Raw genomic sequence first — 139503 nt, 5'->3', positions numbered from 1 at the left:
CTCGAAATTCTTCCCAGCTGGGCTCGAAGACCGGGCACTCCGGAGGAGGCTTGAACTCGTCCGGCCGAGGCAGGCTCATCGTTTCGGACGACCCGGTGGTAGCTCGGACAGGACAGGTCACCGTTCGAAGAATGCTTTTTCAATTTAATTAATTAATTTTTATTTCCTGTCTATTCACCACTAGAGTGGGTGGCAGCCAGTCGACATCAACATGAGAGGAGGCAGCTTACACACACACATACACACACTCAAATACACACATAACCTACACACTCTTCCACTTACACACACACACACACACACATCCACTCACAGTGAGGAGAATGTTCCAAGGCAGTGAGCAGTGAGCACTTCCGCTCGAAAAACTAGACACCACGCAGCTCTTATCTATGCATGTGTAAATTCTCTGTTTCTGCGGTTAAATCGACGTATTAATCAGTAACTACTGAAGGAATACAGTTTACAGCGTGTCCTGTAATGTGATATCTTAAATTACGCAGGACTTTACAGACAGAAATCATAGTTTTATTTATTTATTTTTTTCATATCCTCATGTTTTGTAACTGTACCCTGGAACAGGATATACTCCACTTTAACGTGGGGCTGATTCGAAATTAGGCCACTTGGAAATTTCGTTTTAATTCAGTTTTCACAACACAACACTCTCTTTTTTTAGCGTAAGACAAGACCCTACAATATCAGAAACACAACCCCAACAATCAAAGTATCCTCTAAGAGCAAGCACTTGGCAACTGTGGGGAGGAAGAACTCTCTTTTTAACAGAAAAAGATCCCCAGAAGACTGTCCTTAGCCAAGGGCAACATCTGCCATGACTGTTTGTGGTATGAGGGTAAAGAGAAGACAAAAAAGAGGATAACAGAGCATGCTGCAATAATTAAAAATAAAAAATAAAAAATCAATAAAGTTCACACCAATCCTACAATTCTTGCCACTCACAAACAACAGATAAGGACTCATGTTAAATTTCACATACATAAAGGTGCATATCAATGCAACAGCATCGGCAAATTCTTTAAGCTGCTGGCCCTGTCAACACTAACAGAAAACAGGGGGAAAAAACTATATATTACTTATAACACCATAAGAAAGGGATCATTGAGGATCACCTGATCTAGACCAAACTATAAGGTTCATCAGAAAGAAATGTTTTAAGATTATTCTTAAAAGTAGAAAGGCTGTCTTTCTCTTGAACCCAAAATTGGAGCTCTGTTGGACTAATCTGGTAATAATATTTCAGAATTTATATTTAATGTGAAGGATTTTAAATTAAATTCAAAATTTTACAAAAAGCCAGTGAAGAGAAGCTATACGGGAGAACTATGTAGATACGAAGTGTATGCCACCTTGTGAAAAAGATAATTAATTAAATAGTAACGACTATATAACTAGATGGGGATTCACAGTGTAGGTATATGAAAATGTTTAATTCATTTCTAGAAAAAGGAAGTAACTAACTTCAGTATTTTGTAAGTGTGATGTGTTTTAGGCTTACTTACTTACTTCACAGATGACGTGTTTGTACTGCGCTAAAAACCAGAGGTACTGTCTTATTAATTATTTAATTACTTGCAGATCAAATTACAATATAATCATCAAATAAAGTGACATACATGCATTCATAGAATGAGTAAAAACTAATGATTTAACTCATTTAAGGAGCTTGGAAAGAAGCCCAGTCACCTTCTTTCCAGTCTTCTTAGACCACCATGACCTCGATGACTGAGAACTACACAGACAATGATTCAACTCCTAACCATCAATAAAAACACGTTCCTTTGTCATTGTGGCATTTGAATATCTTTAATTCCTCTTTTGAATGTTTTCTCACTAATTATGTAAAAAGAAATTTCAGAAACAAATTTCAGAAAAATTTGCATTACCTTTTGCCTTTTAATTAAAACATGTTACACAATTTCAAATGCAAATTCAATCATTTTCATAGCTTATTCAGTATAATGAAAGTTTCTTGTCATGTAAAGCTTTAAGCTTGCCACATTTTGATATCTACACTTTTACCTTATAGCTACGAACACACATTTTACTCGCCTAATTCTACATAGTTTCGTTTTATTTATAAATACAGAACCAGGTTGAGGGAGGGGCAGCCAGTTTAACACAGGACAAAAGAAACTTTGGAGGACTGGACCCCGCCCACATGATGGCGTAATGGCCTACTGCCGGAATGGCCAACACGTGGCCCAGGGACCACAAACTGTTCACCAAAGGCACCAATTTGGCAGTGAAATCTATATTTAGGTAAATAAAGTGTTTTCTATTCCTTGTGCAATATCAGTATTATGCAGGTGAAAACAGATGAAGCAGGCTGTGTAAATCATAAAGGTGTAAAAACACTGTTGTAATCAAGAGTAGGGTTTTGTAAATAAATAACTCAGAAGACGTTTTGTTCCATGATGGGGTAAGATATTTGGCACTAAAACATGAAATAAATACATAATCTATCCCGGTCAGCCAAAAGTTAAGGTTAAAAGTATTTCTCAATACAGCTGAGACATCTCAGGCTGCACGTCATGTGCATTGTACATGGATTGGTCATTAAACAAGACAAATATATGTTTTAATTGGACTCCTTAATTCTGAAAAGCTTGTGTTTTTGCCACTACTGAGTCAAACCTCTCAGTGTTCACAAGAAATAACACCATCTGATTTCTGTGGATTTCTCCAAAGGCAGTTTAAGTATAAGCTTTTAAGGTCAATATTTCACAATTGTTTGCAACTAATATCTGTTTAAAATGGACATTATTATGTCATGGTCTTGTCTGACCCAACTTAATTTAAATGACTTTGGATGCCTCTAGCTGGCAGCCACCATGCATCTGCTCCACAGGCTCAAAATCCTAGCTAACGCCAAAAAGTGAAACGACTCTTTACTTTTTCTACTTCAGCGTCAGCCTGTAACAGCTGGCAGCGAATTGCGGGTAATATCAAACGAATTTCATGCTTCCAATTATAATAAAAACACAATATAATGAAGTTGTGCGTTAAACGCCTTTCTTCTTTACTGAGTGACTTATGTTTATGCTTGCGCGGAGGGATACGTGCAGGTGACACTTTTAACGGCTGCCCGGACTCGTTGTTTAAATAGACACTGAGCGCAGTTTGGTTAGATGTATCTCATAAAACATCTGCTTCTTTCTTTCTTTCTTTCTTTCTTTTTGTTTTTGCCATGAATAGTAGTTATTATCAGTTAACTTCCACACAAAGTGGAGTAAACAGTTAAATAAATAAAGAAAATGCAATATATATTTTGTTTTACCAAACAATAGTAAAACTTGCCCCAGTTTTTCTGTGGATTTAGGCTGTCTCATAATCCCAAACTGACTCCATGATGTTGGGATCACTGCTCTGTGGGGACCAGTGCCATCTGTGGCTCTTTGTCTTTCAGTTTACTGATTATTCATCCTGGATCTGGCTGTGTGCATTGAAGTAATGGCAGCTTTAATTTTGCCCACCTCACTTACTGTACTGTTTGTCAGATAAGAATCTAAACATCCAAGAGTGCATTTGCACAGCACTGTGTGTACTAATCAGAGGCAGCTGCTGTAATAAACTGGCTAACAGCTGCTACCTTACACTTAACCCTAACACTTCCTAAGAAGATGAAACTGCTATTTTAATAGAGGAAACTGGTGGTTTTCATACTTTAGGCCAGGGGTGTCCAAACCTTTTGTCCAATAGTGCCATATTTATTCATGGGGATATCACCCAGGGGCCAATAATCTTTCTCAATCGTTTTTTTCTTTTTGAGGTGTAAACATGTTTTTTTTAAAAAAACAAACAAAAAAAAAAAACAACCAGGCATTTTCATTAACACAAGAATAATGGTGACAAAATAAAACTACTTTTGATTCACATATGGACGGTAAAATAACACAAAGGTCAAGCTGTCTGAAATACATGAAACTTCAGTGAAGCTGCTGAATATCAGTGTCTCATGTTAATTGTAATCGATACGTACTTTTCTGTTGTTGTGTGAGTGTATAAAAGTGTTATACACCGATTGGTTGCATCTCATGGTGCTGACAACATGAGGTAAACAAAGAAATTGCACTTTATTAATTCTGTTTGTGGCGGGCCATAAATAATGCATTTGAGGTAGGCACTGGATTTTGGACATGTCTGCTCTAGGCATTTGAGTTTAACAACAAGTCAAAAAAGGGAGCTTGCAGGATATGAGAAATAGTGATATTTTTACTGAGCACATCTGAAGGGAGATTAAAAAACAGTTTGCACATGGAAACAAAACAAGCAACAACACTGAGACCAGTGTACACAGGCTATAGTTGCCTGTTAACCCTATTTATGTGAAAATAGAGTATATTTGATTAACATAAAAACAAACACTTATTAACATGAACCAGGCCACCCGTAACCCACTTAGGGGGGTTAGATGTTAGATTAATGCTAAATTGAAACTGCATGTATGAAATTCACTTAAAATAACTTAAAACGTGCTCGTGAGGAATGGCTGAGCAGTAAATACAAAAGATGTAGTGGCATCTTTTTATTTCCCTTTTTCCTGATTAGTGCAGCGTGGTTATGTAAACCCAGCGTGGGGCAGGGATAGCTCAGGGGCAGGGATAGCTCAGTAGGTAAAGTGGTCGCCCCATGATCGGAAGGTCGGCGGTTCGAATCCACTTAACGGCTACCCTGAGGTACCCCTGAGCAAGGTACCGTCCCTACACACTGCTCCCCGGGCGCCTGCTTAGTGGGCTGCCCACTGCTTCACTGAGTGAATGGGTCAAATGCAGAGAAAAACAAGTAATTTCCCCATGGGGATCAATAAAGTATCCATTATTATTATTAAAGAAAACGTAAAGCTAATAAAAATCAAAATAACTGTAAATCTCAAACTTAAAAGGATCTGAAACAAAATAACTGAGGAAACACCTCTGCATCCGATTACATCCTATTTCAGTTGATTCCTTAGAAGTACAGCTGCTGTGGCCTACTTACCAACATCACCTGATACAGTGAATCTGGAGGGGAGCTGCAGGTCCAGCCTGCGCTCACGGTAACCCGTTCCAAACCAGAGAATGCCATTTAATTACTAAATTGGCTTACAGCAGTGTTTACATGATTGTTCAGAGATAATTATAATAAGCAAAGAGTGGAGAAACATATCTGAAGAGAAACCTCACAGAATATCTTTCCGTCCTCCGTAACAAACCTGACACATTTTCACAGGAACCAGACCAATAAAGACTCCAGATGAGGTCCAAAAGGACCCAGGACCTGTCAAAGCAGAGACTGGTTTGGGTCCAAAGGAAATTCATTTTTAATTTGTAACAAAGCTAGGTTACAGTTACTGGGTGTGAAATGTGGAATTGCATTCATTGCATTCTTTTAAATGTCCACCAGGAGGTGATATCTTTGGCTGCAAAAAGCTTTCCAGTCCTATGGAAGTCTATGGGAAAATTGGGACAGGATCAGAAAGGAATACATCAGAGGGAAAGCTCAGGCCGAGCAGTTTGGAGACAAAGTTTGGGAAGCAAGGCTTGGACATGTGCAGAGGAGGGATAGTGGATTTATGAATATGAAGCTACCAGGCAGGAAAACCGTGGAGAAGATTCACAGATGTAGTGAAGGAGAACAAGAAGAGGTGTGACGGAGGATGATACTGTTGCAGATCAGTTTAGCAGCTGAAAGAAGAAGCTTCCCTGATACATCTGACTTTACTGTCTTGTCTTTGTTTTACTTCCTGTTCTGAAATCTTGTTTCTGCCCATAGAAACTTTAACTAAGAAATCAGATTATCCATTCTAGTGTTTAACACTGAAAATTGTCCAAGATTCGAGCACTTTCACAATTGAAAGCTGTTCCACCTCCCGCCTTTGTCATGACACTGTGAGAGTGTTTTAACAGAAATGTAGACAAGAATTTAGTCGTCAACACCTGTGGAGCAACTCATGGCATCACTGCATGGGCCACCTATGTATTTATTTTCAATGGGAATTATTATACAGTTTCTCCTGTTCTGTTATCCTGTTACAATGGTGAATGCCTGTATTAACACGGCTGAAGTTTGGAATAATGATGTCATTGTATAAATAACTGTATTCAAGCTTCACACTGCTGTAAACACTATTTTGTAAAAAAAAAAGTTTCTGTTTTTGGCTCTCCATGATATCCCTGAGAGGCAATAGTTCTAATATGGTCATGTAAGCACACATCTTCCCTTCAAAGCTGCTATTTAACAAGGATCCGCACATCAATTAAATTCAATTTTACTTATATAGCACCAAATTACAACAGATGCCCCAGAGCACTTAATGATGTAATGAAAACACAAGAAAGTAGTTGCTTTTAAGGGATACAGCAGGGAGCCAAAAAGTTTTAAATAAGGATTATTTTGGTCTGTGAACAATACAAAGCTATTCTAGCAGATAAAAATAAAAATATGTTGATAGAATTGAGCATAACACTCGGTGAAAACTCAAGCAAGACATACTGGAGATGAGGGTGACATGTCCTAGTGATCTTCAGTCATATTTTTGTATGCTGTATAGTTTCTGGAACACCACAACACCTTGTTGACCATTTTGCTGCATGTTGCTCTGCACGGTGTTTGACTGGCTGCTATTCGCAGTCAAACGACACATCTCAGGAGGACATGCAGCCAAACGAGAGGAAGCTGTTATTTTTAGTGGGTGGTGAAGCGGTTAGCAAAGGTGCTTCAAAGCAAGAAGGTTCTGGGTTCAAACCTGGGGGACGGCTGAGTTTGGTTGCGTATGCATGTTCTATCTGTGCCTGCGTGGGTTTCCTCTCGGTACTCCTGCTTCCTCCAACAGTCTAAAGACTTGCACATCAGGTGAATTGGTGATTTTAAATTTGAGTGTGGTTGTCCTGTGTGTAATACAATTCCCACCTAAAGGCAGCTAGGATAAGTCCCAGCGTACATAGAAGAAAATGAGTGAAATAGTAACCTGCTATTTGATTAATAGGCTCTTCTTATTAGTCATAGGTAACGTTTGACACCAGTGGCTTGCATGAAGTGTAGATGCAGACAGGAAATATGAGCAGGAGGGGGGTGGAAAGGCTTGCATCAAAGACCCCTTGGCCTGATTTGTAAGGGGGTCACATGTGGTTATCTGGCACCATCTTAGACCACCGAGTCTCTGACAAGTTTCACACAGAATATGCAAAGACAAAATTTATTCAGAGCACAATTCAAATACAACTTAGCTCACATAAAAATGGCATTACAAGAAAGGCACTGAGAAATGCATCGCTTTGGTTATTTAGGATTAAATAACAGCTTTGCTGTCACAGATTTAGGCCTTACAAATTTCAGTATTCTTCGTCGTTTTCAGAGTCGGGGTTCATTCGGCCCAACTCCTCGTAATCTTTCTCCAAACAAGCCAGGTCCTCTCTGGCCTCTGCAAACTCTCCCTCCTCCATGCCCTCACCCACGTACCAGTGGACAAATGCACGCTTGGCGTACATCAGGTCAAATTTGTGGTCAAGACGAGACCAGGCTTCTGCAATAGCAGTGGTGTTGCTCAGCATGCATACAGCCCTCTGGACCTTGGCCAGGTCTCCACCAGGAACTGCAGTTGGAGGCTGGTAATTAATGCCGACCTGTAAAGACAAAGTTAAAAGTCAGAAACATGACGTATTTTAAACACAACCCAGCAACTACTAAATATGTTTTCCCTGACCGACTGGCAAATGGCTGCAGGAAGTTGCAGTTATGATTGATTTCAGCAGTCAGCCATTTTTGGCATGAAAGATACCGACTTGTCTGCAAACAGTCACCAACTAATCATCAAACGGTAGTGAAAACTGAAAAAGTGAGATGCAAACCAGAAATGGAGAATGTTCACCTGTAATGTAAAAAGACGTGTTTTACTTGCTACACATGTTCTCTAGTGATGCCTGATTTCATGGGGTCAGTGACTGATTTCTTGGCCTGTGTGACTACTGATTACATCTGACATCATTAGCCATTTCTAGGTTTAAATGCTCCTTCGCAGACACTGAGGAACCACTTAGGGTTAAAACAGTCAAAATTCTCTACCCTGTTCTTTCGGGTGTTAAAGATTAACATCCAGGCAGCCATGGAAAGTGGATTTATGAGGCTTAGTCGAATAGTTTACACATTTGCCTAACAGTTAAATTCTGGGAGGAGACACAAATCCTGTTAGTTGAAGGGAACCAAACATAAAAATCTGCCAGATTATGGCACTTGCTATGGTGAATAAGGCAGTAGTGGGAAGTAGCTCTGAGGAGTTTGCAGAGGTGGTAGGTACCATAGTACAAATACTTCTTTACTGTGCTTAAGTACAATTTTCAGTTTTCTGTTTTTTACTTGAGTATTTATTTTTCACACAACTTTGTACTTTTTCTCCGTACATTTTAAGACCAATAACTGTACTTTCCACTCTTTACATTTTCAAAACAGGCTTCTCATTTTTGGTTTAAGACATTTGAGGGGAGTTATTATTTCACATCTAGCCTTTAAACATCAGACCTGTTTGAGCAGTAACAGTAAAAATGAAAGGCAATCCTAATGGTCTATCAATCACTGGGGGTTATTGCATACAAAAAGATGAAAGGTACATAACTTATAGCGCCATAGCCATTTTAAGCAGCTGTACCTAACTTCATTTATAGGTAAGAACTGTTCAGTGGTATTTGATAAACTGGAAAGCTAAAGCTTACATGCAAGTCCTCATTGGATAACTTCACATCATGTACATAGTGGATCTACACACGATGTGAAGTTATGTGTTTTTTTCATGTGGAACGCCCTGCAAAACAAACTAAGGTAGACTAACTATGTTAAAGGTTGCATTAAAACACTCAGCAATTTAATGCAGAATAAACAGGTTTGCTTGCCTCACTGTAATGAACTCACAGTAAACCAGTGTGTTGGACTGGTGTATAATGACTGTGGTGTTCATGAACTTTGCTAATGGAGCATCTTTCATGAACAGAGTTAGGAAACATTAAGTATAGTAGAGATGAATTTGGATTTAACCTGATGATGCTTAGATTCATTCACTGAATTGCACATTAATATCAACTGTTTACCATCTAGTACAAATACAGCATAAAAAGTATACTGTCTGTATACTAGACAGCATACTGTTTATCCTGTCTAGTATACAGACAATATAAACAGTATACTGTCAAGGCAGTATGTCATGATAGCCTGTGAAACATCCGCTTACATCTTGTTGAATTCAGCTGTGTAAATCCACAAAGAGCAGTAAACCTCAGAGTAGCAGAGCAGGTCAGCTGATCACAGCTTGTACATATAGACAACCTATTGGAGCTCACAATAGAAATCATTATGAGTTGTGTTTCTTTTCGTCATGCTAATCCACAGGATGGAATGGAAGGAAGAACACACTGAAAACCTCAGTCAAGAGCACCTCTGAGGTGATCCATCCACAATGCTACGTTAGTTGTTAACATGTTGCTGTGCAGTTTGGATTACTCTGTATGAAAAAGCTCTAAAACTAAGGTTAATGTCCACATGGCCATCTTAGCTTTTTCTGATGACTTTATGTGTTCAATTACTGATTTCTGGTCACATTAAATAAAATATGATGTCCATTTTGTAAATTATGGACATCATTGAGGTCAGAATTGAGGACTCTTCAGGGTATGTTCACTGGCCGGTCAATTTCTAATTAAGATCAACCCCTTGCTCGCCATTTCCTGTTTTCAAACACCAAGATGTTAATGTGACATTGTTCAGCTTGAGGTTTCAAAACAGAACTTCATATCATCCATCTTTTGTAATGTCTCTGATGGCTACTAACCTTGAAGCCAGTGGGGCACCAATCAACAAACTGAATGGAGCGCCGGGTCTTGATATTTGCAATGGCAGCGTTCACATCCTTTGGGATGACATCGCCTCGGTACAGCATGCAGCACGCCATGTACTTGCCGTTACGAGGATCACACTTGACCATCTGGTTGGTCGGTTCAAAGCAAGCACTGGTAATTTCAGACACGGTCAGCTGCTCGTGGTACGCCTTCTCAGCAGAGATGATTGGTGAGTAAGTAACCAGAGGGAAGTGAATACGAGGAAATGGGACCAGGTTGGTCTGGAACTCCATCAGATCCACATTGAGGGCGCCATCAAAACGAAGGGAGGCTGTGATTGAGGAGACAATCTGACCAATCAGTCTGTTGAGGTTGATGTAACCAGGACTCTCAATGTCTATATTACGATGACAGATGTCGTAGATGGCCTCATTATCAACCATGAAGGCACAGTCGGAGTGCTCCAGGGTGGTGTGGGTGGTCAGGATGGCATTGTAGGGCTCCACCACTGCCGTGGACACTTTAGGAGCTGGGTAGATGGCAAACTCCAACTTGGATTTCTTGCCGTAATCGAGCGAAAGACGCTCCATTAGCAAAGAGGTGAAGCCAGAGCCGGTACCACCTCCAAAGCTGTGAAAGACGAGGAAACCCTGCAGGCCGGTGCACTGGTCGGTCTGACGAGACACAAGAGTTTTCAGTATTAAAGCAGCTAAAGCCAAATTTCATACAGTTTATCAAACAGGTAAGTAACCTTATTGATAGGGTGTTTCTTTCTGAAATTGTAGAGCCTTTTACTTTACATAATAAAGTATCTTGAGGTGACTGTATAAATAAAACTAAATTGAATTTTCATCATTTCTTTTTCACAACTGGTTCCATTTTTCCATTTCTTACAGGTTTCAGTTGTACCAAACCACGTGTGTATCAGTCTTGAGGACACCACAAGCCACTTTGCAGCATCTGCAGTTTTGATTATAGCAGCACAAGCAGAAGAAACAGCAGCCACGGCCTCCTGATGGAAATCACTATCAACCACCAAAACCAACTGCTTCCTACACGCACATGCCAGTTTCTGTTGAAGTTAAAATAAATTTTTAGCTTCTAGCTATCATTTGGAAACAGTTGCTATTGTGGGAGTTTATCTCCCTTAACAGACCAATCAGCATGCATTAGCTGATTTTATACGGGGCCAAACAGCTTCACTATAAGAAAAACTTGTGGTAACTAAACAACTTTAAAAAACTTTAAAGAAAAACAACTTTTTTTTAAAAAATTTAATGTGTTTATTGCCTAGAAGAAGGTATAAATGGTTCTTTAGTCATTTGCTCCTCTTCTTTCAGGGCTATTTCATGAGTGCCTGTAGACAGTTTCTGTACAATGGGATTAAAAGGCGGAGGAGAAAGTTCCCCCAAATCTCCTCTAGTTGTAGTTCATGTGGGAAAAGTTCTAGGGGTATTGATCCAAGATGGCGCCGGTGCGTGTGGCTTGCCGTCTATCACTGCCAGTGTTATGTTTGTTTGTTTTGATTTTATTGACTATTGTAATAAATGCCAACTCTCTCTTGGTGTATGATCGCCTAACCCTACTGGATCTCCGACCTTCTGTCAAAGGCTGGGCAAAGTGGAACCAAGCTGAACATAAAACTTTGCCCCCGCTAATATCGGAGATCCCGGCTCACCTGTGCCGTGTTCCAGATCCACCACTCCGGCAAAAGTGCCGTCGCCGGGGTCGAAGGGCTGGCTTCCTGGTGAAGCTGAAAGCTTCTTTAAGGTATTCTCTTAAGCCCTTGTCCAGAAAACAAGGAGTGGTGCCAAACTTCTGTTTCTCTCGGCGATCGTTGGAACCTGTCTGTGCCTGTCTGGTACCTGTCATCGGCCTAGATGGGATGTCCCGAAAACCCTGCTCTCCTCGCCCCCGCCGACGTGGTGTGAATCTGCGGAACCTGCGGCCTCTGTGTCGGGCTTCTAGGACGGCTAGCGACGGGGATCCGCTGCTTACCGCCAGGATTGGCCTGGTAAATGCTAGGTCCCTAGCGAACAAAACGTTTATCCTGAAGGATTTTTTCACATCCCGAGGACTGGATTTTCTTTGTGTGTGCGAGACGTGGCTGAGCGCCGGTGAGTGCAGCATCTTCTCGGATCTTCTACCCGGCGATTGCTGCTATTTTAATTCCCCACGTATGTTGGGCCGAGGAGGAGGAATAGCTACGATCTTTAAAAGTCATTTTAAATGTAAGCAGCTATCAACCCCGTCATTCACCAGCTTTGAACTGTCTGTGTTTGAGCTGGGCTGCTCTCACACAGTGTTGTGTGCGGTGGTTTACCGGCCTCCAAAATACAATAAGGACTTTGTGAGTGACTTTGCTGACTTCTTGGCTGAATTCATGCCAAAATATGATCGTGTTCTTATTGCTGGGGATTTTAATATTCACGTGTGTTGTCCTGATATGCCCATGGCGAAGGGCTTTTTAAACCTTATTGATTCGTTTAATCTGGTGCAATGTGTGACAGGTCCCACACATGAACGTGGACACACGCTTGATCTTGTTTTATCTCATGGTTTTTCTGTTTTTAACATAGAGATTTGTGATGCTGTGTTTTCTGACCACAGTCCTGTGATGTTTGAAGTTCCTCTTGCCTGTGCCTCAGTTAAAACTCGCGCTGCTGCTCAGCGCTGTCGTGTTTTTAACTCCTCCACTGCTGAACACTTTTCAACAGTCTTTGACCAGATCTGTAAGATCCCGGATTTTTTATGCAGCCAGACTGAGGAACTGAGCTCATGGTTTTATTCTACCTGTCGGACTGCTTTGGACACTGTGGCTCCATTAAAATCCAGACTGCCTAAAACTAAATCTGAGCCCTGGCTGAACGACTTGACCCGAGCTGTCAGACGCGACTGCCGTCGAGCTGAGCGCAAGTGGAAAAAGGACAAACTACAAGTGTCATTCCAGATGCTGAAGGACTGTTGGCGTCGATATCAAAGAACTGTAAAAGATGCCAAAAGAAAACACTTATCTGACATTATTTTGTCAAACTGCCACAACCCACGTGTTTTATTTAATACTATTAACTCTGTTCTTAATGCACCATATACTGACTGTATTGAGCCCTCATCAGAAGCCTGTGAAAATTTTTTTACACTTTTTTATCGAGAAGGTCTCCTCCACAAGGGCTCAAATCTCTCCTCATGCTCACGACCTCTCAGTCTCTGTTTCCTGCTCTGCTGTCTTTGACAGGTTTGAGCCTGTGACTCTATCCTTTTTAAAGGAGACTGTTGGTCATCTTAAGCCTGCAGGGTCTCCAAATGATGCTGTCCCTCCTCGACTTTTAAAAGAGGTGTTACCTACAGTTGGTCCTTTGGTGCTTGAGCTGGTAAACCATAGTCTGATGTCAGGTGTTGTCCCTAAAGATTTTAAACATGCAGTAGGTCAAACCCCTGATTAAAAAACCTGCTCTTGATCCTATGGTTCTTGCAAATTACAGGCCTATCTCCAAACTACCTTTTCTTTCCAAAATTCTTGAAAAGGTAGTTTACAGCCAAATAATGGCCTTCCTGGAAAAGCAAAATGTTTTAGAGGTTTTCCAATCTGGTTTTAAACCCTTTCATAGCACTGAATCAGCCCTTTTAAAAGTTTTTAATGACATATTTTTAGCGACTGATGCTGGGGACTGTGTTGTTCTTGTGCTTTTAGATTTGACAGCTGCGTTTGATACCGTGGATCATGCCATTTTATTCTCTCGTTTGGAGCACTGGGTGGGCATTAGGGGCACAGCACTGGAGTGGTTCAGGTCCTACTTGACGGGGCGAACTTTTTGTGTCAGCCTTGGTGACTATGCGTCGTCCTCCGCTCCCCTCTTGTGTGGTGTCCCACAGGGCTCAGTTCTAGGCCCCCTCCTCTTCTCTTTATATCTGCTTCCTCTTGGTTCTGTACTGAGAAAGCACGGCATTGCTTTCCACTTTTATGCTGATGACTGTCAGATCTATGTCCCTCTAAAGAAAAAAGGCAGATACCTTACACAGCCATTACTTCAGTGTCTCGATGACATTAAGGCTTGGATGTCTGTTAACTTTTTAAAATTCAATGATTAAAAAGACAGAGGTGATGGTTTTTGGCAGCCCCACTGAGACCCCCAATGTGTATGTAGATTCCCTGGCACAGTATGTTAAGCCAACTGTCACAAACCTGGGGGTCAAAGTGGACTGTGATCTAAAGTTTGATAATCAAATTAAGGCCGTGGTAAAATCTAGCTTCTTTCACCTCAGGCAGCTGGCAAAAATAAAGCCAATTCTTTCACAGCAGCACTTTGAGACAGTGATCCACGCCTTTGTTAGCACTCGGCTGGATTACTGTAATGCACTTTATATAGGGGTCAGTGCATTATATATTAGTCATCTACAGAGGGTGCAAAATGCCGCAGCTCGTCTTTTAACTGGCACTCGAAAGTTTGAGCACATTTCCCCTGTTTTAGCTTCACTTCACTGGCTGCCCATTTCTTTTAGGATTCATTTTAAAATTCTTTTATTTACTTTTAAAGCTCTCCATGGCCTAGCTCCATCTTATCTCTCTGAGCTGCTACAGCCTTATACACCCACCCGCTCTCTCAGGTCAGCTGATCAGCTGCTCCTGAAGATACCCAGGACTGGGCGTAAACTTAGAGGAGATCGTGCTTTTGCTGTAGCAGCTCCCAAACGGTGGAACGAGCTTCCTTTAGAGATTAGACAGACCACTTCTTTATCTGTTTTTAAGTCACTCTTGAAAACCCACCTCTTTACCTTGGCCTTTGACACCACGTGAGATGTTGGTTTTTTATTTTTATTTTAGTTGTTTTTAGGTGATTCGATGCTGTTTTATCTTGTTTTTGCTTTAACATAGGGCTGTTTTAATTTGATGTCTTATGTGTTTTATTTATTTAATTTGCTGTTTTTTGTTATTCTATTGTTTTAACTTATTTTCTGTACAGCACTTTGTTCCTGTGCTGGGTATTTTAAAGTGCTTTATAAATAAAATTGGATTGGATTGGAAAAGTAGCTCAGATACTGTTAATGAGCACTGAAGCAAGCCACCAGTCTGGTTATCTTGCAATATTTTCTTTTATTGCATTTCACTTTGATGCCTGAGTTTTTAAATTTCTTGGAATCTGCCAGTGTTAAGTCTTGATGCATGCTCAATCATCCAGGTAAGTAAATCTCCAAAAGTTGACTCTGTTCATCTGGACGTAGCGTTTTGTGGGAGAAACGTTTCATCACTCATCCAAGTCTCAGCTTGACTGCAGATTTCCCCAATCTTATAAACAGTACATTTGCATAATGACTGAAACCAGCCCATTGAAGGAACAAAGGGCTGGGAGGTCAGTTCCTTAATCTTAACTATGCAAATTCTCATGACCACTGATCAAAGCCCACTGATCAATGGCCTCTCCAGGATGTTCTGGACAGGGAGTCAAGGAGGCCATTTATGTGAAAAGGGAAAGACCATCTCTGAATCGAGGAGGGGGCCTAAGGGTACATCTTTCGCCATCTTACAATGCTGTGATTGCAGCCATTCACCAAATCTCTGTGAATGGTACTGATGGCCATTGATCAGTGGGCTTTGATCAGTGAGCTTTGGTCAGTTGTCTGTCGTTGGCTGCTTTCAGGTAGAAAGTGTACCAACCTGAAAATGATTAATAATAAACAAGTCTAAAATAAAATATTAACTGACTTTTTTTCATATTATGCTCATTTGCCTTATTCCTGTAACTTAATTTAGCATCACTCACATATCCGTCTGTTCAATATGTATCAAAACCCACCAACCTGTTAGCTTGCTATAGCCTAAAGGCTGAAAGTTTTATTACTGTAGTAAAACCAGTTCTTCTAAATTCTGCTAATTATTATTTTATACCGGTGCAAACAGGTTTTATGGGGTTGTGCCAAAGTTGGTGCAGCAGTTTCTTAAACACAAGCTACAACAAGCTATGCTGTGAGGTTAAGATGAGCAGGGAGGCGGGCCTGGGGTAACTGACGCCAGTAGCATTGGTATACTAGAGTTACCATCTCCTCATCTGATTCAAACCTAGAAAGGAAGCAGGATATTCCTTTAAGTGTCACGTCAATTATGATGCTTCTCCTTATTCCATGTCATGTATTTGCTCTAACAATAGGAATACAGCTGCTGTTTGACAGGAGTCACCTTAAAGCGAGAAGAGCTTAAATGGTTTGTTTCTGAAAAGGCAACAGCACAAGATGAACAAGGGTTATTTTAAACTGTGAGTCTAGTAACACAGATAAACTATATAAAAAACCAACAACCAAAAAATCCAAAACGTTTTAAACTACAGTCACTAAACCTCAAAAAAAAAAATAAAAATGAATAACTAGAGAGAAAAAAAGAAAACTTAAATAAAAGGTCCAAATAATAAAAAGGGTTTAATAATAAAACTATTATAAGAGCACCATTACCCCTACTGATAAAGAAAATAGCAGAGCTTCTCTTTCATCTCTTTCATTACTAACCATTTTACGGATGCGCTCCATGACTCCATCAATGATTTCTTTCCCGACAGTGTAATGACCTCGAGCGTAGTTGTTGGCTGCATCTTCTTTTCCAGAGATCAGCTGCTCAGGGTGGAAGAGCTCCCTGTACTTTCCGACCCTCACTTCATCTGAAAGGAAAGATCTCATTCAGACCCGACTCATCTCCCCTTTAGGTCATGATCCTGGTTCTTAGCCCCTGAATTTTGAAGGGGTTCTTTTCTTTTACTTTGAATTGTTATTTAGCACTGTGTTTGGTCCATAGATTTATTATTAGATTTGAGTTTCACATTTTTGCTCAAGTGTGTTGATTAGCATTCTTTGGGTGTAGTCCCTTGTTTCCTAGCGTGCTGGTGTCTTATCTCAGTGTTCACCTGGTTTACTCTCCCCACTTCATTATCCTTGATTAAGTTCACCTGTTCCTTGTTACCGAGCTGTTTCTTCTCCCCTCATTAGCCCTCAGTGTATAAAAGCATGTGTATAAATAACCCCGCCTTTTGGTTCAAACTACACAATCCTGCATTCCTCAAAGTTTTCTTTTCATTGTTTTGTTTGTATTTTGTTTTTTCTTATTTTGGTTGTGAACTGCTTTTTAGGGGTTTTTATCTTAATAAACAACTCACTCTTTTTTTTGTCTGGCGTTTGCTTGCACACTCCTCACCTTTTAACACATCAATATGGTAATCCCATCATTTTACTATATTTTACCAGTCAAGATCTAATCTAATGCAGTGAGGATGCAGGTGATAAAATGTAGACTTTACTCAAACGTGATACAGCGTGGAGCCATGAAGTTGACAAAATGTAGCAAGAGATAACCTGACAGGTCAAAAATATCAAATTATATTTTAACTTCACATATGAAGGTGCTTGCTTAAACTTTTAATCACATAAATAAATAAATAAATCTATAATATTTTACCAATCTGAAATAGGGAATACAGGACATTTCAGTTATTTATTATATTATAAAGTTGTCAAGTATGTTTCTGATTTGTGTAATCCACAAACTATATGTAAAAAATGGATATGGCTACTATAGTGTTTTTTTTGTTTTTTTTTTAAATGCTTCAACATTGGGATTTATTCCATTATACTGGGTTTGTGGAGTCTGGGGTTCATTGCTGTAGGGAGCCAAGGCTGGTTAGCAAGTTGAAATTATAAACTTTGCGTTCAGCACACAAACAAAAAGATCTGGAATTAGCATTGAGTAGACAAAATACTAGAATTTCATCAATCAAAACTGAAGCACAAACTTCTTCGACAGAGCATGTCACATTATTTTCCAGATAATTCTATCAAACTGCTCCAGCAATCACCAACAACACAAATACAACAAAGAGGTCCTGTTCAGTGGCTCAACAGATGAGTTGAGGCCTAGCAGGCAGGCATATCCACCACTGTACTGACTGCAGGAAGGGAGAAACTATCCCTACAGGCAAAATCTGTTCTTTATTCCTTTTCTTTTTTGGTTGTAAAATGCGCTTTTAAATGATATAAAGTTCTCTGGGGATTGACTCACCTCAAGTGGCCATTAGAGGAGCTGCAGCTTTTGACACTTGTGTTCATTTTTCAGCCCCAGAGGCTGCTGCTTGGGCTGGCTGTAGTGAAGGTCTGCTCCTTAACTATGTTACTTTTCATTATTTATCGACAGGTCATGTGGTTTTTTTGCAGAACCTTAGAGAAACTAAATTTGTGAAAGAAATATTTAATTTTAAGACCGTTCAGTGAAGGCTTAGTAAGCAGTTATATCAAATGAAACAATAAAAGTCTGGAAAAAGGTTGAGACATAATGGAAGAAAATGTTCTTTCCCTGCTCAAATCCACTGAATATTACCTTCCACATCCAGCTGTTTACATAATATCCATTCAATAAAAGGTGAAGGACTCACGACTGCACTTGTTGCCTGGATACCAGTCTTAACTGCCCATGGCTCATGTGGATTGAAATGCGTAACACTTGATACTTATGACCACAGATAATTGGACCCCAAATGATAATTAAAAAAATAAGGAGGGTAAAAAAAGCACATAATCAAAGCTGCTCACCAACCACAGTGGGCTCCAGGTCCACGTATATCGCTCGTGGAACGTGACGCCCAGAGCTCCCAGTGTTGAAGAAAGTGTTGAAAGGATCTTCTCGAGAGTTTGCTTCAGCTGGAGAGTCCAGGAAGACGCCATCAGGCCCAACACCATGCTCCAGGCAGAAGAGCTCCCAGCAGGCATTTCCCATCTGGACACCTGCTTGGCCCACATGGATAGAGATGCACTCCCTCTGCACAGAAGATCAAGTTGGAAGCTTATCATAGACACAAAGTATAAATCAGCACAGTCACCAACTGGAAACATCATTCAGATTCACAAAAAAGGATCTTTAGAAGACAAGTTAACTATAAAACTGTACTTTTTTTGCCATGCTGGATGCATATTTGAAGTCAGACTCATTTCAGATAAAGGTGCTCAGCACAGTAGCAGACAATGAAAGTTTTCTTTTTTCTTTTTTTTTCTTTTTTTTTACCAGAGAAACTTAATTAGGGTGTTTTTCTGCATAGAGGAATTTCTGGCAACACCCAAAGAGATTTTGTTCAGAGCCAAAGGAAAATTACTGGAAACTTTTTTAAAAACATTTTTGCTTAAATTTTACTCGAGTGGAATAAAAGGTTTATAAAATAATAAATGTATTGATGACAAAGCCCAAAATACCAAGAAAATGCATTCAAATCTCTCACATAGGTAAAAACAGACTTGTTTCCTTTACTGTTGTGAAACCACAGATTTAAACTGGGAGCCAAACAGAAAAGGTCCTCAGTATTTAAATTTAATTATCACTGAATTAAAAAAGAAAAGAAAAGAAAAAAGTTTTACTTTGGAGAAAAATGCTTTAATCACATTTGATGTGATTTTTGTTTGTTTATTTTTCTTTATTTTGGAGGATTTATAAAAATGCAGGCAGAATGTTCAAGTGTCCATAAATCAAAATATGACAATGATTATTTGATGAGTTGCTTAAACTTGATTCTTCAAAATATAAAGAAATGCTAAAAGAAGTCGAGTTACTCTAATTCAGACACATAAACTGAAGATGTAAAATCCTAACTTAAGCTAAAAAGAAACACCTGTAAGAAAAGAAAAACATTAATGAAGAGATACTATGTAAGTATATAAAAATAAATGAAATTGCTCAATTTTAAATTATGCTGAAAGTAAAATATGTAAAATAATCCACTTATTTAAAAATCAAATAATATTTAAAGTAATTAGATTTCATAATTTGGCTTAGAATTTTACTTTCGCACTGCAGTTAAGAGCTCAGAGCACAAACATCTCCTAATACACTCTCTTTTGTGCTGTGTCTGTGCCCTTTGTCTGTCTATTGTTAGGTGTAAACAATACTGAAAAACAGGCCACACTCATTTCAACACTTCACTGGTGCATCTTCCAAAATCTTCCAGTCGTGTTTCAGCATGTTGAAAATTTCAGCTCGTTTTACCCAGAGGCAGAACATCCCCTTAGATGGTTTTTCACTGTTGAGTGACAGTTTTTAAGTTATAGGGAGACAATAGAGAACATGAATGCTAAAACATGCGCAGCAAATCTTAAATATGAACCAATAAATAGGCTACAAACTGCAGATTAAACCACCTAATAGGAAGAACAAAAGAAAACTGGAAGATCATGAGCAAAATTATGACACATCCAGGTCCAAGCACTCAATGTAGGTTTGAATTAAAAAGGGAAAAAAGGTCCCTTTTTTCGAGAAACATTAAAAATATACCAAAGTGTATTTACTTGCACTTTCTTCAGGGTATAGGCCCTTAAAATATGATTAAAGAATAATGTGAGCAACAGAACTAATTTATTCAGTGCAGACTGCGTGTGCAGAGCGGAGGTCATTGAGGAAAAAGTGATTTTTATGTATTAAAAACCAAACATTAAAGTTTCTAGATTTCCAGAGATTCCCTTACCATGTTGCTTCAGACGATTTTAAAAGCAACTTCTGTTGTGGAGTATCTGAAGTTTAGCGTCTGTCAGTGAGGCTCTGGACAGACACAGACTGCGTAATTCCTCTGCCGCGTCCCGGGACGAGTAACGTGTCTCCACCAGCACAGCTCGGTTCTGTCCCGCGTGCTGCTCGCCGCTCTTTATACATGTAGACGACTCTCAGTTGGGTCTGTCTGAAGGTGCTGATTCAGGGCTTTGGGAGGAGGGAGAAGACTGATGTACGGAGGGAGGGATGAAAGCTTTCCTCCCCCATTAAGCCAGTTCTGCCTCAAAATGTTGTTTTAGACACTTTTCTGGCTTGTTGTTACTTGTATGCATTAGAAGAAACGGCATTAGGACAGAAAATCAGACACACTTGTCATCTTTGACAAGTTTGTTCACATTTTCCCTCTTGGTAGAGCAAAACCTGACTACAAACAACTCTCCGTTTTATAAAGTTATACAATTTTCTTTTGTTTTCAGCTCTTTGGCTCCTTTGTTTAGCAGAATGAAAAAAAGGAATAGACATTAAAGTGTACTTTCAAATTCTACTGAAGGAAAACAGTGATCAAAAATATAATGCATGCATAATAATGCATGTGTTGGCTACATTATAAAACTGTTGGGTTGTTACATTTTCTGGAGTCAAGGAGCAGCTATTTAACCCCTTTAAAGGGTCAGATGATAAATATGAGTAGTCTAAAGATTGGTTTAGAGAAAAGAACATACAGGTCTGTCAATCATTTTCCCCTTTTGACCTGAAAACAAACATTTAAAACAATTTAAGAGGGAAAAATCTTTTTGGTTATACTGCTGAATTTAACCTGGTAAACCTTCAGTAAGTAGTAGCCACCTGCTGATAAACAAATACACTTGGTTTACTGACCATCAGCAGGTGCGAGTACCACCATAAAAGCAGAAGGCTGGCGGTTTACTGGTCGGGAGCATTCAGGTGTGGGTTAACACAATGTCAAAGAAGAGAGACACAAGCAATGATCTGAAAAAAAGAAACTGTTGCTACACATCAATCTGGAAAGTTTTCACGGTCATTTCTGAACAGTTTGAAGTGAATCAGATTATTCATAACTGGAAAATGAGACAGTTGCCAGAGTGGACATCCCAGGAAGTTTAACTGTAACTGTAACAAACATGGCTTGTTTAGAAGGATTGTGAAGAGAAATGCAGAAGTTTAGCAAAATTCTTGTTTAAAAAAAACATAGCTTGGTGACCTGTGTGTATTTTCAGTGATTTGAACAAAGCTTTCAGACTTTTCAACCATTAATATCTATGCACGCTTACAGATTTACACACACTGTTTGGGATACGCAAACAAAATCTCTGCACAGATCGAAATACACACATGTTGTTTAAGATACACAAGCATACGGTTTCGCTACAATAATGGCCTGAAAAAGGCTGTTCGTCTAAAAGGAACATGGCAGCACAGCTTGCAAAGGTATTTTCGAGCAAAACAAGTCTTCTGGAAAAACGTCCTCTGGACATATGAGACGAAAGTGGAGATGTTTGGCCATAATGCACAATGACACATTTGGCAAAAACCCAACACAGCATATCAGCACAAACATCTCGTACCAACTGTCAGCACAAAAGTGGAGGGGTGACGATTTCAGGCTTGTTGTGCAGCCACGGGACACCTTGAAATCACTGAGTTGAGCATTAACTCTTCTGTATACCAAAGTAGTCAAGAATAAAATTCGAGGCTATCTGTCCACATAGTTAAAAGTTGTATTGAAATTGTTTGCAACAAGACAATCATCCCAAGCACATGAGCAAAACTACAACAGAATATCTTAAAAAAGGAAAAGAAACCTCAAAGCAAACTTCAAACTGAAATGCTGTGGTGGGACCATAAGAGAGCCGTGCATAAACAAATACCTGCAAACCTCAATGAACTGAAACAATTTTGTAAAGAAGGGTGGGACAAAATTCCTCCACAACGATGTGAAAGACTGATAAGGTCATACAGAAAACAATTACTTTAAGTTATTCCTGCTAAAGGTGGTTCTACTAGCTTCTGAGTCATGGAGTGTACTTTTCTAAGAATTGCACAGAACCCTGTGAAAAATGTATTTTTCACATAATCGTACATGAGTCAATTCAATATGGAGGAGTTAAAGAATGCTAAATTTTGCCTCTGAAAACATGAGAATCCCAAGAAACATAATTTTTCTGCACTGTCTGTGACATAAAATATTTAGTATTTTGCATACATGAAGAACCTTAAGAATATCAGCATGTATTGCAAAAATATTAGACTTGAAAACATATTTGATTTATTACTCAGGTTTGCATTTACATACATTTTCTGTTGAAGATCTCTACAAGAGAGTATCTTTCTCGCATTTGTGCCATGAAATCTAATATTTCTCTTTTATTAAAAAACCTGTTGGAATGATCCTGTGTCATCATTTGCTGGTTTTGAAAGGCAGTCTTTCACCAGTATCCGATTGCTCTGTTTAGCATTCATCAAATCAAAGCTTCAGATATCTGTCAGATAGCATTTCCTTTCTGGAATAAAGGTACTTAGTGGTGGGAAAAGCACCCATTGTTAGAGATATTACCAGAATTACATTTGGTGAATGCGAGTCTGAAACTCCCCCAAAGGGAGACTGTCTTAATTAGTTTTAGTTCTTAATTGTCTTAATTATTAGCTTGACATTTCCACTTTGTAACTTTTTAACTCCACAATTTTTCTTTTTTAATGTATTATTTGACATTTTTAGTTAAAATGATCAATAATTAACAGTAAAATGCTGTTATTGTGTTCATGCTAGGCTAGGCTTATTTATTTATTTATTACCAGACTTTTACTTGCACACATAGTTGCAGTGTATAACAAAAAGTCACACATTATATTCTAGAGCAATAACTACTGTATAATATCAAAGCCTGGGTGAACAGGGGTGCCGAAGGAGCTGCAGCAGCCCCTGGCTGATTGTAGAGGACCTGCAAGTCCCCAGATACAGCTGGGTCGTGTTTAATTGAATTGTGTCAGTTATTTATTTTTAATTTGTAATTCAGTCCCACCATGGACATTAGTCTATTATTAATCATTAGTCAGTGATGCAATGCTGTCACAGGCCAGAAGGCCAGTATTTGGGAATGGACTCAAAAGCAGTTTGAAGTAGGCCCACACTGTAGGTGGTGTTGGGACCTGTCCATTAAAGAACGGATTATGGTCTTACTGGAGGAAGTGAGGAGACCAGTATCAACGTCCAAAGCTATGTGGGACCAGGGTTTGTGAGATGTGGCTAGGGGTTGGTGCAAACCTGAGGGTTAAAGGGAGTTATTCTTCCTGCATGCACAGATGGAACATGCTGCTACATAATCTTTAACATACTTTTCTAGAGTGAGAAAGGAAGGCACGAGATGAAGCTTACCTTGGGGCCCGCATTTGGGGGCTCCAGAATTGGAGGAGTCAACTATAAACTGTTTCTTCATGTTGAGGTTAACCAGGGCAGATGCAGAGGTGAACAGCTGCTTTAATTTTTTGAAGGCTGACTTGGCTTCTGGGGACCAAACTAAAGGAGTCTTGGTGGAGGTGAGTGAGTGTTGCGGATACCTGTAGTTCCGCATTAAGAATCGTTAAAAGTTGTCAAACCCAAGGAATCGTTGCAGGTGTTTCCAAAACGTGGGAGTGGGCCATTTGCTCACTCCCTGGATCTTTACTGGATACGTCTTCACCTGCCCCCCTACGAAAATGTAGCCGAGAAAAGTGACAGAGGGAGAGTGGTATTTGAATTTCTCCGACTTGACATCGATTTTCCAAGAGGTGTTGCAGGACACTCCAGACATGAACCTGGTGCTCCTCTAGAGATTTGGAAAAAAATCTGAATTTCATCTAAATACACAAAAACAAAGATGTTCAAACAGCACATCATTCACTAGTACCTGAAACACTGTGGGCACATTGGTGAGACCAAATGGCATGATTAAATACTCAAAGTGTCCCATGGGTTATTCTGTTTCTGTAATCATGGGTAACCAGGGATCAGAGGGGTGCCTGGAGAGGCAAGTAAGTGGAAGGTTTAACTGTTTGGACAATTTAATGTCAATTGTGTTTTGTTCTGCTCCAGTTGATAAGCACGTGAAGAGAATGAGTAAATTGGTTAAAAACTGAATGAAACTGCAAGTAACAAACAGGGTTTAGAATTTTTCAAGGAGTTGCCCAACCGTATCTCTGAAACTACCAGAATCTTTTGGTCGAATAGGACAGGTTGCAAGGATATGACCTGAAGACTGTACGTGGCCCACCATGTAAGATGAGTTTGAATTCCTTAACATAAACAATATGGACTAATGTATTGGGCTACACTTCCTCATCTTTGAGTTCAGGTGTTTTCACTCCCATTGCCGCAGATACATATAGCCATGCAGTCTGTCACTGGAAATCTTTTTATTAGAAAGAATGGGACCCTCTAAAGCAGCAGTCCCCAACCTTTTTTGTGCCACGGACCGGTTTATGTCAGACAATATTTTCATGGACCGGCCTTTAAGGTGTCGCGGATAAATACAACAAAATAAAACCCGGACCGGCACCAAAAAAAAGAAGATTTATTCATAACACACAGGAAAAGACCCAGGGAAACCAGGTTAACGATAAAAACTATTAAAAAAATAACGCAAAAAATATGATAAAACCATGAAAACCATAAATTTCTTATAAATTCTTATAAAATGAGTGACTGAGGACAGAAACTCATCAGGAAACTTACCAGTAATATGATCACAGAGGTCAAATCTGAGGATCATCTTCCCATGAACTACATGACCCCACACGTGCAGACAGAAAAAAACACACACACACACACACACACACACACACACACACACACACACACACACACACACACACACACACACACACACACACGTGTGTCCCTGAAAGCATTCTATTCTATTTTGTATAGTATGTTATTCTATTTTATCTTATCCTATTCTATTGTGTTTTTCTTAATTTTTATTGCTCTGAACTTTTACTTCCTGCTGTGACCAAAAACTAATAAAGGTTTATCTTATCATATCTGAAGAACCAGAACCACAGGTAGCCTGGTGGCTTCTCAGACCCAAACGTTACAGCCGTCATTTTTACTTTCTGTGATCTTGAATGCAGAGAGCTGTTTTCCTCAGCGTATCATCAAATTATGTTATATTTTCAAGTTTTAAAAGTTTGACCCTTACCATTAGCAACTCCCACTGTCATTTGATCCACAGCCAAACATCCACAAAATCTAATTAATAATAATAAAACAGTGGTTTTCTATCCTGTCTTTAAAAAAAAAAAAGTAGAACATTTTAAGTGCCACATATTAAAATACTGCCTTTTATCCTTTTATGCTCTTCTTCTGGTTTTATATTTTTATTCTGGACTCCAGTAGAGTAACTGTGAATGATTCACAGTTCAAAGGAATGCTTATTTATCTTATACTGGTAGCTGGCACTCACCTCTAAATGTGAAATTTGAGGTGCATTTAATGTTGACATAATCCAAATATTTCAACATTTTAAAGGGTCTCTGCCAGAGAAGCTTGAAATGTGAACATGAATAAAAATTATCATATTACTTATAATTTCTTAAGGACCCTCTTCAAACTTCACAACAATATACTACACCTTGGGGGGCATGAGTACCTAGGTTGGCTAAGCATTTGGCCTTGACCTACATTGTTAGTGCCCAAGGACAAGGTTGACCTTGAAAAACAATTCCAAGAGACCATATCGAATAATATATCATATGAAAAGGCATGGAGAGAGCTGTACAACACATTTTAGTACAATGCCCTATAATGTCACAATGATGCCATAAAGTTTTACAAAATCTTAAATCTTATATCTTAAAAATATAATGTTTTATAGCTTATAAAGGCCAAAGATTTCAGCCAATTCTGTTCAAATCATATGGGCAAAGATAATACAATACACCATTAAGCATCACATATTTAGTATGTAATGCTTCAAGGTCATAGGTCAAAGGTCAGACATCAGCATGTTGCAATAAAAACATCAACGTTTTAGTATAGACCTTGCTCTTCGGAGGGGGGAGGTGCTGGTCTCTGAGCGCTCTTGTTGGTTATATGATGTTCCCTCGCAGTTGTATAAGCTCATCAGTCCTTCAGCCAGATAAGCTAAAAATTGCCTCCTACCTCTTTTTCCAAATCATTTTTCCAAAACTTGGTCAGGGAAAGGTGTTAAGGAGATTTTATAAGGAGTTGGAAAAGCGTGCTGTGCAGTGATTTCAGTTACACTAGGTGTCTTAATGAAATGAAGGCAGAGATCGTTGACATAGGTTCACTGTGCTGTTCCACACAAGACATAACAGAGAACCATAGGTGAAAAACATCACCTAACTAGAAAAGTAACTTCTTTTTTAAAGACAGATGAATAAAGAGCCTGAAAGTGAAATGAAATGTTTGTCACATTGAGATTTTTTGCTCATCCTGTCCGCACATTATTTTCTCTTCCTGCTAGAGAGATGATCCAGTTGTTATTAAAGCTTTCTGTGACTTAAGTTGGAATAATCAATGATTGCAAAGGCAACAATAGAGCAAAAACAGAACTAGTGCAAATAGAATTTTATTCAACTTTCATGATCATTTAAATATTCCACATTCATTTTTTAAATATATATTTTATGTTCTTTGTGTAAGGCAAAAATTTAAGACATTGAGTCATAATATGATAATTTCACAGCTCACCTGTGGCTTTAAGGGGTTTGAAAGTTTAAAATATGTCTGAAGTGAAATGGAAAAAGCATTCCTAATTAATATTTATGTGATCTGTGCCACCTGTCAGTTGATAGGTTTTAAATCTGGGGTGGCTGTAGCTCAGGAGGTAAAGCAAGTCACCTACTAACCGGAAGGTTGGTGGTTTGATCCTAGGCTGCTCCAGTCTGCATGTCAAATATCCTTGGGAAGGTACTAACCCCAGGTTGCTCTCCGATGCATTTATTGGAGTGTGACTGTGTGTATGAATGTTAGTTAGACAGCACTAAAAACTGTCTAAAAATCACTAAAAAGTGATTGGGTGAATGAACGAGTTTTGTGAAGCACTTTGAGTAGAAAAGCGCTATATATAAGAACCAGTGCATTTACCAAATCTGTTTCTATGCCCGTGAATCTCTGTTAAGCTTTACATGTGATAGTGGGGTATAAAAAAAATCACTGATTTTTTTGAACAATGACAGATGGTGCACTTTTATGAGCTGTGGAACAGCATTATCGCTTTTCCTTTTATAAAGAACGGTCCAATGTATCCTCTTCTAAAGGTAATGAAGGAAGCAAATACTCTTCTCAGTATTTAGAACAGCGGGCCCCAACCCCCGGGCCACGGACGGTTGGGGTACTGGTACCGGTCCGTGAGTTGTTTGGTACCGGACTGCAAGAGTTGAGGCTCGGGTGTGATATTCATGGTTTTCAGGGTTTTTATCATTATTTTTTTAACGTTTTTATCGTTAACCTGGTTTCCTTGGGTCTTTTCCCATGTGTTATGAATAAATTTTTTTTTGGTACCAGTGCTGGTTTTATTTTGTTGTATTTATCCGCAACACCTTAAATGTCGGTCCGTGAAAATATTGTCGGACATAAACCGGTCCGTGGCGCAAAAAAGGTTGGGGACCGCTGATTTAGAAGATTTCAATGTGGCTCGCATTAAGTCATGAACCTTCCTCAGCAAATTGTCTTCCCTGTCAACAGGGGGTTCAGATGTATCACAGATAATCTTAACTGGTTCTCAATGTGTTTATTTACTTCCCAGGCAACAGTGATGTTAGGAGTGTATCATACATTTACATCCAAATCTATACTCTGAGGAAAGAAAAATAAATCACAAGCACCTCATACTTGAATTTTCAAAGTTGCCAAATCGAGGAACAAATGAATCAAGAACCAATGGGTACAAATCAGTCATTTTCTAAAACAAAAACATCTCTAAATATATCTTCTGAGAGAGAGAGAGAATATGTATGAAACATATTAAAGTTATTTTAATTAAAAAGCACTGTTTATGGGTAGGGGTTGAATTACTGACTCATTAACGACGTTGCAAATGCCAAATGAGTTCACCCGATAACAAGCTAATGTAGGGCAACGATCATCAAAGTCAAATGGGAGGCAACATGGATGCTCACCGCTTGATGTAGGCCAATGTCATAAGGCATATAGCAGCAACTGGAGCCTGAATCTGCTCCATTGTATTTTGTTTTCTCATCATGAGTAGAAATATATTGCACTTTGAAGACAAAATGAAAAAATAATCTCACAGGTAACGACAGACACAAGTACCACAGAAGAGAGTCATGCATGTCCTGATGGGCTCCTTGGAGGCCTCTTTTGAGGTAAGTCTACCACGGTGAAGCTGAATCTCTGTAGCACGGTCCGAGTCGTGGAGGGTTAACCGTCCTTTGGAGGAGGCGGCCCAAACTGCTGCGCTTCATAATCTTTTGAGGGTATCTATTTGAATACTGGTGAACAGACATCTCCCTTTGCGGCTGTGTTTTAGAGGCATTTAAGCGCAGTTTAGCAGCCTGCCCTCCCGCTTGCTTTTCCTCTTGTGGTTCTTGGCAAACGTCACTTTTCTCGTAGAACACAAACGCCCGCGTCACACCGCTGGGTCGCCATCGAGGTAACAACTTCCCAAGAGTCGATAACTGGGTCGTAACATTCGATACTGCTGAGGAGAGAGTTCCCGTCATATCTGGAGAAATGGAGAGGAACTGAGAGTTTGAAACACAGCAGGAAACAGAGCTGAGTGAAGCCACTGAACAAGATCACATTACTACTGTCTGACAAGCTTGCTGCAGAATGCTGTACCGATTCTAAGTTAAATCAGACAATTCACCTTCAACCCTGAAACACGTTGTGTCTACAGCTGTCTGCGTACATTAGTACCATGAAGAACAAATATGAAAACACAGTAGTAACTGCTGCTCAAATATCACTAATGTACAGTTAAAGTCAAAAGATTGCATGCACTCATTGTGCGCATGAATGTTGTGGTAATTTGGGACTTTTAATGATTTTGGTTATTGGTTCTTTATCAGGGTGGCATTTTTGTATAGCATACATCTTTAATGACTATAATAACAAGATTTGGGTGCACAAGTGTTTTTTAATTTCTCTAGTCAGGGTCCTTACAGGGCTAAAAGTATACATGGAGGCTCAAATATATGTTGTATGATGTTAGGGTTTGGGCTCATTGTCCTGTTAGAGCCCCCAGTTGTTTCCAAGTTGCTCTGAATTTAAACCACTTACAGATGCCTTTGCTTTGTCACTTTGGGGAATTCTGAAAATGAAATGCACTGAATGTTTAAGAAGAAGATTTTAATTACACTGAAATGCTAGAAGGGAAGAAAAAAAGGAAAAGGCAAAACACAAAGACAAAGCAGGGACTGCTTTGGTAAAAAGTTTTTTATCTTGAGAAAATACAATCAAGGAAACAATGTTTATAAGTATCAGATGAGCGAGTTTGAAGGTTAATTAGATGTCAAGAAACTACTGTTAATATACTATGAAACACGACTGTGCATTGCAGAAAAAAATGAACAAATGAAAAAATAAACAAATCTGTGTGCTTTGCCCGTAGCTTCCAGTGTTTGCATCTCCACTGCAGTCTCTGAAATTAATGACCAGGCTGAACCCGCTAATGTGATCTCAACCTCAGTTTGTATTAGTTCACATTTTTGCTCAGCTTTACCGTTTTCTTTTCAGTTCAGTTTACTTTCACAACGTTTCCAGAGTCGACGTGCTTGTTTTAAGTTGAGCTTTTACGGTTTGAATATGTTTAGTTTAAGTGTCAGTTTAGTTTTTCTGTTCTGGGACTATTTGTCATGAGCATGACTCAAGAAGGTCAGAACCTGTATTACAATACGAACACATGGCTCACAACCATGTGGGCACTCCAGTTTGAGTAAACATAATGTCCTCCTAATGTTTGTTGTGCTTACATTTTTGAACAAATATACTAAAACTAAAGCATGTTTTAATTGTAATTATTTTTCTAAGGATGTGGTATTGTTTCAGTAACTATAATAAACTGGGGTCTGACCCAAGATAAATGGAATATGGTGGGATTACATTATGCATTCATGTTAAAAAAACATTTCCTTTATGCAATCATTAAAATTCTCATGTCTGTGTGCAGACTTGCTGAAAATACATATGTGATCTATTCTTTACTATTAATGTGCGCACTGTATGCAAGGAGCTATGGGACATTCTTTCTGTACACCAGCTGCTCTATGCTGAGTAAAATCAGGAACAAAACCCATAATCTCTGTAAAAATACATTCTGAGGCTCAGTCGAAGCCTGAGTGCTCAAAAGTTGTTTTTTTAGTGCTACATTCTCTACTTGTGTTTCTCCACACAGCGTGAAGGGATTCCTCGTGTTATCACTGGGACAAAAAGCAGTCAGTAGACTTGACAGACCATTCCTTCAGAAAGCATTTATACTATGAGAATAACGATAATGTATTGAAACTGGTTTCACTTCATAGTCTACATGGAAAGAAGGCACAATAACCCAAAAGCCTACCAATATTCATATCATATGTGAGCGCTGTATTAAGTAAAACCCCTTTAGGACTATTGCCACAGCAATGGAACTCTTTCTTACCCGGCGATGGCGTAGAGTCGCCCTCGGAGAACGGTGGCTCCTACATAACACCGAGGAGTCGTCATACTGGCTACAGTGGTCCAGTAGTCTGTTCTGATGTTGTAGACTTCGACGGAGTCAAGGTGTGAAACGCCATCAAACCCTCCCACTACATAAATGTGGTCATTGAGCAAAGCCACACCGGCCCCTGGAAACAGCAGGAAGGCGTCAACAGACAGCAGCACAGCTCGCAGGAATTTGGATCGGATATCAGTGTGACCATAGCTCAAAAAGTTGTACTGAGTATCTGTGACAGTGGCCCATTTTATGTTTGATGTTCTGTGTTTACTACACCATGCATCAGCAGCAGTGTGAATGGGAGAGCTAACAAAGCATCAAGGAAACAGCAAAAGGTCAGCTGTCTGGAGGAGATGCGTGCTTCCCACTCCAACAGCTTCTTGTTATATGCCTGAACTTCCATCCATCCATCCATCCATCCATCCATTCGCTTCCGCTTGTCCTTTTCAGGGTCGCGGGGGGCGCTGGAGCCTATCCCAGCTGTCATTGGGCGAGAGGCAGGGTACACCCTGGACAGGTCGCCAGTCTGTCGCAGGGCTAACACATAGGGACAGACAACCGTTCACACTCACATTCACTCGCACATTCACACCTAGTGGCAATTTGGATTATCCAATTAACCTATCCCCACAAGTTGCATGTCTTTGGACGGTGGGAGGAAGCCAGAGTACCCGGAGAGAACCCACGCAAACACGGGGAGAACATGCAAACTCCACACAGAAAGACCCCGGCCTGATGGTGGAATTGAACTCAGGACCTTCTTGCTGTGCGGCAACAGTGCTAACCACCGTGCCACCGTGCTGCCTGAACTTGCAACTTCAAATTTTTGCCGTTTTTTTTTTTGTAGTCAGCAGCACACTGTGGTCAAGTCTGTTAACATGACTGAAACACAAAAAAAACCTTTCAAAACCAGCATCTCTTGCTCAATCACTTTCACTGTCTTTAAGTTTAGATTAACATTTGATTGGAAGCTTTTAGAAATATTAAATAAATAATTTTACAAATGAGGAAAATAACATGGTCCCTGTTTATGTTTTATTTTTAAATAAATACCAATCCATGGGCATGTGCAGAGAAAGGATAATAGATACACATGACAAAGGATGTTGAATATGGAGCTGCCAAGCAAGAGGAAAAAAAGCCCACAGAGGGGGTTAATGGGTGTAGTGAAGGAGGACATGCAGAGGGTTGGTGTGACAGAGGAGGATGCTAGGAATAGGTGAGATGGAGGAAGATGATCTACTGTGGGAACCCAAAACAAGGGAGCAGCTGAAATTAGGAGACAATAACTTGCAGTGGATTGGTACTCGATGTCAGCAGAAAGTCAAAACCAAGCCATCGGTAATGTATCCAAACTGGAAAAAAGATTGATTGGCGCATCCCTGATGTTTTATTACCTACCTGACCGTTTGGTGGCCATGGGTGTGACACTAGTCCAGTGGCCTGTGTGTGGGTCATACCGCTCCACCGAATTCAGGATGTTTAGCCCATCATAGCCACCTGTCAAGAAATGGATGGTCAGAAAACTAATCATGATGAGCTTGTTTATGCTGCTGTTCAACAGAGTTCTAACTAAAGACTGTGATGTCTCCTACTGGCTTGTAAATTCTTTATTGTGAAGACTCAAGCTGAGCGTTTTGACACTCGCCATCTTAACTTTTTAAAACGCTCATTTTGTACCAACTTGACAGGCCCACTTAAAAGCGCCTTCTGCTATGTCATCCTAACAAACATTATGCTTTGCATGCACATGCAAACATAAAGACTGACTGAGGGCACACATCAGGAAAGCTGAGGTCTGTTTTTCCATTCACTACGGTAAAATCTAATTTCTTTCTAAAGGGAATCAGGGACAGGTTTCACTTTTCAGACCCAGAAGCTACGTGCACCTTGTATATGACGTAAAAAATCTTTTTGGTTTATTTTATGAGCTAAAGCAGAGATTACCTTTGAGGTCAGAAGGAGAATATAAGCCGTTTTCTAAAGAAATCTTAACCAAAACGCTAACGTTATGGCTATGCCTACTTTCCCTAATTTCTAAAAAGTTATGAACCACATGATTAACCGAAAAACCAGCCAGAAAAAAAGACGCATTAACATAGTTTTTCTGACACGAAACAAAGACGAAATGATAACTCAGTTTTTATATTTGCCTGCACTGGAAAACATGGAGTTCTCATTGCATTGTGGGTTGCTTGCAGCCTTAATGTGTCTGTCAGAGTTAGTCAGCTATCAAAGTAATTTATCCTGTAGGAGTTTTTGAGAGGAGTCCAATGACTGAGTACAAACTGCCTCCTGACATCTTCTGAGGGAAACCAACTTTGGATAAACTCTTTAGGTGAACAGCCAAGAATTACTACTGTCATAAACGACAAGGAGCTCTAAAAGACATGCCTGTGAAATGGTTATTGCTGGAGAAAATGAAGACAGCTTCCACGAAACTGATGGTAGAGTGTTTCAGAACAACTGACTATGTTAAAATGGTTTTACTTCATGCTTTCATTGTTATAAATAAAAGGAAAGGAGGGTGAGAATTAGTCTTATAATCACATACTGTATGTATAAAATGGTAGTTGCTTCATGATTTGCTTCAAATGTCTACTGCTCAAGTGATCTCTGACCCCAGCCTACCCTTTCTTGATGAGTTTATGGTCTCAATTGCTAGTTTCAAGTCTTAAAGAATACAACGTGTGTTCGTTTCTTAGAATACCATCTTCGCTAGAGTCAAAAAGATCGATGAAATGTAGGTGTTATGACTTTAGCTGAGACCAAGAGGAGAGACAAACCTCTGGGAGGGTTGCGTCAGGAAGGGCATCTGATGTGAAAACCTAAATCAAATATGCAGAGCTACACACTGGTGACCTGTAGCTTCAGTGCAAATCAACACCCAGCATTTCCAACTTTGCTGTTCCACCTATACAGGCTTGCTAAATTTTCCAGTCAATGAAAATAAAAATCAGAACAAAGTAAATGGATGAAAAAGAAGAATTAACTGTACAAAACCAACAACAAAAACTCCATCCTCAGTCACACAGCACTAGCCATAATAGTTTGACGTGTGCATTTTCAGTCATAGTGACTACTTTTTTGTACTCAGTCATCACAACATGGAAAACTTCTGCTTAAGGGGTAATCTGAGCATAGGGTGCCCCTTGCATTTTGCAAATTTGAAAATGAAACGTACTGATTGTTTAAGAAGATTTTAAAGAAAAAAAAAAGGGAAAAGGCAAAACACAACAAATATAAACCAGGAACTGCTTTGTGAAAGGTTCCCTACTTCACATAATGATAAAATACAATCAAGAAAACCATGTTTTAAGTATCAGATATGAGAGTTTGAAGGCTCATTAGATGTCAGAAACACATGACTGTGCATTGGAGCAAAAGCTGAACAAATGAAAAACAAATCTGTGCTTTGCCTGTAGCCCCCAGTGTTTGCACCCTAATGCAGTCACTGAAATCAATGACCACGCTGATTTTCGTGATGATTTTCATAAATCATTACGATATGAAAACATCCAGATGTTGACGGATGAAACAGTCAAGGGTTATAGGTCTATGTCTACCTTTTATATACAGTCTATGCTGGTTTTCAGGTTAATATCTGGGCCCATGTGATAATCAAATTTTGATGACTGTGTATTTTTGCCTCCATACCTAGACAGTATATAAGCCCGCTGGCCACCACCAAACCAGCTCCTTCTCTAGCTGTCTGCATATCACCCAGCATGCTCCACTGGTCGATGTTTGGATCATATCGCTCCATGCTGGTATGACGCCGACTGCCATCGAAGCCACCAGCAACATAGATCATATCTGTCAAGAGCCAATAACAACACAGCTCTCTCATTAAACATGAAAAATGGAGATGGACAAAGAAAATCACAGGCGATTTCAGAGAAGGGACTAAGCTCACTGAGCATAGAATGTCTCTGACCTCCAAGTGTTGTAGCTCCAGCAAGGCCTCGCCGAACATTCATGGTTGCGACGGTGTACCAAACACCGTCCTCATCCGCTGTGTAGTCCAGGCACTCCACGGAGCTGAGCCGCGACCGGCCGTCATAGCCCCCGATCACATAGACTCGATCGTGCAAAGAAACGGTGGCCACGTAACGCCTTTTCCGTGCAATATTCTGTTTAAGACACAAGTGTCAAACTCATTTGAGTTCATGGGCCACATACAGTCTAATTTAATCTACAGTGGGCATTGCATTATAACTAAAAAGAAATCAACTCTGCAGACATGAACCAGAGGCAGAGCAAAAGACACGTGAACTGAAATCTATTAGAATTCTTTTCAAAGCAAAGATGATAGTAGAAATCTATCTTCCAGGGAAAAAGCTTTTCAAAATCCCATGTTTGGGGAAAGACAGGAAACTCTTTAAGCCGAGCTGCTTTTCACTATACTTGTTATCACTATAATTAAAGTAAATTTAGATAATTCTTCACAATAACTGCAAAAAAGAGGTGTTCAAACTTGCTTTTAGAACAACTTTTGCCATTTTGAGATATAAGAAAGCTGAAAGCAGAAGCCTGAGTAAAAGACAACCCTTAACACCCTACACCCTCACAAATTTACCAGCCATTAGAAAATACTGTATTCTGTAGAAGTCATTTTAATTTTAAAGGTTATTTTTTATTCTTTATTAAGTTATCGATTTACAAAACAGGTGCTGAAAAGCATGAGACGTCTTAATAAACATCTATTTCAAATTCAAATTCAAATTTTATTTGTCACGTACACAGTCATACACAGTACGATATGTAGTGAAATGCTTGGACAACTGCTCATGACCTAAAGAAAACAAAAAGGAAAAGGCTATGAATAAGATAGGAAATAAATATGAAAAATTAAAAAGGGTAAATTTAACTAGGACGGAATAAAATATAAATTAAGGTTAAAAATGAAATAACTGTACAACACAAATTAGAATGAAGGGTAAATTTAACTGGGAAAGAATAAGATAAAATATATAAATTAAAGTTGAAAATAAAATAACTGTACAACAAAATACACAATACACAGTATAGAACTATATAAGAATGTATGAAGAAATATAAATAAATATATACACAATAACAGCAGCTGTACAAGTATTAACTGGAAATGAAGAATATAATGTCCAGTGTTGTGCAATCCACATTTTGTCTTGTGCAGTGCAAATATGCTTAAAGTGATTTAAGTGATACAATATTTCACTTTACAGATCAAAGCTGTACAGTTTTCGTTTCTGAAGAGGATTTCATGTGTTCATGATTCAAACAACTTCACATTTAATTTTCTGTCCATTTCTTGTGTAATGTGGGCATCATGAAAAACCTTGCATTTCATTGACAAATTGGAAGCAATTTATGAGTTCAATAACACGTTCACACTTTGCACTGCATGTTTGACACCCCTGGTTCAACAGCCAAATACATGCATCAAATTAATACTTACAGGCAGAAAGGTCCACTCTTGAGTTTTGGGATCATATTTTTCAACTATGTCTATTGGTGACTGCTGGCTGCCAAACCCACCGATAACCAGCAGGACTTCTTTGGCACCTTAAAAGAAAGTAACGTATTTTACAAAGCTTCTGTCTACAAGACAAGTATTTAGCTAAAGTGCAGTTGAAAACTGGATTCCTACCTAATCTGGCTTGTGTGCGTGGGCCTTGCATCTCACTCCTCAGCTCCGGTCTTAAGTGGAATTTCTTGGCTTCATCAACAAGGTCTCGACATGGCAGGCTACACCGAATGAGAGGCTAAGACGAGTAAAAACTTGCTTAATTACGGTGTGATAAAACTTGACAGAAAAATCTTTCATAGGAGGCTTGGCATGTGATTACACAACAACCCACAAAGCGTCGCCTGGCTCACCTCAGTATCAATGACATCTGTAATGTAGCGGGGGGTCAGCAGCGGCATCCGAACAAACTCCAGCATGTCTGGCAGGTAGGGCTCCCGCTCTTTGCGGTTGTGTTTGACCCAATTTAACACGGCCTCGAATACAGGCTCCTCCGAGTCCACCTGCATACCAACAACATATACAGTAATAACACCTGATAGTAAATCTACACAACACTGAAGGATTTGCTAACAGCTGCAATTGAACTATTGCACAAGACTGATTTTTGATGCAAGCTTTTTTTCAATAAATATAATTACTTGTGGCAAGACTAGTGGCAACAATTCAAGAGACTTCTGCAACTGCAAAGACAAAATGTACAAAGGTGAAACAGCGCAGTCTGCTAAAATAAACTTCAAATCCTCAAAGATGACAGAAAACTTTAACTGAAGGCAAATTATGCGTGACTACGATTTACATGTATGGTCTGGTTTTATTTTAAAAACAACAAATATGACAGGAAAGACAATTTGACAGAACTTGTGATCTATAAATCATCATGTGATAATAACTATGTTTTCACAAAGCGGGGTATGTGGTTGGGAAACAGGAATTTCCTGAGCACAAAGCCAAACTTAAATCAGATTCACTTCTCTGCAATTTCATTGTCAGGTCAATCCACAACACTGACTGGAACTTGGGTGGTTGGGTTGTTGGGGGGGGAGGTCACAGACTGATTCTGTAGCAGGTTTATACTTGCTTTTCATTTTTGGCGCTTAGATTGTTGACAGATATTATAGAAGCTGTGAAAGTCAAGCTCAATTTACATTAAATCAACTATTTGTTTCAGGGATCTTAGACTGAAATTTAACTATTTCAGTAGTACTGCAGACTAAAGTTATCACACTTAACTGAAATAAAACTTTGTGAACTTGCAAAATGAACTAAAAACAAAATAAAAATAAAGTGGAAATGTCCTCATTTTAGTTTATTTTAGTAAAATCTATATAAACTGTCTGATGAGGCTTTAGTGCATTTGTAGATATACAATGTCTATGTAACTGTGACGCAACAGCCTTCACAAAAAGTCATGTTTGAACTGCAATTGACTATGTGCACGTTAGCATATGCTACTTCCGGTGCGGAAACTCCTGTGGGGAGCTTTGTTTCCGGTGTCCTATTCACACCCTGTTTACGGTCCAAAACAAGTTAAGCAAATGAATTAATCAAGCGGCGATTTACATTTCTATAGATGTCTTGGGCATTTACCCAATATATCTGTAAATGATATTCATCGACTTGTCGATATTTTTTCCCCTGCGCCTCAGAGCAAAAGAGAAAAGGGATTCAAATGTTATATTTCTCAGCTGTCCCTCGTTTATCGCGGGTGTTATGTTCTAAAAATAACCAGCGATAGGTGAAATCAAGTAGCCAATTTTATTTTTTGACGGTGCAAAACGTTTGGTGGATATTGTGGACATCCAGTACTGCACTTCAGAGTCACACTGCTAGCGATCGATGCAGCAATTCTGTACTGTACAGGAGAGACGGCATGGAGGAGATCGTCTGCAGCGATCAGGACGCAGGACACAATGTGACGTAAAAAAAAACGTGCAAACTTGCACTAAAAAAAAATCTGTGAAACAGCGAGGTGAAAGGTGAACCGCGTTATTAGCGAGGGACCACTGTAATTTTGAAGGTAAGTCACAACATACCCTTCGTAAATACTAATGTATAGAAACCCTTACCAGCAATCATTCATTTTTTGTGTGGCTTTTTTCACGGTTTGTTAACGGTTTGTTTGTGTACTTGACTAGCTGATATCAACATAACGGGGAAACATCTGGTTTGACTATTCTTCACCTGTAGTTTGAATGCTGAACATTTGCCTGTTTAAATCATAAGACCAGTCACTATACAGAGATGTGCTTCTGAATGTGGACGATGTGTCTTCTGCTGCAGTAATGCAGTTCTGCTTGTGTTGAGTGATGTAAACAACTGATCGATCTAAACTCTTTAAACGTCAAAATTGATCATTAGATTTTTTATGACACAACAGTGGTGAGTGTTCCCACCTTCTGCTCTTTGTAACTTAACGCGATCTTTCCGTTTTCGAGTTTTGGACATGATTTTGGAGTATATCTTCGCAGTAGCGATTGACCGCAAAGTAAAGCTACCGGAAATGTACAACCATACATCCAGTCTCAAACCAGGAAGTTAGCATTTTCTCGTGCACAGGGTCAATGCCTGTTTGGATTTCCCTAAATCTTCCCCCTGATAAATATCCTCCATATAACTCATACTAACCAAGGAAACTAAAATTAAATATTTTCAAACTACAGAAACTAAAATGAAACTAATAAAGCCACTCTGGAAAGTAACTGAAAGGGAACTGAATTAAAAACAAATACAAAACTATATCGCTAACTCTCATGCAGACAAAAACGTTACCAGGCAACTTTCAGGTGCTTGGAGTTACAAATTTTACATCATCCAGCAACAAAACACAAAGCAGCATTCACAGCACATTTAAAAAGATCTTTAAAGAGAAGCAAGCTTCCCTGCATGCAGTTTTCCTACCTGAATTTCGTCACATTTTATTAGCTTTTCCACTTCTGTCTGGCTCAGCAGCATGAACTCCTCATGCTGAACCACCTCGGAGAAATGCTTCTGGGAGAAGAGCTCAGCGGCCTGCATCAGGTCAAGGCAGTTGTGCGTCTCTGCAAAGTCTCGAATGCCCAGACAGTTGGAAGGATCGAGTTGGCTCTCCAAAAAATCACAACACGCTCTTTTCACCCCTAGGGAAGAGGGAGATAGGTTTGTACACACATGCACCATTTGTAGCCTTAACTCTTTCAAAAACCAGCATGTAATTCTCTCTTAATTTGGAAACGCAGAAAGCATTTTAATGGAATAGTACCACTGTTTAATAAACATTTCACTATCACACCAACCAAATTAGAAAGTAGAATTTTAAATTGATGATTAAGCCTAAAAAGAATTATTACATCACATTTTCTGCGGTTCCCAGCAGACTATAATAATTCTGGATGATATGATTAATATTACAAACAGACTCATGCACTCTACAAAAATATATTTTTGCAACATTCGCTGTCATTTTTTTTGTTTTACCCCATATAATCTTATTTTATATAAGATTATATGGGGTCCACTAAGATGAGCTGGATGAGGCGGCCAGGGAGCGGGAGGTCTGGGCTCTCCTGCCCACTCATCCTGGCAGAAGATGGATGGATGCATGGATTTTTCCAGGTGCCATACAAGGTATGAATACTGAATACAACACTGGATGACTGATAGATTACACTGCCGTAACTGGGGTTCAAATTAAGCCCTTACGTTGTTGCATGAATGGACTGGGGAATTAAAGATGATCCATTTAAATCTGTAACTGGATGAATTTCCCAGTTACTAACGTTTGCGAAAGTGACTTATTTCAACAAGCCTGCTTACTAAAACTCCAAAATCCAACATTACAACAACCCAGTTTATTCTACTGGGTAGACACATAAACTGACCTAAATCATGCTAAAACTAATACATTACTGCCTGCAAGAGGAAACAATTCAAACCTTGTAATACCTGGTAAAATTTATTTTTGAGGACACTGAATAAGACATTTCAAGATCTGGGGTTACAGTCATGAGAAAAGATGGCTTAAGCAAACTCTTTAATCATTATGTTTATATTCTTTAATCATAACACTGCACTTTAATCAACATGAACACTGTAAATATGCCACATTTACCCATACACACTAATTCGTATCAGCAGACTGTGGTAAACAGACATAATTATATTATGTTATATTAACATGTTAAACAAAGTTATAAAAGCTCAAAACACAGAAGCTTCTGAAGACAATGTCAAAACCAGAGACAATTATTAGAAACTTTTTAAATCAAGGTACAGCTCTGAACTTACCTTTGAGCTGTAGCAAACACGCTGCAGGGAGCAGCTCTTGTACGTTCTCCACCGTGACAAGCACAGTCTCTGTGTAGACAAAGTCCAACAAGATCTCCATAGTGGATGCCGTGAGCCCCTGAATGTCGACAAAAGATTTTCCCTTTTCTGCAAGCTACAGAGCCACAAGAACACATTTATTTGAAGGATTACTTTTGAGAATCATCCTGCATTTTAGGCAAATGTAACACCACCTTAAGACACCCAGAAAGGCCAACAAAGAAAAAAAACAGCATAAAAGAGTGCATCAGGAATGTAACTGGGACATCTATTTTTCAAACATTATTACCTCGCTAGTGAACATGGCACAAAAATAGTCACTGCAGGCAGCCAAGACAATCCGGTGAGCTGGAAAATCAGTGTTCTCCACCCTCAGAGTGATGTCGCAGAGTGTGTTGCTCTTGCGAAGTGAGTTCATTGCATTGAGGATAGATTTGGCATGGGAATTGGTCATGATGTCTTTGGGAGCCATGCTGCTTTGAGAATCCCTTACGGATCTCAAACTACTAAATGAATCTGGAAAAAAGACAGTCTATTTTGAAAACATCCTTTGGGAAGAAAGGTATTCCACAGTAAGCATAAAAGCACGCCACAAGGACACATTTTTATATATTGTACAAGCAAGTCATGCAGCTAGTCAGTGTGTGTGTCTGTCAGTAATTTGTCAGTTGGGTTGAACTGCTGGCTATTCACAAGATAAGTTTGTGACACTTTGTGGGAAATGATAACAGATTCACTATTTTACACCCTTTTTACAACATTTTATAAAAAACAAACAAACAAAAAACCCCAACTGCTAATGAAAATGTACATGAAAAAAAAACCATTTTATATTAACTTTTACATTACATAATACTTACTTAATATATATATACTTTGTATTGTGTATTATTTCTACAATGTTTGTTCTTGACAAGGACAAGAAATAGCATAATTTATTCTGCTTATAGGACAGCAATGGAGAGAAAATACTGACTATCATAGAAGCACTATAGTATTTATAGTGCTGCATTTGCCTGACTTCTGGATTTATTTCTTGCAAACAATTACTTGATTTATTAAGGGGGGGGGGGGCTATCCAATTCTACCTGGCCCTGTGTAAAAACGGAATTGTTACCCTTTTTAAATCATGAATTAACTCCAATTAACCACATTTTTTGGAAATCTGAGTTCAATTTCACTTGCCACACTTTGGTCTGATTACTGCCACACCTACTGAATCAAGAAATTACAAGAGTAACCTGCCTGACAAAGTAAAGTAGGCCAAAAGGCCTCAAAAACCATCATATTATGACATGATCAAAACAGTCACTAACGTCCATTTCTAAGGCTTTGGGACTCCAGTGAACCACGGTGAGAGCCACTAACCACAAAGGAAGAAAACTTGGAACAGTGGTGAACATTCACCAGAGTGGAGTAATTTTGGTAGGCTGGCCAAAAGCCCATCCATGACTGATCCAGGAGGTCTTAGGCATGTCTCACATTTGCCAAAGAACATCTAAATAAACCCCAGAACTTTTGAAATAAATAAATAAATAAACACTCTAAAAATACACTAAAGTTGAACCTTTGGAAGGTTTGTGTCCTGTTACATCTGATGTAAGACTAACACAGCATTTCACAAAAAGAACATCATGCCAACAATGAAAAACGGTGGTGGTAGTGTGATGGTCTAGGGCTTCTTGCTGTAATTCATAGAACAATGAATTCTGCTCTCTACCAGAAAATCCTGAAGAACAATGTGAAGTCATCAGTTTGTCCCATGGAGCTCAAGCATAATTAACATGAGTTACGCAGCAGGATCTGAAACACATAAACAAGTCTGCCTCTTAACGGCTCAAAAAAATAAGATTTTGGACCAGCCTACTAAAATTTTGGACTGAAACCAGATTAAGATGCTTTGGCATGATCTTAAACTGGTCGCTCATACTTGACAACCTTCTTATGTGGTTGTATTAAAATCATTCTGCAAAGAAGAGTGGGACAGATTTTCTCCACATGTGAAAGACTCATTCCCAGTTATCACAAAGACTTCATTGCGGTTCATCCTTCCAAGGGTGGTGTAACAAGTTATCAAGGTTGTAGAGGGCAATTACTTTTGTCCACACAGGGCCGGCTAGGTTTGGATATCTTTACGCCATGAATAAATTAAATCATCATTTAAAACTGTCCTTTGTATTACCTCAGATTATATTTGCCTCATTTTAAAAGTTCTTTGAAGATTTCAAAAGTGAAAAAAATAACTCAGAAAGGGGGCAAATACTTTTCTCATCACTCTACTTCTTGTAGAAAGGCTTAAATGATCAGTTATTTCTATGAATAAAAAAAAACCATATTTAATAACGCTAGTCAAATAAGAGCAATGTGTGTTTTTTTCTTTCCAGACTTTACATTTTTGGAATATTTTTCCACTACAGTCTTGCAAATACAACTTACCGTTAAAAGATCGGAATACTTTTTCCACCACTGGGAGGCAATAACTATAGCTACACATTAGCTAGCAGCAGCCAACGACAGCTGACGGCTAACGCCAACGCTAACAATAACAACTACGAAAACACAGCAATATAAAGTGAGCTGACGGCCAGAAGAAGACAACACATGGAGCGACACACACACAAAACAACTTGTAATAATACCTGTCGCAGCAGTAAAAACGTCTAGCTAAGTTGCTCAGCTAGCTAACGTTAGTAGCACCAAAGTCTCCCTGTCCCAGTTCTTTGCTCCCAGTCGTACTGCCTTTAGCAAAGCCCCTCAACTACAGCTACTCCATGACGACCTCTGCCGGGTCACTCTATGCACCGTGAGGACACATATATCGGAACGGCATCATATTAAATCCCGATGGGATTTTTATCCAGCTATAATATCCCGTTGACTAAACTGCAGCAGGTCACAGTAGCAGCAGCAGAGTAGCGACTCCACAGATTGGACGTAAACAGACCATTACGTGAGTGTACGTGCGCGTTCCCCGAGAAGACCGCCCAGACGCGTTTCGCTCCAGAAACAAGATGCCTTCCGCGCATGCCCGCTGGTCGGTCTCAACTGCCGCTGTAGGAATAGTAAAATAGCCGTCTCAAGCAAACAAAGTGTGAAATCCGGATTTGACGGGGGCTTATAAACCCAAAGTGACACACAGAGAAACGCAGGAGGAATTTTATTTCTTAAAAAAATATATTCTGCTCTCTTTTTTTTTGGTCACCCAAGGACGGCAGCTACAGCAGGAGGAGGAGTTAGCGGCGTGTTTCCGCTAAGAGCAGGCCGAGACGGTAATCTATGCCGCCGCACTGAGAATTACAAAACAGCGGCAGACCAGTTGCCAGCTACTGCGCGAAATAGTTTGACTGAAATTTGTTTAATCTTCGGGGACTTTTGGTTGTTCGTATCGGTAGGCTAAACAACGAGAGAGTGAGTGGCAGCTGGACTGTCAGCGATGGAAGCTGAATTTCGGGAAATCGATGAAAACGGCAGCTGGAACGCCATTTATCAGGTAAGAGCTCTTGGCAAATTAAGGTGGAAATAATCAGACCGTAGCTGAAGCTGGTTAGGTCAATGTGTAGCTTACGTACAGTGAGGTGGTAGCTATAGTTTCTCTGGCTATATGAGTGTGTTGGTGTTTAGTTCAGTGCCTGTTCTTCCTGCTCGGAGTTATCCGATGATTGATACGTCTGCTCGAGTATAAAGGCAGCAGCTCAACGCTGACTGACGTCATACTTTTTTGGACGTACTAACTTATTTTTAATGATTTATTCTCAGTTTCGTCCACTATTTCCATTCCGCTGTTAATCGGAGGCTTAAATATAGTTATTATAAATGTTTATAATACATTACATAGGGGTATAACACCTGAAACCGAGTGAAATCACGATACAAACCTCCAAAATATCGTATCGCGGTTTTATCGCTCCCATACCATGATACACATGAGATGTAAAATGCCATAGGTAACAATTCAAATGGAAATGCATCACAATAATGGTAGAAACTTTCTTTTCTGTAAAAACTTTCTAAAGAAGCCACGTTCTAAAGAAGTTTTAGCCTTTCATAAAATAAAATTTAGTAATTTTTGTTGAATGGGGTTTGATTTACTCAAATTTAAATGCATTGTTAAGGGTTTTCAGTGGGGTTAATTTAGAAAAAATACATTACTGACAGAACAAATAACAAAAAAAACGCCAACTGAAACCTGCTTTGAGCCAGGAATCCCCCTCTCCCAATATACTATGACATAAAGGATTCATTAGTCTGTTATATGTAACATACAGCTTCTATTTTAATTCTTTAAGACCATATCCTAAAACTTTAAATTAGAAGTACCCCTTTGGAATTTTTTTGTGAACTAGCAAAAGTACTGTTCAAAACATTTACCAACACATTAAATATTTTCTGTACATTGCCTGTACATTGTCTGCCAAACATGTTGAAGGCATTCACTTCCTCATTTATGATATGAAGTGTACTGTTTTTTTTTCTTTCTTTCTGCGTATAAGAAAATTTGACCTGCTACTCGAACTTCATGTAATCACCCCAAAGGCTCGTTTTGAGCCAGGAAATGCTCTTAATGGAGCTTAATTGTTATTCATAATCCAGTCGTGATCAAACAATCAGACCTGTTGTGGACTTTGGTTTTCTCCCTCGTGTCTTGTTATTCATCCCTGCTGAAGAAAATTGAATAAACTGAAACAGTGGAACGTGAGGTTATGGACTATGATTGGTCAGTGAGTCAAATCTCAATCATCTCTCTATTATTTACAAACATTATGCAGTGGCTGAAGTTAAAACCGTGTTGTTGTTGTTTTTTCACATGGAATCTTCTTTAACTGTTACATAATTCAAATAAAATAGAAAAAAAAAATCCAGTAGGCAGGGCTTTGGATTATAAAGCCAGACCAGGTGATGGTCCCTACAAGCCCATAGCTTCCATAACGGGATGTTTGTGGGTCCAGATGGACGAAAGGCTGTAATAGCCTTCTTGGGAAACCGTTAACGCAGCCTAAGGTGATCCACAGAGAGCTGAAGCTGACAGCAAACTGTTCAGCATTGCCAAAAGCAGATAGGGTGACAGGCCCTAAGTGATCTAAAGTTGGAAACGGCTGCAGTCAACCATTAAAAATCCTTCCACAGGTTCCCCTACCTATGCCTTGAAACTTTTTCTCTCACTCTTTAGCTCTCTTGCAGTTATACTGCCTGCAGCTGAACTAAACAGCGTGTTTAAACATTTTAGGAAGAGGTGAAAGCAGAAGAGGTGGGCTTGGAACATATATATCATAAAACAATAAAAACAATGAAAATGAATGTTGTTTCTTGTTTTCATAATAGTTGGAAATGAGAATTGACATTTAAATTAAAATTTCATTAGCCACCCTAAGAAAGGGTAGTCTAAATACAAGCTTTTGACAGTGTTCGTATTGAGGCAAATATAATCCTGATTATTATTGAAATAGCTAGAGGAAATTGTAAAAGGGTCATCAGCGAATGTCATCATTATTTGTTTGTTTGTCTTAAAGAATACAGCAGTCACACTCAGAGCTTTTTAATGTGGAGTGGATGTTTCTTTTGTTTTTTTTAAACAAAACAAAACAGAAAAAAAAAACCCTGCGAAAACACCAAAACTCTGCTTTAATGCTTGTTTTCCTCCTTTTATTCTGTTACAGGAGATTCGGCAGCAGTCGAGTGAATTCCCTTGTAAGGTTGCCAAATCACCTGAAAACAAGACTCGGAATCGATACAGAGACGTTAGCCCGTGTAAGTTTGTCTTTGCTTGCCTCAGTGTGCTGGACTGCAGAGTCTGAAATACTTAAATATTCCCACAACTCTCAAGGTGTTGTAGCCACTAAAATTACATTTAGGACCTCATTATATACTCATATACTGGTTTCATTTATCTAGGGCAGATATTTGAAAATGTTTTCATGTAATTAACTAGGGTTTTCAGTGATTTTAAGCATCACGGTTATGCCAGGTATTTATACCAAACCTGCTGTAAAAGGGATACATTACCTAAAACTTCACCTGCCTCTTAAAGCTAGCACCATGCAGACAGAGGTTGGTCACAGGGATACAGTATTTGGGTAACTGCAGTAGAAACGTTGTCTAAATGCCCCCTGAAAGTAGCAGATTTGTTTGTGTCCTGCCTGCCAGCTCTGGTTGCTCAGTTATCAAACCACATGTGCTTCAGGATATCTCTGAATCTTGCTCTGCCTCTGTGAACTGTGGTTCATTGCAAAACATTAAAGTGAGTAAGTAGAAGTGGAAAATTACAATAAAATCAAACACTGTTATGTTTTAAAAAACAACATGCTCACATTTTCACACAGCTTTCTACTATCTTTGCCACACCAAAGGGGTTATTCGTGTAAGAAACTATGAAAAGTTGTGGACTGGCAAATGTCATGTCATGGTAGGAACCTTTTTCTGATTCAAAATATCACAAAGGCACATATAAATATACAGCTGGGGTGATAATGCAACCTCATTTGAATACTTGAAGGTTAAGTGAATGCCACTGTGGGTCTCTTTGCTTGGTACTCTACCCGCAGTGTTGAAGGGTCTATAATCTCCTATTTATGTTTAAACATCTGTGGTGAAGTCACAGCATTATGCAGCATTATATAAATACCTAAGCTGGCTGGAGTTTCAGTAGGTACAAGAACTGTAATATCAGTTTGAAGTTAAGTGAAGGTAGTGTTGCGCAATAGAAACAGCCTTGCATCACTCTGACTGGCGTAGTGTTTCCAGCTAATTTATTACTGAGTGTCTCAAAAACAGCTACACAGGGTAAGATCAGGGAAAGGGGAAATTAAGTTGTTTTTTTTTCCCAGCAATGCTTTTAGTATCATTTATTTTTTAAGCGTTGAAATAAATGGTGAAATAAAAAGCAAACACAGAAACAAAAAAGAGAGGAAATAGAGGAAATGCTTATCTTATTAATATTAGAGCAGGGCGATATGGCCAAAAATATTTATCACGATATATATTTGAAAATTTGCGATAACGATATAACCGACGATATAATTGATGCGAGACAAAATACAACTCCACAACATTACTAGTGCAAAAAGACAACCTTCCATTTATTTTCACATAAACAAGAAGCTGGTTTTTATGTACATTAAAGCTTTATAAAAATTTAACAGTGCAAATGCAAATTCCTTGCTGAAAGTTTAACCAAAAGGCATTTCCAGTAGAAATGGGCTGACATATCCTGAGCATAACCATGTATAATATCCACTGAAGTTAAAAAGAGGTGCTTTGCAACATTAAACTGCAGTGTGCAGTATGCATTTTTCGGACCATAAGGTGCACGGGATTATAAGGCACATTAAGCGAAACAAAGCAGTCAGATAAATCAAACTTTATTAAACTCATTCTTCTTGCTTCCTCCACTTCTGTACCATTGATTCATTAATGTTGAATTCTCTGGCAGCTGCTCTATTCCCATGTTGTTGCAGTATATTAATGACTAACCTCGCATTGTGGATGGATTATCTCAGTTGTTCTCCTGACTGAAGTTTGGTCCGTTTACAGCATCCTGCCATGCGATTGCATTTGTCTCTAACCATGAAGAACCTTCACGTTAACTTTTATAAGTGGAAAAGTGTTAGTGTTCGTCCTCCAGCTTCACTGTTTATGTTATGCTAACATAGCTGTGTCGCTAGCGATCACGTAGCACATCATTATATACCAGCTAGCCCAACTTCAGTAACCCTACAAACATCACTGCTGTTTAGTTTCCTGTCTTCATTTATGTTGGAAGTGATAGCAGAGCTGTACGTTTGATTTTTTTCAGAAATCTCTCAGTCAGAACATGCAATATCATGCTTAGGTAACTAGCGAAACTAGCGAGCTAACTTCCGCTAGCTTCCTGCTAACTTCTAACTCCGTTAAATGTAATAACTTTTGTTTTCATGGATGCCTGGAAGTTAAACTTTATAGTTACACCTGGTAAAGCAGCAATGCTGATCGTTTTATTAAAGATGAAAGAATTTAGACAGTTTTTAACTCTAAGTGATGCTGCAGTGTTGTTTGACCTGAAGTATACGGAGTTTAGGACCCAGATTACTCCCAGATTTAAGAGCATCTTAGTCCGACAAATATGACAATAACAACGGCCGCTTGCATGTTCTGCAAAAAAATGTGCTTTGTTGTGTATCTGACGGACAAACACCAAACCAGTTCCACATCACGGAAGTTGCACCATTTTTACAAACCAATTCTGGTTCATCTGTTTCACTCAACAATTGGCCATGTGCGTATGAAAACAAAGGCACCGCGCATGCGCGTTTTACTCCCATTCTATCGCGATATTTCATTTTCCTATTGTTGCCTAACATTATACCGGTATTACCGTGAACGGTATAATATGGCCCAGCCCTAATTAATATATGGTTATCCATAATCACACAGCTCCTATTTGTTTGTATTTTACATAAAAAGTGAGTGTATATACTGATGCACAATTCATTCATAAATATTAACAGAAATTTTTTTTTTTTTCTGAATTGAGGATATAGCTTAAAAATCTTAAAGGAGCCACTGTTTTTTGTGAGCTTGATTTCATTAGCAGTGTTGCCCTCATTGGGACTTACTGGTGTCTTTGACCAAAATTTTGGTACTGTTACAAGCTGTGTGCTGGATATTGTGCTGTTACTTCAGGATATAAATCTGTGTATCTAAAATATATTCTTACTGGCAGTTTGGTGACCATACACAATGTTAAAGGTGCATGTGGATAAAAGCTGAATTTTGAAGCTTTAAAGTTAGAGTTTTGCCACCATCATAATCCTATGATGATTTTTGGGGAGCCAGAGTTGACCTTATATGGATGAAAGGGTGAAGGGCTGAGGTTACAGGTACAGTTTTTTTTTTTTTTTTTTTTTTAGCAGAATCAATGAACTGTTAATTAATACAGTAGCAGTAAACACTCACCAAAAAGGAGCACAAACTTTGTGACTAGTTTGTATCACACATTAGTTATTAGTCAAATGATCTCCATTTAAAAAAGCTCAGTGACTGCAGTTAGTGGAGGCGTACATCAGCTACATGTAAATACACTTGTCAATCAATGCAATGACTAAGCTAACTCAATAACTCACTTATCTAAGTGAATGAGTTTCCTCTTTTTTTTTTTTTCTACACCAAGTTGTAAATATATATTTTAATGCTGTAAATTTGGGTGTTTTAACAGGGGAGTCTTGTGGGAATTATTTGCTTTTAGAGTCAACCTCAGGTGGTCTCTAGAGGATCTGCAGTTTTTGCCACTTCTTTGTTTTCAGCTCTGGAAGTTTCCCTCTTGCTGCTGACTCAAAGAACACAAAGATACCAATTTTTTTCCAATATGTATTTTTTTGATCATCAATGTCTTTGTTTGTTTGTTTTGTTTTCTTGCTTGTTTGTTTTCATTTTCTATAACAGTTTGGCATTTAAAATGGGTCTAGTGCACTTCCTCTCGTGATTATCTTCTCACAGGTCACGCTGACCTCTTCTCAAAATCTTTTTACTGCTGGAGACTTTGCAACAACTGAAAGCCTCATGTCAGCTTCAGCAGATAGTCAGGTTGCGATGAACTTTCTACAAACATCCTGAACTAACAGCTGAACACCAGAGTTTCCTCTTTTTCACACTCAATAAGCCATGCAAAATTTTTTTTCTCAGACCAAGTTGCAAATAGTTACCGTAAATACCAACAAGGGTTTTCTTATTCCCCTTTACCAGATATGAAAATGAGGAACCTGAAAGTTTTTTATACTGCTAACCTTTTACCTAAAAGGTTATTTCACTGGAAATCGTAAATAGCTAATCTCACAATAGTAAACATCTTTAGTTTGTATGAAGATGCTTGTTAAGTGTTCCCTACAGCTGTTTTGGTTTGAGAACTGCATTTTTAGTCCCTGGTGGGTTGTGGCATTTAAAAAAAAAAAAAAAAAAAAAAAAAAAAAAAGTTCATATGCATATTTTCATATTTCTTTTTTGTTTTTTCTCTTCTCAGTTGATCACAGCAGAATACGTCTGCAGTTAGGTACAAATGACTACATTAATGCCAGCCTAATAACAGTAGAAGAGGCACGGAGGAACTATATCCTTACTCAGGTAAGTGTAGAAAAGATTCAGCACTGAAAATTCATTATTTCCTCTAATTCAGAGAGACAATGACAGAAAAATCCAAACTTTTAAGTCAGTATTTTCTGATTGTATAAGATAATATAGTTTCCTGGTTGGCCTAATGACCATAATATCTTGTATTTTATAGTTACGCCTTATTTTAGGTCCTTGTCTGCAGCATTTTTAAAATGAATATGAGTTATTAGTTTGTTAGGCACACAGAGCTAAAGACGAGGCCACTCTAATGCAATAACTCAGCATGAAGTCCTCCCTTTATGAAGGTCATAATTCTTAGTTTCTGCTGACACCGTTTTCTTGAGGTTTTTATTTGGCTTTTATGATAAATTTAGAATCCTTTTGTTTGTTGTGCTTTTAAACGATGAAGGGGTTTCTTTTCATTCCACCCTCATTCTAACCTCAGTCGAGGTTTATCATGTTTTATCACTTTTAAGTCATCCTCAGCATCAATGAGTTGACCTTCTGGTTAGAGTGACACTGGGAAAACACTTTGACATTAGGGCTCGTTATACTTGCTGAGATGAAGTCACAATTGCAGGCACAAGTGCTGCTTTGGTCTTCATTCAACTTGTCCTGTGCCTCAGGTTTTTGTTTTTTATCCTGCTGCTGTTGGGTTCAGCCAAGTGGACATGAATATACCATTGTGTTGTTCTGCTGTTTATGTGGCTCCAAGTCAAAGAGGCAGCAATGTCAGCAGACGCTCTTCTGGGCAAAAACTGAGGTATTGCCAACCAAGGGATACAATCTTTAAAAGGTGTCCTGGGTTTGCTGGGGCTTCTTCACCCTGGAGGACCTTCCTGAAACAACTCACCTATGAGGTGCCAGGAGAACTCCTGGTCAGTTGCCTGAGGAGCACTGGCTCTACCCTGAGCCCCTCCTGCATAGCCACTCTCTTTATACTGTCTCTGAGGCTGAGCCCAGACATCCTTTAGAGCTTTGACTTTCTGCCTTTTTGATCTACTACCCACAGGTCGTAACCATAGAGAGAGAAACAAAGCTCATTGAAGATTGATTTAAAAAAAAAAAACCCCACATAAAGTTAAATCAGTTGCCAAAAGCATTTAAAATGTCTTTATTCCTTCTCGCACTGAGAAAGCAAAACTTTTAAAGCACTTTGTGAAGCAAATATTGTCAGTTATTTACTAACAATACCAATATATTAAGCTGGTAAATGCTCCACATTTCATAGTGCACACATTGGAAATGGGCAAATGTAAAGACCCAAAGTGTCCAAGTCAAAGCACAGGGCAAAGCTTGGGGATGATCCCTGCTGGTACTAATGCCGGACAGACAATGAACTGGTGACAAGGCAGAAGGAACTGAGCAGGAACTGGGACTGAACTGATCTGCAGCTGGCATCTTTGAGCTGATAATGGAGGGTAGCTTCGGTGGCTTTGGGTCAAAGCTGATTTGGCAACATTCAAAGAAGTGTATTAGACAGGAGTGATCATGTTTCCTCTCCCAGCCATGCAATTACAACAAAACTGTATTACAAGACAGTTTGTTTGCAATACACAGAGCTTATACAATGTTATGTATTTACAAACAGCACTCAAAATTGCGTCTATATTTCCAGGCTATTTTTAGGAGTTTATAATGTAGATTAGATCAGTTTTTGATCCAAAGAAGTTACGCAAAGGATAAACATACTGCAGTCTCCCTCTGTAGGAAATTTCAGGGCAAGAGTGTTTATGCTGAAGACCAAATGTCTTAAAAATAAATGAATAAATAATAATAATCAGATGCCTTGGAAAGCTCTTTAAATAGATACTGTTTTATTGTGTTCTGTTACACTAAAAATATTATTTCCTGCCTTTTATATAACAAATGTGCTGTACTTCCTTTTTAGGGACCCCTACCAAGTACATGTGGCCATTTCTGGGAAATGGTGTGGGAGCAGAGGACCCGTGGTGTAGTGATGCTGAACCGGGTCATAGAGAAAGGCTCTGTAAGCAGCTGTTTGAGTCCTCACAATGTTTTAGTATCGTCATACCTTGTTTACCTTTGAACCTCACTGCTGTCCGTTACCCAGCGTGTAATGTGTACCTTCATGTCATTTTAGATTAAGTGTGCCCAGTACTGGCCAGAGAGAGAGGAGAGAGATGCCATCTTCGAAGACACCAATTTCAAGCTCACCCTTGTCTCTGAAGACATCAAATCTTATTACACCGTCCGTCAGCTGGAGTTGGAAAATCTGTGTGTAAGTTGTCTTCCTGCTGAGTTTGGTTGTAAAACTGTAGGGTTGGGTAAAAATACACCGGTGTAAAGAAAAGGGATGAAGTGAAAATGAGAAAACTTTAAAAAAGTGAAAACTTTGTAAACATAGATTTTAATTTAAAGGAACAATTTTCATACTCAAGATCATTAGTGGAAAAAAAAAGAAAGAAGAAGAAGTCAAGCCTGACGGTGAAGTGGAAATGAAGAATCAGGCCAGAGTTAACAAAAAAACGGCAAATTCACAGGGCTTGTCTTTATATACCCCCTGTAGTGGAGTTGATCACTAGATTTACTGTACTAGTTTTTTTTTGTTGTTGTTTTTAGGCAATTGTAGGCGCTATAAATATTTGAAACTGTGAGAAATGGTCTACTTTCTAATGAGCTGCTTTTGCTTTTGCTTCTAGTCCTCTGTTGTTGTTGTTGTTTTTCTCTGTGAGGGTCTTTTACTGTGTAGCCTCTGTTTTTATTTTTCCTCCACTGGTTACTGTTCTGTGTAAGACTCAAGAACTGACAGCAACAAATGACATACACTTCCTTTTTGGCTCTCCAGCGAGTCTCTATTTCACACTTGGTGAAACAGCACTTCATCTTTGATGCTGGCTTAATTGTCACATCTACTAACGTGTGGTGCCAACATGCTAATGATTAAAAGGAGTGTCTGTTTATTCACAGATTAAAAAACAAAACAAAACATGAACGTCATGCTTGTGATAATTTATAAAAGAGGAATTTGCACCACATGGTATTCTACCCTACATCCAGGTTTAGTTTGGAATCAGCACTTTGTTTTGAGTTTTTCATTTCTCCTACATGTTTTCTCTCCAATCTTTCTCTGCAGACTCAAGAGACTCGTGAGATTCTGCATTTTCACTACACGACCTGGCCCGACTTTGGGGTGCCGGAGTCTCCTGCATCTTTCCTCAACTTCCTGTTCAAGGTGCGAGAGTCGGGCTGTCTGAATTCAGACCAGGGACCAGTGGTGGTGCACTGCAGTGCTGGAATTGGGCGCTCTGGGACCTTTTGCCTCGTGGACACCTGCCTCTTGTTGGTGTGTACAAACTCTGTTCTTAGGAAGTTATGATAATAACAAATTTAATCTCCTAGGAGACTGACATTTGCACAGGAAATTAACGCAACCTTTTCTTGAGAAGCTGTAGTGCTAGAACAACACTTGATTTTCAGATGAAATGTGCTAAGATAATGGGAATCCATTAGAACAAATTAGTTGTCTAAGCTGTCTTGTTGGAACACCTGGTTAGAAATTGGACATATGGTTAGGTTGTGTTAAAAAAAAACTATTTAAAGTTGTTAGTTTGCCCAATTACTTTTTTAGATTCTAAAAATGGGAAACTGTATCAAAATGTCTAATTCCTAAAAAGTCAATTTAATAAGAGTATTGCATTAATGTTGAATTAAAGCTGAAAGTTTGAACTTCAGTAATATATTGACTGAAATCCACTGTTGTGCAGAAAAAAAAAGTGTCATTGTCCAAATTCGTGCAGACCTCACTTTTAGAACCACATCAGCAGCCCAGTTTAATTTTTTTTTTAATCATTTAAGAAGTTTTATAAAGGTTAGAAGCTTTTTATTCCAGGGAGATGCTGAAAAAACCATCCACGCGTTTATTTCTACCTGGCTGGTTGTACTGAAACTCTGCTCAGAGGAATCTTTGAAAAGAAAGGAAAAAAAAAAATCAGTTACTGAATGCAGCTGTATTTAAAAAAACAAAAATAAATAAATAAAATATAGAACACCTGCACTGAGGTCGTTACATTGGCTTTTAGTTGGTTGAAGAGGTGATTTCTTTTTCTTTTTTTCTTCTTTTTTTTTTTCAAAGGCCACCCTCAGGTTAAGTATTTCAAGCTGCTAGAACAGCCTGCTGAATCTTATTAGGTGTGCTCCAGTATTAGTATTTATAAACATATTTTCAAAATTCCTGTGTTTACCTGCCTTTCAGTCTAGGTCCTGATCTTGAAATTAGGAGCATTTTGCTTCTATTTATAGTTTTTCTATTGTTTTCAAGTGATTAGTCTTTTAATTTTACAGTTTTTTGTTATTTTAAAGAAGTGTATTTTGTTGGTGATAGCTGCTCTTATTTATTCGTGTGCCTAAATCTATTGGCTTAAGTTGTCTTTACAGTTTAGTGGCTGAAACCTCTGGTAGCTCACTCATTGTTCTCAAGTACAAGCACATACAGTTTTGTTTATTTATTTATTTTCTTGCTAGTGTGACAGAAGTCAGTACGCTCTTGCACACCTTACAGAGGACGTCAGAAACGTCTGTATTGAATGTTTTTGCTGCTGTGTGTAGATGTCCCTACGTAAAGACCCGTCTTCAGTTCGTATTCGCGATGTGCTGCTGGAGATGCGACGCTATCGAACGGGCTTGATTCAGACTGCAGATCAGCTTCGGTTCTCCTACCTGGCTATAATTGAAGGTGCCAAGTACATCAAGGGAGATACTTCCGTGCAGGCAAGTCCCTCCTCTCGTTTCTGCTCTGTCCTCTTAATGCACAAATTTTACTTGGTTTGTCTGTTTTTCATTAAATGCTATACCAATATCCACCTTTTATATTTTTATGTTTGGAGGGCTATGAGAGTAACTTTACCTGCTTCAGAATTTAAGTTATTGTTTTATTGTTGTTGTTGTTTTTTAATGTTATACTGGACCTTAGTCCAAAGCTTCAGTTTATCTGCTCTCTGAAACAAACTGTTTTAGTTTCTTGCTCCCCTTAATCCATCTTTCATTTGATTAGCTGTCACTGGTAAAGCGTATCGCGGTGGAGCTATCCAGTCTTTAAGTCTGACGTCATTAGCCGTGCCAGAGCCCAAACTCTGCTGCAGGTCCCTAAGTCCAGCGATCACTGCGGCATCACTGAGAGTTAAAAACTGTCTAAATCCGTTCATCTTTATTAAAATGATCAGCGTTGTTGCTCTACCAGGTGTAACGATTAAGTTTAACTTCCAGGCATCCATGAAAACTGAATTTATGAAATTTAATGGAGTTCTAAGTTATCAGGAAGTTGCTCGCTAGTTTGCATCTAAATATAATATACCATGTTCTGACTGAGAGATTTATGAAACAATTGAAGACAGGAAAGTAAACAGCAGTGACGTTTGTAGGGTTACTGAAGTTTGGCTTGATGGTTTGATGTGCTATGTGATCACTAGCGACACAGCTATGTTAGCATAATATAAACAGTGAAGCTGGAGGATGAACGCTAACTTTTTTCCACTCAAAAGTTAACGTGAGGGTTCCCGAAGGTCCGGGACAAATGCAATCACATGGCAGGATGCTGTAAACGGACTGAACTTCAGTCGGGAGAACAACTGAGATAATCCATCACACAATACGATCACTGACTGTTTTTAGGGGCTTGTTGAGATTAAATAAAACAAGATACAAAGCATTAGAATATGTAAAAAACACAAAAGCCTTATTAAACGCACAGTAGTTTGGGGCTGGAAGCAGGATTCATCACGTCATCACTTAAAGACCGGATTCCCACTGAGATGACCATACAAGTATATCCCCTCATTGTACCAGTGTGTACGCTCACTGACAACATCTTTAGGTACATCTGTTCACCCACTTCTTAACAAAAATATCTAATCAGCCGATCAAATGGCAGCAATTTGATGCATTTAGGCATGTAGACATGGCCGAGGCGACCTGCTGAGGTTTAAGCTGAGAATCAGAATGTGCAGAAAGGTGGTTTTAAATTACTTTGAATGTTGTTCGTCTAAATATTTCAGAAACTTTTGATCCACTGGGATTTTTCCACACAATCATCTGTGGTTGCTGTCATCTCCGTATGGAGAAATAATTCCAGAAAGTTGTCAAATCTATACCATGAAGAATCAAGGCATTTCTGAAGGCACAAGAGGTCCTTCCTAGCAAGGTGTTTCTAACAAAGTGGATAGAGTGAGAAAATGGATTATAGGTCATCTTTAACATCATAAAGCAAATGTCTTGATGCATGCTCAATCATCCAGGTAAGTAAATCCCAAAAGGTTGATTCTGTCAATCGCTACAACACAGAGCAAACACCATCCCCACAGACAGAGCGGCCAGAGAAGCAGAAGAACATCACTTCAGGAAGGCTCTGAGTAAATGTGGTTATCCCAGCTGGACATTTGTCAAAGGTGCAAAGGCGCCTAAAGAAAGCTCCAGCTGATCCAGGAGAGAAGGACAACTGCTGCCTAAGCAAAAACCCTTAGTGATCCCTTATGTGTCAGGAGTATCGGAACAGTTGAGACGCATTTTTTTCTAAACACTGCGTCTCCATGGCTTCAACTCCAAAACACACTGCGCCAAAAATTGGCCCAGCCCAAGGATCGGGTCCCCCGACACAAACGGAGTAATGTAGTGTACACTGTTAAGTGCCAGGAGGATTGCCATGATTTATACATAGGGGAATCCAACTAACCTCTGGCAAAGTGGATGGCACAACACAGAAGAGCTACCTCGTCAGGCCAGGACTCTGCAGTCTATTTCCACCTACAGGCCAGTGGACACTCTTTCAATGATCAGGATGTACACATCCTGGTCTGGGAGGAGCGCGGAGTCAAGGAGGCCATTTAAATAAGACGTCCAGATGAACAGAATCAACCCTTTGACATAAAGCACATAAACATCCTAAGAGTGAATGTTAGAAATCACTACTTGGTCGTGTGTGTGTGTGGGTGGTTCATTTGACTTGGAGTTCAAAGCCTGTGTCTGTTTTTTATAAACGGGTTTTGTTTTGTCAGTTATGAGAAACCATAAAAATAAATGCACTGAGTTTAATGTTCTCATTTAACTGGTAATAAGAAACATAATAATAATAATTAAGAAGCATACTGTGATTAGACTGATATAATATAATAAATATAAAGGAACATGCACAATATAATGAAGGTAAACTGGAGTCTCTGTTGATGAAAGGTCCCCTCTAAAAAAATAAACAAAACCAAAACATGCTGCAATATCTATCGATTTGAAATCTATTATTTTAGCTATTTTTATTTTTTTCCCCTCTTCAAGGAGTCATGGAGAGCGCAGTCCAACGAGGAAGATGATCCTCCCGAGTTCACCCCTCCTCCTCCTCTTCCTCCTCCCAGAGACCCTCAGAATGGCAAAGCAGAGCCGTCCTTTTTCCCTGAAGAGATCATCCGAGCAACAGAGACCTACAGTCTGGGGTAATCATCCAGATCACGTTTTGTTTGAGTTTATCTAATATTGTTAGGAAAACAGGATCGTGTGTCAGTGTTGATTCTAAAGCTCATAGCTCCGTGGAGCAGAAAGGCCAGGAAACATAATTAAATAGAGTGCAGTTTGAAATATGAGGTGTTGAATTCCTAAAATTAAATACACGGCTTTTAAGTATTTAACAGACACTACAGAAAGCTCTCTGTTGATTCGTGATCGACTTGCTCCATCCGAGGGAAGCATTTCACCAGTGGGTGTGTTAAGATGCCACAGGTGTGTGCTGATGCTTACAGGGCCTACAGCCTACGTACAACCTTGCAGATTGTTGTCTAGCTGTAGCTGTTTACTCTCAGCAGGGGGCAGTGTCACAAACAACTGCTCTGTGGACTACTCTCTAACAAAGGGTTTTAAAACCAATGAAAATTGTCCAGTGCAGCCTCCGTTTGTGCTTTTCATGCCACCCTTTTATCACTTGTTTTATTTGGCCCTTCTCGCTCTATGATGTTAACTCTTCCTGTTCAGGCCTACTTATCAATCAATAAGCATGCGACCTATGCACACCATCATCCCTGTACACCTACTTTTTTTTTTTTTTTTTTTGGTTGTTGTTGTTTTTACACAAGCACATCTGTGTAGGTTGCATACCCAAAATCCTTCACACTGCATTTCCAACTGTGCAAAAACTCTGTATCATGAATCAAGATTAGTCTTGATACTTGATATCTTGGTTAAATAAATTTTACCCAGGCTCAGTGCACCATCTTGTGGCACATGTGGTATTACAGAAAGGTACAGCGTGGCCCTTTTTCACGTAGAGTTAAAAATGATATCTTTTCAATACAATACTTTGTGAATACAAGGTCACAGTGATTATTTCTTCACATTCTGTTGTGAATTTGTAATTTTGAAAAGGTTTCGTAAACATTTTAAATACATAAATTTAGAATAAGTACCACTAATCAAAAGGATGTTTTGCTCACAGTGATTCTTTGTACATATGCTGACCTCATTACTCGAAATTTCATTCATATTTGAAAAGAATGAAATCCTTATGCCCCACGTAACTGATTGGACTTTATGAGGTCAAAAAAAGGTAAAGTTAGTACGTTGTTGTGTTTTTGTTTGTTTGTTGTTTTTGTGTTTGTTCTTTTCTCTCAAAAACTAATCTTCCAATTTCAGCTAGCAAGGAAGTCCATGTTTCTGTGGAAAAAAAAAAAGAAGTAAAAAAAAAAAAAAAAAAAAGAATTATTTTCTCATCTGAACCTTCGTTGTTTCTCATTCAGCTCCTCAGAAAAAGTTCGAAAAAGGATGCCAGCTGCTGACTCCCAGCCTGCTGCTGACCTCCAGCACGCTCGTGACGGTGTTGCTCAGTCCGACGGCCATTTGGAGATCCACGATGATACCTCCTTTCCGAACAAATCTGAGCAGCAGCCAAAGGAAAACTCTCCCATGCCGGGGACTTGGTCCCCACTACTAACCAAAGTGTGCCTGTGCACAGCGCTGGCTCTCAGTGCTTTCGCCTGCTATCGAGCCTATTTCCACTGATGCCCTTCTTCCCCGTCTCTCCACTGACGTTGCAAAGTGGACAAGGCTGACCAATCAGCCCGCTTTGACTCTGCTAGGGGGTGGATTGTTTGGTCTTCAGCAGATTCACTTCCACTGGTTTTAATTTTATAAATGCCGTGCGAGTGGTTGGCTGGCTGCCGACCTTATGACCGACCCAAACTTTCTTTCTGTGTGTCATCTTGGATGCTCAGGGCCTCAGTTTTTCAGGTGTCACATCCCAAATAATGTGTGCTGGCTTAAACGCAGACTCAGAGGGCTCTGCTGGTCTGTGAATCAGGATGAATGACCTATCAGCCCATTTTTTGTCATGAGTCTCTTCTCTTATTTACCAAACGACACGTGAATGTGTTCTTCCATGTTATTAGTAAATCATGAGCCCGTTAGGATTTTGCTTTCTTTTCTTTCTTCTTTTGGTTAAACAAACAGATCAGAAATCATAGAACCAGATTTATGACCAGCCTGTCTGAAAATATGCCAGTGTGGGAGAAACCTTATTTGTTTTGTTTGTTTGTTCCTTTGCTGTTGGTCAACATGGATCCCAAGAGTAAAATGAAATCCAGAGCATGTTGGGGTGGGCCTTGAATTGTTATGTGACTCCACTAATAGCCTGCAGGTTGAGTACATACAATATATGTGTTTGTGTGTATATGTACATTTGTGTGAGTGGTAGTTTTTAAATTCTACCCGGTGAAAAATATTAATATAACATTTACAGGACATCAAATGTGAGATGTAGACCGGGTTCTCTCCTGGTATGTGACTCTTTTTTTTTTTCTCTCTCTCCGTGGTAGCCCAAAAGTGACACAGGAGGAGGGGAAAAAACAACAACAACAAAAAAACAAGGTAGAGTGACGTGTCTCACTCTGTATTTGTAACGTCTGAGTGATTTCAACAGCTTGAGAACTTTTAGAAGGTTATAAACATTGGGCTTTAGTTCTAGTATCGCTCACAGTGGATAAAATGCGTAACATAACCGAAACAGAGTTGATTCACATTGTAAAATAAGTGAATGTGTGTTCAGTTGGTGGAGTGCCAGCTTAAAGACCGGAGATGCAAAGTAGCCAACGTCCATCTCTTTTCTCCAGCAATACAAATACTCAGCAATGTGTCGCCCTTTACTAACTCTCGAGTTTGAACGGGGAACCAGGGACTTTGAACAAACCAAAAATCAAACACCAGCACAGGGATGAAAATAATACACTGTAGTGATGATCCATTGTATCTTGTCGTGGCCCTGAGCTGGCGATATTGTTTTGTATGATTATTATTTCTTTTAGCATGCTGCATTTGTGAATCAAAAGGTTTATCCTAAGAAGAGATTAGTTAAGCTGCTAGCGTTCGTTTACCTTTGGGACTCGATAGCTGTACCTTTCTTTAGAATGTATAATTCTGTATTAGATACAGCATACAACAGAAGTGAGTATACCCCTGCGAACTTTTTTTAATGTTAAATTTGTTATTATTACTTTACTATTAGTTTGAATGCCGTTAGAGTTGTTACGTTACAAAACAAAAGACGCTTCATAGTAGAAACTCTGTGCAAAAGAAGTAAGCACACCTTTGACACATACCCGACACAGTCGCATCCGAATGCTTGGTTTTTGGGCTCTGGTGCGTATGTGGGGGAAAGGACATTAGCTGTGTTGTGATTTCTGCTACATTTCTGTGTGAAATGATCACTTGGAGAGAAATCAACAGGTGGTCTGTTCTCTTGTGTCGCTGCTCGTGAAGTGAAAGTTGGGCCGAGTCTAGAAAGGGTAAGGTGACCGTGACGAGCAAGGAAGATTCCAGTGGATGTTTATCCGATTGAACATTAAACGACCTTTAACCTGACAGTTCTCTATTTGCTGCTCAGTCACATTTTAATTGGTTACCGTTGCACTGAGTTTTTCATTTGCGGTGCTTTAACTATAGCTGGTTTTGTCTCTTTCACATGAGCTGACATTTAGGTGATATTAAAGAGTGGTGTACTCATTTCTTTTTATACTGTACATATATTTTAAATCAGGTTTCAGTGTGCTGAGTTGGGTTTTTTTTTCTGCTTTAGCGAGGGATTAAATCTCAGCACCTGTGCAGCCGTTGCACCAGGTTTTCCCGTTTTTTCTATTCTTATGCTGAGCTCAAAAACATGTATTTTTTTATTTACATTTGTTATTTTCCTTTTTAAATAAAAGAGAAAAAAAAGCACAGTTGCTGTTGATTTGTCCTGATTCACACCTAATCTTGTTTTCAGTCCTGAAATGTCTCATTGTATTTATATTTTGGACAAATAATCGCTGTGAGCTGAGAACTATGAGTCCTCTGAGGTTTCCTGCTTGTTGGATTGCTGTTGGGGATGGGGATGATTTCAGAATCACTGGAAAAAATGAAAATATGCACTCACTGACCACTTCACTAGCTGTACCTGTTCAACTGCTCGTTAACAGCAACTCAACGGGTTTAGGCAAATGGGTATGGCCAAGGCCACTTGCTGAAATTCAGACTGAGCATGAAAGTGGAGAAGAGAGCTGATTTAAGTGACTGGTGCCATACGCTGCTCAGAGTATTTCAGAACCTGCGGCTCTGCTGGGATTTCCCCCACATAACCATCTTTTGGGTTTACAGAGAATGCTCTGAAAATGAGAAACTGCCCAGTGTGTGTCAGCTCTGAGTGAAAATGAAGATAAAACTTTGCATGGATTCATTAGATAAATTACAGCTATTGCACAATTTAAAAGAAAAAAAAAAAGATTTTGGCGGGGTTAGTTGGGAGGGACTCGCTAATTTTTCATACGATGACCCTATTTATAAGGTTCTGCATAACAGAGGAGACTAAGAAAAATTTCATAGCTTTATTAACTCTCAAAGAGCCCGTCATGTTTTTCAGACGTAATTTAATCCTCCAGAAAAGAAAAGATTTTACTGACTTAAAGTGGGGGTATTTTTGTAGTAATATTGTACTTCTTTTACTGGTTCTGTTTGTTTCTTATACGGTTCAATTTATCTATGACAGAAATTCAAAAATATTCAGATAATAAAGTAACAAACTGTGCAGTTTTACTGTAAAAATAAAACCATTACATTTTTGCTCCTCAGTAGTTGTTATGCAAACTTTATGCGAACTTATTTTGAGCAGCCACGTATCCTGCAGTCATAAAATTTAGTGGAAGGAAGAATCAGATAACAGACAATGCATAAAATGGGGCAGTTTTGCTTTTCCAGTTATGATACACCCCCTGATGTTTCTACTTAAATATGCTTGTAGAAAAATGGTTCTGGCTTTAGAGCGTGACACTTGGAGGGAGTGTACAATTGATTTGGTTCTGGTTTTAAGAGCTTAAATATGTTTTTCATGTGGATATCTCCTGTACTTAAGACATTATATGTCAAAATAAAAAGCAAAAAGGTTGTGTACTTTCAAGGGGAAATCTTGCGTGGTTTTATTTAATATTTAACTTTTCTCAGATCTGAGTTTTTATGCCATGAGCCGTGCAGTACTGACCAGCCTCTGCTTGTCTTCACCAGTAGGTGGCTCTGTGGGACTGTGATCCTCACCTGTTTTCGATGTGAAGCGTGGCCGTGTTTGTTACGGCCCACTCTTTCCTGTTGTCTGTATGATATCGGTGTTTGCTCATCAATTATGTTTGTATTTACAGCGGTGGAGAGCCTGGAGTAAACCAGTTTGCAGACACTGCCTTCAGACTTCACAGTGACTGTGAGGAAGGACGTCACATTAATTTTCTTTTTGTCTTCAAACTTTTCCTCATCTTTTACAAACTGGTTTTAATGAAAATGTTCCCTATCTTTAAAGTTTAATTTTCATTATTTAATCTGAGAGATCCCCACAGATAAAACCACAATGCTGTACAGTTTGTGATTAGCAAACTTTGCGGTTGATAAATAACGAGATTTTGCTCCTGCTAGTGTAAAAGCTTTAACAACAATAACCATCAAACTTTAAAGTTAGGTTAAACATGTCCAGAGATGCATGCGTTTCTTGAGTAAACTTCACCACAGGGGTGTAGCGCAGATGATTTGGCAACAGTCTTGGCTAGAACTTCCTGTTTGGGAAGTTAAGACACAGGCACTGTGCTGTACTTGGTGTACAAGAATGCATTTTAAACAGTGAGTGAGTAATAGCACTCCCAACCACCGCTCTGCTGACGTCAAGGCAAAGAACACGCACCACTAGGAAAACTACAATCAAGGTGTGACCGGAAGTCCTAAAACCACAAATGTTTCAACTGAAACTACAATCTTTCTAATCTGACTGCGCTGCTGTGACTCATGCACTGTTTGTGGTGAAAATGAATTGTTATTTTATTATTAGACATGTGTTAAATGTCACTTTGATTGTGTTTCCTATCTATATATGTCATCTCGGCCTACATTTTCTGATGTTTTTACTTTAGTGAGAAACTTAAAGAAAAAAATGGAGGAAGACAGACGGGCTTAAATAAATGTCAGAGGTGCACTGTGTTATCTCTCTGCTTCCTTACTCAGCCTAATTTTCACAATGCTGACTCCACATTCACAGCTGACCAAAAAAAGATATCAGCCCTGCCCGGCTAACTCTTTCAGCATATGTCCTCAGTTTAGTTATTAACCTGGAACTTCCCAATAGCTGGCCAGCTGTGAGGGTGGGTGGGGCAATGGCTGACTGGAAGTCTCTCTTGTAGCCTGCAGTTCATTTTCACAGGGAGCCGAGCAGGGATCAGGAAATTCCTGAATAAGAGGAGAGTCAGATCTTTCCAAGAGTGACTCTGCAGAAGTCTGAGTCACCACACTCGGCAGCGCTGTACAATGGGAGTTCAATACCACAACGTGTGAGTACACTGTCATCAGGTGTATCATGTCTATTCATGCCCTTATTATTTCAAAACTCCAAAAACCCAGGAGAGTGAATAAGACAAAGCTTTCAGTGTTAACTTGTCTTGAAAGGTAACTTGGCTCAAATTTCCACAACATTTAAGATGCAAATAGTCACGATCCCTTTTCGGGCTTTAAAAACAAGTTTTTTTTGTTTTTTTTTTAAAAGAAAAATCACAGTTAAAGCACAGGTGTCAAATTCAGTTTCTCTGAAGAGGCCACACCAGGAAATGAAAAGCATAGCAAGGGCCATACATATAGAGTTTAATGACTGATAATTTATGCTTCATATAGCCTTCTCATGTACACTTTGGACCACATAAAGGCCTCAATCAGCCCACATAAAAGTCTTTTAGACTTTATAAAGTTGTGTGTTTAAACTATAAGAAGGCTACCACACAACCAGCCCACAGCAACCTGTTTCACAAACCTGACAGACAGCTACCTGCCCTATGGGTCACTTAAAAATACACCTTCATGTCAAAGCAAAGTAGCGGATCTTTCATTCTGTTCCCGTTCATATGCCCACAAGTCTCACCGAGCCCGTTTTACAGGACTCAACATGATAGCACAGTCGTTCACCAGAACGTCCCGACTTTCCATCTGCGATACACAGTTTAGGCATGGAACCAGCTGGATGTAGGAATAGAACTTCCCACTCTGAGATTTAGCTGGAAGAATAATTTTTTTTGCTGTAAATGCCTTTTTTTTTTTTTTCATTTAAACATCAAAATTCTTCTTCTTTCAACTGGTTCCTTAATGACACAATTTTCTCTTAAAACAGAAACTGCCTCATGGCTAATGCCTAAACTGGCCTCTTTTCAAATGACCTACTCAGTCTCATACCTCAGCTGCCTTTTGGTTGGACTGTGTGTTACCTTGTTAGCTGTCAGGTGCTATGAAGGTGCGGCTCTTTGTTTAATTTGGTGTGCACACCACAGCTATAAGCGGGCCAGATTAAAATTTTCAAAGGGCCAGATTTGGCTTGTGGGTCTTGAGTTTAACCCTTTTGCATTTAAAACAGAAGCTCTCAAGTTTTGTTTTTTTTTTTTTTCTGGTACGCCCCTCTTCAGGAGCCAAAAATGTTCACACTTGACCAATTTTCACACTTTACTTATTAAGTTTTACTTAAATTGTGAGTTAACTTTTGCTTGTTTAATATCCTTTACCTCACTTTAGCTTTATTGTATATGTTTCCCCTGGTGGTCTGCACTCCACTGTTTGAGAAACACTCTACCAATAATAGAAAATATGTTCATTTACTTTCTTGTGAAAGGCAGCTACCAGCAAACAGAAAGCTAGAGGGGTTGGCTGAACCACAGAAGACTAGAAACAGTTTATCTCTGTCCAAAGGTAATAAAATCAACCTTCCAGCACCTCTAAAGCTCACTGATAAACATATCTCTTCTAACTGTAAAAACTATACTGTGCCAGGAGTTAGACTGAAAATATTGACAGCTTTATGAAGAGTTTGATTTTTGTTAATTAGTAACCTTTAGAGGCAAAAGATTTTCGTTACCAGTCGGCAGAGCCAGACACGTTGGCTCCGTCTTTCTTTAGTCTTTCTAAACTGCAATGCAGTTGGGTTTTTTTTGGTTTTTGTTTTTTGTTTTAAAAAGGCTGGAAATATATTAGAAACATAAAACCCAGAAGAAAATTCTTCATCCGCTCACCTCCTCCCCGAGCCTGGTTCTGCTAAAGGTTTCTTCCTGTTCAAAGGGAGTTTTTACTTCCAATTAAGGGGTTGTTCATAGGGGTCATATGATTGGTGAGGTTTTCTGTTTTCTTTGTGTTATTGTAGGGTCTTTACCTTACAATATAAATTGCCTGTTGTTGTGATTTGGCGTTATAGAAATAAATTTGAATTGAATTGAACTGAATCAAAAAAAAAATTGCACATCATTTAAACACAGTGATTAGTTTGAAGAATTTATGCTCGTTTTATTTATCTTCCTCCTCCAGCTCTTCAAGGGAAAACACTGATGTAACCTCTCCTGCATGTCTTGGGTCTGCTGCGGGTCCTCCTCCTGGTTGGACACACCTGTAAAACCTCACCTGGGAGGCGTCCAGACAGCATCCTTTTCAGATGGCTGAGCCACCTCAACCGGCTCCTTTTGATATTAAATGATTAAAAACAAAAAGTGAAAATCTGGTTGAACAACTCACACCTCAGTTTACTGGCAACAAATCTCTTTTCCACTGATACAGTGCCAGCGGTGATGCCAAATCTAAATCAATATTGTCTGAACATGATTCTCAGGCCCTTCAGTGCGACTGTAGTAAAGCCAGGAAAAAGTCTACTGGAAATCACTGCCCTAAAGGCTCAGGAAGACTCTCAACAACAAGTGTTACTGAACGCTGTCCATTCAAAAAATTCAAAACAAAGCATATATAAACAACATCTAGAAACATTACAGCCTTCTTTGGGTCATGAATGTATGAAGCGTACTGATCAGTCTAACACTGGTTTCTGAGATGCGTTCCAGGCAAAACCTGTTCACATATTCTTTTCCTTATTCCTTTCTGACACCTTTGACCTTTCTTGACGGTGTCCTCCTACATGCACATTTAGATGACTGCCTCTTCTGCGCGCTTGGAAGCAAAACCAAAATACAAAAAGTGCCAGTGAGAGAAGTACCACTCTGCTAGTAATAAGGATTTATCTGTCACTCAGACAAATCAGAGTCATCTAATGGATCACTCCTATACATCCTGCTATGACTTTGGTCTAATCCTCACCCTAATGAAGACTTGGACTCTTAGTGCTAAACTAAGAAAGAGGGTACGGAATAACAAACAGAATCACCCAAGTTACGGTTTACAAAGCTGTTGCTCTCTGCAATTTGCTTGGCGTACATGGACACTGTATGCCAAACAACATGAGAAACGTCTAAATATCCTCTGCTGAAGATGCTTAAGGAGTATTTTTAACATGAAGTGGTGAGACAAACTACCAAATGTTGAAATATTTGCCACCAAGCCTGCATGCTATCTTATCTCAACACCCAAACTTGCGCCATAAAAGTAAAAGTAGTAGTAAGAGTCGAGAAATGTCACCAACTGTAAACATAGGGCACATTTGAAATAAAACAAAAAGACCCCACAAACTGCTGAGTAGCTGAAACGTCTTTCCAAACGTTACGTCTTTCCATTCTTCATTGATATATTTCTTTCAGAACTACAGCAGCTGATCTCTTTCATTCTTCAACGCCTACAGGCTGTTAAAATAAGAGGTGATGCAACACTGTGGTAAACATGTGTCTGTCCCAGCTATTTTGAAACCTGTTGTTGGCATCAAATTCAAAGAGAGCATTAAAATAAGAGAGGCTAATTTCTAATCGAAAGGCAAATGTTTTCCATTTCAGGGTTTCACATGTTGTCTTCTTATTGCTTTGCCTAAACACACCCTTAAAATGGTTTGATTTCTGTTTTTATCTCCATTTTACACAAAGTCTAAACTTTTTTTAAATAGGTAATTAGTAATGAGCTGCTGGTGCTTCGTATTTAACATATCCTTTAGTGCAGGGGTGTCAAACCTAAGACCCGGGGGCCAAAATCAGCCCTGCAAACGCCCTAATCGGCCCATGGGGCAAATGTGAAAATGTGAAAAAGGATATAAGACTCTTGCCGATTGATTTTTTTCATTTATTACAGCAGCGTCTCTTTATCATGTAGAAAATCTGAGACGCACTGTTGAAATTGCTCTTCTTTAACTTATATTAGGTTATCTCAGGAGTTTAATGCACAAAGTCAAACTTCTTTAGATGTAAAATGAGTTCGATATCCCTGCTTCAAGGGGGGAAAAGGACAAGGATTTATGACCTCGGACTGTAAGCTTTGTGTAACTGGGGCCTTTTATCACAAAACAGTTACCACTTCCACCCCAGAGATACTTCCCCTCTAGTTCCCCTAGTAGCTATTTAAACAAAAACCACATGAGAAGATCAAACAGGTATGCAACAAATAAAAGGATGTAATGTTTTAAGGCAGCAAAGACGTGAGAAAAAAGACTGGATATAGCAGAACTTTGCATCTCATCTCATCATCTGATGAGTCCTCGAGGTTAACTTGTGACCTCTTGAAGTCACCCTGACGCTGAGGTTGGAAAAACCCTTGGATTACACCCCTGCTGCTCCCCCCCAAGCAGCTGCACAGCTTACACGCAAACATGTCAAATTGTGTTTTTATGTGTTAGTCGCAGGGGGTAATTTTTCTGCAAACCAAGCAGCAATGTTGTTTTTAAGTTAAATGGAAAAGCTCTGTTTTGCTGCTTCTCTGACAGAGGCTGATGCCTTTGGTTGTTTCTGTTGAGACATTCAGCCGTGAGCAGTTCCTGTTCCTGTTCCTGCCCCCCCCGTTGCTGTTGCTGGGACCAACCGACACTCTCACTGATGCGACATATACTAATCAACTATCATAGGGTAAAAACATGCATGTAGGTCATAGCGTAAATAAGAGGTTCGAGCCGGTGCTTCCCCGCTTATAAGCTCCACATCCTTCCTCTTGCTGAACGCAGCAAGGAGCGAGGACTTTGACGTCGACACATGGTCGACATGTAAACAAAGCTGGCTGACCTGCCTCACCACAGATGTCATCACTGTGTTCCTTTGGGTTTGTTGTTGATATTGTCTTCGTAGAAACGGTGGAAAGGAACAAAAGAAAAAAGAAAAAAAGAAGTGTTGCGTGTGGTGTTGTGTACCGCTGAGTCTGTGCTACCAAAAGCTGTTGTTACAAATGAGGTGAAAGGTAAGGGTACGTGAACGTGAGGATGGCCACATAGTTGTGTGGGTGAGTGAAATGTTTTCATGGCTGCCACCCACGTCAACACACCCTGTTTCCTCTTGAGTAATCATGTCAGTCAAAGCCTACACACCACTACTACTATGATAATTCAAGCTGCTGTCTGTGATTTGATTATTTATCAGCCGAGAGTTTTTGCTGTACAGTGTTTCATCATTATATTATTCTCCCTCGGCCTCAGAGGTATATGACCTCCCAACGGCTTCAACTACCTGTTTAAACTGGTTTAAGCTGGGCTTTTGTAATCCAGATGGCGCCATATTTTTGCGCTGTGCCATACTGCAAATTTTGGTATCAATCTATTAATCTATTACCAAGTAAATGCAAGCCCAGTATTGCTAATGCCAATGCCGATACTGATAGTTTTAACTTACAAAGGCCGCTTATATGGGGGAGAGCAGTGTCCCATGATTTGTGAGATGAATCATCGATTTGTACTTTTTACAATAATGAGTTAATACAACAAAACACACCTTTCAGCATTGTGTATATTTTGAAAGTGGGGCAGCTTTTCTTGTTTATATGTGATTTAAGCTATGAATAAAATAGACGTGACCATCATTAAAAAAAAAGGCTCAGACTTTATTGAAACTATTTGAGGTTTTTTCTTTACATGTTTTTTAACACAATTCAGTGGGCTAGAATTCAGAGGCCCAGTATCGATACGATACCAAAACCCACATTGGTATCAGTACTATCATACACCTCTAGATGGAAGTGGAATTTCTTAAATACACCGAGTACATCAGAGGACAAATTTTCACTTCCACAATATTCAACATTTTCAAGGAGTGGTCGTCAGAATAAAACAGGATGTTTGCTTTGTGTGCATGGCGATTCATTTGTCTGGTAATCTAGGAAAGTTTTGGTGGGCAGCTTTGAGGAACAGTGCATTAGACTGAACTTTCAATATTGATATAAACTTCATTACCTTAAAGATCAGTGGGATGTTGTGTTTCCTTTCCTTTCCTTTTTTTTATTCCTACTTCAGTGAAGTGCATGCAGTCATACCTAGAGTCAGTTTCTCTGAGTGATGAAGTCTTGACTGTTTAAACGAGCTCAGATGCACATTTCTGTTTCTTTATTTCTTGACTATTTTCTTTCTTGACTATTGATTGGCTAGCAGTTCCTAAAGTGGCTGTAAGGCTGCCTCCTACTTAGTGGTTACAAATAACTAACTAAATAAACAAACAGTTGAAATTTACCTAACTTGTTTAACTTGCTTTTTTATTTATGCAGTCATTGGACATCTATTGGCTTATTTTATTGTGACATGCAATAAACACAATCTAATATTTTACATAAACATGCTAATAATAATTGGTGACTGCTTCTTGGTAAAAAATGTACATGCAGTTTGTTTGTTTTTTAAATTTTACTGGGATGCTTTTGCATTGTGGCCTTTTTACTTTAAAAGTAAACTGTGCAAATGAATTATCACATTACCACAAATTTCAAGAAGACTCAGAAATCTATTGCATTTTAATATTTTGTAAGACTGCATATAAAGATGAAAATGTGCTTTTTGAAGTAAGTAAACTTTGTGACTTTCTAAACACTTTAAAAATTATTTTCAAGTGGATTTTCCCTAATATCTTTACCGCTGAAAATGAAAGTCTTTTCAGGTTTCATGTGAATAAAGATGTATTATTTAGTTCTCTAATCATCCCTGTTTTTGTACTGTACATTTTGAATGCTCTCCATTTTCACACATTGAGAGTTTATTAGGATAAACTCTTCTTGATCACAAACGTTGCTCGAATAATTAAGCCAGCATTCGTTTTGCAAGGATGGCCTGCTCTTATGCAAGATCTGGGCAGGGAGGCTTGCTGCGTAGTGACCGCAAGTCACTTCTGCACGTCAGTCTTGAATTTTCACAGTCATCCACAGCAAAAAAAATTGCAGAAGTGAACTAAGATGTTGAAATCTTGGTTCACTTCAAGACAGATCATGTACTGGTCCGTTTACCGTATCTCAGGCGGTTTGGCTTCCCGTTACAACTCATGGTCCGGATATCCGGTGTGCCTTTCACTTAGGAGGAGGAACTGTAATTAAAAATTGAAAATAAAAAGGCAAAATCAGTGTTAAAATCACCCTTACATATTTGTTTTCATTGTTGCTAAAAAATGGCAAGGGTTTGGCTACTTTTGGTTCAGTTCTGATAGTTGTTTGCCTTTAGTGTTAACTTACAGGGTCTATGTTTTTAGTGCAAAACTTCAAAACACTTAATCTATCTTCCAGATCATTTTTCTATATATACCCACTCTGAACACTTAGACAGGGTTTAAATACGCATTTTTTACAATATCGACAGGTCTTAGATGTGTTCTTGCTCAGTCCTCTCCATCACTGAGTTAGTTTGTTAGATATATATATATATATAAGAAGGTAATACATAAGAATACAAAGTGCAGTGCATGGGTGAATGTGGCTCATAGTTTAAACCTCTTATACTGGTCAATAAAACAGAAAAGCTCTATATAAATGTCCTGTTTTTTTTCCATTTCCAATCTCAGAAGCTTTCGAGTCTCAGCATTTGTCACTCGTGTCAAAAGTGTCGTGTGGCATTGTCCTTCAGTAATAACTTCAGTTCCTCAATTTTGTGGACACTTTGTAAAATCAATCCTTTTTTTAAGGAAATGTGTTGCGATAGTAGTATAGCTTAATGGATACATGTTTTTTAGGATTAAGTTAGACTAAAACTAGAAGGATTGCCCAAGGTACAGATATTTCGGCAGGAGCGATTTCTCAGTATTTAAGAGTCCCACATTACTCAAATGTTGCTCAATGAACCAACTGCAAGTCAAAGAAAGTTCTCCAAACTGGGTGTTACCTGAATCTTGATTTAGTTGTACTTATGGTTGGCCGCATTGTGAAATGAAGCAACACTTTGAAACATGGGAACAACTTCTTGCAAATTTAAAGTACAGGTCTCATAATACAGAAGAAATATGGTGGGGTTTTTAATGTAAAAGTATTTTCTGTTTAATTACTAGATAGTAAACTTTAGAAAGTGTATGAAGAGCAAGAAAGTAAAATTTTATCCAGCTTCATTTGAAGGACACACCTGGAAATGAGATTCATATCAAGGGCCCAAAAGAGCACGTATTTTACACAGCTAATCAATAATGTGTGTCTCATACAGCCCTTTCATATACAGTTTGGTCCATATAGTGCCCTCAACATTGAGCCAGGAAAAGTAAAAGCTCTTTGATCTTTTGCCATAACTCTGACTGATGCCTACCCGATCTGTGACTCACTGCTTGCTGCTGTGTGGATTAAAACAGCAAAACAATAGCAGAAAAGATGTTTCTAAAACAAAAATTCTCTCTTCACACTCAGTACAGATAAAAGATACTCATTCTCCCTCTTTCTCCTTGAACTTTTCTTTCTGTTGCAGTCTTTGTTAACTTGCAGGCACAGTGGAAGTATAACTGTTTGTTTAGTTTCATGCGTACAGGCCACAGCTTCGACTAGGTGGTCCAAATTTTAAAGAAAGCCAGATTTGTTCCATGGGCATATTGTCACATGTACTTTAGGGTCACCGGGTTCAAGATACTCAGCAAAGGTGCGTCTGTTTTAAGGTAATTAAATTAAAAAAAAAAAAACACACACAAAAGATGTGCAAACAGAAAACAAAAATGGCCCCACTATAGTACCTTGAGATACTTCAGTGCTCATATATAGGTTAGCTATATTTTTGTACCATAAAGCTTCAATACTAAAACTAATGTTATAGAGCCACACGTGCATTATCCTGCTGCCATAAATCAATAGCTGGAAATATTGGTTAACAAATGATGATCTGCTTGAATTATTTTGTTGCTAAAAACTATAGTATCCAGATGTTTTAGGGAATTATTGAGCCTTTCACGTTAAAAAAGCAAACAAAGATGAAACTACAGTTTTCAAGGTGTTGTTTAAAAGAACCCAACAAGCTTCAGCCTGATTTCTACTCATAGTCAGAAACATATCAAGCATATCATTGTTATGTGTTGTTTTGTGTTTTGTAACTCAATGACAAAGCTGATTATGATGGATACTAATATGAAGCAACATCTGCAGGCAGCAACAACAATACTAGACTTAAAAAACATCCTTCTATCCACTTACTTATCCAGCTTGGGCGGCTGGCTCTTATGAAACTGCTGACATAGGACGAAAGGCAGGGAATATGCTGAACAAGTTACCAGTCTGTGAGATAATATGACAGAATTAAAACTATTAATCTAATAATACGATTAATATTTTTGGTCTGCTCAGTTCTGACGGTAGAAAAGTGAAAAATTAACACAAATACTTTAACTCTTCCACAGAGAGTCGACTAGTTTTCTAGTTAAATGTTTTCACATTAAATCTGCTGCAAGATCAGTGACTCAATGTGTATTGCAGCTTTTTACTCAGTCATGCACTAAAAGGACTTTCTGTAACAAGTCTCATTCACACAGACACACAGAGATTTTATCTTTGCTTCAACACTTTCTAATTCACACGAACTATGATGGTTGCATCGGAGGCAACTTCGAGTTCAGCGTCTTGTCCAAGGACGCTTTAGTGTGTGGACTACTGGAGGAGTCAGGGATCGATCTACCAATCCAGTCCTGAGCCACAGTCACCTCCTTATATAGCTGAACACATATCATGTCATAAAATACCTCGTTTGTAAAGGTATTTCATTCAGCAAACACTGCATCACAATCATAATCAGTAGTTTTTGAAATGTTGTTTGTTTGTTTTTGCTCCATTATAATGTATTAAATTCACTCTGACAACCTTCTGTGTGATATAAAACATGGAGTGTGCTCTTGCTGCAGTCAGCTGAGATTTTAAAAACAAATGAGAAAAAGGGATAAATTAAAGATAAATTAAATTTTAAGAGTTCTTCAAGTTTATTTAAGGAAAAGCACAATCTGTTACAACATTATAACAAATTGTTCTGAGGAACAAATAACTGCTAACATATAAGAATGACTCACATATAAGAAAAATTCTTCAATTTCACAACAACTAGTACAAAGTGAGCAGTGGGATAACAGGTGTGTGTGTGTGTGTGTGTGTGTGTGTGTGTGTGTGTGTGTGTGTGTAATGTGATTGTGTCCTGTGTGTTTGTATTGGATTATAGGAGACCAATTGGAGGAGCTGTGATGCAATGAGGAGTTTACGGTCAGACACTGCCCATTGACGGTAAAATGCGAACATGGGGGGCCGGGCTAAACACTGAAGCACAGAGGTCATCCTGTGTGGGAATTTCCCTCTTGCCTGTCAGCATGTGAGCCAGAAGCAGGGAAAGACTGAGTGGGGCTCCAGTAGAAAACGAAGGGGTCATCGAAGAAAGTATGCTGAGAATGTTTGAAGGAGTCTGTGCCAGCGCTTGCAGAGAGAACGAGAGCAACGGGAGCAAAGAGCCCTGCTGACAAACAATGGAGAGCTTCTCTGAAACATTGCTTTGTTTCTCTGATTGGCCTTGGGGATTAAAGCCAAACCACAACCACTTAAAGCCATTGTCGTGAACATAGAGTACAACAATGTCTTATTTAAATGTGGGTGTAGCATTCTTCGTGGGGTGATGTGCTGGAAAGGGAGGATATTGCACAACAGTTAAAAGCTAAACTGTTCATCATGGAGTGTGTTGAAATATCCTAAATGTCATCTCTCACTGCACACAAACAGCATCACATAGTTTTTATGCTTCATTAAGAGAAGATAAAGTGAGCTTTTCCCCTCGTTTTTCTCTTCACTGTCAGTGTAGTACATGTGTCACTTCTTAAAAAAGAGAAAACCTAACAGAGGCACTTTTTTTTCGCTGTTTGAGGAAAGGGTTGAAAAACATTCTCCACCCTGAATTGTCATAGATATCCTTTAAAATCCCACCGTGCTCCCTTTTCTTTATCTGCTCAGTCTGGGATTTGCTTGCTTGTGACAGATATGTTTCATATTGTGCACACAGTGAACTGCCTTGTCAGGGCTTGGTAAATTCCACTGCAGACCATTTGTCAACTTATTGTGTCTGTTGTAGCTAACCTACTTCCATTTTTTAAAAAAAACTTCTACATTTTTCCCTTTTCCTGACTTGAGGGTTAAAATAAGGTTTGCGCTCGCTGCCAGCCAGATCTTGGCTGTTGAAGCGTGACCTCAGGTTGTGCGAGGAGGTTAGTTGCTGATTAATTTCCATGCAACCTTGAACCCCTCTCTGGGGCAGTGGACCCTGCAGACTATTGACAGAGCAGTGTGCTAAAGATAAAGCCAACATTTCTGTGCTGCGTGCAGTGTGACCTGGTCTTTTTTTATGCTTTTTGCTGCCCTCAGCAGTATCGTTTCATCATAAATTGCCTGGATGTATTTCAGGATATGAGAACTTTTCTGCCAATCATTAAGTAAACAGAAGCACTACAGCTTTCAGATTTACTCAAAGAGCTTTTTTTCCCCCTTAATTTTCAGGAAGAAAAATCATCTTTCTATTTTATTTGTCAATTTTTCTCTATTTACCTTCTGATCAAACCGCTGGGTGCCATTTTCTGCTTCATGAATACACCACATGAGCAAATACTGTACATATAATGTAATGTTTCTTTTTTTTTTATGTCCTCCATCTCCAAGAAGAAACGTCAAATTCCTGCTCCATGTTTCTTTTGGGGTGTATTTCAGTACGCAGGCCTCAATTAAAAGATTAGGAATATGCTTTGTCGCTGAGCCAGTTTCTTATCTGCAATATGTTGTAAGAGAAATATGTGGTATTACACAGTCAGTCTATGATGAGTGTAAGCATTAGACAAGCAAACGCCCCTTTCTGTCTGTCTGAGCCTTCACCTGCCTCAAAGGGACAAAAAAAGAAGATTTACAAGTGAAATTGTTTAAACAAAGTATAAATCTGTTTAATTCAATAAAATATCAAGTACAATTAAAGCATTTCACCTTTCAATATTAAATAATTAGACTTATTTCATTCATTGCCAATACTATTACAAAGAGTTGCATCATTTCACTGCAGCACAACTCTTCCCTTGACAACCACTGCTCCAAATACACACAAAAAATGTAGAAATTCACTCGCATGTACGTAAAACCTGCACAGAAATACTGCATACACACACACAAAAAGAAAACAAAAATCACATCTGAGAATAAAGCTAAGGTGACATGTGAAGAGTCGTGAATGATTGCGCAATACATGCACCCACTCCTTCAGTCCCATTCAAAGTGTCCTTGTAAACTGGTGGTCGCCGTCTTCACCTGTGAAGCGTACCGTTTTCAGCACAGTGGATTCCCTTTAAAGTCCACCGATGATCAGACAACAGCACGGAGATCCGTGCAGAGTCTCCGGTGTGTGAATGTGTGTGTGTGTGTTTTAACACTGTCCGGTGGCAGAGAGCAGGTTGCGCAGGGTGGCCAGCTCTCTGGACAGCTGCTCCACTCGCTTTTGTAAACGATCGTTCTCAGCGGCCAGTTCCAGCACTTTGTGTTGAGTCTCCAAGTTGCGCATTTTGGCTTTGTCCCTGCTCTTCCTCACGGCGAGGTTGTTCCTCTCCCGCCTCACCCTGTACTCTTCACTGTCCTTGTCCAGACGTTTCTTTGCCTTCCCGCTTGACATTTTGCCGCTGTGCGATGGTGACCTGCTTTTACCTGACGGAGCAGGTGTGCCGGGCGGGCTGGAACAAGTCGAGGACGCAGTGGAGATGTTTCCGAGACTGCCACTAGTGGACTGGTAATGAATGTAGGACCTCATGTCAAAAGCAGACGAGCCGTTCTCCATCTTTGCGTCTTCCTGACTGTCTTCTCTGTCGGCGGCAACAGCAGCAGCAGGTCTGTAGCGGCTCCCGAGTTCAGGGCTCAGCACGCTATCCACGCGGGTTTCCTGCAGCTCCGGGTAACCTAGCGCGTAGGGCTCCCTGGGGTCCCTCAGGTTGTCGCACTGGCTCGTCTCCAGCTCGTTCAGTAGCGAGTAGTTCTTGTAGTTCTGCAAAGCTGCAACTCTTCTCTTGTTCTCTGCCAAGAAATCTGTGAAAACGTCCCCCTGCTGCTGCTGCGTCTGCGCCGCCAGCTGCGGGTAGTGCAAAGCTGAGTCCAGGTAAACACTGAAGTCTATCGCTCTCTCCCGCTCTTCAATGCCCAGCTCCGTCATCGAGTCACCGAGCCTCCAATATGAGCCGCCGCCGATGGGGCTGATAACGCTGTCTCTACTGTGGATAGCAAAGCTGCCCTCCTCGTAGAAGCCGGCCACTTCCATGGATCTTAACACCCGCCGGATTGCAGAAGCATGGAGGGCTGAGGTGAGACGCCCTGTGTGTTTTGGGTTGAGCTGTGAGATGCGTCTGAATGTGGTGAGTCTATAGCCCCCGTGACAACATGCAGTAAACTACTTTGAAGAACTTGTGCTCTGGGAGTGAGAGGAATTGACAGGTTCTTCCTGTCTCGAGGGGTTTTATTTTTTCTTGCGAGGGGCGGAGCTCAGGTATGTGACGCGCAAGGCAAGTGGACAACCTGTGCTGTTCTTCGAGGATCTTTGGCACACTGAACTGCGCTTGAACACAATAAAAAGCAAGTTTAAGCACTTAAGCGGTTTTTTCTGTCTTTCTCCCCCTTCCCTGTTTGTTTGGTGGTATTGTAGCACTTGGCTACAACAGGAGTGTCAAGATAGGAAATGCAATCATTTGTATGATTTAAAAAAAACGAAACTTAACTTAAAAAGCAAAATAAAAGTGAAAATATTATCGCACAACGGTGAGTACTTAACCAAGAGCGCAATAACGAAAACAAAACCATATGTTAGTAATTATTTTAAACCAGTTCTGACATCGGGTCCCATCATGCCCTCTACAGTCAGATCTCATCAACTCGACAATAATGGAAAAATTCCACTCGGCATGTTTACCATTTTCTAACTTCGTGCGTAATCGTCTCATAACAACGATACTCATGAGCGCAGCCCCTGACAGCTGTTTCCTTTGAGCTGACTAGATTAAACCAGTATGCTGTTCTGTGGTAGACCCCTATAAGATGATACATCTCTTCCAGCACTGTATCAGGGTCAAGGTGGGTGTAATGAGAAATTTAGTGAATCTGGTCTATGTCTACCTATGACAGTCCAGTGGCTCCACGTCTGAACCCAGGCTCACTGCGCAAAGATAACAATTCTCCCAGAACATACAATCTAGAATAAAGCCCAACATCCCAGTGTTACCAGTCACACGTGGCCTCTGAATTGGATTTACAGTCAGCACTATCTGTTTTCTTAGACATGCAATTCCGATAAGGAAAGAATTCCCAAAAAAGGTCCTTTGATGGAGAACCGGAGATGGTGGTGGTGGTGGGTGTGTGTGGTGGGGGCGACTTGTAAGAAACCCGAGATGCAGCGTGAACAGCGAAGTTAAGCGGCGAAGTTAAGAGACATAGTTATGGATTAAGTCTTACTGCCACCTGCTGGTGACAAGAGTCATTATAACTGACTCAAAACCGAGGTTTTGAGTTCCTGGCCAACATCCAATCTGATTTCAAGTAGACCTGAGCTGTTAAATCACTGAATAATAACGTATACACATTTTCTCTTTTTTACATTTAAAAGAACTATCCGCTTGTTTCAAGTTTACTAAAATGAGATTTATGTAAAGGGACAGACTCTTACACACACCCACAGCTGAGCTGTTACTAATTTGTGAAACACTTTTGGTGCCTCTTTTTCAAAACCTTCTATCACCGTTTCCCCACATTATTAGGTACACTTCTTCTACAGCTATGACAAATATTTAATCTGCCAATCACATGGCGGAAACTGGGCGCATTTGCCGTACAAATCTCACTTGTGTCTGTTTTTCTGATTAAAGGGAACCTGTTATACTAATTCCCAGCTTTGTATTTTCATGTTTGGACTGCTACTAGAGAAGCCTCCCTTCGCCCACTGTCTGAAACAAGCTGTTTAGCTTCCTTCTCGCTCGACTTAATCCAACTTTCTTCTGATTGGCTGTTCCTGGTAAATATTTGAATATCAGGGGTGAGGTTGTTGCGCCCACTGCGAAGACCATATAAGGATTTCCCCTGGCACTGACGTCATCAAGAGTAAGAAGAACTGTCTGAAGTATGAGCTTTTGGCCCCCAGAGACTGTTTGTGCATACACTGACCTATTTGTAGCAGAATACACACTCACTGACCGCTTTATTAGGTACACCTGTTCAACCGCTCGTTAACGCACACATCTAATCAGTCAGTGCATTTATGCATGTAGACATGGTCGAGATGACCTGTTGAAGTCCAAACTGAGCATCAGAATGTGGAAGAAAGGTGTTTTAAAATGACTTTGAATGTGGCTGGTCTGAATATTTCAGAAACTACTGATCTACTGGGATTTCCCAAACAACCATCTCTAGGTTTTAATTTTTCCTCTTTGGGGATCAGAGGGATTACCTGCCACATGTTGTTTTAAATCTTATAATGTGTCACGTTATTTTTTAAATAACCAATGAACCGTTAAGACACCTTACCTGAGCATATACTGGCAACTTTATACGCAGCTGAAGCATCACAGGTGACAGATATCACTGTAACACCTGTTCCTGTTTTCAGCAGTGATGTGGCACTTGCTCAAGATTTGGGGTCAACAAAGGAATACCTGAAGGATTTAGCAGCTTAACACTTTTGTTGATAATGGTTGCCAAGTTGATGTCTGTGATTACACATAGTTGCAGTGAAGGCTTAAACGTGATGAAAAAACAGATGACAAAAGGTCAGATTTGTCAGAGTGCCTAACATACAAGACAAAAAAACAAACACATAGATCTACAGTGCATGATGTGATAATAGAATATCAACATGATCATCAAAACTGAGAACACTGTCCAAAATGGTAACATTGCTGTTTTTCACGCTGTATTTCAGAGAAAGGGATGACAAACATGACCACATTTTTCTGTCTCTGACTTTTTGGATCAACAACAAAGTTTCTGTTTTGTTTCTGTTCTAAAAGGTTTGGAGGCATCCAGCAGTTAATGTCATCAGTGCAGGTAAGATCATCAGAGGAAAATGCTGAGTACAAATGTACATCATCTGTGTAGGAATGGCAGGATATATTATGATTCCTTATGATAGTAACAAGCAGAACCATGTAAAGGTTAAGGAATAAAGGACTGAGGACAGACCCTTGAGGAACCCCAGTTGAATTTATCTTATTCTGTGGATCTAAAACCACTAACTGATCCATAAAATGTTCTATAGGTGTGAAGTTTTTATGACCTGTTAAAACCAACTGAGTCATGAAGGTTTTGGTTTAAAATTTCACGATGTGTCAAAAAAAGAGAGATGACACAACCCTCTATCTGAAAAATGAACTCATTAACTCCCTTTTACCTTCCATGTGATCAACCACTTCCCCAAAGCCTCAGGTCTCTAGCTGAATATAAATAAATGTGAGATACTGGCTCTGCATGAGTCCCCCCTGCAGTCAATATGTAATACACATTTAAAAGGAAGTGAAATGTTATGGAATTATACAGATGAGATAGGAACTGAAAATAGGAATATTTGTGTTGGTATAAGAAATATAAACCAGTTCAAAATATTCATTTTAAACTGATTGCCGCAGAGGGACATAGCAAAGCAATAAAAGCAGCTTTCAGCTACTCCGTTTCCACATAGCACCACGTGTTTGATTTGGCATAGGTTTTTAATGCTTATTTATTTATTTATTACAACAGATGTGCTTATGGACACACACTCCAAAATGGATGGCTGTGTCTGGCTTTAATTGAGCCAGCCAAATTTTCTTGCTAAGCAAACGTGTTAACCACTACACCATTGGAGGCATAAATGTAACATGTGATATGGTTAAAAATTATAAAGATGTTGGGGCTAATGCCATTTTTTTAAATAATACGAATAGTACTTCAAACTGAGATGGTTTAGAACCTTCATTCTGAACAGACACTACTTTTGAACGTTATTCCCAGTGTGATTTTTGGAAAAGGGGCTCAAACAGACTTTGTTTGCAGTTCTTTATCAGTTAAACTCACAGATTTCTATCAGCAGGTCATTCTCTACTGGAAATGAATCTATAGCCATACCTTTTGTCCACACAACACACCTGTGTGGAACTCCAGATGCATTAGACTTGGTACGATATCTGTGTACGGATGTAGCTCATTTTATGGATTAGAACGGTAATCTATTACAGCCTGAGGTGTACTGAAAAAAATTCAAGTTAGTATGCACTGCTAAGAGTTATAAAACATTGACAAGAGCCATCTGGGTCCCTCTGAGATCAATGATTAAAGAAGACACTGTGTACTCTAGGACTTCTCCCAGACTGACAATAATTGACTTTTGTGATAGCAGGTGCACAAACAAAGTTATCAGAAATATTTTATTAGACAAAATGTATCATAACCCAGTAAAAAGGAATTATATCCTGAGGAAGCTCAGGTGTTGCAGAGAAATATGTTTCACTTCCTCTCCTAAATGAGATTTACCCAACTAATGAATACATAAAGCTGAAATTTTATTTGGATGTGAACTCTGGTTTACAAAAGATATTGAAAGTGTGGACCTCATGATTCTATTTTTATTCATTTAATTTCTAGAACAACGTGTGAAGCTGGCTGCAGTCCAGGCTGCTTCAATGCCCACATTTAACAATGACTTAAATTAAATTTGAAATTATTATCAATCAATCCTAAATTGGATTCAATTATCTGGATTGTGGTATCATTAGGGATGTCTTTTATTCACAAATACTTGCATTCAATTTTTAATTTAAACCATGCATAAACATGGCTGGTTATTTTAAGTTTAATGCACCGTTTGAGTGTCTAGTTTCTTTTTTTTTTGTACACTGGTTTTGTACATAAATATTCTTAGTGCCTTATTTCACTGTGTGGTTGTTCATAAAGAAAGTTGTCTAAAAACTCCGCTTCCCGTTAATTCCATTGCACAGATATTGACTGCAACTCACGCAGAACACCAGGAGAGGGCGCTCAAGATAGTGTTGAGGGTGACTGGAAGTAAAGGCATTTACAAATACTTCTAAGACAGAAAATGCCACATATAATTTCAGTTTTCACTAAACGGTATCGATAGTGCGTTCGCATTGAAATAAAAGTTCATTTTTTTCTTACAGGAGAGTATAATTTGCAGATAAAATTCTAGCATTCTGTCAATGTTGCTGATTGGTTAGTTAAGGATTTACGACAAGATAGACTCCCTTGACGATACCCATTAATAAGCCTCTACTAGTAATGAATATTTGATTTAGAAGCGTATTTATATTAACACAGGAACTTAAGCGTGTGTAAAACAAAATAAAACAAATAAGTACTTTTTTCTTGTGGTCTCCGTGGCTGCAAGCTTCATGGCTGAAATGAAAATGTCATATACCGTACCGTAAAGTGGCACACAGTGCGGTGACCTACCCAAAGTAGAAAGAAATGTACGATTTTTTTTTAAGGAATAGCTGTAAATTGTATCAGCGCCTTAAAACATTATTGGCCTTAGTGAAGGTTACTGTTTACTGCACTAAATTTGCGTTTCCTGCTCATTCTGGAATACCGCGGGCACGAGCAGAGCGGGCTCTAGACAGCACGGGTGCGGTCAGGAAATTCGATCGCGCCCCTCGCAGCCCCCTTCCCTATTGGTCACTTGGCTGCCTGTGAAGTAACCAAGCAGCCAACTGGCTGTTGATTGGTAGCTGCGTTCAACGGCTTGCACCTCATTGGCTGAAAACATTGCGCTGTCTGTGGGCTGAGAAGTTGGTGATTCTGTTGGTTCCTGGTGGTGAGTAGAGAGATTGAAGGGGCCGGGCCCATAGCGGAAAGAAATGGCGAGTATGGTTAACGAGAACGAGTGTGGAGGGGAAACACAGAGCCTTGAGCCACAGGGACCGGGCCGGGGAGCGGCCAGATGGGGTCCACAACACGCCGGTGCCCGAGAACTGGCTAATTTGTACTCGCCAGGTGAGTCGATCCTCTCCGCTGCAGCTCCGTCTAATGGGCATGTTCACCGAGTGGCGGTGTGACATAACGACGGTCTTTATTCAGTCACCAAGAAACAAACTGCTAAAACTACTAAACGAAAAGAAGCAGATTGTATTTAACTGCTCCACTTAAATGACACCGAGCAGTCGTCGGCAGTATGGGTGTATTACAGCCACGGTGCTGTCGTGACACAAGAGGAAATTATGTCAGAGTGGCTGAATTTGTTTTCGAGTGGCTGTGCTGCTTTGACATTTCGAGCATCAGGGAGAGAGGTTATAGAAGAATACACTGCCTCTGCTTTAGGCTCAGAAACCTCGTCTGGTCACGGAGCTGCTGTGACCTTTCGTATCTGTGCTGTTGTTGGTTGCCAAGTCAGCACACACGGGCTGCAAACACAACCAAAAACTCATGCTCTGAATTGTTTGGAGAGCTCCATCGGTCACCCTGTTAAAACACTCAGTGGTGTTTCACGCCCATCATAAAAATGCATTTTCACAATGGCAACTGAAACTAGGTTTTGCATGTGACTGATTAGAAACTTATTTTAGTTCCTGGGCCACGTGCAGCCCCCGTTTGATCTTAAGTGGGCCAAACTGGAAACACTGCATTAAAAACACCCAGGAAGTCCTGTGATAGTGGTCATCTGGGCCAGAGAGAAAAGACATCCTTTATCCCAGACATTTGCCACTCAAGAGAAGATATTTGTAATGCCTTAAGAAAAATGTGCAACTTCAAAAATATTCTGCTTTTCCACATTTCTTTGAGTCTACTGTCATTACACGCGCATTACATTTCTACACAGTTAAGTCACAGCAGGTAGCATGGTTTCTCCTGCATATTTAAAAACCTTGTTACTGTATGATTTAGTTTATCTAGAGCTTGATTTCATTTGACGTTTTCAAACATCAGGGATAGATGTTCACATGGACAAAAAAAAAACCCTGTTTAAAGTCTTAAAAAATGCCCCAAAAGTAGAGGCTAATGCATGGTTATTGGGTGCTGTTGATTGCTCCTGTTTGTTTTAGGATACTTTTTCATGGCAGGTTTTGGACCTTCAGTGAGAGAATATGAGGAATAATAATCATAGTATCAGTATTCGGACTCACAAATGTCAGCAAATTCCTGGAAGGAGATTTGACGAAACTGACCAAAACAAAGGCTGATGTCCGCAGGAGGGAAGAACGTCTCATCATTTTATTTGTATCTGGCAACTGGCACTGGATACATTATTAACACATAATGCACCAACACAAATGCTGGCAAACACTTAACATAGGTAATGTCGGTTAGGCAAAAGTCTAAATCAGGCCTTAGAGAGAGGGTGAGGAGACATGTGAAGGGAGTTGGGAGCAGAGCAGCTGCTCCCCTGAAAGAGCCAGCTGAGGTGGGTCAGGCATCGTTTCCTAGGTGCCTTCCCTTGGAGGTTTTCTAGGTACGTTCCTCTGGGAAGAGATCCCGGGATAGAACCAGAATTCACTATGTCATCTGCATTGGGAACGCCTTGGGGACCTGGCAGGAATGAGATATGTTACTGGAAACATAATGATGTTCTGGAATACCCAGTGCATGTCTGGAGCCACAAAAATTTGACTTAAGCAGAACAAAACTGATGAATGTTTCTCAACGTTAGGGCTTTCTTAACAGCTCAGCAAAGAGCACCAATATCACTGACTAACATTTCTGACCAAAAGCAATGCAAATTCACGTTAGGCAAGGAAAGTGATAAAACCACAGACTATGATGGAGCGGGTAGATAAGCTGCCATGTTCAGCTGTGTGTCTGGTCAATAACACAGCTGGCTCATGTTTCCTGCTTCGGCTGTTGAGTGACTCTTTGGTGGCAGAGGGGGTGAGATAACCACCATCTTTAGTGTTGCTGAATTCGCCAGTGGATTTCTGTTCATTTGTTGTGTGCATTAAATCTCATGCTTATAGTGTCTCTGGGGTGTGCATCCGACTGGTGGATGATAGGGCCACGGCAGACAAGATCTGCTGAAAGCTGAATTAATCAAATGTTTTGTGGGCTAAATTATCATCAGATCATTCTAATTGTTTTTAATGTTTTGGTAAAATCGTTATGGTTTCACAAGTGGGGCATGACAGAAAAAAATAAGCACCACAGTTTAATGGAACATACATTTGTTCGGGACAGATTTATTGGAGCGTAAGCTGATGTAAATATAAAACAGCCAGTAACAATGAGGTCACACGTTAATGAGGGTTAATGCAACAAACTAGTGTTATATTTTTTAATGAATAAATCGAAATGCTTCAAAAATGTGAGTTGGTTCAAAATGAGTTGGCGCATGCTCAAAATTTCCCCTTTGACAAATATTAAAATCTGTGGGATAAGCACTAAACTACTGAGTTTTTTTTAAAAGGAATAAGTCCTATTCACCCACTCCTTTTACTAAGATCTAGTCTTGTGGTTTAACACTGTGTTTGCTGCTTTTTTGCTGTTTTGTTTCTAGGTCACTAAATTACAGTCTTTGTGCTGTAACATGTGGACAGGTATTTCAGGCCCTGCTGCTCATTATTGTCAAAGAACAGAGGAATGCTGCCACATCAGACAAACACGCAGAGTCGTTTCCTAACCTTTGAACATCACTGGAATATCTGCACTGAAAATGCTGCACAAGTGATTGAATTTGTCACTAAAAAGCTCCTGTTTCTTGTTCTTTAAGGCAAAAGATGTCAAGAATGGATCAGTGTCATCCTCTGCTTCTCTCTCATGGCCTTCAACCTCATTTACCTCCTTGCCAATTTCCATCAGGGACATATATGGTCCATCCTGCTGGGCATTGGTAAGTACTAAATTTTAAAAAACGATGTAGTCTTCTTATGTGTTATTATTTGCTGTCTCGTTTAACAAGCTTCTCTTTTTTTCTTCTTTTCAGTGGCGGGTATCCTCACTGCAGACTTTGCATCAGGATTTGTTCACTGGGGGGCTGATACGTGGGGATCGGTAGATCTACCCATCTTTGGAAAGGTATGATTTCCCATCATTTACCTCCAAATAGTCATTTTTCAAAGGGAGCATTTTCCTTAATTTGCCACATATATGCAGGCCTTTATACGTCCATTCAGAGAGCACCACATCGACCCCACAGCCATCACCCGTCACGACTTCATTGAGACCAACGGTGACAACTGCATGCTGACCATAGTCCCTCTAGCAAACATGGCCTATAACTTTCTCACCTTCTCACCTGGTGAGTTTCGTATCAACAAAGCATTATCTCCACCGTGACAATGCTCTAATCTGATAAAAAAAATAAAACGGTTTCTTTAAGAAAAGGGCAGGAAGGCAACAGCAAACAAACTACCATGTTTGTCTTCTTTTACCTGCAGCGGAGATTTACCATATCTACCCCCTGTACTGCTACCTGTATGCACTGGCCATCTTTGTGACTCTTACCAACCAGATTCACAAGTGGTCTCACACATACTTCGGGCTGCCTCGTTGGGTTGTGTTCCTGCAGGACTGCCACATCATCCTTCCCCGCAAGCACCACCGCATCCATCATGTCTCTCCTCACGAGACCTACTTCTGCATCACTACGGGTTTGTAGTATTATTTCGTCAGGATTACCCAGACCTTTTCTCACACTACCCAACCAAACTCTGTCTACCCACTTCTACTATGTTTGCATGTTCACATGGAAGATTTGCTACATTAGGGCTTAGTCATACAGGCCCAGAGACTGGTTGTTGACCCTTTGGCAACTGCTGTGCGCTAAGGAAACGTGTATTCCCTGACCAGCTGGTAAAGGTTGCTGGCTGTTGCAGGGCGAAAACGGTTGCAAAGAGGGTGCTTCATGTCCAGGCTTGCATGACTGACTTTGGGTTGTAGTGCTTTACAAAACCTCCCAACAATGAAGCTGCACCTGTGCTGACTTACTGACAATGTGTTTGTCATGAAAACTGCTCCTTGCGCAGTTAGATTGTGTGTAAATACATGTACATTTATCTGCCAACTGCTCAAAATAAGATCAGTACTCTGTATTTAAGCCCATACTAAGTGTGTAATTAAAAATTGTCCTAAAGTTCTGTATTTAAACAGGCTGGGTTAATAATTAAGTTAATAATCTTTTTTTGTTCCACACTTGGGTCTTAAAAGTGAGTGATTATTTCACCTTGCTGTAATGCCTGATTTAAGGTATCTTCGGAACCTGTGGGCAAAAGAGAGGCTTTTTTTGATTGCAGCCCGCCTGTAGTCTGAGCAAGCTTTAGTAACATGTTTATAAATTGTCTGAGTGGAGAACAAAAAAGGAACTTATTGACCTAAATTCAATTTAGAAACCACTGGTTACCCAGAGCCCGGTCATTAACAGGAAGTTTTGATGCAGGTATAGGATATCCGGCTGCACGTGCAGCCCGGAGACATTGGCGGTTGATCGCAAAAGCAAAGTCACAGAGTAGCTGAGGGATTCTCAGTAGTAGAAATATCGGATATGGTTAGTTAGTGGAAAGGGTTATATTATTACAGATTTCCAGAGCTTATCAGAGTTAAAAAAAATAAGAATATGTTTCAAAGAAAGAAGGTTAGGGCAGGTTTTATAGTTTTCCATTGTGTGTTTATTTCTGTTGAAAGATGGGTTTTGACCCTACATCTTCATTAAGAGTGCTTCGCTCAGTGTTATGCACTGAGTGAGTGGGTCTGACTTAAGAAAGACAGACAGAATAAGGGATGTAATTAAAGATGATTTGAGAGTTAATGTTTGTTTTTTAATTCTCCAGGTTGGCTGAACTACCCTTTGGAGAAGCTGGGTTTCTGGAGATACTTGGAGGATCTCATCCAGGGTGTGACAGGAGAGAAGCCGAGGTCGGACGATCTGAAATGGGCTCAGAAAGTCAAGTAACGCAGCGGGCTAACTGCACCCTACCTCAGACAACACTGGGTCCGTCCAGGCTTCTCATCCCTTTTTTCCCCCCACACTTAGTTTTTCTTCCTATGGACTTACAATCTAACACTTTCTGATGCCATAGCTTTAACTATTGCACATTGTTTTTCTTTTTTTCAAAAGGAGGGCTTTGTTGGTGGAATTTTTCATCACTCTCACACAGATAATATTTAAAAATAAATGCAATATATCCTTGAAACTTTATATATTTAACACAGCCCATCACTTTTTAGGGGTTTTGCTAAGGAAGAGCGATCATATACATTTGAAATCACTTTCTAAGGAAATCAAATATTTTCTCCACATAAAAAAAAAAAATCAAACTCAACAAAAAAAATACTTGAAAGGTTAAACTCTTTGCTTCTCCAGAGCCACAGCTGTTAATTTGAAGTGATGATGAATCACATTATATTTAGCTCAGCTTTATTTTCTGTGGATCTGTTTCTGCATCTCCACTTTATCAAGGATCTACTTGATGTGCAAGTGATTTTAGGCTTGAATTTTATTTAGGTCACGGTGCGTAGTCAGGCTGCAGTGATGTAGGACTTTTTGGAAGCTTTACCAATTTTGATATCTAAAGATCAAATTGATAAATATTACTGTTACATTTATTGTATACTTGCACATTTGGGTTCAGCTCAGCCCACTTTTGACACTCTTTAAAAGCGAGGTAAAGATGCGTTCAAGGATGATTAATATAAACAGTTTCTAAAACACAGCCATATTTAATTGTTTAATCTGGGGCGTGTCAACCCCCCCAAAAATGACTCCAAAAATACTGAGAAACATAGACGGTGTAAAAGATGGACGTAGCCACAGTGAGGTCACCCAGAAGTCAGTGAACTGCAGACTTGTTGGTTGACGACTTGTCAATCACAAATGGTCAGCTAATGGATTATTATCCTTTCTGAAACTTAGAATGAGCAAAATGTATTTAATATTTTATCTAATATGATCAGATCCATAAAAGCATTTCTTGGAGGCCATTAAAAAGAACGTATATTTAAAGCACTTCCATGTTGGCTTCATGTCCTAGGAGCTGCGTCCATCTTTTATACTTTCCTAACAAAGAGGAGATGTTACCACGAGATGCTAAAGGAAAAGAAACCCTCCCCTAAAAAAAATCAAAAGAAAAGCTAACTGCTCCTGTCGGATCATAGTGGTATTTTCAATTTCATTTGTGGATCTTTGCATGTGATCCAACCATTGAAAAAGTCATTTTCAAGCAAAACCATTTGATTTGAAAGGCTTGTAAAAATTTACAAAACTGCAGTCATCACTGATGTTAGGTCATTATAAATTTGGGGCAAATAGAAATAAATTCGGTTGTTGTATCTGCTGGGTTAGTCTGGCCCTAAAATCAGACGATCATGTGCCCTCCATGCAAACAAACCAGTTTTCAGGAAAGAGGCACATGCAGTTTTTTGTCAAGCTGCCTTACACGCCGCATATGCAGTACTTCTGTTTGTTTTTGGTTCAGCTGCAGCTCTTTTTGTTGTGATGTTGCATTGTTCTGTCATTCTGGGGTTTGTATCTCGCATGGTGAGACGCAGACACTCCAATGTTACGTGTCAGCTTTATGTGATACCGTTTTCACTCCGTGCTTCTCGCTATTGCTTGTATCGTGGAAGGAGACTGTCAGGTTCAGAGCATAACATTCCCGCTGACCAACGTTGCCACCGTGTACCTTCTCGGTAACTGACGAGCAGGCTCGGTGATTGTTTCAAGGGCTTCACTGAAGGGTGACGATCTTGGAGTTTCCTTTAAAACGTCTAGATGAGATTAATTGGTTGAAAGTTTTAATGTTTCAGTCATTGATTTGTAAATGTATTGTACAGCAATTAACTATGCATTGTAATAAGAGGCCCTTAATTATATGTCTTAACTCATCTGATTAGGTTCAAATGCCTTTCTTTTTCTATAGTTTACACATATTTGCTAAATCAGAAGAACAGGAGTTTAAAAATTTAGCTACTTAAGAAATTGCATGACAATTTTTCTTTTTTCTAATTAAGATGTCACACAGACGAAAGAATGCATGCATGCATATAGCATGTCGGCTTGTGCAAGCAATGCACTGGGTCACCAGCTTTCCTTTGAGTTTGTGCAAAAGCAGTCATGAATGGGGAGGATTGCGCTCGCTCCAGAGGAAACTAATCGTACTGCTTTTAAGAAATGACCCCAAACTTTGACCAAATGGTCCCATGTCTGAACCACCAAAGTGTTATCTTCATTCCAAGGAAATCCTGGCAAAGTTTTTCAGGCGGAAATGGGAGAAGGTAACCTTCTTAGGTTGACTGGGTTAAAGGCTTACTTGTTAAGCTTAAAGTAGACAGATTAATGATCATTACAGTTACGTTTGCAGCCAAAGTTCTGCTTTATGTTACGTGATATTCCACTTTTAGAATCCTTCATACTTGATTATATAGGATTATTTACCATAGGTCAGCAGCAGGAGTACACTGCAGACTGCATCGTGCTTGTAGAGTATTGTGAGAAGCAGTTCTGTGTGCGCTTGGTAGTGTCATTTTGCTGGTAGATGGATGGTGTGACTGCATTAAAGTTTAAGGCCCGCTTGAGTTCTACTCCTGTAGTTCTTCTTGGTCAGTATTAGGCAAAATGTTTGTGCACTGTTACACTGCAGTGAGTGAACGCGTTAGAGCCTTTGCAGACAACTTTCCAAGTGGGAATCTTGGCGTTGGCTTTGCTGGATGTTTCAGTGCTTCAGCAAGTTGCTTTTTGTGATCTTATAAAGGTAATGGCAGTTTAAAGGATGCTTTGTGCTTTTATAAATCAGCAGAATAGAAAAAAATAAGGATAGAGGGTGGAAATGATAGATATGACATGCTGTCATTCATTTGGAAACTGACAACTTTATTTTAAATATGTATGATGAGCTCAGAAGGAACCCAAACCATAATAATCTTTTCTTGGAGAAAGACTGGACATCTGTTGGTGTGTACGGCTTTCATGGTGAATAACATGGTTGTGAGTGTGGCTCTAACATGCATAAGCTTTCTTCTTACTCTCCAGATGATCTCAGGATTGTGGTTAGATGAATTAAAGTAATTGTGAAAAACAAATTCCTTTTTTTGTGAAGTTAAGGCCATTATTTCAGAAGTAAAAGTCATATACATCAGATTTTTTTTAAAATCCAGAGTAGTCACATTATCGTAGATGCTTTCTGGGATCTATTGTTACCATAAATCAGTACAGTTAACTTGGCCACTTGTTATTGAGGTAGAATTTGTGATCGAGCTGTATTTGGATTTTCCGCTTAGAGACAGTGAACTTTCAGCAGTGGATTTGAACGGTGTTTTGCGACAGTATGTGGTCAATTAAGTATTTTTTTTTTTCGCACCTGAAAAATTTAGTGAGAGCAAATGAAGATGTTAGTAAGTGAGATGGGCAGTCGGAATCTCTCCTGTAATGGTCCTCGGACTTTATTGAATCGCCTTATCCTCTTGCCAACAATGTGGGAAAAGAGTTCATTGACTGACTTTAAATTGCTCATGATTTGACTCTTGCTTCTTCTGAGGTAAGGTCCATGTGGATGTTGTTGTTGTTGGTTATGTACACCGGTGGTGGGGATGGAGTTTTAGATATCAGATTAATGCCTTGATGCCTTTTTGTTGTCTTCCAGTTGGAGGACTTACAGTGTAAATAATATACTGTATTTATAAATAAACTAATAAACATATTTCTGTGTTTTTCTTTCTGTTATCATTATTATTTTTATTTAGTTTAAGGCTGGGAAAAAAGTGTATTATTTAATCTGTTTTAGGAACTTGTGACGATTTCACAGGGTAAATGGTAAATGGCCTGTATTTGTATAGCGCTTTACTAGTCCCTAAGGACCCCAAAGCGCTTTACACATTCAGTCATCCACCCATTCACACACACATTCACACACTGGTGATGGCAAGCTACATTGTAGCCACAGCCACCCTGGGGCGCACTGACAGAGGCGAGGCTGCCGGACACTGGCGCCACCGGGCCCTCTGACCACCACCATTAGGTAACAGGTGAAGTGTCTTGCCCAAGGACACAACGACCGAGACTGTCGGAGCCGGGGCTCGAACCAGCAACCTTCCGATTACAAGACAAACTGCCAACTCTTGAGCCACGATCGCCCACGTGCACAAGTACACAGAACACCACCTTCTCATACATAATAATTCTATTTTTTAACCTTGTGATGAAATTTTAAAAAGCTAATTTGTATATACAGTTTTAATTTGAGTTATATTAGCAAATCTTTTTGCAATGCATTCTTTCAAAATGTATAGTGCAATTTATTTATTTTTTACATGGGGAAAAAATCACACCAATAAAGTCTCTAAAACTTGCAAAAACTCACATATCAAACATGATACACTTAGCATTAAAGGGTTAAATCAACTGCTTGATTGTGTTTATATTTGCCTAAGTAAAGACTTTCTCACCATAACTTTTTGCAAAAAAGGTACAATAATCGGCAGCATCTGATGGTCTTCTGCCGCTGCTACAGGTACTTGCGTCAGTGGTTAAAACATCCACAATGAAAAGCGTATTAATAATTAATGACCCTGTCTGTACCTGGAGCCTGGCCCTCGACACATTTACTGCTAATCGATGCACTTCTCACAGACGCAGCTGTCATGTTACATTCCAGGCTTCTGTTTATTCCAAGCAAAACAAACACTTTAAATTCACTTATTCAATTAATCCTGTTCAAGCAGAACAGACAAATTATTCTGCACTCAGTTCGACTACACCATATTGAGGAGATTCTACAATAACAAAAGCATTCAGCAGTCATTTCATTAGGCACACCTGTTCTGCTGCTTGTTAATGCAAATGTTAACCAATCACATGGTACAAAGACAAATCTATTTAAGTGTGTAGACATGGTCAAAACGGCCTGCTGAAGTTCAAACCAAGCACCAGAATGGAAAAGAAAGGTGATTTAAATGTTGATGCCTGACGGGCTGAGTATTTCAGAAACTGCTGATCTGCTGGGGTTTTCCTGCACAACCATCTCAAGAGGTCACGGAGAACGATCTGAAAAAGAGAGAATATCTTTGCAGAGCTGCAATTTTCTGTGTGAAAATGCCCTGTTATCTCAGAGGTTAGAGGAGAGTGGCCAGACTGGTTTGAGCTGGTAGGAAACTAAGTCAAACAATCGTTTTATACAACCAACGCACAACAGAAAATAACCCAGGTGCCACTACTGTCTGTTAAGATCAGGAAACTGTGACTACAATTCACACGGGCTCACCAAAATTGGAAAACAGAAGAATGGAAAAAGAATTTGCCTGATCTAGTGTCTTGATTTTCTGCTGTCACGTGTCAGAATTTGGTAGAAACAGCTTTCAAGCATGAAAGCATGGATCCATTCTGCCTTGTCTCAACACTTCAGGCTTGTGATGTTTATCTAATGGTGTGACGAATATTTTCTTGGTACCCTTTGGACCCTTTAGAGCCAAATGAGCATCTTTAAAATGCCACAGTCTGCCTCATTATCGTTGCTGACCATGTCCTTCCCTTCATGACCACATTGTATCCATCATCTGATGTCGGTTTTCCAGCAAGATAAAGCACAAAGCTCACAATATCTGAAACTGGTTTCTTGAACATGACAGTGAGCTCACTGTTCTCAAATGGCTTCCACAGACACCAGATCTCACAGAGAGAACCTTTGGGTTGTGGTGGGATATCATGGATATCATTGGATATCCCAGTTCTTTGATCTTTGGGCTGAAGGAAGAACAACACAATCTCAACAATCTCATCAAAACAATTCTCTTTATTCCATACACACTTTGAGCATTACAAACATCCGGACAGGAGGGTGTCCGCCAGAAGTGTCTGACCATTTCTCACATTCTTATAGCTCCGGCCCCCCTCCGCACTAAGCATTCACATTCACGCCTCTGTTAGTGCGACCCAAGGCAGCTGTGGCTACAATGTGGCTTGCCATCACCAGTGTGTGTGAATGACTGAATGTTCTGTAAAGCGCTTTGGGGTCCTTAGGGACTAAGTAAAGCGCTATACAAATACAGGCCATTTACCATTTACCATCTTTCTCTCTTACAGCACCTAAGTGACGGCCTTGGCTTCCTGTTTTATCTCCTCCTGATGAGATGGGGCAGAAAACCTCTACAATATATTCTGTTCTCTTTGTAATCAGAAAAGGAAGGCCATGATTCGACACAAACAGCATTTCTTATAACTCAGCAGTATAATGCATCATAAAACGGTGTAATGATTTCACAATCTTTAATCCAAGGAATAATGTGGCCTATAGCCGTATAATGATTCAACAATTCTTTGATTAGAAGTAAAAGGTGGCATAAGATAGTATAGTAATCTCACAATGTGCACCCAACAAACCTACAGCAACTGTGTGATGCTGTCATGTCAGTTAGTAGGGCTGGGTTAATTGATGACAGGGTACACCCTGGACAGGTCGCCAGTGTATCGCAGAGCTAACACAGAGAGACAGACACCATTCACACTCACACCTATGGACAATTTAGAATCATCAGTTAACCCAACTGCATTCAAACTCCACACAGACAGGCTCCTGTGGAGTCAAACTCAGGACCTTCTTGCTGTGAGGCAACAGTGCTAACCACCGTGCTGCCCTGTGAATCAATAAATGATCAAAAGGGGGGAATGTGATGGCACTGGAGAGCTGCTGTACTCTGTACTGTTTTCTGAGACCTTTGCCAAGGCAAATTAAAATCTCACAGAGACAACTTGTTTTGTTTCAGATTTCCGTAACAGCTGATACTGACATAACAGTGTCACACAGTTGCTGTTGGTTTGTTGGCCGCATATCCATGATGTTCCACCACATCCCAAAGGTTCTCTCTGTGAGATCTGGTGTCTGTGGAAGCCATTTGAGAACAGTGAGCTCACTGTCATGTTCAAGAAACCAGTTTCAGATATTGTGAGCTTTGTGCTTTATCTTGCTGGAAAACCGACATCAGATAATGGATACAATGTGGTCATGAAGGGAAGGACATGGTCAGCAACAATAATGAGGCAGACTGTGGTATTTTAAAGATGCTCATTTGGCTCTAAAGGGTCCAAAGGGTACCAAGAAAATATTCGTCACACCATTACATCACCGTCACAAGCCTGAAGTGTTGAGACAAGGCAGAATGGATCCATGCTTTCATGCTTGAAAGCTGTTTCTACCAAATTCTGACCCGGCCGTTTGAATGTGACAGGAGAAAATCAAGACACTAGATCAGGCAAATTCTTTTTCCATTCTTCTGTTTTCCAGTTTTGGCGAGCCCGTGTGAATTGTAGCCACAGTTTCCTGTTCTTAGCTGACAGGAGTGGCACCTGTTGACGTGTTGTGCGTTGGTTGTATAAAGCGGTTGTTTGACTTAGTTTCCTATCAGCTCAAAGCAAACTGGCCACTCTGCTCTAACCTCTTGAGATCACAAGGCATTTTCACACAGAGAAATATTGTTTCTGAGTCAAGAACACCTCTTCCCTTTAATTTGCAAGCTTAGGTCAACCTTTTGACACCAGACTCCACAGCTTACTTGCTATGTAATAAGCCTGCAGTCAGTCAGTGAATGACCTAATCAAACTTGGCATGCTTTAATCTATCCTTGCTAATTAAGGGTTTCATGTTTTAATCTCTCACAGCGATCTTTTTCTTCTAATATATTGACACTCCCCCATCTTTGTTATTTTAATTGTGGCCTTTGCCTTCAGAAATACCTTCATTTTTCATTCCCCATGACGCTGAGGGTGCTGTAAAATGGTTTCAAATCAGTAGATGTAGATGCACATGCACAATACCTATACATACCTACCTAAAAGTAGATGCACATGCTGATGAATGACCTCTTATAGGCCCATCCTCCTCCTCAGTCATGCTGGATTTCCACAATTTCTGCAGAAGCACAAAACTCTGACCTAAATTACATGTATACTGATTTATCATGCAATGTGAATAGAACTAGTAGAGAATTACATGCTACATTTGAAGAAAGATGATTGAAAGATATACCATAAAGGCAGAATTCTGGACAAACACTCTTGCCTTTGGAACTGGTGGATTAAAAAACCCCTGGAGCAAAAGGGCAGTTAATAATATCTCTATTTAATGAAATGACTATTAAAATAAGCACAGTTTTTTTTGATGCTCTGACAGAATTAAATCGTTTAATATAGTGACCTGCCTTGGAAAGTATGCCAGGTTAGATTATCTCTAAGATAGTAATAATGATTATTATTATTATAACAGTTCCGTTTTATGCAGCCACATAGCTAATCAGTTTGCTTAGAGCAACAAAGGAAGCGCCGCTGCTGTCTTCTTGCTCGCGCACGCACCGCTGGCTACAATGGTAAAAGTGCGTGCTCGCTCCCGCTGTGTAGCGACAAGATGGCGGTCGCCGCCGGATCAGGTAAAACGGTTGAGACGTATTTAATCACTGCGAAAAGCTATTTTTGAACAGTGTTGTCAGTGAATTTTTACCGCGTACCTGTTAGGTTTTATGATTAGATGGATTCCGCATTGAGGCGCTGTGCTATGTTGTGTTATTACATAGAAGCTAAAACAAAGCTGAGGAGAATGAATAGGAAGCGATGCTAGCAGCTAAGCTATCTTAAGTTAGATAAAAGGACAGCAGGTCTCACTTCAGTGCTGTTTTATGGGCGTGGAGCCGTTACTCGCCAGCCATCAGCAAATATGAGGCATTGCAACTTGCTTATGCATTTGTGTATTCATTTATACATTTTAATTTAATAGTTTGATTTAGGATGCTGCTTAAATTACAGCATCCTGTTGTCAAACCACAGCACCGCCACCCCACCGGAAAATGACAGCCTGTTTGCGACATCAGATTATTTACAGGCGCGATGTGTTGCAAACCGGGTGTGTAGCGTTACTTAAATGTCATCAAGAAATGCGGGTGAATCCCGCAGTAAGACGGTCTTCCTGCCCGGCTGTTAAACGTAAACAGTGACTGTACGTTTTCCGAGAGCTCATGAGGGAAACATGACCTGCGCTGAGCTTCACTGAGCTTCTCTGGAGACGCCGGTGAGCTGAGCTGAAATGCTGCAGCAGCTGGCAGTGTGACTGGGTTTGTTTGGATGGCTCTGTTAAGGGTGCAGCCTCGTCGTATCTCACTGCGGAGGCCAAGTGATGCGGCACCGCCGGAGCCAGATGCTCAAGTCTCACAGGACGTGAAAATAACACCTGCTCTTATCAAAAGGCTCACGTAGGCTGCGCAGCTGAGGCGTCCCTTATTTTTTCTGTCTTATTGAGTCATAACTTCATAACTGCAAGTCATTTTGTCTGGCACACTGCTGGCAGTTTTATTTAGCTTCGTAAATCTACCTGTGGCTCTGGAAGTTTGCATGACTGAATGGCTGTGTGTTTGCCCACAAACAGGCGTTAAAGTTCCTCGCAATTTCCGGCTCCTGGAAGAGCTGGAGGAAGGTCAGAAAGGTGTGGGAGATGGAACGGTGAGCTGGGGCTTGGAGGATGATGAGGACATGACCTTAACACGATGGAGAGGGGTGATCCTTGGCCCCCCAAGGGTTAGTGGTGCCATTTTTAACACCTGGATGAGGACTTTGCAGGAGCAGGGGAGTGTTGACCAAGCCAAAAGATTAAGTTACTTAAACCAAAGGTGTCAGGTTTGATTTGTGCATGGCATGATGTTGGGGAGCAAATCAGGTCGTCCATGTGAAGAAGAGGAAAACATCGAGGCACTAACACTACTTTGCAGTGCTTCGAATGAATGTTTTTGAATTAAAACAGAATAAATGTGAAGCAGAAGCACAATTAAACTCCTGACTAAAGACCAAATATCGCATAAGTTTGCAGCATAATGTTGTTTTTGACTGCTGACAGATGTCCCAGTATCTTTTTAGTTAATTTTTATTTATAGGTATTTATAAATACTTAGCACTGCTCAGTGCTAAGCTGTAAAGTTGAAATGACCTATATGAGACTGTTATTGAAAATGCTGTTTTTAAATTATTGACTACAGTCCTTTGAGGACCTCTTTCACAGGACCATGGACATTACCGTATGTTAGATTGCAGCTGGGTCAGCCAGTTTGTCTTCATCTACAGTGTATTCATTTACTGTGTGACTGGGTAAAACTGCAGCAGTGCTGTCACAGTTACAGCCTGTATGCAGGGAGCATAAAAAAATTCTGGCATGCCACCAAATGTTTTGGCCAGAGCCAAAAATTGTAATAAAATTAGCAGTTATGTTAATTATAGCAGACATTTTGTTGATTAGATTAAAGCAAAAGGCACAGATTTGTGTAAAAACAAGGTACCGCAGACTCTTTAAACTCTCCCCAGGGCCTTTGTGAGTCAGGAGAAAAAAAACCCTACAAGGGTATTTCCTGCCTTAGTTTTCACATGATGTTGTTGCACACAGTGAACATTGTGTACTTTTTTTTTTTTTTTTTGTTCTTCAAAGTTCGGTGTGCTGTCTTCTCACCTCTCCCTAACTTCCTTTGATCAACAGACAAGCTATGAAAACAGGATGTACAATCTGAAGGTTGAATGCGGGCCAGGATACCCAGAATCACCACCTTTTGTCAGATTTGTGACAAAGATAAACTTGAATGGCGTGCACACCTCCAACGGTGTGGTATGTGAATTATTTATCATTATTCTTAAGCTTGATTGGCTCATTTTGGATGCACTCTGTGGAAGGAGCATCATATCTGCTCTGTGGAGTCAGATAAACAACTGATCAACTAGCTTAAACTGGCCTATCACTGATATGTCAGGATATATGTTTCGTATCATCTTATTGTTTAATACTCTCACTTACTGGTTGAATATTGGCTGAAATATCAATATAAGATTTTATTTACTCCTTAAAAGTCCCAAAAGGTCCAGCTCTGCAGTTGTCTGGTTATGAGTTCATATCATCTTGTTTAGAAGACGGCCATTGGTTCCATGGAAAAAGACGACAATAGATGATTTACATAATGTACATCTCGATCTTTATTCAGATGTTTTAGGATTTTCCAAGAGTTTTTTTTTTTTTTTTTTTTTTAAAGATCTCAAAAAATTGGTAATATGTGGGATCTTTTTTCCTAACTTACATGAGCACCATGCAAGTTAGGAAGAAAGACGAGGGCCAGTTCAGCCTTCATTCTTATTTAAAAACCCACTTAGGGGCAGTAGGTAGAGTGGTGACCCCATGATCAGAAGGTCGGGGGTTCAACTCCACTGAACGGCTACCCTGAGGTACCCCTGAGCAAGGTACCGTCCCTACACACTGCTCCCCGGGCGCTGCATTGGTGGCTGCCCACTGCTTCACTGGGTGAATGGGTTAAATGTAGAGGAACTATTTCCCTATGGGGACTAACACATACACACACATTATACACACATTATACTTTCAGACTTTTTTATTTTTATTTTATTTTTTTACTTTTAATGCAATATAATATTATAAGAGATTAATTGTCTAATATGGTCATCTCAGGCACACTGCTCTACCTTTAAACACCCACCTGCTACTCAAACCTTTTATTTTACGTGGCAAAACGCTGGGGGCAAAGGATAAAATTGCTTGTTTCAGTCTGTGGATAAACTGAGATGCTGTACCAAGGTAATTCATTAAGGATCGCTGTGAGCTATGGATCATGCGAAGCGACACTAGTCTATTTGGAAATGGAATAGATACAAAGGTCCCCTTTTTTGCACGTAAATAACATGACTTCCTCGCTTCTTTGTGGGTGGTTGCACTCATTTCACTTGGTCAAGCGTGTCAGTGCTCATTCATCTGTTGCTCTGCTTTTTTTTTCTCTAATTGTATGCCCAAGGTTAATGTGTGAAGCGTGACTTAAACACATTGCAGGTTAAAGCAGCAGTAAATCAGTTTCTATTAAAATAAATATGAATACCGGTATAATGGATCTGAACAATGAAATACAGTTATTAAAAAATAAATAATTTTTAAAAACATTTTGGTGCTTTAAAAAGGTAAATCCAAGATGGGGGATAATTACAATGTCTAACTGCATCCATCTCCACCCTGCAGGTTGACATGCATGCAGTGTCTGCGCTGGCCAAGTGGCAGAACTCCTACAGTATCCGGATGGTGCTGCTGGAGCTTCGACGGCTCATGACCTGCAAGGAAAACATGAAGCTTCCTCAGCCACCTGAAGGGCAGATCTACACCAACTGAGCCCCTGCTACTTTTGACTCCATGTTTTCTTTTTGTTTCCCACTTGTTCCTCTCTCTGTTTTGCTTTCATCCCTTTATCCCATCCCCCGCCATGTGACATTCCACCTCCTATCAACACCTTGGCTGAATGCACACACAACAGAAAACTTATGAATACAAGCAGATACATGCAGACGTACACACAGACACTGCTGTACACACACACACACACACACACACACACACACACACACACACACACACACACACACACACACACACACACACACACACACACACACACACACACACACACACACACACCACTTATTAAGCCGTCATAAGTCATTCCAGCCCTCTGTCCTCTCCTATCACTGGAGCTCTGGGTGGACTTGAGTCAGTCCACACCAGATACGATCATTCGAATACTGTACATCTTACTAATCTTTTTTTTTTATTATTATTATTTGTTTAAAAATGCAGATTGTACAATAACATAAATAATATTGAGTGTATCTCGTTGTGTGTTGACTTTTTTTGTATACATATCTTCACATCGATGCATGGGTTCTTCGAGGATAGTTCTCCATCAGGGTGTACGTCTGAAACCTCTTATCCAAAACACATTAAATTTTTATTTTTATTTATTTATTTTTTTCATGATGAGATATTTTATTAAGCCCGTGTTCACACGAGCTTATAAAGAATTGACTGGATCTCAATAAGTGGGTGCACATGACTGTTAAAAGAAATTCTGTCTAAGAAAGGTCCAAAGTGAGCAATGCATATTCATGCTACTATACCTGATCTTAAGCATATGTACTGTAGGTCTGCAGTTAAACCATGCTCTAAAAATATAAAGGAAACAAGCTACCTCTTTTGAGCCTGTATAAAAAAGAGCAACTATCTAATGTGAATGTGTCTTGCTCTTTCTCTTTCATAAATCCAAATTCATGCTTGTCACATGGTTGTGATGCTCGATCTAACTATACAGGGCGGGGCATGTGAGTATGAAGTCATGCAAGTTTACAGGAAGAGTGACAATGCTGTTTAAATGTTCTTTAATCACCTTAGCAGTTGTGGTAGAAGATATGTAGACATGTAATTCATTTAACAGGAAATTTCCCCCCTCAGGCCATATTTACACAGATACACAAGTCTTGCATTGCAATTATATTTAATATACCTTGATAAGCATGAAGTAACATCTCATGTTGTTTTGGCACCTTTATGGTAATTGAAATAATTAGAAACCTGAATAATAAAATGCGCTGTCAACCAAAAATGTTCAATTTAATTAATCAAGATTAAATAAATGGGGTTGTCCAAACGGACCATTTGTTCTAATTTTGGCTAATCCTAAAGGGCCTTACTAAGCAAGACACTCAGTGTAGAAAGCTTCAGTCCCTGTTCAAATACAGTGTACTAGTGCCTCTCAAAAATGACTAAATATTATAATAAGTTATTTTTTTGCAATTTCATGTGCAATAGGTCAAACCTTTTTTATCTTAATTTTGATCATAGCTTGTCGCTCATGAAAATTAGAAATCCAGTAAATGAGTAGTTTGAATAAATTATTATTTATACAGTATAAATACTGCAGACTAGTACATGAAACCACTATGATGAGTGACTATGCTGATTTGACAGATGTCTGGATGATGACCATTGACACCCTTAAGCCACCGAAGGTCACTGCTGAAAAGGCCGGCTGTTTGTAAAATAGTGTATTAAAGCATATTAAGGGAAAGTTGACTGGGGAAAAGACTGATGACTGCAGGCTCGAGAAGAGTTCAAGAAGGAGCTTCACAAGAAATAAACTGAGGCTCTGTATGTCCCCCAAGAACCACCATGCACAGATGTCTTCAGGAAAGAAACTACATCTGTCGCATTTCTAATCTAAAACTACTCCAGAACCAGGGACAATGGCAGAAGCATCTCGCCTGGACTACGGAGAAAAATGAACTGGACAGATGCTTCTGATTTATAAAATCAGGTCCTAAAGTCTGGAGGGAGAGTGCAGAGTTACAGGATCCGAGGTGCTTGAAGTCCAGTGTGAAGTTTCTGCAGCCTGTGATGATTTGGGGTACCATGCCATCTGCTGATGTTGGTTGTGTTTGGTTAACTGGAGCTATAAGCCAAAAATAATCAAAATGAATAAAACAAACAAACAAAAAGCAGAAAGCCACCACAGCTCCCCACAGCTGCTGAGCTCCAGGATGGATTGACGTCATTTGCTACAGATTCTGTCCACTGAGAATTTATTCCCAGAGAAATGATTCAAAGTACATTAAATTTGTTTCTCTAACATCTCCAAAATGTGGTCTGGCTGTCAGTTTGCATAAAGGCTGAGCTGACTCTACAACAACAGACTGTAGCCTGGTTACAGGCTAAAAAAAATCAAGCCACTAACACCTTTAAAGATGTGTGACTGGAAATGATAACTTCCTCGAAAACACCATTGTTCTCTCACTTTGTTAAACTTACAAGAGTTTTTTTTGTTCTCAGCTTAGAATATTTTAGCACGTCTTAGAGTTAAGTAAAACCTGACTCTACTTCTACAGAGTGTGCTTTCTGCATTAGTTACAAGTGATAAACTGGTCATTAAACACATCAGAGCTGCTTTTCCACCATCCCTGGACTCGCACCAGTTTGCATACAGGGAGAACCGGTCAACCGAGGATGCGATCGCCACAGTGCTGCACACATTACTGAAGCACTTGGAACACAGGAACACCTATGCACGGCTCCTCTTTGTAGACTACAGCTCGGCTTTTAATACCATCCGGCCATACAAACTCCGTCCCAAACTCCACCAACTGGGACTTAACTCCTCTCTGTGCAACTGGATTGTGGACTTCCTCACTAACCGTAGACAGAGTGTCAGAGTGGGTAAGAACACCTCTTCCACCCTTGTGGTCAACACCGGTGCCCCTCAGGGGTGTGTTCTGAGCCCTCTGCTATACACTCTCTTCACCCATGACTGTATTTCCTCCTGCGCGTCCAATCTCATTGTTAAGTTTGCAGATGACACTACAGTGCTCGGACTTATATCCAACAATGATGAGACAAACTATAGGACAGAGGTGCAACAACTAGAGTCATGGTGCCACGACAATAACTTGGTCTTAAACACCAAAAAGACCAAGGAGATCATTGTAGATTTCCGGAAGAGGGGTCATAACAACCATCTGCCTCTCTTCATTGGCAGTGAGGCGGTGGAGAGGGTGAGCAGTTTTAAATTCTTGGGGGTAACTGTGACCGAGGACCTGTCCTGGGGCAACCATATCACCTCAGTTGTACGGAAGGCCCAACAGCGCCTCTACTACCTGAGGAGACTGCGGAGCGCACACATTCCCAGATCTCTGATGTTGAACTTCTACAACTGTGCCATCAGCAGCGTTCTGACGTATGGATTTCTAGTGTGGTTCCCCAGCTGCACCAAGGCCGATCAGCAAGCACTCCAGCGGGTGGTGAAAGAAGCTGGCAGAATTATTGGAACAAGTCTGCCAGAGATCAGTAATATCTTCCCCACTCGCTGTCTGAGGAGGGTGCACAGTATCCTGCGGGACCAACATCACCCTGCGCGCCACCTTTTCCATCTGCTGCCCTCAGGGAGAAGGTACAGGTCTATACAGGCCAGAACATCCAGACTGGCCAACAGCCTGTATCCACAGGCTGTGAGGCTTCTGAACTCTCTGCCCCCCTCTCACGGACAATAACCATATCCAACTTCTTAATAGCAATGAACTGGTCTGCATTGGTGCATCATATCTTTATTCTCTTCCCCCTCCTGCCCCCCCCCCTCTTTCTTAAATAGATAACTATCATATCTGATATCATATCTCACAGTACAATAATATTGAATGGGTTGCATTGTTGTATTTTGTCATGTTTCTCAGGTCTTTGTCTGAATTTCTACGAACATTATTGCTAAGGATTGTCTTATTGCATTGGAGTCACACTGGGTTAAATATGTACACTTGGGTTTTAAGGGGTATTTATTATTTTCTTCTTTTTTTTTGGGTTGTATGGAAGCCCCAAACGCAATTTCATTGTTCTTGACAATGACAATAAATAAATAAATACTAAATAAACACGCTTGAAAAAGGCAAAAAGGGACAAAAAAAAAAAAAAAAGCTTTGTATGATATTAAATACATTTTTGGCCTTTTATACATCTACCACATAGTACTCAATGCTTTTAAGCATGTGGGTCATGTGTGTGACCTGGTGAAGTTCACACAAAACATCAGAATGTTTGTTGGTGTCAGAAGGGCTGATCCGAGTATTAAAAAAACTGTTCAGAAACTACTGGGATTTTCACACACAACCATCTCCACAGATTAAATGGGATGTTCTGAAAATAAGAAAATATCCAGTGAGCTACAGTTTCTACAGTTCTCTTAAGAAAATACCTTGTTTAAGTGGCCAAACTGCTTTGAGCTGATAAGGAGGAAACAGTAACTCAAATAACCAACTGGGCTGTGCAGAAGAAAATCCCTGAACTCGCACGTTGAAGACGAGTGTCACTCCTGCCAGTTAAGAACATAAAATGAAGCTACAATTTGCACAGACTGCCCTAAACTGGACATAGATGTTATATCAACAGTTCAGGCTGCTGGTGTAATAGTGTCGGGAATATTTTCTTGTACCACTTTTGGCCCCTTAGTACCAAGTGAGCATCATTTAAACCCCACAGGCTGCGGCTGAGCACGTTCGTCCCTTTATAACTGCAGTGTGACCATCTTCTGCTTCTAGCAGGATAACACATCATTTCAAAAATCTCCAATGATGCCAAACTGGTTTCTTTAACCTAACATTCAGTTTACTGTTCTCAAATAGCCTCCACAGTCACCAGATGTCAGTCCAATAGAGCACCTCTGGGAGGTAGTGGAACAGGAGATTTGCGTCATAGATGCGCAGCTGACAAATGTGCAGCAGCTGTGTGACGCTCTCAAGTCAATATGGACCAAAATGTCTGATGATTGTTTCCAGGACCTTGATGAATCTGTGCCACGAAGGATTAAGGCAGTTATGCAGGCAAAAGGGGGTCCAACCCATAATGAGAAAGGTGTACCTAATCAAGTGGCTGGTGAATATATAGTCAGTATTATAGGTTTTAAAAACTATCAGGCAATGCCAAAATACTAAGCTCTATATTTATTAATATCTGCTACGGCATGTATCATACAGTTTTGTGATTCCTGTGATGTTAAAAAAAACTGCCCTTTGAAAAGCATTTATTTTGAAAAGTCTGATAGAAATAAATGCTGCTGATACAAGAGGAGTGCTTTTCTGTAGTCACAGATACTTCAGTCTGTTTTTAGGCTTACCAAAAACTGTAAAACTCCACACGCATGAGAACCTGTTGTGGTTTTAAAGATGGGATGAAAATAGCAAAAGTAGATCTAAAAAGATTTAAGTGTCGAGTAAAATTAAAACAGAAAGCAGAACTGACACACATGAGCTGTGAGAAAGGAGAAGGAGAAAAAACAAGCACCTGTTTGTCTGGGCAGACTATGCAAACTAAAAGCCTAATTTTGTTTGATGAGAACTCGTTGTGGAACACTGTTTGTGCTGTTTCATGGAGACACTGGGAAAACACAGGGAAACATCATCATCATTAGGCTATTATTAATGAAATCCTCTTCTGTAATGAGAAGTCAAATGAGTCAGTGTTGGTGGTGCTCTCAGGCATCCAAACAGGTCTGAGCCGGTTATAAAACAACCTACTTGATTATTTTGCACTAACAGGAAGTGAAACATAAGTATGTCAGTACAAGTTTTGACAGAGCCAGCACACGTCATCACATCAGTCATCTCTTAGCCCCTGGCCACAGTTCCTCCTGTGTGTAATTCAAATGCTTATTAACTGCTTTTAAGGGTCCTGCCCATGTTTGTGGTTGATTTCAGGTTTCTGTAAAAACCAGCCTCAGGATGCCTTTTTTTTATCTTTTCTATCACAGACTCTGTTGCCTTATTTATAGCCTTATTTTCTTGATTGATTTGTATGTTATTTTATCATTTTTAAACCCTTTTTATCCTGTATTTTCTTACAAAATGTAAAGCTAGTTACATCTTTTACTTTGCTTTATACATAGCAAATTAACACAGTGCTCTATTATGAATAGTATTATTCTTACTGCTAATATTATCATCATTGTATCAATCCAGCTGAAATGTCAGCACTTCCCAAAAAGATACTGTTTACCAAATAAGACAGTCCATCAGCAGCACAGTATATTGATATATTTTGGTTGATTCAACTGAATAAATTTAATTTTATAAATATTCATCCTTGTTCAGCAAGGGATGACTCCTACTAGCGTTGTTAATCCCAGCATCTTTTCCCCGTTACTCCATCAGGAAGCTCTACTATTAGAGAGACTGTAATGATATTTCAAAAACATTATCTTTTAATAAATAATTAAAAAAAACCATGACAATTATGTCATTTATTATTATAAAATTTAGTCTTGACATTAATGTAACTTTGAAATGAATGATGCTACTGATCTGTAGTGCCATCTTCAGCTCTACACTTTATTTCCTGGACCACATGCAGACCTCTGTGACATCAGTGGCCTGAGCTAGTAAAGCCAGCATGATAGCCTTTATATGAAATTGTCCACCCCTCTGAATGCCCGCTTATTTCAAATGTGGGTGTTACATTTACAAGAAGAGCAGCCTGAGATGTCTGAAGAAAGACTTTAACCATGTGTTTCAGCGAGTCTACAGGCACTGCTTGCAGCTAAGCAACACAAACAGCATTTACTGTTTGTGTTGTAATCTCTCCATGACCAGGAACAGAAGTGCATTTTATTTTTAAAAAAGGAATAAGCAGCTACTGCAGTTTGGCACTTTGTAAAGATATCCAACTGGACCCTCTGACAGGCACAACACGATCAGTTGTATATTATACAGCTAATGTTTGCATACTCACTCTCTAACCTCATTTGATGACCACTAAACATGCAAAAAATCATCATGTTTAAAATAAAACAGCTGCAGATTAATAAAAACAGAGTAAACACAAATTTGCTCTTAAGTATTGAGGGCAAAAAAAAAAAAATCCCATAAATTAATACATTTAAATAAATTAATGCAGAGATAATGCAAACATGATTCAAGTTTTTCCCTTAGCAATACTACTTTCTGTTATTGCTTTTCATTTAGCTGAAGTTATTGTGCAAACATCAAAAATTTTGGATGTTTAAAAAAATATCACCAGTTTAATTTATATTTCTTGCTTTGTTTGGACAGCAAGAAATGTGTTATTTAATAGTTTTGATGTCTTAAAAATAGATGAATAAATGTGTCCAGATTCTCAGTTGGTTACAATAAATTTTAATCTGCCACCCTTCCACTGTAAACATTAAAAACCTACTGATTATAATGAAAACTGGATCCATGTGACAGTATCTGAAACAGTTGCATAGTGTCACTAAATAAATACAGATTTGATTTAGTGACACTGTGATGTGTTACGGCTCAGTCACGTAGTGTGAAAATGGAAAGCAGCCTTTTTGTAAATAGGAAAAATTAGTGATTGCATTGAATGTTTTCTGCTGTCAGCAACTGAGTGCAATCAGTTTCAACAACAAAACCGGTGACCTGGAGGTTGAGTGTGTACGCTCATTTTATATAGTCATAAAAAGTTTGGTCATGCTGCAGACTCCAGTCAGGACTCCAGTCCAGTTTTCCCTAATGTGACTGTAGCATTAGTGAGTTAAGCTCAGTTTACCAGAACAAGGTATTTTGGCTCTGTTTTACAGGAGGACCATGATGTTTTAATACCAAATAGACACAATGAAGTGGCTACTTTTCCAGAATAATTTGGTACCAGTGTTTTTCAAAGGACTGATTTGTCAAAGCTCGGTGGCAAACCGATTTATTTGACACTTGTGACCAGTAGAGGGCAATGTAGTATTAATCTAACCTGACTTAATTCGATTTCATCAGTTCAGTGTGATATTTAACAGTTATGTGACCCTGAGGGGGGAAATATGTTTCTGTAGAGTTGGTATTGGAAATATAAGACCCCATAAACCTCATCTAGTGTTTCACTTTGGGCTACAGGTTGGTATTGTCAATTAATATGAGCCTTGCTTTTGAGCTTGTCTATATTTTGGCAAATTGGCATGTAAAACAAGACGGATTAGATATTACGAGTTCTTTCTTGAGACTTCCTCATGAATATATCGAACAAAAATGTCTTGTAATTTCTAAGCAGGTTTTTGGAGGCTTGTTTGCATTCACTCTAGATATAAAGGTAATCCTGGAAGTTTAAATTCACTCAATCTAAAAAATACAACTATGTGTCTCTTTTTAATTATGCTGAAGGCTGAATTGTGATTCTTTTTTGGCACTTTGGTATCTTCCCTTTAACTTTCAGATGTTAAACTCCCCCCTGTAGCTGCGTTTGAACAGTCAAAAACAATTATTACTTTTATTTTTTTATTGTCTTATTCTTTTAGCTGTCTGTGCGAGCTCCTCAAAGTGCTAAAGACTAACTTGACCTTAATAAAGGAAGACACTACCCCCTGTTATCTGGTGGAGCTGATCATTGGTGCAGGAGTGGACTCTGACCTACACAGCAGCCACACGAGTCCCACCAGCATGTGCTTATGCAAGACCAGTCAGTAATCTTTTTGTAAGATGACAGCAAGTCCTATTCAGCGCCTCCGAGGATTAAAACAACTTGTAAGTACATTTTTGTATCTAAAAGGAAGTGCATTTACTCGAGAGCTCAGTACTGAGTGCGTGCAAACACTGTAATTTCTGTTTTTCTTTTAACCTCATTATCTCAACTGACCACACCACTTAAAGTACAGTATAAGACTGTGTTTGTCAGCAACCTCAGTGTCAGCTTCTTCAAATTCTGTTTATCACAAGACTGCCTTCTGACTTATTTCATCATGAGATCAGTTTGAAAGCCACACGCATGCACAAAGACAGAGTGAAAATGTGAAGAGGAAGAGATGGGCAGGCACATATGGTTTGTTGAATTCCTCGACAATGTCTGAAAGTAATGTGAAAATTGTACCAGCCACTGCAGGTGTGAACCCTTCTTAATGCTGAAAAGGTTGTTATTTATTTTGGGTAATGACTAACTACCACTACACTGTATCGCAGGTATCAGTGGGATAAAAGTATTTCTGTTTTATGCTGATTTACATTTGTAACATGAGTCTACATTTATTATGTTATGAGAAGAAATAAAGAAACAAAATATAGCATCAGAAATATAAAATACGATCCATTTCAGCAAATTAACTACAAAGTAACGATGAGTTGCTTCAGCTTTACTGGCTACAACAATAAAAGACATCTCAGGCATGAAAGTCTATACAGGTGAGGAAAGCATGACTGACAGTGTGGTAGACAGCGGGACCACAGGTACTGCTTGTCACATTACTTAGCTTCTAGTTTACTTATATTGCCAGCAGTTGCTGTACAAAGGAACAGGTTTCTGTTTGAGATCTCTGTCTGTTGGTACCGTTATCATGAACTCAATATCTCGAAGAACTTGAATGAATTTCTTCACATGACATTTATCTTAACTTAAGAATGAGCTTATCAGATGTTAGTGGTCAATGATCAAGGTCGCTGTGACCTCACAAAACATGTTTTTGGCCATAGCTCTTAGACTGTGATGGCATTTTATATGTAAAAGGTCAAAGGTCAAGTTTAGACCTCAACTTCCCTTGCTGGCAGAGGCATAAAACCAGAAGGGAGTAGTTATAATTTTTTTTGAAAAGAATTTCTTTTGTTTCAAAAGAATGCCGACTATTATTATTATTATTATTATTATTATTATTATTATTATTATTATTAAAGTACCGGTAGTACAAACAACAAACAAACAAGAAAACACCCACAAATATTTCAGAAAATTTAGTGTTTTTTCTCTTTGTTTTTTAAAATGTCAAATATTGTATAACAAGACAGAACAACAAATGTGAATGGATTTTTTTCCTCATACTTAACTAACTCAAGCCCTTCATTGAACTACCAAATAAACACATTGGTACTCTCTTTCTGCTCAGACACGTGGCAGCACTTCTGCTATAATTTTGTTCGTGTTTAACAAAATAAAAATGCAGACATAAGTGGACACATTAGTTTTTGACTGCTAGTGAAAATTGTTTACAAATAACTCTCACTGAACTAGCACAGTCAATCCCTCAACATGTTTGTACTCTCTGCTCATATTGCCTTCATATTAAATAATTTTATTATTAACATTGCACTCAACAACAAACAAATCCTTCCTAACAAAAAAAGTAACTTCAAGGGCCAAACTGCATTATATTTCTTCACATCAATATACAGGCCGCGAGTTTGAGACCCCTGGTATTTACTCTGAGTTTGGGAACACCCAGACACAACAGCATTACACAGCACTTTTCTTACATACTGATGCATCCTTATTAATTTATTTCCACAGACTTTTTCACACTGATCCACCTGCAGTATGGCTCTGCTCGTCCACTTTCTGGCCTGCGCCTTTGGCATTGGCTCCTGGGTGGCTGTGAACGGACTGTGGGTGGAGCTGCCGCTCATTGTCAACGCACTCCCTGAAGGCTGGGATCTACCCTCCTACCTCACAGTAATTATCCAGTTTGCTAACGTGGGACCTCTGCTGGTCACCCTGATGCACAAACTGTACCCAGGGTGTCTTAAAGAGTATATTGTCATTTACTCCATCCTCTCCATCGGTGTCCTGTCCTGCATCCTGCTTGCCTTCTTCTGGGACAGGACCACGATTTTTATAGGGGTATCACGTAGCACAGCCTTCTTTATCATAACTTTCTTCCTTTCTCTGGTGGACTGCACTTCTTCAGTTACCTTCTTACCTTTTATGATGCAGCTTCCAGCAAAATATATTACCACTTATTATATTGGAGAGGGGCTAAGTGGTTTCATTCCTGGTGTAGTTGCTCTAGCTCAGGGTGTGGGTATGGCCAAATGCGTCAACTCTTCTGAGACTGCAGGAAACCACACAGGATCATTACATACGGAGTATCTTCCCCCAAACTTCTCCACCGAGGTGTTTTTCTTCATCCTAGCAGCCATGATGTGCATAAGCCTGGCTGCTTTTGTTGCACTGAACAGACTCCCTCGGACATACGAGCTGTCCACTGAGAACCTTGTGCAGGATACAGTAGTGTCTGTCAGCTCCTATCTGTATAACTCAGGGGCTGATCTTGATGGAGGAAGCGTAAAAAACAATGGTGAGGCGGTTGCCCAGGGCAGACATCTGGTGGCAAAACCTTCCGTGTACCAGCTGACCTTCATTTACTTTCTGGTGGTGTGGGTTAATTCTGCAACCAACGGCCTGCTTCCCTCTGTGCAAACATACTCCTGTATGCCATACGGGAACCTGGCCTATCACCTCTCTGCAGCTCTGGCATCAGTGGCCAACCCAGTGGCCTGTACTCTTGCAATGTTCATCCAAAACAGGTAATAATGTTTTATTATTGTAAGTCTGTATGAAACGAAAAGTGAAGTGTCCCGATGAACACCGAAGCAGTTTTGACTTCCTCTGTTCAGGGTAAAATCTGTACCAAATAAAAAACACGTGAATCAATTTGCTATGTTGGTAAATAGTTTACAGATGCATTTACTGAACATAACTCATAACTCATAAACGCTGGTCCCCTGGCCTGCAGGTTATGGGTCCACAGCTTGATCTGCAATAGACACTGGAAAGTATATAATGGACACTGAAGAATGGCCATCTAATTTAGGGTCCTGGGAAGAGCAAAGCCTATCCCAGTTGTCATAGGGGTAGAAGCAGGGTACACCCTGGACAGTTTGCCAGTCATTTGCAGGGTTGTCACAGAGAGACAGATGACCATTCATGCTCATTCACACCCAATTTACAATCAAAAGTTAGCCTAACATGCACGCACATGTTTTTGGATTATGGGAAGAAGTACCCACGCAGAGCTGGGGGGAACATGCAAACTCCACAAAGAAAGAAAGCTGGCTGGCAGACTCAAACCCAGGAGCGTCTCACTGTGAGGCAGCAGTGCTTACCACAGCACCTGCAAAAAGTAGGTCAGATTGTAAAATGAACCTACTGCTCCTCTAATCTATGACGTCAGTAAACACTTTCCTTATTGTAGTCTCAATCTTTAGTCACATCTAAGAGCATAAAGGTTGTTGTGACGATTACAGTTACAAAAGGCTGATTAAGCATGTTTACTGGGTATGATACTACAGCACCTTAGCATTGAAGACAAAGACACTTTTTTCATCTAATTTGGATTCCCCAAATCTTACATTTTCTACAGAGGAGTGTAGATTTTATCCCCATCATGATTTTTGTAAGCTCTTTGGAAAAGAAGTGTTTACCATACAGCAAGCAAACTCTACTTTAGTGTATTTACAGGTACCTGATTGTTATTAACAAGTTTTTTCCCCCACTGTCACTCAAATATTTGCTTGGGCACAAGGTCCATTGAATTATTCACTTGAAAGACAAGTTGCCTTTGGATTCAGAGAAATTAACTAACTGCTGCTGATAACAGACGTCTTTTGCGCCCAGGTCGCTGGTCTTTCTCGGCCTTCTGGCGGTGGTGGGGACAGGATTTGGCAGCTATAACATGGCCATGGCAGCTATGAGTCCCTGTCCCTTGCTTCATGGGTCTGCAGTGGGAGAGGCGATAATTGTGAGTGAAACGCAAGCATGTTCTTTGTACAAAAGTACAAAACCTCCTTCATAAACATCCTGAGCGTTGAACTCTGCTCACTCATAACTTATGATGAGGCAACATCATTACTCAGTGTGAAATCAGAGTCTATTTTTTAGTCACAAACACTGTTAAAATAATGATTAACATCCAAATGAGCTGCTGAGTCTGTGTTCTTGTTTTACTCTCACCAGGTGCTCTCATGGCTCTTCTTTACTGGGACATTGTCTTATGTCAAAGTCATGGTGGGTGTCATCCTGAGAGACCGGAGCCACAACGCTTTGGTCTGGTGTGGAGCTGCGACACAGATGGGTTCACTAGTGGGCTCCGTCATTATGTTCCCGCTGGTTAACATTTACCAGTTCTTCAAGTCAGGAGACTTCTGCAACACCGAGTGCCCTCTATGACTGATGACGAGCTGCAGACTTTGTTAGATTAATTTAATCTTTTTTTGCAAGAGATGTAGATGAAAGGCGCTCTCATGACTATAAACAAAAAGTGAAGCCAGAACTGTTTCTGGCATGTCACTCCCTCACTAACAAACATGCTGCATCTTGTTTTTAATCAAGGCACAAATTAACACACAAGTGGTTATGCAGTCCTGTGAAAAACAAAATACACTCTATGATTCAGTTGTTTGTATGACCACCTTTAGCTGCAATAACTTGAAGTTATTGTTTTCTATATGACTTTATTGCTCTCTCACACCGCTGTGGCCCACTCTCCTTTACTGCCTTGCTTTAGTTCATTGAGGTTTGCAGGCATTCATTTATGCACAGCTCATAAATACACAGTATTTCAATCAGGTTGAAGTCTGGACTTTGACTGGGTCATTGCAACACCATGATTCTTTCATTCTTTCTTCTACTCTTGTAGATTTGCTGCTGTGCTTGGGATCATTGTCCTGTTGCACGACCCATTTTTGGACAAACTTTAACTGTCGGCCAGGTGGCTTTGCATTTGGCTCTAGAATATTTTGGTGTACAGAGGAATTCCTGGTTGACTCAGTGAGTGCAAGGTTCCTAAGTCCTGTGGCCTCAAAACAAACCCATATAATCACCCCTCCACCACCGTGCTGACAGCTGGAATGAGGTGTTTGTGCTTATGTGGTAAATGTGATTTCCGTCAAATGTGGCGCTGTGCACTGTGGCTAACCATCTTCACTATGATCTTGTCTGACCAAAAGACATTGTTTCAGAAGTCTTGTGATTTATTGCAACTTGGCAACCTTAAGCTGTGCTGCCATGTTCATTTTAGAGACAAGAGACTTTCTTCTGGCAGCCTTCCAAACTGGCCATACTTGTTCAGTCGTTTTCTAATTTTTTATCGTCATGAACGTTAACATTTAACATACTAAATGAGGCCTGTAAGGTCTGAGATGTAGCTCTTGAGGTTTTTGCAGTCGTTGGGCATTGCCGTCTGACCTTGGGGTAAATTTACTAGGACATCCCTTGCTGGGAAGATAGTGGCATTGTGCTAACACACACCTGAATGCTCCAGACCAGCAAACTGCCCAAACGTTAGCTTTTATAGAGGTGGTCACACTTGCTGCATTTGATTAGCAGCACCTGGCTGCTTCACATCATCTTAATTCCTGGGGTAGCAGTAAAGGTGTGCTTAGCCCTTCAGGGAGTCATGCGAAAACTTATTTTTCCCCTCACATGACTCTAATCCTTCAAAACATCACAACATGTCATTTTTACATTTTTTCTTTGAGCTGGTAAAACCGACGTGCTTGTCAATGAGCTTCAGAGGTGAATTCAGCTTCTACCTTTTTCCAGACATACGACTGGTTTAAATTTTGCATTTTTTTTTGTTGCTCAAATGATATTTACTTTGCAATGTTGTGTTTATTAAAACACGTTTGGACTTACACTTGTTACAATATTTGGCCACTAGATGGCACAAGCATTCTTTTAAGACATGTCGGTTCACAATCTGCAGACACCGAGTGACCACAAATCCTTCGACGTGAAATACAGTTTACTGGGTGCTCGAAACAATAAAAGGGGTTAAACAGATTGAAAGCTCATATTTATGCAGCTATTATGCGGGATGTTTTGCTTTTTAAATCACCCATGTATAAAATGAAAATCTCATAAAAACAGGTGGTTGATGCATTTTATTATCTGTGGAGATGATGGACACACTGACAGGACATGGACGTCTATTTATAGAACCACACTACTAGTGACAGCTTGAAATAATCAGCAGGCTGTTCTGGCCAGGACCAATGCAGTTCTGGTCATTGTAAACAATGGAAGTCTTGCAGAAAATATGAAACAGTTGTGGTTATTTTGGGCACTAATATTTACATATTTTCATTTTATCCTACTTTAGACTTGCACTAAACGACATGAGAGAAAAATACCGTACTTTTTATTCTATTACATTTACTTACAAGTTACCATAGACATGTGAAAGTATAAACACGTGACTAGCATTCAAAATATGACGAATGACTGAACCATGATTTCCACCCACCTGTTGAAAAACACTTTATCGTGAGTAAGGTCAGCTCAAAGTCAAATGGCTTCCCCTCATAGCTTTTCAGATGGTTTTATTTAGATAACAGAACAAAATGTTTAAAGCTGAATACATATTTGTGTTGCAGAATCACTTCCTTCCTTCCTCTCTAGTTAATTATCTTACTTTCCCTCATATTTATGTTCTTCCCCAGCAGCAGGGCCTGACCTCTACAGCAGGGTAGGATCTAATGTATCTAAACATTTAATAAGATAAGATCACTTGGATCCACTTTCTAAAACAGAAAAACACTGCTTACACACTGTTGCATCAGTATTATGATACATAATAATATATGAGTCACTGAGGCTATTTTTAATTTAGGTATTAAGTAGGATTTTCAATTGAAGTGATCCACTGGTGGTGGGTGTTTTTGCAATGATATGTTGGTGCTATCTCCACTACTGAAATAATTTGCACCCCTAAAAATGAACAAGTATCAGTTAATTGGTTCAGGGTGTTAGTTGGGATTGTTGTGCATGGCTTGACTAACTTGTCTAACTAACCCTGGATCCATATCTTAGTCCAGGAATTTTTTCAGGGATTTTAAAAAATCATTGTGATATAGGGCAAAATTTGTCATTTTGCACCATCTCACAAATATACCAAACTAAAATGAGAGGAATTCGGCAATGTCTTTAAAAATATCACTAATCCACTAATCCAGGCCCAGATATCCTTCTGGATCCAAGGACTCAATTTACGCATGTTATGGGGAGAATTTGAGGGAGGTGGTTAGTCCAACACTGTTATTTTTAATTAAAGGAAAAAATATTACCATCACAAAGGATATTTTCAATAGAGGTCTAGCAAATTTTATTGTCCCCTTGCTATTATACATATGATGAATGTGTGAGTCGTGCAAAGCTGCCTTTCATGTACAGCGATGCCCTTTCATTGATAAACATCAACTAGTGTTTAGAGGCAAGATTAGCAGCCATGAGAAAGCAGACATAGAATGATCCCATCATTCCTATCCTAAAGATGCTGGTGCAAATCCTCTGAGGAGTATGGACGGATGCTGGTCATCGATGGGAACCGCAGAGTGGTTTCCCATCAGCAGCTGTTCCTCCTCTCTGCCCCCCATGCCCTTCAGAAGGAAAGCGAGAGGTTCCCTGGCCTGGGTCTGGGGGGAAAAGCCAGGGCGGTGGAGGAGGGCTCTAATTACTGATGCTCAGCAGGGGCCGATGGCTGTTGCTCCTGCCGCTGGTCACTTGGGAGCTTCCCTGACCCCGACACTGAGTAAAAACAAAAAGATAAGGAAAGGAAAATGGGGCCACAATTAGCCCTACATAGCCTCCAGGGCCCAGGATCAGTGGAGGAGAAGCACAGATGGGACTTTCTCACTTGGATTTGCTGAATCTACATTGCAGTACGTGTAAACTGTGCAGAAATCACTGCAGTCAGTTGCTGATGCAGATTTAGAGGACGGGTTTGTATGAAATCTTAATCACGTCAAACAATACATGAGATTTATTGTTTTTGTCTTGAAATAAAAAATCTGAGCATGACTACAAAGTAGAAGTGTACACCTGAAGACTGTGCAAACGCTGTTCTCTCATTGCTAATGTGACCTTGAATGCTTGTATGCAATCAAGAGGATTTTCTCTACGCTTCATTAGCTAAATTCCCTGATTGGCTCTGGGCTTTTGTGTCAAGACAAACCAAAGCAGCAAAGAGAAGTGTATCATTTTCCTCCGAGTGTCAGATGGTCCCATCGCTCCTCCAGCTGGTCAGGAGGGGCTGTGGCCACCTGGATGCTGTGTCCCGGTCCTGTGAGATCCTGCAGTCTCTGCCGTGTGAAGACTCCACTTACTACGCAACTGAGAAGTCCATCTGCTCAGGTCGACACCTCCCAAAGAGTCCCCCTCCTCCTCGACACCACCGCTACCACGACCACAGCACCCCCTTGGCTCTCCTCCCTCCAGCCAGCCACTGTGCCTCTCAACTAAATGAGCAGCGTGTCAAATGGAAGGAGGATTTACCCTTCCTTTAACGGGATAAGAGAATGAATTCACAGCAGCATGATGCAATGAATGGATGGAACCACCTGCACTCTTGCAGCGTGGCTGCTGAATCGACAGATATGTCACCTGTATCTGACTTTGCACGCGCTTCTCTTCAGCATTCACTGAAAAGCGCGTTAGGCTTCTGTGACGAAACACGACGCAGAAGCACGGCCGCAGAAAAAGAGCGTAAACTGCTTTTTTAGGTCAAAAATAACAAAAATAATGCTCAGAAAGTGTGGAAATTTGCTCGGGTGCACCCGGGGGCTGACAGATTTTGGCAGCTGACGTTCAGGTGAACAGCTTGTGGGCAAACCAATTGCTGATGCATGCAGACAAGCACGGCTCTGACAGCAACTCACAGCTTCTCCCCCATCAATTTCCACACACACTCTGTTTAATAAATGCTGTCCATTTATTTGAAATTGGATGTGACAGCCCTATGTCATTTCACTATAGTGTCTCAGAGCAGACAGTGATGCGCACGGGCCCACTCCTCGTTTTCTATCAGCAGGTATTGATGTTGCTTTAATGAAGTGCCTAGCACTCCAACCCTAGGAAGAGACAAGTCTGTCAGCATATGTAAATGCTTCCTGCCTGTCATTGTTGTGGAAGGTTCAGCATAGGTCAGCATAGATTCCCCCTCTGGGAACCCTTTGTTCTGGGGCCCGACGGTGCCACATGAGGGGACCAATTACAGTGCTGCACAGCAGGACGGGGGTGCAAACTTGTTACCCTGCTGTAGTGAGCTAATTATTACCTCTACACTGTGGGTAGTACAGAGCCAGTGCATCATGCATGAGTAACAAAAGCAGGCTATTCTCTGTGTATGCGGCTTTTAAATGAATGGTTTACACTTCCCATATATGATTTCTCTTCTGTGCATTAGTTTGTATTGAAAGCACCATCATCACATTTTGGGAAAAGGTCATCTTAATTTTCCAGCCATAAATAGCTAGTGAACTACTTAAATCCCAGCGGAGGGCCTTTGCATTGACAATGCAAAGGCAATTTACAGGCTACAGTCTGCCAACCACATAACCTTGATTTGGTGTCAAGAAATGATTTATGAAAATGCATCCTGCTCTCTGTGTCCCGAGCGAGACCTGGCTGGACCCAGAGTGTTGACACAAAGCCCATATAGCCGAGCAAACACACTCGCTGAATTATCATTCATATCATAACATCTCAATGGGCTCTGGTTCCCGGTTCCTGATGAGATACTGGCAGTCTGTTTCTCATTAAGGAGTGCAAGCGATATGCCAGGTTTTTGCCGAGCAACAAAATATTTCAGCTGACATGCAAAATAGCACTTTATCCCAGTGCCAGTGACTGCAAATGTAAGTCAGATATTTGATGGAAATTGACAATGAGCAGGTCATCCTACGTGCATAAACACACCTGGGTTGTAAGCACATTTTCAGGAGTGTTTTGGAGGGTAAAGTAAGGGGTATATTTTGGGACAAAAATACTAAAAACACCTCTTGATGCATATAGACACCATCCTCTTCTTACCATTAGCTCCCTCCCCTTACATCCAACCCATTCATCTCCTTCTCCCCACCCCCAGTGACCAGTCGAGCCCAGCTGCTAGGGGCTACCAGTCCCCCTTCGTGTGTGGGGCCAGTCAAGTGGAAAATGGCTGCTACCGAGAGAGCCCACTTTAGAGAGCCATCATCCTTTGAAGGGGCATGATGGCCTTTGACAGCCACAGTGTTAACACGGAGCCCACATGAACACAGCACTGCTATTATCGTGTTTACTAAGCAAAAGCAGAGGAGAAGGGATCAAGGGGAGACCCTGTTGGTTGATGTTTGAATCCAGGGGTAGCAGCGAGCTCATCCCAGCCGTGCCACAGTGGCACTGTGGGGAAACATGACATGGGATCACTCACAGTCAGGTGGAGATTGGTCATTCAGCATGTGCGTTGTTGTTTGGCATGTGCATTGTTATCTGGGAACAGTGTGATTGTTATCGAGCCATTTGCCTGTTTCAGCCAGATTCTGCAGCTAAAATAACTCCTGCACAGTTGTTCTTATTTACTTTGGCACAAACATCAAATGAAAATCACAATTCTCAAAGGCTCAGCTCACTTTATTTGAGCCAATCTTGCAATTCTTGTTCCTTTTACACATTGTTCAGGTACATTCAAGTACAGATACGCTATCTTCAAACGAGCCAAAAATATTTTGTGCAAAAACATCTGATATTTATAGTTTAACAGCTCATATCTAATGTGTTGGTGCGCTCAAGCAGAGTCATTTAAGTGCTGGAGAGACTTGATTTTAATATCTGAAGAGTTCTTAACTGCTGGAACTAGTATTTGTGAATTTATTTAGTCTGATGTAAAGAATATGCAACTTTTCCAATGAGAAATTAAACTGGACATATTATACTCGTCCTCATTTTCTGTTTAATATACACTGTTTAAAATATTATAGATAAGGTCAATGCATGTACAACTCACCTCTGTGAGTCAAACGGCATTCAGACTGCTGTAAAAACTGTAAAAAGTTTTATATATATATATATATTTAACTTCAGCTCAGAGCACCAGCATCCATAATATGGTCATTTGAGGCACACAGCTCTGACTCTGAGCACATAAATCCCTCCCACCTGCTGTTTACACCTACTGTTTACAACGGGCAGCCAATCACATGAAAGCTTGTTTGAACGGCGAGGATGGGAGCTAAAACAGGTTGTTCATTGACAGTGAATTAACTGATAATCTACTCCTAATAAAGTGGGTCAAGCCCCATAGACTTCTATGTTAAACTGCCCAGCTGTACAGAATAAACGGACAGTTTGTTTTAATAGCAAATTTTCCTAACTTTCCCCTAATGACATGTAGATGCCAAATTTTCCTATAACTTAACTCTGCTTTGTCATCTAAGTTAATCTGAGTCAAAAAACTGTTTTAACTCAAAAGCCTGTTTGAGTTTATTTCCTCTAGGTCAGTTCAAACTGGGGGTATCTGTGCAAAAATCCATATTTAGAGGGGATGAAAATGCATTTACTCTTTGAAATTTAAAGTAAGTGGTGACCTTTTGCAGAACAAAACAATATAACTATGTTGTGGGGTTATGGGAAGCACAACAGAAAATGTGCACAACCAACTGCGAGAACAGTAATATGGTCATTAGCTGATGCAGTGTGCTCTAATCCACCTTTGACCTTATGCAGTGTGTGCAGCCCAATTTATGCATGCAGGTTGGATCAGCAGCAGATAAAAGCTGAAATCGTTTCATCCGGCTCTGCTCTCTCTGGCGCCGCTCCAGCACTGGCTGACTGCTGATGTATGGCTGCAACTCGACCAAGCCGCTCTCACAGCTCCGGCACATGTTGCTGGAGGACACACGTGGAGTTCAGAATGAGCAACAGTGATTTTAACTGCAACAAATGGTCGAGGTATGTCATTATCCAGATTTTTGGTGAGGGGGATCATTACCTGCCACAGATGCCACTGTTGTTTTGTGTCTCCATTTGTCCTGAGGCTAGCAAACCCTGATACTTGAAAAGAGCAGGAGGTGCCTTTGTGTAGACGCGCACCTGATCTTAGCAATCAATTGGCAGCTCTACCCCTCACACAAGTCTCCCAGGCTCTGCCTCAAGGCCGTCCATCTGTTGCTGTGAGGATGTGTGGCTGCAAGTGCCTGCGTGCAGGTCGGCATCTATCTGTGTGCATGCATGTTTCTGGAGGAGGAGGTTATAGAAAATATGTGATTTGTGGTTTTGGTTCTGTTGGAACCTTTGCTCTTAGAGGTATATTTCTTTTACTCTCTCTGTGGTCGTGAAACTGATATTTAAAGTGGAAATGGGTGACAAGCCTATACATGGCAAGATGCTCGCTGTGTAATTAGTGTAAGCAGAGCCAGGGGGAAGCACTTAGATCTGTACATTCTAATAAAATTAGCATATTGAGGCTTTTATCTTCCCGATAACCAGATGTAAAGATATACATGAAGTATAGAAGAAAAAACTGAGGTAAAAAGGACAAAAAGATTCAGTCTTTTCAACATGCTTTAACAACAGATTTTTATTTCCTGCTGAGTTTGCATGAAATGACTGTTTGTGAACGCCATATCTTCTCTGAAAACATTAGAAAAGCTTTTTGATGGTGGCACTGAATGTCTTTAGCATTAAATACACCTGTATGTGTTTTACACAGAGTGCCTTACTTAGTTGAAATTCAGTGAGGAAAGCAGTGGAGCAGAACAAATGATCATGACAGAAAGTTGTGCTATCCTTAAATATGTGACATTTTGAATGGTTGTTTTCTATATTAGAAAGGTAAAACAAGCACCCATAACTTATATTTTACAACTCTGCAGGAGTTTTCAACTCATATCCACTCTGGAAATCCCACTGAGCATCTCTCTGAGGCCAGGGCTCTTGCATCCCATGGCACTTGTAACATCTTTTTTGCAGTCCAGGAAGTTGACATGGAAAAAATGTATGATCTGTATTTCATTCATCCACACTTGACGTTATACTGTGATACAGCAGTGCAAAAGGTCCTTGGTTTGAGTCAGCTAAACAATCATAATGTTTGGTGATAAAGAATATAACATCCACACCTCAACAATGGTTTAAATACCACAAAAATTAGATTTACCAAGATAAGCCGCTATTCTCAAAACAGACACTTTACAAACATAAAAATTTCACCTGTGGCACTATGTGTTTCCAGATTTTGGATGTGCATTGGAAGCAAGCAGCCTTTCCATAGAAGCTGTATTTATGAAAGTAACCTCAGACATGTTTGGAGTAAACACATCTTCGGTCATCAACATTTGAAGAATCCCAGTTCCCTTGCAACACCCACACCAGTGTTTTCATTGTTAAAACTGTATTTTAAAAAGTATTTAAAAATACCCAAAGCGTTAGAAAGTGTTATAGTGCCATTTGGAGTAATGTTTAATTTAAAAAAAAATTAATATAAAAATATAAATATTAATACACAAGCTAAAAGTCTGCATGGATTCTGATATTCGGTATTGACTGATATTAAAAATAAACGCAGAATAAAAATGCTCCATCTAATAAGAATGAGAATAAACAGAAATTTTAACAGGTTTTCAGAGGGGGGATTAAACCTTCAAAAGAAAGTTACATTGTATAAACAATTCAGCCTGGTTTTGTTCTTTACATTCACACTGCTCCACCTTACTTGATGTTAATATATGTGGACGTATGTGTCTGGTTTTTCCAAAAGCATTGCAGCATTGAAGCTGAGCTGGGCATCTGCAGAACAGTTTTTATTTAATTTTTTTTAATGCAAACTCTTGGTATAAAGCGCACAAAATAACATAGATATAGATCTATAGATACATAGATATCCATCTTTGGAAGCTGATCAGACACATGAAGGAGACGAGGTAGCTTTTGAGGAAGATGAATGCAGGACATATTCATCTCTTCTGCACATGTTAAACTCTTCTGATTAAGTGCATGTGCAACTGCACATCTGACTATATGAAATCACACCATGTGCAAACCGCTGACCTGAAAGCTTCTCTTTACTGGGTGACTCTGAGAGGCATTACACTGAATAACATCGGCCTCCAAAGAGCTCACAGGAACATGATTTTTGATACCACTGACCTTGCAAATATCGAACCTTTCAGATACATAACCTGATCCAGGGTTGCTCTGGGTTGGGTCTGTTCATATTTAATGTACATAATATATAAGAAAATTATGAATAATTGATTGATACCAGAAAGGAAGCATGTGTTGTGCTGTTGCCTTGATCTGTATGGTTTCCCACTTTTATCTCTCTGCTGTGACAAAGCAAAATGTAAGATTTGTATTAAATATAACATATTGTGTATAAAATTATTGCCTTTTAACTGGTATCAAAGGACGTGTTACTCATTTTGTTGCAAATAATGAGGGTTTAATGATTTACTTCATTATATCATGCAGATTATTGATCCTTCTTTTGCCTACACTGCTGCTGTGTAAGTGGAATAGTTAGAGATGGAAAAACAGTAATTTGTCGTATGTATACTGGTGCCCCCTCTCTGTACGCTCCCACTTTAATGTGATTTTGTTCATTATAGGGATTCAGTGCTGGGGAGAATGTCATATGCTAAGTTAACCTCTGCGTGCCTCAGTGGCTCACCGCCAGTTATGAAAGGACACCAACATAGACACACTCTCTTGGATGACGACAACTGGCAAAGTCCCCAACCTTTAAAAAAAATGGAGCCGATGCTGGATGTATCCCATGGTGTGAGTGCACTCAATAAATCTGCGAGGGGCTGGTTCAGACTCCCACACGTCACCATTCAGTGTCCTTGAAAGCAGCTAATGCCATATCAGTTCAGCAAACACAAGATCCATCCGCTCTGCCACAAGTCAATGAGTCACTGAGAGCACTTTTAATTGTGTGGATAGCCGGCGATGTCCATTTCATAAATATATTGAGTAAAATAGTCACAGATCATTTTGAACTGGCCCTGAGAGCTCGTCTTTTCATTGGACAGCCTACTGTGAGGACGGCCAACAATTCCATTGAGAAATTAGCAGGGTCCCCTATGTTTTCCTTTCCTTTAATGAATAATTCAGCTGTCAGGGTGAAAGCAGGGCGAAGAGACCTTGTCACTGGCGACTGACTCAGCACTCTGTGGCTTGAGGGTGACACTAAACCTGAGCTTTGCATCCGGTGCCCTTCATAACAGGTTGTAGTGCTACAGTATGTCTCCTGCGCTGGTGGCCATACGATCATCCAAATGCAGAGGAGGACAGGAAGCTCTTCTCAGCACGCATCTTTCTACTCATTATCAGGCTCCATAAAAGTTCTGCAGATCACATTAGTTTCTGTTGTTTTAGGTTTAGCTTTACAGTGTGGCTTTAGCTGTGGTGTACTGGTTAATGTTAAATGAAAACTGATTGCAAGTTAATTTACCTAATACACCAACTATAAAAACACTGTAAAGATGCAGGACTTTTCTTGTAGCTGATGAAACTAACTGTAATTGTCATTTGTCATTATTTTCCAAACTTTCAAGTGTCAGATGCTGAAACCATGAAATATGTCAGTGCATATACTTGTATGCACTTGGAGCATGCAGTTGTTCGTGTACTTTGCAGGATAATAATCAGTGTGTGAAATAAGTTCATAGATATTGCTGCTAAACACAGTAAAGGCAGTGGAGCAAAAATGGTTGGATGCTATTTGTTTTAAAATACGGATAGTTAGATATCAGCTGAATATCTCTGTCAGTTTGGATCAGGGATGTTACATGTCTGCAAAGATGGTATTAATGATATTAGTATGTTGTTGGTATCTGCTGCTACTAGCCTCATTTGGTGTGAACTGAATTGCTTTAACCAATGTCAGAGACTAGCTGTTGTATCAAAAGTGTACAGCTTAAATGGATTGTGAAGTACTGTGTGAAATACAGATACACCACCATACAAATAAGATGACAATAAGCAGTGCTATTTGCAGACAACAGTAAAATAAATGACTGGGTAATTGCAAACAGGTGCGACAAACTAGGCAAAAAGCAAGGAAAACCAACAGTAACAGGAAGTGAAAGTACAAAGCATTGCAAAATAAAACAGGAAATGACTTGAACCTATAGACAACCAAAATCCAAGAGAGCTAACAATGGCAACTGATCGCTACATAGTGCAAGATAGTGACCACTGAGTGAGAAGCAGTGCTCCACACGACCTTCTGACTGCAGCTAATGGCGATCGTAATAAACTAAACTAAACTATCTAGGTGCTCACAGAGAACGTCATGTAACTGCACTTGATAGTGGAGATGTCATTACCCACTCAAAAACGTGTAAGTATGGACATTTTGAGACACAGCTTTTTTTTAAATTGATGAAGGTGTCAGATTAGAAAATCCTCAGATGTAATGTTTTAGCGTGCATTTCTATTTTCAGTAGCCTCGCTTGTAATTTGTCTGTAGTACTAATTGGCTTAACCTTTTTGGTAAACTGGTTAGACCAGGGGTGGGCAATCTTAGTCCACGAGGGCCGGTGTCCCTGCAGGTTTTAGATCTCACTTTGGGTCAACACACCTGAATCACATGATTAGTTCGTTACCAGGCCTCTGGAGAACTTCAGGACATGTTTAGGAGCTAATTTAGCCATTTAAATCAGCTGTGTTGGTTTGAGGACACATCTAAAACCTGCAGGGACACCGGCCCTCGTGGACTGAGATTTCCCACCCCTGGGTTAGACACTAACCTGAAAAATCCGTATGTTTCCATTGTCAGTGCGATCATACAAGTGCAGTGCTGTCTTGCATAACCACTGTTAACTCTCAAATCTTTGTAGTTACAGTGATCAAAACATACACAATCTAGCTACTAGTCAAGATACAACATTTTTTCCACATAACTCTTTAGCTCAAACTAATGTTTCCGTTCTTACTCCTAACAAAAATCGTTAATTTTGTCCTTACTGCTTTTCCTTTCTTCCATTTGGTGCAGCACGCCTGCTCTCCTGCATTTACAGCTAGTGGAAGAGGAAGACATTTCAGCACATTTACAAAAGATGACTCCACAACCAGGACACACAATCCCCCTTGGGCCTTGTGCATTTGCCTCCTATGGTCCAGAGACCTCAAAGCAAACATCTGTTATCCTGTAGAAACAACCTTTGATCCCAGAATGAAGACTTTCTGACAAATTAATGAACGGAAGCATCATTAAAAACAGAAAAGTGAAACTGTTGTTATTGATTGGGTGTGCAAGCGTAAGGTTAAACATGATTCATTTCTTCAGCCTCTGCTCAAACCCAGTGAGTGCTACAGAGATAATATTACACAGCACAGTCCTCTGTGAATCAATTACTTACTGTCTGACTGTCAGCATAAAGATTGTGTGCAGAGCTCCTCCTATGACAGCATCTCTTTCTTTTATTTATCCATTTAAACTGTTAAATTATATTTTCTTCATGTTTTATTTAAATAAGTCACTTCCAAGGATACAAACAACTGCTCATAAACTTGGTGAAAATTAAAATTTTCCCATTAAGCAGTACTGATTTATATTGTTCCTGTTGGTAAACCTTCAAGGAAAACAAGGAACTCAGTGGCTCGTAAAATAAATGTTTTATTTCCCTACACGGAGGTTTAAATCCTCCGTGGTTCCAGGGATTAAAATATGCTGAGTCTAAAAAACACAAATTAGCACAAAACCTGTAGGTTTTTGACCTGAGCTAAAATTCCCCACAGGTGGCTATTTATTATATTTACACACACACACACACACACACACACACACACACACACACACACACACACACACACACACACACACACACACACACACACACACACACACACACGCATGCAAATACACACCTACACACACACACAAAAGGCAGAGCAGTAATGGCTATTGCCCTAAAAGTATGTAGAGTGACTGAACAGCAACTGTAATTATTTATATAAAATGCTGTCTGTTGTACATATTAATAATGTACTAATTAAGACCTGTTGTAGTGTGTTTAGAATCTGTGTATAATAAAATGCTTCACTTTTGGGAGTAAAACACTAACACAACACAGCTTAATGTCTCAGTGGCAATAAAAATACAAATTACATTTTTAGTTTCCCACAAGAAAAGTTCAGTTAAATACATTTATATTAAAATGTGTTTATTAAAAGACCTTTCATTTCTGTTCTTGTAATAGTATAATTAGATATTTAACATAAGTTTGTTATCAGTGTATTTAATTATTTGTCGCTGCACCATCCTGGAAATAAACATATTAAATCACATTTACCAACCTGCTGTCATCATATAAAAGCTGCAGAAGAAACATGCTGTTGCCACTAACAGGCGGCTCCAAAGTGTGCATTCTCATTAATTAGCTGATTAAAAAGCTTAGACTGTTCACGTTGCACACATATAAAGTGCATCATTGTCATGCAACAGGTGCCAAGTGGGATCAACACTTGCAGATGTATTAAAGCCACTTGCAGCTGTGTAGTCATCATTCATGTGTCTAAACTTGAGAGGAGCACAATGTACGGGCCTCAGAAACCCCAGAGTTCATACTGAGGATGATGAGATGAAATAAAATGGTGAGACAAACCAGAGACCACCATCAATCTTCATTGGTAGTGCCCACTGTGTCCAAGTCTGAAGAAGGTGCATCAGATCAGGAGCAGGCTTGTCATTTTTTGACACCAAAAGATTTTAAAAATAAATTTTCCTTGTTGTGGTCATTATTTCTCAGCTATCTTGAAGGGAATGTCAGCCAAATTTAAACCAGGCATGTTTTCTGATGAAACTTTGGATCATGCCTTGCTCCCTATCTGCTGATGCAACTGTCAAGCTGGAGGTAGGTGGAGGTTATTCGACATTGAGGAAGCTATAAGCACTGTAAACTTTAATTTTTGTTTATTGTCTGTCATATACATGACGTTATAGAAGTGGATACACTTATTAAACATGGCTGTTTAAAAATAATGAGGTCAGAGTAAATACAAATAATCCCTGTGAGCCAAAAGCTCAAACAGTTTTTTGGACTCATACTCTTGGTATGATGTCAGTGAGAGGGGACATTACTAATTTGGTCACCTGAGGCACATAGCCCTGGCTGTGAGTACAGGAGATACAGCAACCTTCTGCCTGCTCAGACCTTCTGTTTGTGAAGCTAAGCCAATCAAAAGAAAATTGGCTTAAAGGTAGGGGATCTGAAACACCTTGTTTCAGTGACAGTGGACAGTGTGCAGAGCTGCACAAAGGCCTAGTATAAGATACATAACGATTATAGAGCAGAATAGGTCCAGTTTAAACTTAATAGTGCTACTATTGATTAAATGTGTGCCTTTCATTTTAAGTAGTTTAGGTCTTCCCGTTATTTATAGTTTCCATTCCCTTCACCCAGCCCAGGTTTTAAACATTAATTGTGTAGTATAGAACAAAGATGAGATAATGGACCACGCAGTGGTGATTATTCCAGCCAGTCAGCAGTTCTTTATAGCGCCGCTGAACATGTGCTGTTTGTGTGTAAAGAGAAAATTAAGTGCTCCTTTCATTCATGTCCAGATGCACATGGATGCTTCAACAATTCTCTGATTCTTCAAGTTTTGATGGCTGGTTTGACAGTCATTGTGAGCACAAATTTCCATCAACAAAAACAAACACATTACTGTCAATCTCATGAGAAAACCACAGTGCCAATCATCAGTGATGTAGAGAGAAAGATTAAGTGACAACAGCCTTCTCCCAGACATAAAAAAGCCTTTTATTGAGAATTCAAACAGGTGTCATACTGGTTTCTAAAAGGCAAAACAAATGACAGACTACTGAGCCGTAAATAGCACAGCAGACGATGGGAGATTGGCCATATGTCCACTGTGTGTGCGAGCGCCAGCTACACTGGCTTGGTTTGAGATTGGATTCTTTTGGGAGCGTCCCAGTAAAAGCTCCTCTGGGATGGTGAGAGATTCATCTACAACATCCGTTCACTCAATTTTGGTCAGCTGAAATGCTTAAACTGTGTACTTTTCTCCTCTGAGGTTTGCATGTATTAAAATGGCTATTTTGTTGAGTGTATCTGTCACTGCTAACTGATTAATAGAAACACTTTTGGTCCACAATGTTTTCAACACTGATATAAGTTTAAAAATCATATTTATGTGCCTCATTAGCCTTTTTTTTTAGGTCCCTTTAAATTCAGTACCAAGAGAGTGCAGGGTCTGGGGACTTGTGTGTGCATGTGCATGGGTGTTAGCCAAGGATAGAGCATTCTCCGAGGAGGACGCAGCTCCATCTGGGCCAGAGTAATTGGTCTGCTATTCATATTCAGCAGTGTAATAGCCTCTAGCTATTCATACAGTCACACATGAACTAGTTACACTGAGGACAATCAAAAGATGGGTTGACCCAAGCGTCAGACCTTCATGAGGGGTACTGGGACAACATGTTGAGAAAATCTAACCTGGTTTGATGGGATGTATGAAAAGATAAATTATTTTAAGACTGAATTCGTCAAACATTATTCACAAGCTCCAAATCTGCAGCATTTAGCAGGAGATGTATAGTCTCTGTGGTGGAGAAATGCTGTTAGACTGTGCTAGTTATGAAGGCTGAAAAAGAGTGCCGGATCTCAGCAAGTCAGTGAGTCTTACATCATGATGAACAGCCATTAATAGATCCTGCTGCACTTCGAATGAAAAAAAAAAACTGCCCTCCTTTCCCTGAGAAAGGCCTGCAGCAGTCCTGCTCTCTCAAATGCATGCAGTGAATCATCAAGTGCAGTGGCAGATTATAGCAAACTGTTACCATGTTGAACAAATAACTATTTTAAAGTACCAAACAGCTGAGCGCATGTTCATGTATTTGTGCATAAACATTTCCTTGGCAGTCGCAGACCACAATAAAGCCTAAACTGGATCTATTTCAGCCTTAAAACCATTCCTCACCACCATCAGTGCAATGAACTGTAAAGCCCCCTGCTGTAAAAGAAAGGTGGAGCTGATGTTTTTCTTCTGTAAAAACACCTATAATTACCTGCGTAATGGAAGAAAGCCCCCTTCATCATCTGATCATTCCTCAACAAGATAAATACGGTGGTCAAGGCATTTAGAGACAAATGCTATCCTCTTGGTGACGAGGGTTTTGAGAGGTGTATTTATCATGGTTTGAAGTGGTGTCTGAGTCCAACCAAAGTACTGATTATTCAGAGTGAAGAGGAGCTGCCAGCCCATTACCTCCCAGGAAATAACAATATGAACACCCGCCTCCCCGGCCCTTCCCTATGTAGTCTGTCAGAGCTTGTCAGCTGCAGCACCATTCATTCAATCTCAACAAGCACCAGGATTCATTCCTCGTCCTGCGCTATCTCTCCCTCCTTTCACCCGCACTCTCCCTCACGCCGCCTCGCATTACCTCCCAATGTCTTGCAGGTTGCCCCCTCCTCCTTTCAGCCCCACCCCACCCGCTCACTTCCTCCCATTCTGCAAGCCTCCGCTGCTCCACCCCTCCACCCTACTTGGTCCTGATGAGCCATTGTGAGATTCAAGCAGATGGATGGGGAACAAAGGGGTGAGAGGGGGGCCCCCTCTGCCTGTCCCCCCTTGTATCACTGCCAACCAGGCTCTGGGTAATCTTCTCAAGCTTTCACGGCAGAGCAATGAATAACCTCAGCCTCCACTCTGAGACCCAGGCTCTGCCGCAGCCGCCCACCTCTTATCTCACCCTCTGCAGACTCGCCAGGGCCGGCTGCTCTCCGGATAGCATCTCTCACCCTCGCTTTCTACTCACTGTCTCTGCCCTCCACACCCAATCAGGGTATTTTTTTTTTTTTTGTTTGTTTCTTGGGGCGTGTTACAAGGCCCAAAGATTAATTGGGGCTGTGGCTGGATGACATCTGGTCCCAGCTTCATAAAAGTCTGGGTCCTCGAGGTCTGCCGGGTTTATAATGAAGTGTATATAAGTTAATTTTCTCATCAACAGAGCATTAATCAGAGCTTTTTCAATGACCATTTCAATGCTGATTCTGGCGGAGCTCAGGTTACCGTTTGGTAAATTTGATTACTAGAACTGGAGCAGAAAAAATAAAGCTGACGGGAGCTTTACTATAATAATAACTATAATAATAAAAAAAACAATCTGCCAACCTGTTTGCTGGGATATATCTAGAAATATTTTCATAGTGTCAACAAATCCTACAAGTATTGTCTGAGTAATAGTTTCTTTCTTTGCACCACAGACCTTTTCAGCTGAAGAGTGTTTCTACTGATACAGTTTCTTCAAGCTGAATCAACACAAACACAAAAAACAACAACAAACTGAACATTTTAACATTCATGAAGGTTTAACTTATAGCGGCGTGTTTTTCAAACTTATAATGAATGGCAATTTTGGCAGCTAGCGTATGATTGAAGGCCACAGAAGAAAAATGCACTCAAACACATTAAGTTAGTGCTTTTAGTGTTGTGTTCAAAGAACAATGGATTTTGTTGGTAACTGTCATTTTCAATGTTAGGAAGGCTCAGTCTGCTAGTATGCTAAAATGGAAAATGGAAACTGAAGAGAAATGTCTCCTTAGTCTAGTTTTGTCCGGCCTTATTTAAAATATGACATGAACTGCTGATGCTTCATTTGTCCTTGTCGCACTTTTGGGCCAGACAAAATGTTACCAACGGGTGCCACTGGCCCACAGCCAATTTTGGCCTATTTAACGAGGTATTCATGTGCAATAAGTACCACAGCATTAAAGAAAAGCAAATTAACAATACACATTGATGAACATCATCCTGGGGGTGTCAAATCTTGCCATCCTGTCAGATGCTCCCAGCATTGCAAAGACATACAAAAGGTGTTGTTTGACATCAGTGCCTTGATGCACTGAATGCAGCATTATTAGCTACCACAAGATAACTTCGCTTAAACAGTGATAAAAAGTCTATATTAGAATGTTAGGGATTATCGTGGTAGAGTATCTTTGTGCAGTTTGGAGGCTTTTATTTAGTTTATTTTACTACTTGGACTTTATTTGCTCTTTTTTGTTCACTTTTTACTTTCACTTGCTGCAGTTTAGATGACAAAAATTACTTGATTAGACTTTAGAAAAGATCATGGTATAATAACTGACTGAATGCATTCAAATGTTATGTCAAGAAATCCTTAACGTTTGAGATGAGGTGAGAGGAAAAGATCTGTTTCACTATTGCAATAACCCAGTGCACCACACCAGAGATGGCAAAGGAGGTCAACGTCATTTTCTTGACAAAATAAAAGTATTTGGTGCTCTTTGAAAACAGCATAACATAAATAAATTCAGGAAAACTACTGATAGTCCCAAATGTATTTAAGCCATTCATTGCACTTCAAATTAAAAAGGTTCTTACATTAAATACTGGGTCAGTGCTATTTTGTTGTTACTCTATTCATGGATTTGCATCATTCTTTAAAAGACATAAACCTGCATACTTCTTCATACAGATTCTAATGATATAACAATAATTGTCTACTTGTTTCACAGCACTTGTGAGTGAACTGATCTAGATCTGAGCAGAAAGCTCTTCAGACACTAATAAGAGCTTCATGCTTGAGCCTCCACACCAAGAACAATCCACCTGTTCTGCTTTAAACTGCTCAACCACTCCACAGCTTCCTTGCATGGCCCTGTTAAAATATTGAGTATGTACTTAAGTGCTATTTGGCCAAGTGTCATTTAGGCTAAGGGGCTCTCCATCCACAAAAGATGTCTTGAAGAGACTGGATCAGAGCTGGTAGCGAATCACAGAGGAATACACAGGTGTTAAATTATTTACTTGCTATGAAATATTTATACTTTTGTCCCACAAACTACTAACTACGACTATGAAGTAGGGCTGTAGTTACAGTGAGAGCAAAAGCAATTTTTTATGTGGCATATTTCACTAAGATAATAAAATGATGAAGATTATTAAACCAACTCATAGTACAAATGGGACATTTTTATGTTTAGGCGAACACGCAGAGTGGATGTAAAGTATGCGTCGCTGACATTTAACTAATAACACAGCATTTATATAAGCTCAGACTTTAACACGTAAACATCCTGTATACAGTTTATAGCCCATCAGGCACTTACTTAGTTTCTTTCAAATGCAACATTTGGTTCTTCTTTTGTATTGAAAAAGATTTATTTCAGCATAAAAACAAAGCCCGGTGTGTGTGTGTGGAGGTGATCAACTGAAAGCAAACTGTCTGTAAACCTTCCATTTTGCTCTATAAACTGTGATGACATTATCTGATTAAATTATAGCTGCACTGACTTTCAGAAACCACTTGCCTGAATCTACAAGATTAGCCCACGATTAATGTTGGACACTTAATCCTTTAGTCAAATTCAACTGTTCAGAAAGACTGAAGAGGGGGAACACGTTTACTTTCTCCTCCTCCTACACCTGCCACCTGCTGTCGTCTTACAAGGCTACAGAGTGGAAAAGCAGCCTGTTAAACTACATAACTACACCGTGCATGTTTGCATCCTTTGTCCTTTCAAAACAGATAAAATGTTGAGAGCATTAAAGTCTGTCGTGGGCCTTTACGCGATCTGAAACACAGAGCAACTGTGGTCCTGTGCAAAACACTCAAGGCTTAACAAACAGGCAGTGAAAGCACAAGAAACTGTCAGGGAATTTATGAAGGGAAGAAGAAATGTCTTTACAGAGGTCCTGACCCTGCAACAGAGCCAGAGTGAGTCAGACTGGGTACAAATTATATTCCGTCTTACTGGGTTTTTGAGGCACATCCACAGTTCTCTGTGTGTGGTTTTTACACACAGTCCAGGAATCAGCACAGGGAGATCAATGGCCCACTTTTTACTCACACTGTGTGTGTGTATATACATATATATGTCAAGCATATATCTAAATTGTTTGTATATTGAGTGCTTTAAAATATGAGTAACCAAAAGTTTCAATACTCTGTCTGAACGCCTCCTGTGTGGCACAGATGGTGCTGCTGCTGCCATACAGCTAACAGAATGCTGGGTTATGAGAACCTAGTTTGTTTCTATTGATCAGTAGTGTAACTTTGTCTTTAATACAATGAAAAGACAATTATTTGATATCATTTGTTTCATGGAACTTTAATTAAGACACCTAGTTAGGTACGGATTGTTGTAATGTTAGAACTTTCCAGATTTATAAAATCCTTTATCAGAATATTATATAAAATTTTGCAGTTTATGATGATCTTAAACTGTCCTTCCTCTGCCCTTTGGTTTGCTTTCAGTCTGAATGCACCACCATATGATGGTAGAGGGCATTGAATCTCAGCATAAACATAAACACCAACCTATGTAAAAGTTTATGCTGCTTTTAATGCAATGTTTGGTATTTGATTCACACGTATTTCCTTCACACGTATTTCCATCGATGGTGAGCTTTATCAGAACTTCACCTATAAATATAAACAGCAAACAATGCGCTTGACTTAAATTTGACTGATATCCTCCTTAAAGCAGACTGCTTTGTCAGAGTTGTAACACTTTGGTTTTCTATTGTACTTGTGTCTTTGCAATGTGAGCTGGATGTCCTCCACAAAGCTCAGGTCGTTTCCTCTGAGCGTCTTCCTCAGACGCCTCAGGACAGTGAAGTAGAACTCTTTGTTACCCCTCTGACTCTGGGGGATGAATTCATGCTGCACAACCCTGTGAAAGTCTTAAAGGCCAGTGCCTTCAGGCTTGAAAACTGGCCTCTTCAACTGTTGATTAGTCTCCTAATTATAGCTGGAGTCCAAGCCCTTAACCCTAGTGATGATCCTCAACATTAAAGTTGGGTCACTGTGAAAGAGAATCTGATGTTTGCTCTCTGTGAAGAAATCTATAATATATAATCACTGCTAAAGAGGTGAATGCCCATATTAAACATGGCCAAAGTAGCAAATAACAATGTAAGCTAAGTGAAAGTAATGTGCAGGGGACAACCAATCGGAAGAAAGCTGGCTCAGAAGGAGGAGGAGGAAGGGTGCTAAAACAGCTTGTTTCAGATGGAGTAAATCTCAGTAAAAGTGGCTGCACCAACGCATGTTACAAGATTTTTTTTTTAAAAGGTTATTTTATACTGTCATTCATGCAAAGCTACTCTAATAGGATCCAAGAATAACAATACAGGGTCAATAGGTGTTGGTTAGAGGGTTCAAAGACAGGACACAAAGGCAGACAATGTTTACTGTTGCAACAAACTGCAAATATGCATAAAAATCAAAAGTGAGGAGCTGGAGGAAGGCAAGTGGAGCTCAAATAGACAAACTAACAAAGGCAACAGAAAAGAGACATCTGGAAACATTCTTCAGAGATTTTGGTTCATATTGACAAGATAGCATCAAATAGTGGCTGCAGATTTTTGGCTGCACATCCATGATGTAAATCTTCCATCATACCACATCCCAAAGGTGCTCTACTGGATTGAGATCTGGTGACCTCACTGTCTTGTTCAAGAAACCACATTGAGATAATTTGAGCTTTGTAAAAAGGCATGTTATCCTCTTGGTGGTCACCAGGGGATGGAAATGGACAACAACAGCACTTTAGGCTGTGGCATTTAAATGATGTTCAGGTCCAACAAAGGATTTGTGCCATACTATTACACCGCCAGCAGCCTGAACTGTTGACACAAGGCAGGATGCAAATATGCTTTCATGTTGGTTACACTGAATTCTGACCCTACAAAAATCCAGATCATCAGGCCTGGCAACATTTTCCAGTCTTCTATTGTCCATTTTTGTTGAGACACAGGAAATGAAATGAGACACAGGTGGAAGCAATCAGGCGCAGGTGAAAACAATGAGGGCAGGGCAGACAATGACAAAGATGGGAAAGGACCAAAAGCAAGAAGTAACAAACAAATAAAAAACCCACGAGAAAACGAACCCTGAACCTAAAGCAGATAAGTAAAACCAAAACACAAATAATTAATAGCGAGACTTGAAGAATAACGATAAACACGATGTGAGAGAAACACAGAGGGAAAAAGAAACGCAACAAAACCAACAAATAAAACGTGGACCACAAAACACAACAAAGACATTACAAAAAACTGGCACCATGACATGCGGAGCTGAAAGTGAACAGGTCTCCTTTAAATGTTTTTGTGAATGCAGGGTTGACGTATTTGTGCACAAACTGATGAAAAACCATATATGGCTTTGTAAGAATCTTGACTTTTTTCATCTTGAAGCTTTAAGAAGATGAAGCTGCTCTCCTGTAGCATGAAATAACATCACAACTCAGTGCTAACCATGTTACACGTACAAATCTGCTGGCAATGCTTTTCTTTTATATGCGTGTCATGAAATAGCTCAACATAGGCTTTTCAAAACAACTCTATTTTTATATTACCTGTCAGAGGAGTGTACATTCATGTGTCACATAAAGAGAGCTATCATCAGAGCTTTATGGATGTTTATGAAAGATGATGAGGAACACAGAATTGTAGCCTTATTTAGACAAAAAGGGTTTGCTGGGATATCAGACATCATCAAGTGACACTTTAGTCACACACTGAGCAGTTGTTTATACATAATTCCTTTGTAGTTTCAGAATCCCATTCTGCGGTTGATCATATTCTCTTCTATTTGTGATCAGACGCTGACCTGTTGTGCAGAGATGTGCATATTTACTCTATTCATAGGCTCCACGCAGCACACATGCTACAGGCACATATTCATTACTAAGTAGCCTGTGGCGACTGTCATGTGCAGACAATGGTAGGAGACAAAAACAGTCTAAGGAATCTTCCACACTTGTAGTCACACTGTGGAGATAGCACAGCCAAGGAGCAATTTATTTATCATATTCACATAATCTTATGAGCGTCGTATGTAAAATCACAGATAAGCCTCCTTATGTCGCTCAGATATTACTGCAAATGAGCATGTCTGAGAAATGTAACACCTTGCACAGACTCTTGCATTTTAATTTCTGTGGCATCTGTGACCGGTCCGTCTTGTCCCTAACCCCCTCGGGGGACCCCCAACCTATCTGCTGCAGATCCCCAAAACCCTGGAGGAGGGGAGGGAGGGGGGGGGGGGGGGGGGGGGCGAGCAGGGACACATTTGATTGATGATGGTGTGAATTAAACAGAAAGAGATGGAGAGAATCCTTTTATCAGGCCAGAAACACGAGTGGATTAAAATGTAGTTGTACAACCCCTCTGTATAATGCAGCAGCCTGGCCGCATATCACAAGGCAGCAGAAGCCAAGATGAGAGCTGCTTGTTATTATTGTCACCACCACGACATGAAACTTTGCTGAAGCAGGGAAACGGGGCAGAAACACGGGACTCGGGGCTGAAATCGAAGCTGAAATAAATGATGAAAAATGATTATTGTAGCTTTTGCTAAATATTTGGCAAAAAATCCCAACCTAAAACCTGCTGTTCTCTCCATTTTTACAGCTAACAACTGGAAATCTTTGAGTTTTTGGCTGAAAAGACAATTGAGCAATGGCCATGTGTCAGTGTTTTCTAACATTTAATTGAAAGCAAGACTGAATAACAAATGGTAACTCAATTGATCATTAAATTGACTTTTTCCTTACAACATTTTGTATCCTTTTATATAAAACCTCAGCATTTTCATAAAAGTTAAATTATCTTTGCAGAAGCAGATAATACGGTGCTTCTATTGCAATGAAAGTACAAAAATTTTTTAATGCTCAATCCTCTGATGACTTTCTTTGGTCTATAAAAGTAATATGCACTTCATTTGATGTAATCATGCAGGGACAAGCCCTTGACTGTCCTTAAACAGCATCACTGAGTCAAGTCCTCCCTGACCAAGTCTGAGACTTTAATGGACCTGCAGCGAATCTCCGTCTGTGCCCGACTTTCACTGCTGCTCTGCTGATGTTTTGTGCCACTGCATAATTTATTGCTCTCTTTGCAGGCCTCTTCCTGCGCGTCCCCTTCTCGTGGTGCAGGTGAGAGTTCAGCTGTTTGGTTTAACACATCACTGAGAAAGGTCTTAGACCAGGCTCCATAACAGCAGACCCCACATGTGACAAATGCAATTAGAGGGAAATATGCAATTACTGCAATCCCCACTCTCTCATGCGGCCAGACAAGGACAATTTGTCAATGAGGCCCCAGTGGTATCTCCTGAGCTTGGATAGGGACCTGCAGGTACCATTGTCTGTGCCTCCTTCTCAAGTGCTGGCCTGTGATGTTGGACTGCCTTAAGCCCCTGGGAGGCCTGGCAGAGGAAGATGTATGGCCAGAGAAAAGATATAGTGTTCAATAATCAAAAACAAACCCCTTGTCTTTGACTCCTTCTGTTAGGGGCTCTTTTTCCCATGGACCACAGAGAGGCTGCATTTAATAACTACTGTCTGCAGAAAATGTTACAAGGAGCAACAGATAAAGTATTCATTTGTTTGTTAAGGTCCTGTTTCAGTCAATTCAATTATTACAACATGCCATATTTGTTAGCCTGTTATTACAAACTAGACAGTTCTGTTAAAAAGCCACTAAAACTAAACCTGCTAACTAACATGCTAACAAGCGTCCATATACTCCCCTAATTCATGCCTTTGTTAAATTTGCACCAGTCAGCATTTAGGCTTAGGGTTAATAGTTAAGCTAGTCCTTAGTTTAGTGTTTTTATGTCCACCATTGAAAGAATTGTGCAAAAACCTATTAAGCCACAACCCCCTTCTGTATTTTACCCTTGGACAATCACATTTGCATTCTGAAAGCTTTGACTTTCATGTGTAGAAACAGCAACAATGCTACAAAAAAGGAGATGTAATAGATAAATATGGCCTTAAACTACTTCTCATCAGGGTTACCATCGGAAAATGACTTTTTAAACTAAAGCAGGTGGCTTTATTTTGTGGACAGCAAACATAAATTAAATTAACGCTGCAACCATCCTGATGTCACTCATTGGTTTGTGAGGCCCTTATTGATCTTGCAGCCTCAACGTTAGCTGCCATGTTGGATCTTTGGAGCCTAAAACATTTGGATCAGAGTATGAAGTGGTGAGTTATGAGCTCCGTCCACATGAGTGCATCGCACAGACACCGAAATCTCCTAATTAGTTTTAAGTTTACGTTTAACTTTCACACAACAAGCCATACTGCTTCTCATATAATAAAATTAAAATACTCAACACAGAAAAGTCTTGGGACCTTTTTAAGTTCCATGACTTGAAATAATGGTGGTGGAGCCAAGCAAACAGCTAGTTTGCTAGCCGTAGGTGTTGGTAGCCACCTGTCAA

At 39.8% G+C, this 139503-nt stretch overlaps 8 protein-coding genes and 1 long non-coding RNA gene across 12 annotated transcripts in view; 4 read left to right on the top strand and 5 right to left on the bottom strand.

Annotated features, from left to right (window-relative positions):
* kdm5bb (lysine demethylase 5Bb) overlaps positions 1–301 on the bottom strand; it is a 24765-nt gene extending 24464 nt beyond the window's left edge. For both annotated transcript variants that reach the window (XM_085392824.1, XM_085392825.1), the window contains exon 1: positions 1–301. This exon is cut by the window's left edge and continues 74 nt beyond it. In XM_085392824.1, coding sequence (XP_085248950.1) covers positions 1–79 — 79 coding nt within the window. In that variant the 5' untranslated portion in view covers positions 80–301.
* Positions 302–7158: 6857 nt separating this feature from the next.
* On the bottom strand, positions 7159–20533 carry tuba5 (tubulin alpha 5). The gene is made up of 5 exons (XM_085393009.1): positions 20297–20533; positions 18381–18606; positions 16314–16462; positions 9812–10492; positions 7159–7619 (listed from the first exon to the last, which is right to left on the bottom strand). The coding sequence occupies exons 1-5, from the start codon at positions 20297–20299 to the stop codon at positions 7329–7331; spliced, it is 1350 nt and encodes a 449-aa protein (XP_085249135.1). The 5' UTR covers positions 20300–20533; the 3' UTR covers positions 7159–7328.
* Positions 20534–26910: 6377 nt separating this feature from the next.
* Positions 26911–43728, bottom strand: klhl12 (kelch-like family member 12). 2 transcript variants are annotated; one of them, XM_085394765.1, is made up of 12 exons: positions 43249–43726; positions 41102–41328; positions 40774–40927; positions 39409–39626; positions 36861–37010; positions 36631–36745; positions 36439–36545; positions 34936–35131; positions 34656–34814; positions 32400–32498; positions 30942–31128; positions 28835–29024 (listed from the first exon to the last, which is right to left on the bottom strand). In XM_085394765.1, the coding sequence occupies exons 1-12, from the start codon at positions 43304–43306 to the stop codon at positions 28898–28900; spliced, it is 1797 nt and encodes a 598-aa protein (XP_085250891.1). In that variant the 5' UTR covers positions 43307–43726; the 3' UTR covers positions 28835–28897. The 2 variants fall into 2 exon arrangements, with proteins under 2 accessions (XP_085250890.1, XP_085250891.1); XM_085394764.1 differs by lacking the exon at positions 30942–31128 and having other exon boundaries at positions 26911–29024; positions 43249–43728.
* Positions 43729–43829: 101 nt separating this feature from the next.
* Positions 43830–61706, top strand: ptpn1 (protein tyrosine phosphatase non-receptor type 1). 2 transcript variants are annotated; one of them, XM_085394768.1, is made up of 10 exons: positions 43830–44081; positions 44205–44302; positions 46467–46557; positions 50801–50901; positions 52781–52879; positions 52994–53131; positions 53987–54196; positions 55459–55620; positions 58174–58328; positions 59622–61706. In XM_085394768.1, the coding sequence occupies exons 2-10, from the start codon at positions 44246–44248 to the stop codon at positions 59881–59883; spliced, it is 1275 nt and encodes a 424-aa protein (XP_085250894.1). In that variant the 5' UTR covers positions 43830–44081; positions 44205–44245; the 3' UTR covers positions 59884–61706. The 2 variants fall into 2 exon arrangements, with proteins under 2 accessions (XP_085250894.1, XP_085250893.1); XM_085394767.1 differs by having other exon boundaries at positions 43830–44302.
* Positions 61707–76421: 14715 nt separating this feature from the next.
* cebpb (CCAAT enhancer binding protein beta) lies at positions 76422–77954 on the bottom strand. The gene has a single exon (XM_085394660.1). The coding sequence runs from the start codon at positions 77774–77776 to the stop codon at positions 76898–76900; it is 879 nt and encodes a 292-aa protein (XP_085250786.1). The 5' UTR covers positions 77777–77954; the 3' UTR covers positions 76422–76897.
* Positions 77955–83282: 5328 nt separating this feature from the next.
* peds1b (plasmanylethanolamine desaturase 1b) lies at positions 83283–92108 on the top strand. The gene is made up of 6 exons (XM_085393830.1): positions 83283–83484; positions 86189–86308; positions 86402–86493; positions 86572–86716; positions 86856–87068; positions 88245–92108. Exons 1-6 carry the CDS (start codon positions 83349–83351, stop codon positions 88364–88366), a joined length of 828 nt encoding a protein of 275 aa, XP_085249956.1. The 5' UTR covers positions 83283–83348; the 3' UTR covers positions 88367–92108.
* A 4637-nt stretch (positions 92109–96745) lies between these two features.
* On the top strand, positions 96746–100864 carry LOC146645247 (ubiquitin-conjugating enzyme E2 variant 1-like). The gene is made up of 4 exons (XM_085394109.1): positions 96746–96822; positions 97812–97960; positions 98907–99032; positions 100440–100864. The coding sequence occupies exons 1-4, from the start codon at positions 96801–96803 to the stop codon at positions 100584–100586; spliced, it is 444 nt and encodes a 147-aa protein (XP_085250235.1). The 5' UTR covers positions 96746–96800; the 3' UTR covers positions 100587–100864.
* LOC146645246 (uncharacterized) lies at positions 100609–100976 on the bottom strand. Its single transcript, XR_014909085.1, has 2 exons — positions 100836–100976; positions 100609–100777 (listed from the first exon to the last, which is right to left on the bottom strand). It is a non-coding gene; the product is annotated as an uncharacterized LOC146645246 (long non-coding RNA).
* Positions 100977–109166: 8190 nt separating this feature from the next.
* On the top strand, positions 109167–116378 carry slc52a3-1 (solute carrier family 52 member 3-1). Its single transcript, XM_085393578.1, has 4 exons — positions 109167–109270; positions 111018–112033; positions 113124–113247; positions 113463–116378. The coding sequence occupies exons 2-4, from the start codon at positions 111045–111047 to the stop codon at positions 113673–113675; spliced, it is 1326 nt and encodes a 441-aa protein (XP_085249704.1). The 5' UTR covers positions 109167–109270; positions 111018–111044; the 3' UTR covers positions 113676–116378.
* Positions 116379–139503: the final 23125 nt, after the last annotated feature.

The sequence above is a fragment of the Rhamphochromis longiceps genome, linkage group LG20 (genome assembly GCF_057381845.1).
Source record: "Rhamphochromis longiceps isolate RC_006_pf linkage group LG20, R_longiceps_female_GT1.1, whole genome shotgun sequence".
NCBI classification, from domain to species: Eukaryota; Metazoa; Chordata; class Actinopteri; order Cichliformes; family Cichlidae; genus Rhamphochromis; species Rhamphochromis longiceps.
This window is presented reverse-complemented; position numbering and strand designations above follow the sequence as displayed.

Excerpts from the sequence above, each read along its gene's own strand:
- tuba5 (XM_085393009.1), bottom strand. Across the intron at positions 16,463-18,380 it reads CCTGGAGCCCACTGTGGTTG|ATGAAGTGAGGGTCGGAAAG; the intron begins GTGAGCAGCTTT and ends CTTTCCTTTCAG. Across the intron at positions 7,620-9,811 it reads GGTGCCCCACTGGCTTCAAG|GTCGGCATTAATTACCAGCC; the intron begins GTTAGTAGCCAT and ends TTGTCTTTACAG.
- klhl12 (XM_085394764.1), bottom strand. The coding sequence starts at position 43,306 with ATGTGTAGCTATAGTTATTGCCTCCCAGTGGTGGAAAAAGTATTCCGA. Across the intron at positions 37,011-39,408 it reads TAAAATGTGACGAAATTCAG|GTGGACTCGGAGGAGCCTGT; the intron begins GTAGGAAAACTG and ends GTTGGTATGCAG. Across the intron at positions 29,025-32,399 it reads CATGGCCACCAAACGGTCAG|ATATGACGGGAACTCTCTCC; the intron begins GTAGGTAATAAA and ends CCATTTCTCCAG.
- ptpn1 (XM_085394768.1), top strand. The coding sequence starts at position 44,246 with ATGGAAGCTGAATTTCGGGAAATCGATGAAAACGGCAGCTGGAACGCC. Across the intron at positions 53,132-53,986 it reads TGGAGTTGGAAAATCTGTGT|ACTCAAGAGACTCGTGAGAT; the intron begins GTAAGTTGTCTT and ends CTTTCTCTGCAG. Across the intron at positions 55,621-58,173 it reads AGGGAGATACTTCCGTGCAG|GAGTCATGGAGAGCGCAGTC; the intron begins GCAAGTCCCTCC and ends CCCCTCTTCAAG.
- cebpb (XM_085394660.1), bottom strand. The coding sequence starts at position 77,776 with ATGGAAGTGGCCGGCTTCTACGAGGAGGGCAGCTTTGCTATCCACAGT.
- peds1b (XM_085393830.1), top strand. The coding sequence starts at position 83,349 with ATGGCGAGTATGGTTAACGAGAACGAGTGTGGAGGGGAAACACAGAGC. Across the intron at positions 86,309-86,401 it reads GTCCATCCTGCTGGGCATTG|TGGCGGGTATCCTCACTGCA; the intron begins GTAAGTACTAAA and ends TCTTCTTTTCAG. Across the intron at positions 87,069-88,244 it reads CTACTTCTGCATCACTACGG|GTTGGCTGAACTACCCTTTG; the intron begins GTTTGTAGTATT and ends TTAATTCTCCAG.
- LOC146645247 (XM_085394109.1), top strand. The coding sequence starts at position 96,801 with ATGGCGGTCGCCGCCGGATCAG. Across the intron at positions 97,961-98,906 it reads TGATCCTTGGCCCCCCAAGG|ACAAGCTATGAAAACAGGAT; the intron begins GTTAGTGGTGCC and ends TTTGATCAACAG. Across the intron at positions 99,033-100,439 it reads TGCACACCTCCAACGGTGTG|GTTGACATGCATGCAGTGTC; the intron begins GTATGTGAATTA and ends TCCACCCTGCAG.
- slc52a3-1 (XM_085393578.1), top strand. The coding sequence starts at position 111,045 with ATGGCTCTGCTCGTCCACTTTCTGGCCTGCGCCTTTGGCATTGGCTCC. Across the intron at positions 112,034-113,123 it reads GCAATGTTCATCCAAAACAG|GTCGCTGGTCTTTCTCGGCC; the intron begins GTAATAATGTTT and ends TTTTGCGCCCAG. Across the intron at positions 113,248-113,462 it reads CAGTGGGAGAGGCGATAATT|GTGCTCTCATGGCTCTTCTT; the intron begins GTGAGTGAAACG and ends TACTCTCACCAG.